This window comes from Medicago sativa, chromosome 1, assembly GCF_051527215.1.
Source record: "Medicago sativa cultivar Bolivia chromosome 1, Bolivia_mono, whole genome shotgun sequence".
In the NCBI taxonomy this organism is placed as follows: domain Eukaryota; kingdom Viridiplantae; phylum Streptophyta; class Magnoliopsida; order Fabales; family Fabaceae; genus Medicago; species Medicago sativa.
In genome coordinates, this window is record NC_140749.1 from 56,260,565 (window position 1) to 56,400,071 (window position 139,507).

Below are 139,507 nucleotides of genomic sequence, written 5' to 3' on the forward strand. Positions count from 1 at the left end.
ATGATCAAAAGAATGGGAGAAATACCAATATGAAGACACTTCCAACTTAATTAAGTACATCTCTCGCTGGCAAAAATATTGAAAAAGCATGTATGACCTTTAGGGTGATTGAGGAGCAACTTGATATCTAAAGGGGTGTTAGATCCCACCAAACTAACCATTTAAATAGAACCCTTATCTCATAAGCGATAATTGTTTGCATTAATCCAACAAAGAAACAGAGGGATTCAAAGAATCTTAATCGCTGCTAAAATTTGCAATCAAAACCTTTTAATTCCCCACAAGGAAACGTACTCATACCACTATACGTTCAATCTTGGCATTTGGTGAAGCAAACTCTGGAGACCATTGTTCGACTGCTAGACTATGATAAAAAATCAACAAAGGTCCTCATGTTATGATTTTTTCCTTATATCCTGCTTGGTCGAGTTTCACTATATAAAACCAGTCGAGTTTCACCATACTCTGAAGACCATTGAGAGACTGCTAGACTCTTGAGACCATTAATATTAAACCTAATCATATCACAACATTTCAAAATATTATAAATCATTGAATTTATATGATACTTACCACAATTTTTATTTTCTCATTTATTAAAATATTGCAAGCACTAATTTAATCAAACCCGTGTGTTTGCACAAGTTATATAGCTAGTTTCAATTGTAAGCCAAACTATTTTGTTTGTTTAATTTGGAATTCATCATTGAATTTATATGATACTTACCACAATTTTTATTTTCTCATTTATTAAAATATTGCAAGCACTAATTTAATCAAACCCGTGTGTTTGCACATGTTATATAGCTAGTTTCAATTGTAAGCCAAACTATTTTGTTTGTTTAATTTGGAATTCATTCAAGAGATTGTTCGCTCAACTACTTTTTCTTTTTTTTGTGGTGGCCGGGTTTGTTTAATTTGGAATTCATTCAAGAGATTGTTTGCTCTACTACTTTTTCTTTTTTTGTGGTGGCCGGGGTTTGAACCCTGGACCTTGCTTATATTATGCATTGTCCATACCAACTGAGCTAAACTCACGAGGACAATTCGCTTTACTACTTTAGGATATTTATGAATATACCATGATTTTAAAGTAACAAGTCAATTGTTTTTTTAATGGCATATATATATATATAATACACCCACCAATTCTTAAGAAGGTGTATTTTAGCATTGTGCACCTTTTTTCTTTGGATAAAAAACCTAATTGCATCTTTTTGAAAACAGGTAAAAGTGAAGGACAATTTTGTAATTCACCGTTCACTACTACAAAATACCCCCTTTAATAGCACTCATTTTAGCGTTTAATAGCGCTTATGAAGCGCTAAGAAAGCCCACGCTACTAAAGGTTAGAATCCTATAATAGCGCTTTCTAAGCGCTATTAAATAGCAACGTTTCAATAGCGCTTTCAAAAAAGCGCTAATAAAGGCTCATTTTTTTGCTATTTTTAACTAATGTTTCTTAGCGTTTTACGGAAAGCGCTATTACATATTAACGTTTCAATAGCGCTTTCAGGAAAGCGCTAATATAGCCTTATTTTTTGTGCTATTTTTAACTGATGTTTCTTAGCGTTTTACACAAAGCGCTAATAAAAGTACCTATTTTTATTTTATTTAATTAAATGAAATCTACAGCCAAAAGCATTATAATAAAATGCTGATCAGACAATACAACAAGATACTGATTAGAAAGACTAGTAATCCATTAATCCATTGATAGAAATAAACACTAGTAATTTGTTGATCAGAAACTTAATTACAAATGTCATAAATATTAATCAATCCTAAATGACATCTAATGTACACTTGCATATAAATGGAAAGTTCGTGCACAATACATATATATGAAAAGAAGCCACAACCACAAAAAAAAAACACCAAACATTGAGAGGACTCGTGACAAGCGATCCAAATTACTCAATAGATCTACCTCGAGCATATTCTCCTGTGTCGTATGGAATGAAAAATTAATCAAGTATCATTCTATTTCTAGCATAGCCAACAGTTTAAAATAACTCAAAGGATGCTAAAGTGCATATAGAATCCACTTAAAATCAAAAGAATCTCAGTTGATAAACAATACACTACAATACAATACATCCAGACATTATGTAATTCATTGTTTGTCTATTAACCTGTCAAACTATCCAGTTCCAATACAAAAATTCCAACAGCCTAATCTTGTGAAATCTAACTTAATTTTTAACATTTAGGCATAACAACTATTTCAAATTACATTAAAAACGAAAATGATGAAAAAGAAAAAGAAACTCACTTATATAGTTGGCCATGAAGGAACAAGGAACAAGTATATAAAATCAAAGAGACACAAGGCCATTAGGCCTAGTGGTGATAAATTTCAAAGAATTCGGACATGTGATGTTTTATAGTAATATAGGCAGCTAGCACTTGTGTTTTATCTAACATAGAAAAATAGCAAGTCCCACATCGGAAGGTTATCTAACATTGTGAGGTAAGTAATTATATAAATACGGACAACACATTCTGCCTCTAACACACTTGTTCACTACCAAGTGTACTGCAGTACGTTAAATTGGTGGGCCAGACAAATTAGTCTAAATTTTTACATTGTTTGTTGGTGATTGTACGGTTCTCCGGTACTCACTTTTCAGTGAAATTCATGTGTGAATTATCACGTACCAATATGAAAATGAATTGCGATTCGGTTAAAAAGAGAATTAAGAATGTATACCTTTAAAAATACATTCACCAAAAGCGCAATTGAGCGGTAGGGTGGGATAAGTCGAACATCAACCAGTGAACCGATACAAGGTGATCTTTTTTGTGACCAATTCGTTGCTCTGTAAATGATGAAACAATGCACATTATTCCCCTATAACCACAAGTAACATACACTCAAATATGAGACAAAAAGAAGAAATCAAATGGAAAAATATATAAGCTTGAGTATCAATCAATGGTAACAAACATGAAAACACACAAATGAAAGGCATTCCTGAAAACCGGTATCCAGTGCCACATTTAGTGTTATTAAACTTATTAGAAATAATTCAAGCACTGCACTTATCGGAAATAAAAACAAAGCTCATAAATATAGCATTTAAGATGATTAAAAATTTAATATTTCAAAACTATATGTTTATCGTTCAAGCTCAATTTTACCGTATCTGCAAGAGGAGTTACTATTGAATTTGAAACTATATGTTTATTGTTTAGATGATTAAAAATTTAATATTTCAAAACTTTGGTCAGGAAGACAGCTTATGTTACTTGATTTAGCTTCTCTTCCACAAGCTCAATACACCGAGACAGCACCATTTCAAGTGGATTTAGGTCGCATATAGAAATCTTGTTGACTATCATTATACCTGTCACTAGGGTCTGCAAAGGAAGCAGCCATTCGTTGTAGACCTTGAGTAAACTGCTCCTCGACAAGACTCCAGTGTAGTTTGTCTTTCCTGTTACAAAAAGAAATTGTGAAACCTGAATAATACTTTAATTTTGATAAAATTTGAGAACTACTAATTATTAAACCACTATCCAGGTAAAAATATTTCTGTTTAGGAACAATTAGCAATTCAAGTGGCCCATTAACTTAATACTTGTTTCTCATAAACGTTGTCATGCAATAATATGTCATATAGACCAACTACCAAGCATTGCATAATTATGGTGCAAGTACCATTTTAACGTGTCATATAGGCCCATTTTACTATTTCTCAATAATATGACATATTATTTCTCATAATGCAATAATATGTCATATAGACCAACTTCAACGTGTCATATAGGCCCATTTTACTATTTCTCATAATCTGAATTGAATATAAGAGCAACTACCAAGCATTGCATGACATATAGACCAAGAAGAGCTTGGAGTTTCTCTCTTGCATCATTATCCTGTTGTATATAAGTGAAAAAATGTCAGCAAAAAAGTTGAAAATCAATCAATAATCTATGTTCTCCTAAAAAAGAAAAGGATGAAATGTTTTAAAATAGACAGATCACCAACTTATTGCAAATTTCATATATAGAATCTGCAATCCCAACAGCTCTGTCAAAGACCTCATAAATTTCTTCATCTATCTCCAAATGTACAACCTTCAATGAATTAAGAATCGAAGGAACAATTGCTTTTACTAGCTCAAACTGACGCCTCTGGATAGAGATAAGGGCTGAAAATGAAAAAATAGCTATGTATGAAAACATCCAAGGAATGTGGCATCAACTCATCGAAAGTGCAAGACAAAACTTCTCGGCCCAAAACTAGCATTTTGGTTTTGTATTTCATCAACAGAGATGCCTTCAACTTGAACATGATAGCTCAAGTGGATAGACAAATTCTCCACTGGTGACAAGCTCACTAAAATAATATATGGTGTTTAATCAACAGCTAACGTGACTATTAATGATTTGATATCCAAAAGTGTGTCCATAAAATTAATCCAATGATGAGTTTCAAATGCTAAAAGAAAGAAGAAAAAGAACATCAACCTTCAAAGCCCTACATTAGCAAGGAAATGACAAGATGATTGCTGACATACCTCTATATTGAACCAAGATTACAGTAATACATTATATCCAGTATTAAAAAAATTCACTGCAAAATTACCCTTTGAGAGCCCTGATAAAGGAGGGATAATGTAAGCGGCAGCGCTGATTGCCTTACTTGCTTTGCCTAATGTCTGCTTCAGTTAAATTCACAGAAACATAAGATCAAGACATTAGCCAAAAATAAATAAAAATCAAATCACGCTGGCACTGTGATATGATTGCAAGAAAATTTGTACTTATTTTTAATATATGCAATGGATAGAGAGTAAACATTTCACTCAACCTACATACTTCAACTCTACCTATGCAGTATTCAAATGTATATTTGAAGATATAAACAGCAAGCAGTATCTAGTTAAATCAGTAAATGTCCACTTTGGACTTCGAAGATAAATGTCCCATCTGGTAAGTCTTCCATTTTAGAAATACATCAAATTAGCCCCCCATTAATGCCGCATGCCATCAAATTAGTTGTTACAGTGACATCAAAATAGTCCCTAAAAGGATGAAACTAATGGGATTTAATTATCAGTGAAAGACAAGGACCAATCTGATATATTTAATTAATGGAAGACTAATGTGATTTTGCGTTTATCTTTTAAGCACTGAAGTATGCATTTAATCATAAACAAGGACAGAGACTCACATAACAGAGAACAAAAAGCATGTACTTTGGACCACATTTCGCTATAAACTGATCAATGATGCTAATTGCCATGTCCAAAGAAGAACTTGAAATGCCAGCAAACTTTGAAACAGCCTTTGGCAGTTCCATGGCAAGCTTGTGAACATGATCCTGTCAAATCAACAAACAATCAATAAGCCACTCTTAGTTGCTCACTCTCTTCAATAGAACTTACGTGATATTGTGAGCTTGAAAGTTTATAGGGGGGATGAAATACTTTATTTGAGGGCTTATGACACAGTCAAGTCACAAACACAATCGTAGGTAATCAAAAGAGCTGATAAAAATTGCTTATGACATGTTAAGAAACTGCGTTGAGCTTATTTTCATAAGCTCGCTTATATAAACAATTTATAACGAGCTCATGCAGAGTTTGCACCAATAAACTCCTTGATGGTACAAAAAAACGTATACTAGGCTCTTATATGATAACAATTGCTGAAAAAGTGTCCAAATACCCTATGAAACATGACTGAAACAGTAAACTTGCCTGGTCAAGAGACGGAGAACAAATGTATCAATGAATCTCAGACAGAGCTTCAACTGCACTGACTTCTTTATGTTCATTGTATGGATCAGAGAGTGCAGCATCCAATAAAGAATATTATGAACAAAGATATATGAATCGATAAAGAAAGTACCAATCAATAAATGTTAATTAAGAGAATCGACTGACACACACCAACTTACATATTACCAATTTCGCCCCTGCCTTCTTCAGTTCCAATTCCACTAACGCAGAACACACAGCTTTCTCCATCCAAACATCTTCCTCGCGAGCAATTTTTGCTTCCGCTTTCAATTATCATGCCGCCTCAATGTTTGCTTTAAAGTGTCCCTCCACGTTCACTATATTGCACCAATCCGGCGTGGAGCTTGCCATCACATGTCGACCGACGTCGGACGGCTGAACATCAAACACAACATTAAGCATCGCAAATACAAACAAACCCATCTCAAAAATCAAACAAAAACACAAAAAAGCTATCATTTTTCGCAATAAAACTCAGTTTAAAAGGGAAAAGCAAAGTTAGTTTGATAATTAAACAGAATGAGTTCAAACTAAATAAAACATCCATACACAACAGAAGACTAAAGTTGGAAATTTCTTACTTTGAACGAATCTTAGGGATGAATGGCTTCAATCGATTCTGGGTTTAATCAAATCTTAGGGTTTCAATTGATTTTCAGGAGAGATAGACAAGATAGAGATGGGTTCGTAGAGACCATGAAGGGTTATGGGTAGAGATATAGATGAAGGGTGCAATCGATAGATTTGACGGAGAGACGTTGGTGAGATTGACGTAGCTGAGTGAGACGGCGGTGGATGAGTGGGTTCTACGGTGGTGGTGGTCAGAAGGTCAGAGAAGAGTTTTTGTGAGTGAATGAGTGGGTTTGGTGAGAGAAGTGTTTTGTGCGCGTATATGAAATCTTATCCGCCTTTTTTATTTTATTTTCATAAAGCCAAACAATAGCGTTTGTAAAAACGCTATATAAGCCCCCTCCAACTATAGCGTTTTCTGAAAAGCGCTATTAGTGTGAACCAAAATAATAGCGTTTGCAGAAGAGCGCTATCTAGTCCAATTTTTAACAAGTTTTTCTTAGCACTTTCTGAAAAGTGCTATAACAGGTCTATGGGTTGCATTTTTAATAGCATTTATCCAAAAGCGCTATTGAAATTGTGCTATTAAAAGCCAAAATTATGGTAGTGGTTATTTGTAAACATGATACCACATCTGACTTAAAAAATGACATCTAACAAAAATGTGACCAGACGACTTTAGAGGTTCATTACAGAAAACACTATAAATACCTCAGGATCGACTATAATCCTCCTCATTATGTAGAGTATGTTTGACCATCTTTCAGCATTGGTATAAAGAAAGCATGAAGCATGTTTGACCACTCTTATAGATATATATAATTTCTTATAATGAATAAGTGTTAGAAAGATGGTTGAATTTTTTTTTTTTTTAAGAACCGGTTGAAAATAGAGTTTTGTTAGCACTCTATATATATAGTTATGTACAGCCCCACGCTGTAGAAAAGCAAGAGCAGTGATGTTTTCATGAGACAAGCCCGTGGCCACTACTCAGAACTAAGTTTGGAGACTTGGGAATTAAATGTAAATAAATGCCAAAGTAAGACAAACATGACTTGCTTATATATGAAGCTTTCACTATAGTACAAAATCCCATATAAAGACAAACATTTTTGTCCGTCACCTATCCATGCAAGGGGTTGTTCTTCATGAAATCCCTGATTCCTATGCCAAAAGTCAACATTAGTAATAATTTAAAATGAACTTTTTTAATGTAACTACATGAGTCGGTGTTAGGGTCATGTCAAGGTCCGATAGTCAAACGAAAGTCCCTCTCAATAAATACTTTTCCATTTAACTCATCTTACCTCTTCTACCTCTCTTTGTATTTGCAATTTGCAATTGCAATGGCACCTCTGTTGAATTCAAAAACAGCATCCATGATTGATGAACTACTTCAAGTTTTTCGATTAGGCTTCCGGGAAATTCCTTCTGATGTAAAAGGAATTGTTTACTTTCTCTGCAGCTTCATCTTTGCCATAATTTTTGTCAATTGTTCTGCCTTCATTTTCTTTTTCATACTAAGTCCCATCCTACCTCACTACCACCCCACCATCAAACTAAACTCTATCAACGTTACATCGCTTGATACTCATGTTGTTAATTTAACGGGAACATTTGACATAACCTTTGATTTCAACACTTCCAAATGCAATGATCATAGTATTGTTTCATATCATGACATTGAGGTCAAGGTTTGGTGGTATGGAAATAAGGATATTACCCTCGCCACAACCCGACTGTCTCCTTTTAATCAAAGAACCCATAGTGTGACTAAAGTCGGAGCTATTTTAAAGGTGGCTGATGGATTCAATAACGACAGTGATGTGGTGAAGGGGATTGCTTCTGAATTGGCTCGTGGATCGGTTAATTTTGGAGTAAGTTTGTTTGGTTTGGTTCGGTTTGAGGATGATTTTTCGGAGTCACTAAAATATGTGTGCAATCAAGTTGTTATCGTGTTTCCACATGGTAGCAACAATGGTATTTGGAAGACTTTAGGGTTTCCTTGCCCCAAATTGTATCGTAAATTAGTAATTTAGTCTAAATTTTACTGTATTATGCATTAAAATAGTGTGATTTGTCTGTTGTTTTTGCTACTTTATTTTCAATAATAAAAATAATAAAAATAAGAAAATTAATGAAATTTATTTATGTGCGGTACCTGTTGTCTAGGATATCAGTTTTGTCGAACTTGTTACCCGGGACATTAGGTAGGACATATGTATGACGAGTGCCAGAATTTCAATAGCAAATGTTAGTAGTTAGTTTGTTAGATTAAAATTTTACTACTTACATATGTTTGAACCTAAGATCTTCAATTCTTTTTTCTTTAACTCAAACAAGTTGAACTGCTCCATCATTCACTATTATTAGTAAATGTTTATATTAGTCTTTAAGTAAATGATACTTGGTTATTATAATTTTTAATGTATAAAGCTGCTAACATGTGTGTCGCTAAGAAATTATTTTAGGAAATAAAAGAGGACAACGTTTCTTTCAAAAAAAAAAAAAAATGAGGACAACGTTTACTTGCCACGTGTCCTGAAAAATTCTTGATGCTATTTTTCTAGAGAAGTATCATTTTCCAATCATTATATCTTCAATTGTTTAAGCCCTACCTACAAAACTAAGTTTTATTTTAGGGTCATGCTAACAAATTTTCTTATGACACTTGTTAAGGATTCAAAATTCGAAATGATTGATGAAATTACGATAGAAAAAGTTACTTTTTGTTGTTTAATGTGTTGAATGCACAAATTTTAATGTAAAATTTTCATTTTAAACTTCTTAACAAGTGCATTTAAACAAGTGTCATAAAGACATTTATTAGCATTTCTCTTTATTTTGTTACCACCAAACAAATGCTTTCACTATTCCATGGAATCATTCTTCATCGTAGGCAAATAGTATTTTGCTCTTAGTAACTTCCTGGCCAAGGCTCTCCCTCCCAAGTGTTGGTCGGCGATGCCTTCGTGCACTTCCTCGAGTGTGTACGCCGTTTCGTCCGGATTAAGGCACTTCAAGAGTGGGGTGGAGAATCCCTTCTCTTGTATAAGCGTTAGCCCTCTTTGTTGTAAAATAAAGATTAATTTATATCGATTGACACTGGTTTTGCACATGTATCTCCCCTTATCTTCAAGTAACTCTGTTATCTTTTAGCACAATTTCCCATGGATGTTACTTTTCAAAATGCACTTTTTTTTTGGTCAAAATGTATTTTTATAATGAGCCTTCTTTTTTTAAAGGAAGCTGAATTTTTTTATAATCGTAAAGTAGACCATTACTGCTTTTAAAAATGTAATAGATTTTTTTCAATTTGAAATACTTCATTGGTCACAAGCCTAAATGAAAATTATTTTGGCGCACACACATGATATATAATACTCAATCCGTTGTTTTCTAAATGTCGTTTGAGTATGAATTTTGTGATTTTATTCAACTGTCACAATTTGCCAATTATGATATTTTTCTCAATTATTACGGCTACTTACTCTTTTTTCAATAAAACAATTTAACGCTATCTATTTGAACAATTCATGTTTGTTTTTTAAAACAAGTTTTTTTTTTATTATTTAAACTTCTTTTAAACAAATATTTGTTACATATATTAATGGTTTCACGAAGAGATTAAATTCAATAAACTAGATGATAAACATTGTTTAAATATCAAATGAAAAATAAAAATTAAAACAATTTTGATGAAAAAATAAAAGATTCCATCAAGTTGGAATATTTAGTTTGCTTTACAAACAATATTTAGATTATTGACAACTATTTATTATGGGAGGTATATAAAGTTGTGTGTGAACAAAAAAATAAAAATTTGTTCGAGAGTGAGAGTAACCAGAATATTGTGTAGAGAAAAACATGAAATTTATTGGATAGAGATATTGCGTGTAAAAAAATTAAAAATTTATTGATAGTTTAAAATGAGAGTATATTAAAAAAAAATACTACAAAATTTCTTTTCTTTGATTTGAACGTTCTATTCTAAAATGACTTTTAAAAAATAGTCGTCCCTTAAAAAAAACTTAAAAAGGAATAAAGAGAACGAGTACATTTAAATTGATATTTCAAAAAAAAAATAAACACATTATTAAATTGTGTGAGTATGTATAAGGGTTCATTTGATCAACTAAAATTCAAATAATGAATAAAATAACACAAAAAAGAGCAACACAACAAAAACATAACATCGTGCACAAACTTTTATGATAAAGTTGTTTTGTTTTATTTTCTGGGAAATACCATCAAGTGTTGCACATGTTAAGAATATAAAATGAAAACTTTATTTTGGAAATTGTGCACTCAACATATTGAAACAACAAAAAGTAACTTTTTTTTACCTAAATTTTATCAATCATTTCTAATTTTAAATTCTTAACAAGTACTACCTCCGTCTCTAATTATAAGACCCTTTTGAGAATTTTTTTTGTCCCTTTTTATAAGACCCCTTTGTTATTTCCAACTACATTAATTATTTCTTTACATACATGCCCCTATTTATTATACATCTTTTTCTTCAATCAGCAATAAATAACATGTTGAAAACATAAACCAACCCTCTTTTTAAAGGATAAAATTGTAAAAACAATAGTAATTACAAACATATTTAATACAAATATCCACTATCTTAATTCCCGTTATTTTTTTAAAAGGGCCCTATAATTAGGGACGGAGGTAGTACCTTAAGACACTTGTTAGCATGACGCTTTCTTTTTTTTTCAAATCAAACGTGTGAATTATATTTAGTGTTGGAGCAATGATAGTTAGACACCCTTAATGTGTACACCATTTTATATCACTCTGAAAAATGTCAGTTAACCAAATGTATGGTTTGTGTGATCAAATTTTTTTAGTTGCGTGATCACTAGTTTTCCAGAATTTATTTGATTAACTAAGTGGAAAAATAGTGGTCACGCGCATTTAGTTGCATGACCACATTTTTCAGCTTCTAAATAGTGGTCACGCAACTGAAAAAATGTGGTCACGCAACTGAAAAAATGTGGTCACATAGACCATATATTTGGTAAACTAAAATTTTAAAGAGTGATACAAATGTGTGTACATATTAAGGGTGTCTACCAATCTTTATTCTTAGTGTTGAGAGGAGCAACCTCACACACTCTAGTAATAACAAAAACACGCACTTTCATGCACCTTTCTCCCTCTATTTATAACAACACTTTTAGTTCACTTCTTCACATCACCTTCAAGTAACAAGATTTGCACATCCATGGCTTCCTTCATTGCAAAATCCATATGCATCATGTTTGACACCGTTTCTTCAGTCACTTCCGAAGTGAAGGCCATTTTCTTCACTCTCTGCACCATGTTCCTTTGCATTTTCTTTGGCCTTACAAACCTTGCTTTTCTTAGCCTATTTATAACCCCATTTCAGCTCAACACCCCCCTTGTTCATCTCGACTCTATCACCGTAACATCCCTCAATACTGAAGCCGTTGATTTAACGGCTACATTGAATTTAACATTATTTTTCCGTGCTCCCAACTACGATCATCAAATCGTTTCTTACAGAGACGTTGAGGTCATCGTTTGGTGGTCAGGAAAAGATGATGTTTTTCTTGGCAGAACAATCTTGTCACCATTTACCCAAGCGCCTGATAGTGTGACTATGATTAGCGCTGGGGTAACGGTACCCCCTGGGATCAGCAACGACAGTGATATTGCTATCGGACTTGGTGCTGAAAGAGATCGAGGATCGGTGCAAATTGGGGTGATTTTGTTGGGGTATATGTTGACTGATAGTGCTTCAGTATCAATGACATTCAAGTTTGGCCCAAATGCTGTAAAATTTCCAGCTGGTAGCAGAAATGGTGCCTGGTCTTGGGTGATTCCTCGCCCAATATTGATGCATAATTTCATGGTCTAATGTTATCAAGTGGCAGGGTGTATCATCTTTGTAATCTTTTTTGTTCACCTTGTTTCATGAATTAATTAATATAATAAAGTTCGTATTTTGAGTCAAATATTGGTGCTTTTATTCACTGTGTTGTATTGAAGTTTATTTATTTGATCTGCTATATATACCATGTTCAATGGAGACTTAATTGGTTTTATAAATCATAGCATATGCAAATCAATTTCAATCGATCTCTTCTGGCAATTATGGTGATTAATTAATGAAAAAGATTATTCTTATAATCATAGATACACATTTTTGTGGTGTGGCATGTGTGTTTTAATTTGTTTGAATATATGCAATGAAATCTATATGTTATCGCATAACTTTAATTAACACTGGATTTGTTGTTAATGTTATTACGAAGAAGCAAGATTTGGATATCGTACCTCTTGTATTGTATCTTTATAAAATAGATCAGAGGGTCACCTATTTTTTTATTTAAATTTTTTTTTTTTAAGAATCAAAAATGTAATATATTACCGACGACAGTGGAACCTCTTTAGCACAAGGTGTACTAAAAAAGGTCACTCCAAAAAACAATCTGTCATATTTACAAAAAACGGTCAGTCGATACCTAAACATAACGGAGGGTCCGACCACCATCGCTGAGAACCATAAACAAAAGAGGTCTTATTTGCCTTCAACCACCAATAAGAATTATGTTTAACTTTTTTATAAGAGATATAATGGGTGTTTGGACATTATTGAACATCCTATTATTACGTTCATTCCAACCCAGTCAAACACAAAGAAGCCATATTAGTTGAAGAAAAGAGCGTCTCGCCTTCGAACCACCTAGGTAGTGAGTAAACTGAATGAAATGATCCCGAATGCTATGTGGTTCCGCTCCTGACACGCCAATCCATAACCTGACATGCTGCCACAGAGTCCCGAAAATGTCACAGTGAAGAAACAAATGCACTGCAGACTCCACCTTGCCACAACCTATCACGCACATGTTTGCCTCGGTCGAAATAATGCCACGATTCAATAGATTTTCTTTTGTCGGCAACCTATTCCGCAACAACCGCCAAGCAAGAATAGAGACCTTCAATGGTATCTGTTTATGCCATATAAAATCCACGGTAACGTACAACATGAGTAGCCTGTGAAGTGAGAAGATGATATGCTCCACAAACCGTATAACCCCCTTCTATGTCAGGGTGTCAAATCCACCTGTTAGAAACACTAGGCTGCAAAATAATATTGTTAAATTAAACTATATTTATATAACTTTTCAAAGCATAAGACGCAAGATTACAATAGGTTCCATCACATTTTTAATTTCGCTTCTTGACCATTTCATCATGATCTGTTCCCACTTCTATCGTTGTGATTATGGATTCTTGCTACTCCATCAAAGATCTAGATCAAGAACATAGCTGATGGACGTCGAAAACATATTCCTCTTTCATGATGAATTACCCCTTAACCACGATATATCTCCCTATTGTGCTACCAAATCGATAATCATCACTCAAGATCATGTTTTGTTTACCCTATCGTTATCCGATTTGAGATCTAATGTCAGTGTTGGTGATTTTATGATTTCCTTGTTATTTTGCTTTGCTTTTTTTTTTTCAGTAGTTTGTATCAGGTGTGTATGGTGTTTGAAAATGACTTGGTCTACTAGTACAGTATTTTGAGTAATAGGATTCCAGCGGCTTTAGCCAAATTCAGCATCCACTTGGCCTTACAAGTAAATTGTCTAACAAAAAAAATAACTGAACCCTAGCCTTTCTCAATCTCTGCTCTTCCATTCTCTACGACATCTAGTGTACATCAGCGCCTTTTCAAATTGCCATTCCATGCGTACGACACTTCTCTATGCATGATTTCATCTCTAACACGACTCTTCTTTGTGTGCAATTCTTTGTCCAACGGCTAGACCCCTTCTCGGGGGTAGCTCACTTGCTTGAACTAAATAATGGGTTAAATAAGGGATTTAAAGAGTTAAGAAATTAAAGTAATTAACTTATTAGCATTTTATATATTTAATAAAGACCCCTTCTCTATGCATGACAACTTGACTTGGCGCGACCCAGTCTCCAACGACGCAACCCTTATCTAAGATAACTTATAATCTTTTTGCTCGATTACATTGTTGAAGATGTTTGTAGTTTGTTGCTATAGTCCCACATCGCTCAGGTTCCCAGGCTATTGAGTGTATAAATATGTTTAAGTATCTTCATCCTTTGAGTTAGCTTTGAGGATGAGATTCAATCCTATTAACATAAATCGTTTCCTTGAAGTTGACGTTTTACGAATAACTTTTCATTTTAATCATGTTTTTAAAAATTTTATTTTTTTAAAAATTTTATTATAAAGAAAATGAAGTTGACGTTTTACGAATAACTTTTCATTTTAATCATGTTTTTAAAAATTTTATTATCCAAAAAATGTCGTGTCAAAAGTTAAAAATGATTTTTTATGATAAGCTATTCAAACAAACAAATTCTCATTTGAATCTTTCTTTAGAGTAAATCTTTGTTTTTTTTTTTTTTTTTTAGGAAAAAGTAAATCTTTGTTATAGTCGAACGCATAGACAATTACTCCCTCCGGTCTCAAATATAAGAAAAAATTCCTTTTTTAGGTTCATTGAGTAGTTAATGTATCTAGTCTACATTGTAAAGCAAATACATTAATTATTCAATGAACCTAAAAAATGAATCTTTTCTTATATTTGAGACCGGAGGGAGTATTTTTTTGAGGAAAAAGTAAATCTTTTCTTATATTTGTCTGACTCTGCCATCAAGCCTACTCATTTGCGACGAAAACAAATATGGCTATTCAATTTCAATATTAATCATGATCATTTCCTATTAAGCATTTTTGCAGTATAACAATATGTCTGAAGTTCAATATATGTATCAACCACATAACTTTTTAGACTGCAAACTAGATAATAGAGTATATTAAGAGCACTAACTCCAGCTATAAGCCAAGAGTACTTGTCAAAATGACCCTTGTTAATATCATCAGAAATCCACCCATCTTTTCCTCCTCTTGAAGTAGTGTTTTCTACAATGCTGAACAATAAAGAAGAGACCAAGCTTCCTGCAGCCATTCCCAATCCAGAAAGCGAAGCAGCAACACTAGACATAGTACTTGGAAACTCTGTATAATAAAACTCATTTTGGCCTATGAAATTGACAGCTTCAGATATACCAGCCAGACAAAGTTGAGGTGCAAGCCACAATGCCGACATTTCCAAAACTCCATCGTTCGCATTTCTTCTCCTTATAGTCTCAAAAATCGCTGCATTTACCAAGAGTACATCGTATGCTTCTTCTTCAAGCTTTATTATTTAAACTTCTTTTAAACAAATATTTGTTACATATAATAATAGTTCCATGAAGAGATTAAATTCTATAAACAAGATGATAAACATTGTTAAAATATCAAGTGAAAAATAAAAACAAAAACAATTTTGCTGAAAAAATAAAAGACTCCATGAACAGGGACGGATCTAGAAATGTTGACTTGTGGGGGCAAGGTTTTATATGATAGATATTTATAGAAATTTTTTAGCAATGTAAAAGTGATATGATAATACAATCATTATTATTCAGCAAAATCCTTGAGATTTTAAACACTATCCTATTATATATTAGAAAAATTAAAGACTCGTCAACATCTACAAATTAAAATTATTCTTTACGTGTCTTTATATTTAAAAAATATGGTAGAAATTATTCAAAATTTCATCTCAAATGCATCTACACATTTGGTTTCATAAAATTAATGAGCGAAACTCTTTTTTATGGTATAAATTTTCATCTAATGGGGGCAATCTATTATTTTAAGAGGGAGCAATCATTAAAATTTCAAAAATTTAACAAATATAACCGGAAGAGTAATGGGGGCAGTTGCCCCCAATTTACTCTTCCTAGATCCGTGCATGTCCATGAAGTTGGAATATATTTTAGTTTGCTTTACAAACAATATTTAGATTATTGACAACTGTTTATTATGGAAGATATATAAAGTTGCGTGTGAGCAAAAAGATAAAAATTTGTTCGAGAGTGAGAGTAATCAGAATACTCTGTAGAGAACAAACATGAAATTTATTGGAAAGAGATACTGTGTGTTAAAAAATTAAATATTTATTGATAGACTAAAATAAGAGTATAATAAAAAAAAAATACTACAAAATTTCTTTTCTTTGATTTGAACGTTATATTCCAAAACGACATTTAAAAAAATGTTGTCTCTTAAAAAAAACTTAAAAAAGAATAAAGAGCATGAGTACATTTAAATTGATTTTAAAAAAATAAACACATTATTAAATTGTGTGACTATGTATAAGGGTTCATTTGATGAGCTAAAATTCAAATAATGAATAAAACAACACAAAATATAGCAACACAACAAAAACATAACATCGCGCACAAACTTTTATGATAAAGTTGTTTTGTTTTTATTTTCTGGGAAATACCATCAAGTGTTGCACTTGTTAAGAAGTACTCCCTCCGTCTCACAATATTAGTCGTTTAAGGTTTGTGCACGATAATTAAGGAAATGATTAGTTGTGTTGATTTCAATGGTAAAATTAGTGGCATTTACTGAAATACCCTTATTAAATGTAGTTAGTAGAGTAGTTAAGTTGGATGAAATTCAATAAATAAGGGTATAATAGTGGAAAAACATAATAAATGCTGCATTGGTATTGTAAAGTGACAATTATTTTGAGAAAAATAAAAAATGCTAAAGAGACAATTATTGTGAGACGGAGGGAGTACATATAAAATGAAAACTTTATTTTGGAAATTGTGCACTCAACTTATTGAAACTACAAAAAGTAACTTTTTTTAGCTAAATTTCATCAATCATTTCTAATTTTAAATTCTTAACAAGTACTCCCTCCGGTCACTATTATAAGCAAATTTCTACTTTTTGGATTCATTCAATAAATGATGTATGTAGTCTACAATATAGACCACATACCTCATTTATTGAATGAATCTAAAAAGTCAAAATTTGCTTATAATAGTGACCGGAGGGAGTATCTTAAGACACTTGTAGGATGACGCTTTTTTTTAAGCAAATCAAACGTGTGAATTATATTTAGTGTTGGAGCAATGATAGGTAGAAACCCTTAATGTGTACACCATTTTGTACCACTCAAAAAAATTTCAGTTAACCAAATATATGGTCTGTGTGATCATATTTTTTTAGTTGCGTGACCACTAGTTTTCCAAAATTTATTTGGTTAACTAAGTGTAAAAATAGTGGTCACGTGCATTTTGTTGCATGACAACATTTTTCAGCTTCTAAATAGTGGTCACGCAACTGAAAAAATGTGGTCACACAGACCATATATTTAGGAAACTAAAATTTTACAGAGTGATACAAAGGTGTATACATATTAAGGGTGTCTACCAATCTTTATCCTTAGTGTTGTGAGGTGCAACTTCACACACTCTATCTAGTAAGAACAAAAACACGCACTTTCATGCACCTTTCTCCGTCTATTTATAACAACACTTTTAGTTCACTTCTTCACATCAGCTTCAAGTAACAAGATTTGCACATCCATGGCTTCCTTCATTGCAAAATCCATATCCATCATGTTTGACACCGTTTCTTCCGTCACTTCCGAAGTGAAGGCCATTTTCTTCACTCTCTGCACCATGCTCCTTTGCATTTTCTTCGGCCTTACAGACCTTTGCTTTTCTTAGCCTATTTATAACCCCCTTTCAACTCAACACCCCTCTTGTTCATCTCGACTCTATCACTGTAACATCTCTCAATACTGAAGCCGTTGATTTAACGGCCACATTGAATTTAACATTATTTTTCCATGCTCCCAACTACGATCAACAACTCGTTTCTTACAGAGACGTTGAGGTCATTGTTTGGTGGTCAGGAAAAGATGATATTTTTCTTGGCAGAACAATTTTGTCGCCGTTTACCCAAACGCCTGATAGTGTGACTATGACTAGCGCTGGGGTAACAGTACCCCCTGGGATCAGCAACGACAGTGATATTGCTATCGGACTTGGTGCTGAAAGAGATCGAGGATCGGTGCAAATTGGGGTGATTTTGTTGGGGTATATGTTGACTGATAGTGCTTCAGTATCAATGACATTCAAGTTTGGCCCAAATGCTGTAAAATTTCCAGCTGGTAGCAGAAATGGTGCCTGGTCTTGGGTGATTCCTCGCCCAATATTGATGCATAATTTCATGGTCTAATCATGTTATCAAGTGGCAGGGTGTATCATCTTTGTAATCTTTTTTGTTCACCTTGTTTCATGAATTAATTGATATAATAAAGTTCGTATTTTTAGTCAAATATTGGTGCTCTTATTCACTGTGTTGCATTGAAGTTTATTTATTTGATCTGCTATATATAACATGTTCAATGGAGACTTAATTTGTTTTATAAATCATAGCATATGCAAATCAATTTCAATCGATCTCTTCTGGCAATTATGGTGATTAATTGATAAAAAAATTAGTCTTATAGTTATAGATACACATTTTTGTGGTGTGGCAATTGTGTTTTAATTTGTTTGAATATATGAAATGAAATCTATATGTTATCGCATAACTTTAATTAACACTAGATTTGTTGTTAATGTTATTAGCAAGAAGCAAGCTTTGGATATGGTACTTCTTTGTATTGCTACTCCATCAAAGATCTAGATCGAGAACATAGCTGATGGACGTGGAAAACATATTCCTCTTTGATGATGAATTGCCCCTTATAACCACCAACTATCATTACTCAAGATCATGTTTTTCTTACCCCATCATAATCCGATTCCAGATCTAATAACATTGCTGGTGATTTTATGATTTCCTTGTTATTTTGCTTTGCTTTATTTTAGCAGTTTGTATCGGGTGTGTTTGATATTTGAAAGTGATTTGGTTTACTAGTACAGTATATTTTGAGTAATTGGATTATAGCGGCTACGACATCTAAGTAAATTTTAATCATGTTTTTAAATTTTATTATCCAAAAAATGTCATCTCAAAAGCTAATAATTATTTTTTATGATGGGCTATTCAAACAAACAAATTCTCATTTGAATCTTTCTTTAAAGTAAATCCGTGTTAAAATAATTATAGCAAAAAAATGATATACTATAAAAATCTGTTATAATTGATAATTTAAGATACTCGAAGCATTGACAATTTCTTCACATGCTTGATGATCAATTTGGTACTTGATTCTTATTACAACATTTTATCTTTATATATACGACATTATATACGACATCTAGTGTATGTCAGCGCCTTTTCAAGTTGTCCTTCCATGTGTACGACACTTCTCTATGCGCGATCTCATCTCTGACATGACTCTTCTTTGTGCTACACCCCTTCTCGGGGGGAGGGGGGTAGCTCATTTGCTTGAGCTAAATGATGGATTAAATAAGGGATTAAAAGAGTTAAGAAATTAAAGTGATTAACTTATTAACATTTTATATTGAAAAAGACCCCTTCTCTATGCACAACAACGTGACTTCGTGCAACCCGGTCTCTAACGACGGAACCCTTATCTAAGATAACCTTGTAATCTTTTTGTTTGATTACATTGTTGATGTTTTTTGTAGTTTGTTACTAGTCCCACATCGCACATGTTCCTGGACTGTTGAGTGTATAAATATGTTTGAGTATCCTCATCCTTTGAGCTAGCTTTTAGGATAAGATTCAAGCTTATTTAACATGGTATCAAAGCCGGGTTATGGATTACAATGTGGGGATTGGATGATACCCTGGAGGTTAGACTTTTGTGAGAAACTATTCAAGAAACTATTCAAAATAGCTTCCCATTTTAATAATGTTTTCAAATTTTATTATCCAAAAAAAGTCAAATACTAAATGATTTTTTATGATACGCTATTCAAACAAATTCTGGGGATTGGATGATACCCTGGAGGTTAGACTTTTGTGAGAAACTATTCAAAATAGCTTCCCATTTTAATAATGTTTTCAAATTTTATTATCCAAAAAAAGTCAAATACTAAAAATGATTTTTTATGATACGCTATTCAAACAAATTCTGGGGATTGGATGATACCCTGGAGGTTAGATTTTTGTGAGAAACTATTCAAAATAGCTTCCCATTTTAATAATGTTTTCAAATTTTATTATCCAAAAAAAGTCAAATACTAAAAATGATTTTTTATGATACGCTATTCAAACAAATTCTCATTTGAATCTTTCTTTAAAATAAATCTGTGTTAAAATAAATAATTGTAGCAAAAAAATATACACTATAAATATCTTTGTTATAATTGATAATTTAAGATACTCGGAACACACAGACAATTATTTCACATACTTGATAATCAATTTTGTCCTTAATTCTTACTACAACATGCATTTTATCTTTATATACTTATAGTGTCCCATATGAATTCTCTCTTTCTGGCTGTGCACCAAGCCTACTCAATTGTGACAAAAACGAATATGGCTATTCAATTTCAATGTGAATCATGAGCATTTCCTATTAAGAATTTTTGCAGTATAACCATATGTCTGAAGTTCAATATATGTATCAACCACACAATTTTTTAGACTTCATCATCTTTATCTCCGCAAAGCCTTCCATATCTTGAGTCAACCTCATTAATCCTTAGTTAACTCTTCAACTGCAGGTCCATAAGCCCAACTGCAAACTAGATAATAGAGTATATTAAGAGCACTAACTCCAGCTATAAGCCAAGAGTACTTGTCAAAATGACCCTTGTTAATATCATCAGAAATCCACCCATCATTTCCTCCTCTTGAAGTAGTGTTTTCTACAATGCTGAACAACAAAGAAGACACCAAGCTTCCTGCAGCCATTCCTAATCCAGAAAGCGAAGCAGCAACACTAGACATAGTACTTGGAAACTCTGTGTAATAAAACTCATTTTGGCCTATGAAATTGACTGCTTCTGATATACCAGCCAGACAAAGTTGAGGTGCAAGCCACAATGCCGACATTTCCAAAACTCCATCGTTCGCATTTCTTCTCCTTATAGTCTCAAAAATCGCTGCATTTACCGAGTAGAGAAAAGATAAAAACAAACCAATTCCCATTCTTTTCTTTGCACTGATCGTAACTGGTTTCCCTCTTATCTTCGATGCTAAAGGAATAAGAACGCGGTCATAGAAAACTATCCATATAATTACCGTACCTATATTGATAACGCTCAAAGATCCCGCTGGAACTTCAAAGTTGGAGGTGATATGTCTGTTCAAGGTTTTAGCTTGAAGCAATGAAAATGAGCCTCCAATGCTAAGGGTCATCATGATCCCACTAGACCATAATGGAATAACTCTCACAATGGCTTTTAATTCTTCTACTTGATCTACTGTGCATAGATTCCAGGGGTTTATTCTTGAACCATCACATGCTATATCTTGTTCAAATTCCTTAATAACACAAGCTTTGTTCAGAAACCTGAGATATAAAAGTTAGTTCCGAATATTTCACCAAAATTTATGGAATATGCAAATGATAAAAAGAAAAACCTACCTTAGTTTATCAGTTGGAACCACGAGATTTGAGTCCTTGTTGTGATGGTAAAATTGAGGTGAATTTTTAGGCGGTAATGGAAGTTTTCTGTTGTTATAGGAAGCAACGATTACTTGCGCAAAACTAGCGAACAAGTTGGTTCTTTTTTGAATCTTTACATAAAGAGGAGAAGCAAGAAAGAATAACAGTGTGGATAAAAACATGAGTGCTGTTGGAACTCCAAAACCAATTTTCCAACCAAAATGATCTTGGATATATACTATTACAGTGAGAGCTATTATCGCAGAGATACTTGCAAAAGCATAATACCAGTTGAAAAACATTTCCAAGACCCTATTGTTATTAGGGTTATCTTTTATATTTACTTGGTCTGCACCAAATGCCATGGAACATGAAACACCAGCACCTGCAATTGACATGAGACTAAAGGCAGATATTAACATTGCCATTTCCCATGATGTTGGTGATTGATCGCCTTCCGTTGGTTTGATCATTGCTGTTAACCACAACAATCCCATTCCCTGTAACAACGAATAAGAATAAGGATAATTTGTTACCAACTTTTCTTATTTCATCATGAGGTTCAGCTCAGGGCATATGATTTCAAATTGTGGTCTGTATCCGCAATTGCGGTTGAAATATTGCTGATGCGCTAGCCTCTATGATGGCATCACACCGCAACTGCGGTGTGAACTTCGGCCACATTGTAACTGCTAGCCTCTACGTACGTGTATAACCACACTGTAACTGCATCAGGATAAGCATCACACAATTTCGGCCATGTTCGTTCAAATCTTCCCAAAAATAAAAACTAAAACTTCAGACATCAAATCTCAATCTACTTATTATCCAATGAAAAAACTTATGTTTGTAGTCTTTCAATTGTGTATCTAAAGCACCCCCTCAATCCCTATTTACAAGGTGAACTAAGATTGCTATGGTGGGTAAATAGCTAAGAAGCACATACACTCCTCGGGTTAGGCGTGTCCCGGTGTTGGACACGTGTCTGACACTGACACGACGCCGACACATGTAATTACACAAAATTATGTGATTTTCTTAAATTATTAGCAATGTCAACGTGTCAGTGTTTGTGTCGTGTCCAATGTTTGTGTTTTGTATTCAGGCTTCATAGGTAAATAGTTTATTGGCACCCATGTCACACTATATAGTTTGTGAAAATTTTAAATTATTTTACGCCACAGCAGTTGCCAGCAGTTGCAATGCAGTTAACATCAACCGTAATTATCACAATCGCAACGACCGCAACTGTAATTTAAAACCAAGGTTCAAAGTATTGATTGAATATATAACAAATTTGATTGAATTTCAATATATAGACATACCAGGAAACTGACAGCAGAACCTAATCCAACACTTAAGAATCGACCGAGATATGAATCTGCAACAAAAGCACCAACCACAGGCATGAACTTGCTGGCTGCAGCAGATAAGAGGAGTATTTGATTAGCTTCTCCAAGATGAAGCTTGAAAGGTCCCATCAAATACAATATCATGTTGGGCAAAATTCCTAAGCTTGCAGTATTGCCAAGTGCCTCATTTGCTGCAAACAATCACATCAACAAAACCTTATTATTATACAACAAAATTCAGCTCATTAAATGTAAACAAAAATTCAAGTATTATCTTTGATGTGAACGAGAAAAATAAGTATAACTAGTGAAGATCTTGTGCAATAATCAACAAAAAGTAAAATATTCATGATGAGGAATATCATTGTTTAATTCTCCAAGGTAAAAAAGCTTTTAGGTGATTGTATGTTACATGAATGTCACACTTCATCATTAACTTATCATATTATTGGGTGTATTCTTCTACAATCAAGTTCTTTTGATAAAGAATTCGAAGTTGAATAAAGTCATAGTGAGAAGGCAAGAACTTGTTAGTTAGTTCTAGACGCATTTTCTTCTAATTCTTGATCTTGCTCTTACCTTCACGTGCTCGCATCTTTTTAAGGTTCTCTCACTAAATAGAAACATGCTTCTTTAATTTCACAACAACGACTTTCACCTTTATCTCTTTCGCTATATTCTTGTACTCAAATATTTTTTTCAACAGTTGTAACCAGAAAAAATTAAAAAAAAATATTCTTTCAAAAATTGCAACCAATCATCAATCTCATTAGATTGGAGTTTTCCTTCAAAAAGAGTAATGTCCACCTTGATATCATGATTGGAAAAACATTTGTCGATTCTCTCACTCAAACTCAGGGACGGATAAACGTTGGCACTTGTGCAACCTTGTGCCCCCACTTTGTTTTATATTTTCTTGGTACCCTTCCCTTCCTATGGACCAGGTTCTGCAGTGGTTCTCCACCAACAGTCCAACAATTATAGGCTTATATATGTGTAGTATTAATTATCAATAGTGTATGGTATCTCACTAAACGGAATTGCTACTTCCAGCGAATTTTTTTATCCCGACAAATCACGATGCTTGCCTGTTACTTATCTCCCCTCCACCTCTTTACTATTTAACCCCCATGTATTCCATCAAATACCAAATCCAACGGTTCAAGGAAATTCACGAACCGCTCGTGATCAATTCTTTCCCATGAAATAGCATCTCCTCACTAAAACTAACATTTCACTAAGAATTAAATTACTGATAATATATACACGTTATATTAAAGACATTTTCTTCCCAAGTGATTTCATTTATCAAAAGCAAAGAAGAGATTTCATCAATAACCGTCAAAATAGAGAATTTATATCTTATTTAGAAATAAGAGAACTCACAAAAAAATTGTAAATATGTATTGTTTGAAATTTATATGTACATACTGCTACCACTACTGAAAATTTCTGGATTAGTCACTACTGCTCAAACTCATACCTAATTTTGAACTTTTCTCTATTGCCAAATGGATCAAAAGTCAATTGAGTAATCACTTTCTAACTCTCAAACGAGAACACTTAATTTTTATAAATCCTACATGCTAATTTTGAGTTGGAAAAGTAGATGTAATTTATCCCTGGTCTGAAATAGTAGCAACAATTATGACATGAATGGAAACATAATCTACTAAAAGTAGAGAATTTATATCTTATTCAAAATAAGTTGGCAAGTGATAAATCACCCTAATCTAGCATGTTAGGGTGGTGACAATTAAGGGAAATTTTTTTTTTCTGCCCCTATCACCCAAAAAAATGATATGTCTGCCCCTACTTGAAAACAATTGATCAAAATGCCCTCGTTCTTCAGTTGAATTGGCGAGCATAGCTATTTTTCCTGCAATCTCTGCAAGTGCGCAGGCTTTTCTCTGAACATTCTGCCAATTCTTCAAACAAGATGGCGAGCATTATTTTTTTTAAGTTTTTTTCATGTTCTTATTTTGGAATGGCGAGCATTACTTCTTTTTTTTTTAAAAAAAAAAAATTTCCTTATTTAAAGGTGGCGGCTTTTTATTTATATATGTAGCATGCTCGCCAATTAAATTAACAACCATGGTAAAAAACTTAAAATAATGTTGTATCACCCATGCTCGCCATTTTAGATATGGAACATGGAAAAAAAAAATAAGAACAAGAAAAAACCTTAAATAATTCATGCTCGCCAACTTAAATTAGGAACACACAGAGTTGTACAGAGAAAGTCTGCAAGCTTGCAGAGGATGGTTGAAAAAATGAGATGCTCACCAAGTTAAAAGAAGAACAAGGGCATTTACAACAATAATTTTCAACTAGGGGCAGACATATCATTTTTTTTTTTGGTGATAGGGACAGAAAAAAAAAATTTCACAATTAAGAGGTTTACCATTTTGATGTGTTATTATGAACAATGATATATTAATCTGTATCATGTATCTTTACCACTTTTAATGAAAAATAAAAATGGTATTTTATCAAAATTTACTAAAAATATTAAGACCACTTTTCAGCGTTTTGATCGTGTAAAACTTAGGTGGCTCAGAATAATTTTCACACTTGCTTCGTTTTGATCGTATATAAAGGATATATCAAGTGAGACTGTGAGAGGACTATCTTATAGTGAGAGATGAGAGGATCAAATCATAACCCTTCAATCCAAATTAACGGTTTAGATTCAATTGAAATCTTAACTCTTCGCATGCCCTTTCTCTACACAAGCAAGCACCTTCATGTCGCCAACGACGCCAAGTCCCTCCGTCATCTCATATTAAAGAGTCTTGTTTCTTCTACTCCGGATTGGGCAACAATAAATTTTCTAATCAAGTTGAAACTACAAGAAGTCAAGACTAAAACTCAAACCCATTTACAAGTTGGTTAAAGATCCCTTTTTCTGATCGGGCATCCCTTTTTCTGATTTAGTTAATGAAAAGTTATAACAATAACTCTCTAGCAATAAATTGCCTTAAGATTCTGATTTCTGGGGAAATTAAGATTTAGTTAATTAAAGTAAACAATGGAGTATGTACCAAAAAAAAAAGTAAACAGTAATAAAAAAAATATTTGCATCAAATAAATATAATTCTCAATCAAAAAGAGGAGATGTGAACTTTTTTTTTTTGCTAAAGAGGAGGTGTAAACTTGAGTCGTTTGTTGAAACATGGCAATTTAGTAGTTTGACACGTTTAGTTTTAGTTATTTGTTGTAATTGGTCCCACAACTAACACTATCCAGTATTCATGATACAACACCACACATACACTACCCATCCATGATTTAACAATATAGCTCATAGCTCACTCTACTCTCACTCTCTCTCAAGCATTCAACGATCGAAAATCATTGATAAAGGTTTGTCAAAAAAAAAATCATTGATAAAGATATATACCAACCGAAAAATTTCAATAGTTAATTAACCAGACATAAAAGAACACGTATATCAAACAATTAATAAAAATGTTATTATAACTTTAAAATAAACATGAAATAAAACATAGAATATTTCCTCTCAAAAAAAGAAAAAAAACATAGAATATTTTGTCGGTCTGGTGGGAAAATTCTTTTTTGCAGAATAGATAGATAGATAGATAACATACCAATGATGAAAGGCTGGTGGGAAAATTCTTTTTTGCAGAATAGATAGATAGATAGATAACATACCAATGATGAAAGGCATAGTGATAAGACCACCCTTGCTTCTTTGTGGTTGAGAAACCATTTCATCAGCATCACCTGAATATTGAGCTTCCTTGTCCACTTTTTGATTGGGATATTCATCATCTGGATCTTCTTGTTGCAATGGAACATATATAGACATAGTCATAGTAGCAATGGAAGATGCACTCAGATTAATTAGAATAAGGATATGTGACTATGTGAGTGCTTGTGAAATGCAATAGTTTGGACAATCACTTTGCGTGTTCATATATATATATCCATCACATCTTAGCTAAAAGTGCATATATATGGTGTGCATTTTGTTACGTACTCTCTCAGTCATATTTAATACTCTCCCTATCAAATTAAATGTCTTTATTAAATATATCTGCATATATGGCACCCCATTTCTTACTCCCTAATGTTTAAAATTAGATGTATTTTTTATTTTTATTTTTATTTTTTACAGATTATTGAGAAATGATTATTGGTGTTTATTTTGATGGTAAACTATATTTTATTTATTAAAACATCCTTTGTTTGAGAGGTTATTAAAACATCTTTATTAATTATAATTAATCAAGTAAAGTGATTCGGTAATTGAGATACAATAAATGAAAATACGATAGTTGAATTGTTTGGCGATGTTCTACTGTTGTGCGGTTAACTATGACACATAGGTATGAGTACGATACCTGGTAGGAGTATGGATATCAATACATAATACAACAAATCTAGAAAAATTAAGACACTAGTACGTTAATATAAAACATTAAAAAAAAAATTTACAAGTAAATTACTACCATTGTTGCTCTAAGCTTAGGGGGGAAAATCAATTATAATAAAAAATAGTATAACTTTATTCGTATTTTAATCATGTGTTTAATTACATTTTTATCAATATGGTTACATTTTAATCTTCTGACAAGTGGCTTTGGTTACCGGATCAAATAGGTGGGTATACGGTTTGTGGTGTGTATGACATGCTGACATCGCAGGAACAACCCATGTTACATCAAAATATGGAGTTGATTTGGCATAAACAGGTACCTTTGAAAGTTTCTATATTTGTTTGGCGTTTGCTGAGGGACCGGTTACCTACTAAACAAAATTTGGCAAGTCGTGAGGTCTTATCTTTGGAGGTGCGGTCATGCATTGATGGGTGTGGGCATGTCAAGGATCTGAATCATCTATTTATGTCTTGTCCTTACATTGGTGCGTTGTGGCCGGTGGTGCGAGCTTGGCTTGGTGTTGTTGGGGTCGAGACTCAGTTTATAACAGACCATTTCTTGCAATTTATTAATTATGCAAGTGGTTTGAGAGCGCGGCGTTCTTTTTTCCATCTAATTTGGCTTCTGTGTGTTTGGATTTTGTGGAATGAGCGGAATGATAGAGTTTTCAGAAATAAACAAAGCTCTCTACCGCATATTTTAGATAAAGTAAAAATCATATTCCTTGTGGTGGCTGAAAGCTAGTAATGTTGATTTTAGTTTTGGTTTCATAATTGGTGGTCGAACCCGCTCATATGTATGGGTATCGACTACCTGTCTTGTAACACTGACTAGACTGTGTTTCTTTCTGTGATTGTCATGGCATACCTTGTGCTGAAACAATTACATTTTCGGTGTTAATATATTCCATTTTTGTTTGTTCAAAAAAAAATATTTTTATCAATATGTCGTTTCATAGATTTATTTATTTTTGTTCATCTCCTCCACTATTTTTATCAAAAGCAAAAGAGTGAATTGAAAGAAAAAAAAATCAAAATAATTTCTTCTATTTTTTTAGGGTTAATTATGTTTCTAGTCCCTATAAAATAGCGACCTTGTAAGTTTAGTCCTTACTTAATTTTAATAGCATTTTTAGTCCCTAATTTTGTTTTTTTGCCCTGAGTATTAGTCCCTACTCAATTCAAATTTGTTTAATTTATGCTTAAACTCTTAAATTTTTGAACAATTTTTTGCAGACATGTTTAGAACATTACTAAAAGTTCCTCCGCAAAAATTTATCGCAAAATTTGATTTCTACATCCAGATTTTATTACTTTTTATCTTTAACTTTTGTCGTTTTAAAAAATTCATATTTAATTCATTTCATGTCTGAAAATTCTAAATTTTAGTAAACGAACCTTTCATAGTGTTCTAATCTTGTCTCAAAAAAATCGTTCAAAAATTTAAGAGTTTAAGGATAATTAATCAAACTTTGTTTTAGCAGGGACTAAAATTATAAGTAAATTTTTTTTATAGGGACTAAAAATGCTATTAAAATTAAGTAAGGACTAAACTTACAAGGTCGCTATTTTATAGGGACTAGAAACATAATTAACCCTTTTTTTTATGGTCGGTATGTTTTTGTCATATCCATTATAATAAATCAACTAAGTAAAAATGAATATGATTCGATACATATAGAATACCGTACGCGTACTTTGTACATGTACTTCACCACTTTTGGAGTATCGTGCTTTAGAGGCGGTAATTGTTGGAAAATACTTGGGTGACATTGAGGTGCCAATGTCATATGACATTGATCAACCACAATGTCACAAGTATATAAAATGACAAAAAATAGTTGTAAATGAGAGAGAAAAAAGCTATGATTTTTTGTCATATTATACACTTCTGACATTGTGGTTGGTCGACATTGGCACCTCATATCACCCAAGTGCAACTCTAATTTTTATGCTGTTCGGTGTTATTTTTTTCTTCTCCTTGGTGCTGTTTGTTGATTTGCTTGTGTGTGGCAGTTTGTTTGGCGTGGCTTTTTTGCTGTATGTACTAGAAAAGTTGTGTTGTCGTTGCTTTTGAGGCGTGGAAGCAGGTTTGTTTCTCTCCACTAGTCGTTTGGTTTTGAGCAACGTGTGTATCAAAAAGGAGGAATTCAGTAGTTGAAAAGAATACTCCCTCTCTCACATGATAACTCAGCCAATTGTAAAAAAATAAAGTGTCTCAAAATAACTGAATCATTTCACTTTCTAATACAATATTAATTATTTTTTTCCTTTTATAACTCTAATTAATACTAATTTCATCACTCTCAATTCAATATATTCCACTTTACATTTATGATAGTGGAGAATGCACCAATACTTAAAAAAACACTTAAAACTATTTTTCTCTCTCCTTCATTTATACATTTTTATTAATACATGTGAAATGAGCTTTTGACTCTGGTAATCTAGGACGGGGGAGTAATAAATTTTGTATTAAGAGTATAAACAAACTAAATAATTTGACATAGAGAAAAAAAATTATACTTAATTTGAGACGTATCGACATCATAGTTTACTATTTTATTTTTTTTGGTAGTAAAAGAGGGCTTACGCTACGCCCCATAGTTTACTATTTTATACTAATGATAAATGAGTTTTATTTATTACTCTCTTCATCAAATTGTCTGTTTTTTTTCTTTTTCGAGGGAACCTTATAAGGTCTGTTTGGTGGCTAAACAAGAGGCATATCGAATCTTTTATTATAAAAATTGTAAAATTAAAACTTTGAAAGACAATGTCACATTGTTAATAGGCCGGCCCTTGATTGTATGTCGGCAAGAACTCTCCAAGTGAATATTATCTTCTCATTTTTTTTTAATTATATTTTCTAAATAATTCTACTTTCGCCACTCACAACGGCAAAAGTTATTATGCATAAGGATTTCCTTATGCATGGTGCATAAGCAAATCAGAACCGTTAGATCAAGGACAGGTGTTATAATCTTGTGCTTCAGCTCAAACATATCACAGCCGTCAGATCAAGGGACACGTGTTCTAATCTGATGCCATTTCTTTCTCTCTCCTCCTTCAGATCTGTTTACGCGTTTCTCTCTTCTTCTTCTCTTCTACGTTCTTTCTTTCTCTCTTCTTCAGTAATTAATTAGACTAAACATCGATCTGTTCAATTCAACTACAGAAATAGATATATCACTATGTCGCCAATAGTTGTTTTTATTTAAAATAGTTTTTTATCTCTGATTCTGAATGATGAATTTGGCCATGAATGCAGTGTTGGTGTTTCATTCGCAACGTAATATTTTCTATGAATGATGAGAAAGAATCTTTTATTAACATGTGAAGTAATATTTTCTATGGTTCCATCCCTTTTGCTTGTTCTCACTAACCCAATTGGGCCACATCAACTTATTAACATGTGAGGTGTGTGTTCATGGGTTGAGTTGAGTGAGTTGAAAATTGCTCTTTAGGAACGTATAATTCTTCACAAAGCACTTTGAAGTTTGAACTTTCGCAAATACTTCAAACACGTGTAATTGAGTTGAACCAAATTGCATAATTCCACGACGTGTCTTAGAGATGGATTATGCAATTTTTCATCTCCACCGATGCAAAACGATGAGTTTCAATATTCCTTTCTCTTCAATGTTCAATAATTTTTTTAGTAATGGATGAGAGTTCATGAAACATTGTTGAGTGTTCATGAGATATTTTTGTGATTTTTTTTTGTGTTTGATTCATAAGAATTGGAAAGAGAAAGAAAAAGGTGTTTGTGGACTGTGATTGGTGACTGTCATTTAAACCATTATACAATTATTTTGGTTTCACATAAAAAACTATCAAAACCGTTAAACCATAATTATGGTTTCAGTAATAATTTTGGTTTCACCTGCTGGAAACCATTGAGTACATCTAATGGTTTTGGAGTACAACTCACAGAAACCATTTCCACAACAAAATGGTTTTGACATAGATTAAAATTTGATTCGTAACATTAAACCATATCAAAACCATTAAACCATACTTATGGTTTCAGTAATAATTTCAGTGTATAACATCTTAATCATTATTTAAAACCAAGTATCAATAATAATTTCATTAAAAACCATTACACAATTATTTTGGTTTCACAAACAAGACTATCAAAACCATTAAACCATACTTATGGTTTTAGTAATCCATACCCTGAAGTTAGTGAATAATGGTTTAAATATTTATTACATTTGATCTTTTGTTTTCACATAGACAAATAATTGTGAAAACCATTTTGAGATTTCTAATGTTGTTGGTTCAACTAATGCCAAAATCTATGCTGGAAAAAAAAATTGTACTTTACAACCAACATCGATATTCTTATTCAACCGTGGCAAAGAGGGAAGACAAAGAAAAACGAAAGATGCTATAACTACAACTTCGAATTCTCACTTATTTTACTATTACAAATGAAAGAAGTAAATAATTAGTGTAGCTAACTCATTCTTCACGAAAACGTAAACAAAATCAAAACATGACATAACTAAAGATAGAATTAATTAAGCTAGTAGCAATCCCATAAAAACATTAATTTAATACGCACAAATGTCATGTTTATGGAACTAGTTCTTTCTCCTTGTGTGAATAACAAGGTCCGAACGAGGGCAAGCAACACATGTGAGAACAAACCCAGCATTTAATTGATCATTGTCAAGGAAGTTATTATAAAATTGTGCTTGATTCCTATTATGTATCGTTCGTCTCCAAAAATGTAATTAAATAAAATTGTTTTGAAGTTTATGTAAGAATTAATATGGTTCAGATTTAATATTTATCTTTGAGGTTATGTTGATACTGTCCCAGCATGTGTTGGAAGAAAGAGAGAGATGGAAATTGGTCAAATTTTGTTTTGTTTTGCTCTAGATGTAGAAAGCAATTTCTGTGGTGGAGAAAGCAATTTTCGGTTGGGCTGGTGTTAATGGGCTGGATCCGGTCAGGACTTATGCATGGTGCATAAGTTTGGCTTATGCACCATAACCACTCCCACTCACAACTACATAAGTATGGCAATGGTGATTACACTAATACCTAATAAAAGGTAATTTATCACTTTCTCTAATTCATTATACATCTTTTGTAATATGTGTCTTTTTATCTTTTGCATATTTCATAATTAGCTCAACCGTTGGATTTGTCGTTTTTCTCAACCTTGGCTCCATTCATTAATTAGCTCACGTTTTACGCAATGGCTCCATTCATTGATTAGCTCACATGCAAGTGGGGAAGCTAGTGTCCATTTTATTGGGGGCCAAATACAAAGTTTTTTTTTTTTAGGTGAAGAAAAATTAACTTTATTTAATGTTATAAATTAAATTTAAGGGTTAAATAGGTTTAATCTCTATAAAATTAGGCTTCACAAAGTTAAATATATATTCACTAGATTGTCGACCCGTGCACCGCACGGGTCTTATAAGCTGAACTAATTTGATATAAAATGCAACAAAATCGAAATTTATGGCTGAAAAAAGCTACGGTATTGAAAAATATTGTATCACCAAATAGACATGTAACACTAATCAGAGATATAATTTTAAAATAAAAAAGAATTCAGATCCTTATTATTCAATTTGAAATTAAAAAATCCATAATTACAAAAGTCCACATTGAACCTACTTAAAAATTATAGGCTTAATTGCACTTATCCCCCTATATTTTACCAATTGTGCGATTTTGCACCCCATATTTTTAAACGTGCGATTTTGCACCCTATCTTTTTCCCCCTTTCTGATGATGTGTCTGATTTTGATGACGTGTCTTCATTTAATTTTTGCCATGTGTGTAAATGATATTTTTAAAAAACAAAATAAATCATAACAATTAAAATTATTAAAAAGTGGTTAAACTATAATAATAAAAAAAAAAGATTGAACCCAGATTTGGGATTCTTTCTCGTAACAATAGAAGAGCAAGGAACCCAAATTCAACTTGAATGGTAAAAAAATGAGCCTGAATTCAAAATAAAATTCGCCCCCGAATCCAAAACGACTCAGAATCACTTGAAACGAAATCGTCCAAGTGCAGCTCGTAAAACCGAAAATCGCAATACGAAATCCACCAGCAACGAATGGACGAAGGTTTTGTATGTTGCTGCGTTTTCAGAATCAAACGATGGAATAAATTTGGAGTTGTGGTGCGATTGGGTTTGATAATTAGGGATAAAGATGAAATTGGGGATTTGATTTGTTGGATAATAAATCCATGGAACTGGAGATGAAACTGTGTTGTGATGGAATGTAATAATAATGGAACAGAGTAGATTAACGTGGAGAAGAAGATGATAGAGATGAAATTGGGGATTGAGTTTGTTGGAAAGAAGAAATTCATTTTTTGGTGATGACTCACTCGTCTTTCTCTTCCCACTTGTTTAGCAAAGAAGCTTGTTGCCTCGGTTTATGAAATGGAAACTTGAAGATGAACACAAACTTGAACAAGATGAAGAAATAATTCCTAATTCCTGCACTTCAAAATCTAAAACCTTTATGAAACACTGTTGTTGTTAGCCCTCACGTGACTCTTTTTAAAAAAATTCATTTTTTGTTTTTTAAAAATATCATTTACACATATGGCAAAAATTTTGATGAAGACACATGTTTTATCTTGGTTTTCGGGTGTCAAACATTGATTAAGTTTGAACCTTTTTAACCGTTGATATCTCATTTTTTCTTGGGAAGGGAAAAAATAAGCAAAACCCTTGAGAATCGAGGTCCGGGAGTTGTTTTCGCTACGGGAAGGTGTTAGGCACCCGTAACGACTATAGTATCCTATAGGAACCGTCTTTACTTTCTACGCGCGCGCTTTATTTTTAAATGCTATTTGAAAGAGTGACATTAAGCCTAAGAGTTTTCTAAGTGAAGAATTGGAGGGAGAAGAAAGCGTTTGAATTTTTATTTTATTTGAATTGAAGGAATTTTGATTCCTTGCCTACGTACCCGTTTAAGGGATCAAATCCATCGTAGTTCTCTTCCAAAAAATATTTTTGTTTTTGTTGGTTGATTTTAAGTTTGAAAATTGGAATTTTGAAGAATGGAGATTGAGAGGCCTTAAAGGCATGAGATTTAAGGAAAAAAGTGAGATTTGATTAGTTATTTTGAAAAAAGGGTCAAGTACGATTAAAATTCATTGAAATTTTGATTAAGAAAATAAAAGAGAATACAATGGGATTTTGGATCCCAAGGTTTATTATGAAAAAAGATTTGAGTGATGTTGTTCAAGTTGTTTTTGGAAAATGATTTTTCTAAGTGTAAATCCTAGGCATTCATCTAAACATTCAATCCTAAACATACATCTAAACATGCATATCCTAAGCATACATCTAAAATATCTATGTGATGTGTGTGCATGTGTCGGTGCTTGTGTCGGTGTACATCATTAGAGTCCATAGTCCTTTACATCATGCCCTAGTTTACATTCTATGGTCTTGCAAGAATTTAAAATTGCATGAAATAAAATACAAAATTCCTAAGTCTTTACATTCTAGTTCTTGGCAAAAAAAATTAAATTGCAAGAAAATAAAGGTGAATATGAGATGAGATGGGGATGTTTATGAAGTGAATGAAGCATGTAATGAAAGGGTTAGTAGCACAATATGTAATATGGTAAGAAAATTCAAGCAAGTAAACATCACAAGATTCCAAGATACACCAAAAACAAAGGCAAAACATGCCTAAAACTTGACCACAAATGCAAAACCAATACATAACTCATAACCCTCACATTTCAATCAATCTTTAAAAGTTTCATTTCAGCTTTAACAATGAGGATTAGAGCAAAGTATCAAGCCAAGCAATTATGGAACATTCTAGGCCTATTTTGCACTTTTCTTTTACACACAAATATTTACATGACTTGTAAAGCAAGCAATCAACCACACCTATTCATATACAATAAGAAACACATTCAAACAGTGGCAAATCAATCCCCAATCCCCACATCCCAACTCACAAGCATGCACTAAAAATTGGAATCAAAAACTAAGCATTTTTCACAAATTCTTAACCTAAAATTCAAAAGATAAGGCAATACACAACCCATTATTATTTTTTTGTCCAACTTTATGTGTCATAACATCATAAAAGACCAAAATTAAACATCAAGCAAGGTTATAAAAGAATTCACAAAATTTTTAGAAGTTTTGACAAGATTTTTTCAAGAAATGGAAGAAAAAAATTGAATTAATGAGAAACAAATTATTTTCATATATTTTTCAGCAAGATTAACATGTAAAACATATCAAAAATTATTGCAAATAACAAGAAAACCTTGAACAAAAATTTTAGGAATTTTTAAAGGATTTTTTTGATGAAACAGGGGTGCAAATATTAAAAAGCAGTACTCAAATAGCACAAAAAAGCATGCAAGGACGAAATCCAGTACAACCACAGGCCCAACCCACACACACATGGATCCTGGATCCTCAGGAAGCTTCAGGGACCGTTGGATTGATCCAGATGGATCAAACCTAGATCCAACGGTCAGGGGAACGAACCAATTGAACCAGACCGGTCCAAAGGCTTATATAAATGCCTGGAGACCGGTCCAGCTCATTCTTCACTCGTCTTTCTCTCTCTTCTCTCTTTCTAGTGAGAGAAGCTCTCACTTCTCTCTTCTTCAATGTTCATCCTCCACCGCCGGTTTCTGGAATGAAACGGCTGGAGACGATGAAGATTCGTCGGAATCTTCATTGTCACCGCCGTGAATTCCAGATTCCGGCGACACTCAAATCTCTCCGATCTGTTTGGATCTAAACCCTAACCTGTGCTATTTTTCATACTGATTATGAATCTGAACTTGATTTTACGAAATAAACGGTGAATCATCCTAGATCTACATGTTAGGGTTTCGACTTTGAACTTTTTCAATCTTTTTCAAACTTTTTCGAAAGAACGAGTCTTAACGCTTGTTGATCTATTCAGTTTCACCGTTTATTTTTGATTACGAACTTTCGATGATGATTTAAAGTGAAAAACGAGAAGGTTCTTTGAATATACCTGTTGGAAACTGGAGATTCGAGCCAAAAGAAAGAGGAGAAAGATGTTGAAGCTTCTTCTTCGTCTCTGAGGTATATTTTGATCGAAACTTCGAAAATAAATCGAAGTTTCTTCGTCTTCTCACTCTTCGTCTCTGTGATTTCGCTGGTTCTTTCTTCGATTCCCCTTCTTCTCACCTCTTCGTCTCTGTGATCACACTGGTTCGTCCTTTGGATGATTCAGTGTTGGAATTGCAGAGGCTTTTGTTCGATGATGAAGATTCGCTTCGAATCTCTGAGAACTACGAAACAAAATCACTTTTAATTCAAACTGTTTTTTGCTACGTAGTTGTTGAATTTGAGCTTCGTATGGTGAAGTTGATAAGAATCTGTGATGAATTGGTGTGAATTTGCGTTTGTTACGGTGGTTTTAGTGGCGAAGAAAGTTTGTTAGGGTTCTGTTAGGGTGGCGCGTGTAGCGCGTGGAAAGAGAGGATCGTAACTGTGTTTTGGTGAGTTGGCAAAAGGTGAATGGCTCTGTGTACTATTGCATTGATGACACAGCCTTATATAGGCTGACATGTGGACTTAATAACCAATGGGATGTTGACACATGTGTTTGGACTGAAATGGCTCGGCCTTGGACTATTTCTGGCCTTTGGGGCCTTTTTGCAATTTTGAGAATTTAAGGGACTGACCTGCAAAAATAAAAAAAGACTAGAAAAATAACCTGGACAAAAAAGGACCATTCTGCAATCGTTAAAATTTTTGGGGACTGAAATGCAATTGACCAAAAAAAGAACTAAAAGATAAAAGTTTGACTTGGAGGACCAAAATGCAAATTAGAAAAAAAAATTAAAGTAAAAAAAATAGGAAAAGGACTAAAGTGCAAAAACTTAATAAAAATTGAATTTAAAAAATGTAATTTGGAATAAACGTAAAGTGAAACCAATAAAAGACACAAAATGGACTAAAACGAACCAACTACTTAAATGAGGTACTTTAAAGTAACCTCTCTCTGCCAAAATTTCATGTGAAATGACCAAAATGCCCCTGGGGACCAAAACGACTCAAAATGACTCAGATGCAATTTAAAATTTAAAAATGGATTTTACCATGACATTAAAGCAAGAGCTTATTCAGACAAGTTGAAAAGACTCAGAGACAAATTTTTAGAAATTAAACAGAGTTTTAACACATGAAAGGACTAAAATGCCCCTAGGGGCTAAACTGACTCAAAATGACTTCCAATGAAATATTTGAAATGGATTTTGACATAGAATGGAAACAAAGACTTATTCAAACTATTTGAAAGGACTCAAACAATTTTCAAGGACTAAAATGAGTTTGAATACAGGAAATGACTAAAATACCCTTTTTCATGAATTTTGCAATTAATATTGAAATAAGATGCAGAGAAAGATGCAATTGATCAGAGACAAATTCAAATGACTTAAAATGCAAGAAAGATGTTTTTTGGATGACTTGAAATGCAAGAAAACATGGACAAATACACAGTTGAAAAGAATTGTAAAGTAAGTTGAGAGATAAAGCAGAGTAAAATGTCAGTGTAAACAATAGTAAATTGGCAATAGGAGTAATAGACATATATCAAAGATGAAAGGAAATTTTGAACAAGTATTTTTAGGTCCAAAATTAGGGTATAACAGCTGCCCCTATTTAAGTCTCTTTGTTCGGAGAGTCAAGAGACGAAGTCTTTGATTTGACGGGACGAAGATACTTAAATATTAACATTTGCACTGTTTTTGGACATAAAAATACGCTTCTCACATTTTCAAAAACATGAATGCCATGCAACATTTTGATTATGAATGCAAGACAAACAAACTGGAGTCTACAGAGCATGCCATATCACTGGGGGTTCAGGTAGACATTGACAGGGTAGACAAACCAGGGGACAAAAGAAAGGTACAAGCTGTTCTTTGGGTCGAACTCGCCACTTGACCATGAGATACAAGCAAGAGATGAGTACAAGCTGTTCTTTGGATCGAACTTGCTACTTGACTGGGAATAGAAATACAAGGCAGGTACAAGCTGCTCTTAGGATCGAACTTGCTACTTGACTGGGAACATAGACATATAGAAAGATACAAGCTGTTCTTTGGATCGAACTTGTCGCTTGATTGAAGATACAAGCATATAGGAAGATACAAGCTGTTCTTCGGATCGAACTTGTCGCTTGATTGAAGATACAAGCATATAGGAAGATACAAGCTGTTCTTCGGATCGAACTTGTCGCTTGATTGAGAATGTAAACAGATAGGCAGGTACAAACAGTTCTTTAAATCGAGCTTGCCATCTGACCTGGAGGCATAGGCAAAAGGATGATACAAGTTGTTCTTTGGATCGAACTTGCGGCTTGATTAGTATTACGACATGCAGGTTGGTGCAAACTGTTCTTTGGATTGAACTTGTCGTTTGACCGGAAACACAGGCATATAAGCAGGTACAAGCTGTTCTTTGGATCGAACTAGCCACTTGACTGATAACAAGATACAAATTGGAAGTTGGATTTAGAAAGATACAAATTGAGAGTGAGTTGATATTAGCTTGATTTGAAAAATAGACATGACCATTATTGTTGGCCCAAGAGCAAATTGAGAGTGGATTAACATTGACACAGACATTGAATTGAAAGTTTGAGATTGAAAGAAAAATTGAGATTAATCAGAGACATAGACATAGACATAGACATTGAATTGAGAGTTAAAATTGAATTGAATTGGAGATTGGAATTGAATTGAGTTAAATTGACATTGAGATTGGATTGAAAGTTGAGATTGAATTGAATTTGATAGTTGAATTGAAATTGAGATTGGATTGAAATTGAAGATTGAGTTGAATTTGATATTTGAAATTGAATTGAATTGAGGTTGAAGATTGAGTTGAGTTGGAAATTGAAATTGGGTTAAATTGAAAGGGGAGATTGGCCTGAATTGAAGGTGGAAACTGAGTTGGATTGAAAGTTGAAGTTGGAAATGCAACATGTATGTATGGTATAACAAGATTATTGAATGTATGAGCACATAAAATGCATGATTATGCATGTATGAATGCTTGAAATGCATGATTGATTTGTAGTTTGACAGAGAAGTTTCGCAGAGGCAGACGAAACATTGGAAGATTGGGCACGTGGTGGCTCGTTCTATGACATATTCACATGGAAATCCTCTTTGGAGAGACCGTCGTTGAAAGACGTATCAAAACCATGGCTGAGGGCAATAAAAACTTGTAGAGGAGGGACCCTTGGAAGATTCTTTGGTACAGGTCGCCATTGTTAGGCGCGTCAGTGCTGGGTAAACATTGGATGTTCGCATCTGTGGTCAATGCATTTCAATATTTCATTCTTTCATTTTTCAATCCCATTTTTGCCTGAACCGCCCTTTTGGGTTTTCGATTCACCGGGAATAGATTCTTTTCATTGCCCCATTTTTGCCTGAATTGCCTTCATAGGTTGTCAATCAGCGGGGTGCTCATTTTTGCCTAAGCTGCCCTTTCGGGTTTTCAACTTAGCGAGCTTTTTATTTTCATTTTTCATTCTTCCATTCTTTTTTCATTCTTGCCATTGACCACAGATCATCCTGGGGAGTAACCTGCTTGTAACACGTATCGAAATAGACATTGACATTCATTTATTCATGCATGTTTCATTGAAATGTACCCTATTGCTCAGGTTTGCTTTCAAAATAGACAGGGAAAGAATTTGCAATTTTCAAAAATGTTTGTTTCAGACATTGACATCATCAAATAGAAAGAAAATATTTTGCATATAGCATTGAAAATAGAAAGAAAAATAGAGTTTCAAACAAATAGTGCAGGCTCAAATTGATGTAGAAGAGTGAGGGTCAGCCAAAGGCATGACTTCACGGATTTACAAGGCTTGGAAAATGGTAATTTTATTGGTTGGTGATACATTGAACACGATGACCACTACATTTCATAGAAATTTTGAATTCACAAGTACAAAAGCTTCTGATGAAGAAAATCATTGACAGTTGCAGATGCCCAAAGGGGTGATGGTGGTTTGCCAGATATAGTTACTTGTCTTTTATTGTCAACCTCATTTTTGCATGAACCGCCCTTTCGAGTTTTCGGCTCATCGAGGCGCTCATTCTTGCCTGAGTTGCGTACAATCTCATCGAGCTTTCTCATATTTATTTTTGTCCCTAACTTTTGCCTGGATCGCCCTTTCGGGTTTTTGATCCACCTGGAAGCGCATTTTTTCCTAGGCCGCCCTTTCGGGTTTTCGACCTACCACGCTGTTCTTTTCTTTCTAGACAAAGTATTTCTTGACTATATCGACATTAACAGGATTTGGAAGTTCAACACCATCCATGTGTGTAAGAATCAAAGCACCACCAGAGAAAGCCTTCTTGACAACATAAGGACCTTCATAGTTAGGTGTCCACTTGCCCATTGGGTCGGGTTGCTGGCTTATTCTTCTTTTCAATACAAGTTCGCCTTCTTTGAATTCTCGAGATCGGACTTTCTTGTCAAAAGCATTCTTCATTCGCACTTGATACAACTGTACATGAGCCATAGCATCCATACGTTTTTCTTCAATCAGGTTCAATTTATCGTACCGACTTTGACACCATTCAGCCTCAGTTAATTTTGCCTCCATGATCACTCGAAGAGACGGAATCTCCACTTCCAGAGGGAGAACTGCTTCCATACCATATACCAGAGAGAAAGGAGTTGCCCCGGTTGAACTGCGCACCGTAGTACGGTAACCATGCAAGGCAAACGGTAGCATCTCATGCCAGTCTTTGTAAGTAGTGACCATCTTCTGAACAATCTTCTTGATGTTCTTGTTAGCGGCCTCAACTGCACCATTCATCTGAGGTCTGTAAGGGGAAGAGTTGTGATGTTCGATTTTGAATTCTTCACATAAAGCTTGCATCATGCTATTGTTCAGATTAGAACCATTGTCAGTGATGATCTTGTTGGGAACACCGTATCGACAGATGATGTTATTCTTGATAAACTTGACAACCACTTGCTTGGTCACATTAGCATAGGAAGCAGCTTCAACCCATTTGGTGAAATAGTCAATTGCCACTAGGATGAAACGATGTCCATTGGAAGCCTTCGGTTCAATTCTTCCGATCATGTCAATGCCCCACATAGAGAAAGGCCATGGGGAGGATATAACATTGAGGGCATGTGGAGGCACATGAATCTTATCGGCATAGATTTGGCATTTGTGGCATCTCTTAGCATGTTTGTGGCAGTCACGCTCCATAGTTATCCAGTAATAGCCGACTCTTAACAGTTTCCTTGACATGGTGTGGCCCGAAGCATGGGTCCCAAAAGTACCATCATGTACATCATGCATCAATTTCTCAGCTTCTTGTTTGTCAACACACCTCAACAAGACCATGTCATAGTTCCTCTTGTATAGGATTTCTCCGTCCAGAAGGAATTTGTTAGCCCATCGTCTCAATGTCTTTTTATCCCTGTTGGAAGCACCAGGTGGATATTCATGACTTTGCAAGAATTGTTTGATATTGTAATACCAAGGTTTTCCATCATTCACACCTTTATCAGATTGATCTGGCATATCTTCAATAGTAAACACATGAGCGGGTCTATCAAGACGTTGTACTTTGATCACGGGCACATCATTCCAGTGATTGACACGAAACATGGAAGACAAAGTAGCAAGAGCATCAGCCATCTGATTTTCATCCCGAGGGATGTGGTGCAGTTCAACCTTTGTAAAGTATGTCAACAGACGTCTTGCATAGTCACGGTAAGGGATCAGCTTCTCATGATGAGTCTCTCATTCACCCTTTATCTGATTAATAACAAGTGCAGAATCTCCATAGATGTTAAGGTGCTTAATTCTCAGGTCAATGGCTTCTTCAATAGCCAAAATGCATGCTTCATATTCAGCTATGTTGTTCGTGCATTCAAAAGTTATTCGAGCAGTGAAAGGAATGTGGTGCCCCTGCGGAGTTACAATAATGGCCCCAATTCCTTTACCATAAGCGTTGACAGCACCATCAAACACCAATCCCCACTTGCTATTGGGATCTGGCCCTTCATTGATCAACGGTTCCTCACAGTCTTTAGCTTTCAAATACATAATTTCTTCATCAGGGAAATCAAACTTAATTGGCTGGTAATCATCAAGAGGTTGACAAGCAAGGTGCTCAGCAAGGATACTTCCTTTGATTGCTTTCTGAGCCTTGTACACAATATCATATTCAGACAACAACATTTGCCAACGTGCAATCTTTCCAGTGACAGCAGGCTTCTCAAAGATGTACTTGATTGGATCCATTCGGGATATCGACCAAGTTGTATGATTCACCATATAATGACGCAGACGTTTGGCAGCCCAAGCTTAAGCACAACAAGTCTTTTCGAGCATTGTATACCGAGTCTCACAGTCGGGGAATTTCTTGCTCAGATAGTAGATAGCATGTTCCTTCTTTCCAGTCTCGTCTTGTTGACCGAGAACACAACCCACTGAATCATCTAATACTGACAGATACATAATCAAAGGCCTTCCTTCCACTGGCGGGATAAGGATAGGTGGTTCCAACAGGTATTCTTTAATGCTATCAAAAGCTTCCTGGCATTCATCATTCCATACAACAGGATGATTCTTTCTGAGCAATTTGAAAATTGGTCCACAGGTAGTAGTCATGTGAGATATAAATCTTGAAATATAATTCAGACGTCCGAGGAAACCCCTGACTTGCTTTTCAGTTTGAGGAGCCGGTATTTCTCTGATGGCTCGGACTTTATCAGGGTCAACTTCAATGCCTCTTTAACTGACAATGAAGCCTAGCAACTTTCCAGATCTTACGCCAAATGTACAATTGTGAGGATTCAACCGCAGCTTGTACTTTCTCAATCTTTCAAACATCTTTTTCAAATACACAACATGCTGCTCCTCATCACTTGATTTCACAATCATGTCATCAACATATGCTTCAATTTCTTTGTGAATCATATCATGAAACAGAGTTGTCATACCTCTTTGATAGGTAGCACCAGCATTTATCAAGCCAAACGGCATCACTTTATAACAGAACGTTCCCCATGGAGTGATGAAGGACGTCTTTTCTCTATCTTCAGGTGACATCCGTATCTGGTTATAGCCAGAGAAACCATCCATAAAAGAGAACACTTTAGACTGAGCAGTACTGTCAACAAGCACGTCAATATGAGGCAATGGGAAGTTATCTTTCGGACTGGCTTTGTTCAGATCTCTGTAATCAACACACATTCGAACTTTCCCATCTTTCTTCGGTACTGGTACAATGTTGGCAATCCATTCAGGATATTCAGCTGTCATGAGGAAACCCGCATCAATTTGCTTTTGCACTTCAGCCTTGATCTTAAGAGCCATGTCTGGACGAGACCTTCTCAATTTCTGTTTGACAGGGGGACATTCAGGTCTTGTCGGTATCCGATGTTCCACAATCTTGGGATCTAGACCCGGCATATCTTCATAGGACCATGCAAAGACATCTGGATAATCGTGGAGAAGCTGAGTGATCTTCTTTTTCACTTCTGGCTCGAGTGCAGCACCAATCTTGATCTCTCGCTTGTTCTCTTCAGTACCCAGGTTGATAAGCTCAATCTCTTCCTGATGAGGCTGAATGGCTCTTCTTTCCTGTTCAAGCAGTCGAGTGATCTCATACGGTACCTCTTCATCATCCTCCTCATCTTCAGCTTCATATACCGGGAATTCAAAATTTGGAGGAACCATAGGGTCACTGTGTTCAACGGGTTTATTATGGTTCAATCTGCATAATATGATTGGAATGACTTTAGAAAATGTTTTTCATGCAGATTTTTGAAATTAATAAGAAAACACAGTTGTTTTGGTTTTTTTTGGCATTACCATTATTTCCAAGAAAAAGGCACTAAAAAGAAAAAAAAACAAAGAGTCGTGAGAAAGAAGACAACTTTTTATTGATAACGACAATGCCGAAACAAACACGCCCTTACAATGATATCACTTTCGCCTCGGGCCGAGCGAGAGGATTGTTATTTTGAAAACAAAGAAAACCATGAGCAACAAGACACATTACCTGGAAGCATGCATGACTAAAGGAACATCAATGGCCTCCCAATTTCTCACAGTGCCTCCTGGTACAACAAATGTAGACACACAACTACTTTCAGCAGTATCTTCAGCAATAGCATTGATAAACCCAGCACTGTAGAAAGTTCCTGTTGAAACGCTTGAGGTCGGGGAGAATCCAAGGCCCTCTTTACGCTTGTTTTCCAAGATCTGTATCACTTTGCCCCAACCGGCAGCTTGCCCTTCTTGAACAGCTTTCTGGGCGTCTTTCAATGAAGCCATACTAGCACAAGCTCTCCGGGGTTCTGCCCCTTCAACAGTCAAGCCTTGAAATGACGTCCCTTTGGCGGACCTTGCTTCAACACAAGAGAAAGATGACACTTGGCTAACCAGATATGCTTCTTCACCATGTACAGTGACAATCTTACCATTCCTCACAAACTTGAGTTTCTGATGCAGAGTAGAAGTTACTGCCCCAGCATCGTGAATCCACCGTCTTCCGAGGAGACAACTGTAAGAAGCATTGATGTCCATGACCTGGAAAGTGATCTGAAATGTCTCGGGACCAATGGTAATTGGCAAGTCTACTTCCCCAAGAACATCTTTGCGAGATCCGTCAAAAGCCTTAACCAAATAGCTACTTCACCTTAGAGAGACTCCATGATGACTCAACTGTCTTAGCGTAGACTCAGGCATTACATTTAAGGATGATCCAGTGTCCATCAACACATTGGATATCATGTCAGACTTGCAGTGTACTGAGATATGCAGAGCCAAGTTGTGATGTTTCCCTGCTTCGGGGAGTTCATCGTCACCAAACCCCAAGTTATTGCAAGCAGTAATGTTACCCATTATTCCATCAAACTGATCCACAGAGACTTCATGATCAACATGCCTGTTCCAGTACTTTCATTAACACTTTCCTGTGAGCTTCTGAGCTCAAGAGCATAGACAAGATGGATATTTTTTATGGAGTTTGCAGCAGCTGGTCAACAATCTTATAGTCACTCTTTTTAATAAGCCTCAAAATTTCGTCTACATTAGACTCTTCAATAGATTGGCCTGATGGGCCGGGGTTCTAGTCAACAGGAGGAGCCACTGGTGGAATTATTGTGGCAACAGGTGTAACCACCTTCTTTTGGAACAAGGGTGGACGGACTTTCCCGCTTCTCAGAGCTGTAATTTCACCGGCAACATTATCAATCGTAGCTGGGGATACCAGAGGTACTTCCACTCCATTCTCAATCATGGTTGCATCGTACTTGTAAGGGATTGCTTTGGTAGAGGCATAAGATACAGGACCAGGTAACCTGATCACCAAAGGTTTAATATTTCTTGTCTGGGATGCATTTCCAGCAGGAGAATCATGAAACACTGGCACAATCACACATACATCACTGACAATCAAGTGCTTGTCATCCATCAGGCTCTGTATATCATCTTGCACCACACAACAACCCATAGGATTTTGAAGACATTCTGAACAGGAAGCATGGTCGTGATTGAACAAAGAAGCTTGGCAAAGTTTGACAAGTAGCGGTACCAAGGGAGTAACAACATTGCGGACATCCAACATGGGATCCTCTTGAGGAACGGGGATTCTTTCGAAAGCCTCGATCATGTTAATAGCAGCATGGTTTGGAAGTGGATTGTCAAGAACATGAAGAACACTATTTTCAAAAGTCAACCGTCCTCTGTCCATCAGGTCTTTTACAATATACTTCAGAGCATAGCACCCCTCAACATCATGGCCTTGAGCACCCTGATGGAATTCACATGTGAGATCCTGCCGGAACCTGGGAGGCAATGGTGTAGGCGGAGGCTTGCCTGGCCTCGAGACACAATGTCCCTTAGCAAGTAAAGTTGGGAGCAGCTCAGCATACTGCATAGGTATTGGTGGAAAATAAGTCTTGGGCCGTGGACCCTGTTGTTGCTGCTGTTGCTGTTGAGCAGGGGGTTGTTGTTATACTTGCTGAGCAATGGCATTAACGGGCACTGGTGGTTGACCCGGTGGCAGAGGATATTGCTGGTAGAATGGCGGGAAGAAGGGATGTTGAGAGTACTGCATGTATTGGTAGGGCAAAGGTAAGTGAGCAGCAGTAATAGGAGCGATAGTAGCTGAAGATTGGTTACCGGATACCATCCCTACTTCGGATTCCTTCCTCTTGTGGTGGCCATTACCGTACTTCTTTGGTGCACTGGCTGAAGATTCACCCTTTTCAAGAACAATGATACCCTCTCTGACAGCCTCCTCTAGACGAGTTCCCATAGTAACCATGTCGGAGAAGTTTTTTGGAGCAGAGACTATCATTCTTTCCTTATATTCCTTCTACAGGGTTTTCAAGAATGTCTGTGTTAATTCTTCCTCATCAAGCCGAGGAGAAACACGGGCAGCTGCCCCTCTCCACCTCTGAGCATATTCACAGAAGGTTTCATCTGACTTCTGAGACAAAGACTTAAGAGAGTCCCTATTTGGCTTCAAGCGGGTATTGAACTCATAATGACTCTCAAAAGCAGCTGCAAGTTCTTCAAAAGTATGGATATTGTCTTTGCTCAAACCAGTGTACCAATCTGCTGCATCTTCCATCAAGCTATCCTGGAAGTAGTGGATCATTAGGGCATCATTATCTGCGTAATTGGCCATCTTTCGGACATACCGAATGACATGGCTATGTGGACAAGAAGATCCATTGTATTTGTCAAAATCTGGCACTTTGAACTTCTTAGGAACCTCAAATCGGGATACCAGGCATAGATCACGAGCCTTAGCAGAAACACCGTTCCCGCGGCTAGCTTTGACCTCACGGAGTTCTCCAGCCAACTCTCTTAACTGTTGTCTCATAGCCTCCATTACAGGGTTTTGTCCACGCGGAGTATCGACATCAATTACCTGTTGCACGGTGTGGACAATAGGATCGGTAACAACAGTAGTCACTTGAGGCATAGAGGTGGACACGGGAACCTGTCCCTGACCGGCAAAACCAGAGATACCAGCAGCAGTATTAGGAGCATAGAAAGCTGAGAGTCCATAAGGACGTCCATTGGGCATAACAAACCGAGCATCAGACATTACAGTAGACAGTGGGATAGATGGAATCACTTCAGTAGAAACTGGGACAGGTGTCGCTGGTTGTTCTTGTGCAGCCATCATAGTGGACATAGCGTCATGGGCCTTAGCCAAGTCTTCTTTCATAGCAGCCAATTCGGCACGGAGCTGAGCATTTTCTTCTTCAAAGTTAGCCATGTTTCTTCTCTTGTGCAGTCTTGTTTGATGAATTCCATCTGGTTGGTAAACCTTGCGAGCACGAGCCACTTTTCAGACTGCGGCGGAAAAAACCAGGAGGCAATGAGCACGAGAGAAGTCTTTTGTGACCAATGAATGCATATGATGCATGAGATGTGTTAATGCATATGCAAAAAGACTCTTTGTGTTATCGAAGGGTTTTAGACAAATTGGAGCTCTTGTAAACATTACTAAACAACAATTAACATAAACGGGAAACAAACAACCAACATATAGTTTTACAAGACGATTCCCTTTGAAATGCTAAGCCAAGGGATAAACTTTGAAATGTAAAACAACATAAACAAATGGAAATAACAACAGAAAATGGAGATCCTCAAGCATAGGAAGTGGAAGCGCCATCCTCAGACTCATAAATGCAGTATCGGGCATAGAAGTTACAGGCACCCCTACCCCTCTTGGAATCCCTCATAAGCAACCTATCTTTTTCTTCAATCTCTCTCCTAGCCTTAGCTAACTCTTTCTTCAGTGTCATCACCTCATGAGTCTGCTGTTCATCCTTTCCATCCAAAGTCATAATCAAGTTCTCAGCCTCATAGTATCTAGTCTTCCACTGATGCTTCTCCCGACTCTCCATAGCTAGATGCTCCTGATACATCTCCTGAGTAGGTGGTAGTAGAGGCAAAGGCATGGTAGGAATAGATGCAGACACGTATCTCATAGAGGGGTAAGGCATACCAATCTCCTCAGCCTGGTTTATCACCCACTGTGTATAGGCCTCATGAGCAACACCGGACCTTAGACCCATATGCTTCACCTCTTTCTTCCGAAGTTTGGACCAAGCTTCCATGAAATCTTCCCTTATTCCTGTGGGAGCATTGGAATAGTGGAAGAAGTAGGGAGATGTAGCAAGATTGATGGGCTTTTCTTTCATCGGGAAACCAAATTGTCGCAAGGCGAGCTCCGGGTTATAGTTGATTCCACCACGGGTGCCAAGAAGAGGTGCATTAAGAAACTTCCCACCACCAAAGATGATTTCCTTGACTCTAGAAGCTGGAGTGAGCCAAACCACTTCATTAGGAGTGAGAGCCATAATCCTCTGTGAAATAGACCAATTCTCCGGATTGTCGTGGAAAGACTTTGGAAGGTGCGAAATAAACCACCTATAAAGGAGAGGCACACAACAAAGAATGTATCCACGACCCTTGCCGGATCGATCGTGGATAGCATGGTATGTGTCAGCTAGCAAAATAGGAACCGAATTCTTGGAGTGGAAGATCATAATAGCATTCATGTCCACGAAGTCATCAAGATTTGGAAAGAGAATAAGCCCATAGATGAGAAGTGCAAGAATAGTCTCAAGAGTGTCTTGACAAATGGTTTTGAGGTTGGCTTTCTCAAGAAGATACTTCGAAGTAAACCCTCGGATACGAGCCTTAGTGACAAGATTCTTGGAGACATCGGTGGTCTTGAGATAGAGATCTTTAGCAATAACCAATGGAGTAGGAGGATGCTCAGGTCCTGGGAAAGGTACCCCCTTAGCAATAGATAGACCCATCAAGCAAGAATAAGCCTCTAGAGTAGGCACCAACTAAAAGTGGGGAAAAGTAAAGCACTGATACTCCCGATCATAGAATTGCACTAGAGTGTGCACAAGCTTCTCATCCACATTAGTCTGGAGAATAGTAAGTAAAGCCCCATAACGGTGTCGGAAACCAGTCGGATCCTCGACCTTGAGTGCCAAATCTCTCAAACTAGCCAAATCCACTTCCTTGAACTTGTAGGACTTAGTCTTCCCCATTCCTACAATGTTTACAAATTCAATTTGTCTAAGCCCTTCGGTAACAATGCATGGAAAAAAGTTTATGCATGTATGCATGAATGTATGATTATGTTCAAGCTCGGAGAAAACATGGTGGGTTGAAGCTCAAAGTCGAGGAGTCATGGGTGGACACGGTGTCCGGTGAAACTAGGGCTTCAGGAGATAGTATCCGGGTTCTAAAAGGTTCCGAAGTTGCAACCTCTCCGACGTATATCACGGTGTCACGAGACAACGCTCGCTCCATGATTATCCGTAAGAAGGTCTAACTTGAGTGTAGTATCGCGTGACGACTAAAATTCGAGACAACACTCGGTTTAGCGTCCGCACTACATCCTAGAAAATGGCCATGGATGGGTTTGGTTATCTACGGTTCATAGCGTCATAGGACAATTAGAAGTAAAGTGCCTAAACGCGACAACACGCACCGACAACATCACCCCCAAAATGCCTCAACTATGTGGGATTGATCGCATAATCCAAAACACGAGGCAACCCCCGGAATGAATTGTCGATTATATCCCTCCTAAATCCTAAGTTCACTCAGCCCGGGTGTAGGACTTTTGATATTCTCACCCCCACACGTTTGCAAGAATTTAAACATTTATTCACACAAGAAAGCAAGTAAAAGAAACAAGTAAAAAGAGCGCAAGCGTGGAAATAAAGGCTAGGCGTAACTCTCGAATCTCCCCAGTGAAGTCGCCAACTGTTTTATCTTGGTTTTCGGGTGTCAAACATTGATTAAGTTTGAACCTTTTTAACCGTTGATATCTCATTTTTTCTTGGGAAGGGAAAAAATAAGCAAAACCCTTGAGAATCGAGGTCCGGGAGTTGTTTTCGCTACGGGAAGGTGTTAGGCACCCGTAACGACTATAGTATCCTATAGGAACCGTCTTTACTTTCTACGCGCGCGCTTTATTTTTAAATGCTATTTGAAAGAGTGACATTAAGCCTAAGAGTTTTCTAAGTGAAGAATTGGAGGGAGAAGAAAGCGTTTGAATTTTTATTTTATTTGAATTGAAGGAATTTTGATTCCTTGCCTACGTACCCGTTTAAGGGATCAAATCCATCGTAGTTCTCTTCCAAAAAATATTTTTGTTTTTGTTGGTTGATTTTAAGTTTGAAAATTGGAATTTTGAAGAATGGAGATTGAGAGGCCTTAAAGGCATGAGATTTAAGGAAAAAAGTGAGGTTTGATTAGTTATTTTGAAAAAAGGGTCAAGTATGATTAAAATTCATTGAAATTTTGATTAAGAAAATAAAAGAGAATACAATGGGATTTTGGATCCCAAGGTTTATTATGAAAAAAGATTTGAGTGATGTTGTTCAAGTTGTTTTTGGAAAATGATTTTTCTAAGTGTAAATCCTAGGCATTCATCTAAACATTCAATCCTAAACATACATCTAAACATGCATATCCTAAGCATACATCTAAAATATCTATGTGATGTGTGTGCATGTGTCGGTGCTTGTGTCGGTGTACATCATTAGAGTCCATAGTCCTTTACATCATGCCCTAGTTTACATTCTATGGTCTTGCAAGAATTTAAAATTGCATGAAATAAAATACAAAATTCCTAAGTCTTTACATTCTAGTTCTTGGCAAAAAAAATTAAATTGCAAGAAAATAAAGGTGAATATGAGATGAGATGGGGATGTTTATGAAGTGAATGAAGCATGTAATGAAAGGGTTAGTAGCACAATATGTAATATGGTAAGAAAATTCAAGCAAGTAAACATCACAAGATTCCAAGATACACCAAAAACAAAGGCAAAACATGCCTAAAACTTGACCACAAATGCAAAACCAATACATAACTCATAACCCTCACATTTCAATCAATCTTTAAAAGTTTCATTTCAGCTTTAACAATGAGGATTAGAGCAAAGTATCAAGCCAAGCAATTATGGAACATTCTAGGCCTATTTTGCACTTTTCTTTTACACACAAATATTTACATGACTTGTAAAGCAAGCAATCAACCACACCTATTCATATACAATAAGAAACACATTCAAACAGTGGCAAATCAATCCCCAATCCCCACATCCCAACTCACAAGCATGCACTAAAAATTGGAATCAAAAACTAAGCATTTTTCACAAATTCTTAACCTAAAATTCAAAAGATAAGGCAATACACAACCCATTATTATTTTTTTGTCCAACTTTATGTGTCATAACATCATAAAAGACCAAAATTAAACATCAAGCAAGGTTATAAAAGAATTCACAAAATTTTTAGAAGTTTTGACAAGATTTTTTCAAGAAATGGAAGAAAAAAATTGAATTAATGAGAAACAAATTATTTTCATATATTTTTCAGCAAGATTAACATGTAAAACATATCAAAAATTATTGCAAATAACAAGAAAACCTTGAACAAAAATTTTAGGAATTTTTAAAGGATTTTTTGATGAAACAGGGGTGCAAATATTAAAAAGCAGTACTCAAATAGCACAAAAAAGCATGCAAGGACGAAATCCAGTACAACCACAGGCCCAACCCACACACACATGGATCCTGGATCCTCAGGAAGCTTCAGGGACCGTTGGATTGATCCAGATGGATCAAACCTAGATCCAACGGTCAGGGGAACGAACCAATTGAACCAGACCGGTCCAAAGGCTTATATAAATGCCTGGAGACCGGTCCAGCTCATTCTTCACTCGTCTTTCTCTCTCTTCTCTCTTTCTAGTGAGAGAAGCTCTCACTTCTCTCTTCTTCAATGTTCATCCTCCACCGCCGGTTTCTGGAATGAAACGGCTGGAGACGATGAAGATTCGTCGGAATCTTCATTGTCACCGCCGTGAATTCCAGATTCCGGCGACACTCAAATCTCTCCGATCTGTTTGGATCTAAACCCTAACCTGTGCTATTTTTCATACTGATTATGAATCTGAACTTGATTTTACGAAATAAACGGTGAATCATCCTAGATCTACATGTTAGGGTTTCGACTTTGAACTTTTTCAATCTTTTTCAAACTTTTTCGAAAGAACGAGTCTTAACGCTTGTTGATCTATTCAGTTTCACCGTTTATTTTTGATTACGAACTTTCGATGATGATTTAAAGTGAAAAACGAGAAGGTTCTTTGAATATACCTGTTGGAAACTGGAGATTCGAGCCAAAAGAAAGAGGAGAAAGATGTTGAAGCTTCTTCTTCGTCTCTGAGGTATATTTTGATCGAAACTTCGAAAATAAATCGAAGTTTCTTCGTCTTCTCACTCTTCGTCTCTGTGATTTCGTTGGTTCTTTCTTCGATTCCCCTTCTTCTCACCTCTTCGTCTCTGTGATCACACTGGTTCGTCCTTTGGATGATTCAGTGTTGGAATTGTAGAGGCTTTTGTTCGATGATGAAGATTCGCTTCGAATCTCTGAGAACTACGAAACAAAATCACTTTTAATTCAAACTGTTTTTTGCTATGTAGTTGTTGAATTTGAGCTTCGTATGGTGAAGTTGATAAGAATCTGTGATGAATTGGTGTGAATTTGCGTTTGTTACGGTGGTTTTAGTGGCGAAGAAAGTTTGTTAGGGTTCTGTTAGGGTGGCGCGTGTAGCGCGTGGAAAGAGAGGATCGTAACTGTGTTTTGGTGAGTTGGCAAAAGGTGAATGGCTCTGTGTACTATTGCATTGATGACACAGCCTTATATAGGCTGACATGTGGACTTAATAACCAATGGGATGTTGACACCTGTGTTTGGACTGAAATGGCTCGGCCTTGGACTATTTCTGGCCTTTGGGGCCTTTTTGCAATTTTGAGAATTTAAGGGACTGACCTGCAAAAATAAAAAAAGACTAGAAAAATAACCTGGACAAAAAAGGACCATTCTGCAATTGTTAAAATTTTTGGGGACTGAAATGCAATTGACCAAAAAAAGAACTAAAAGATAAAAGTTTGACTTGGAGGACCAAAATGCAAATTAGAAAAAAAAATTAAAGTAAAAAAAAATAGGAAAAGGACTAAAGTGCAAAAACTTAATAAAAATTGAATTTAAAAAATGTAATTTGGAATAAACGTAAAGTGAAACCAATAAAAGACACAAAATGGACTAAAACGAACCAACTACTTAAATGAGGTACTTTAAAGTAACCTCTCTCTGCCAAAATTTCATGTGAAATGACCAAAATGCCCCTGGGGACCAAAACGACTGAAAATGACTCAGATGCAATTTAAAATTTAAAAATGGATTTTACCATGAAATTAAAGCAAGAGCTTATTCAGACAAGTTGAAAAGACTCAGAGACAAATTTTTAGAAATTAAACAGAGTTTAACACATGAAAGGACTAAAATGCCCCTAGGGGCTAAACTGACTCAAAATGACTTCCAATGCAATTTTTGAAATGGATTTTGACATAGAATGGAAAAAAAGACTTATTCAAACTATTTGAAAGGACTAAACAATTTTCATGGACTAAAATGAGTTTGGATACAGGAAATGACTGAAATACCCTTTTTCATGAATTTTGCAATTAATATTGAAATAAGATGCAGAGAAAGATGCAATTGATCAGAGACAAATTCAAATGACTTAAAATGCAAGAAAGATGTTTTTTGGATGACTTGAAATGCAAGAAAACATGGACAAATACACAGTTGAAAAGAATTGTAAAGCTAAGTTGAGAGATAAAGCAGAGTAAAATGTCAGTGTAAACAATAGTAAATTGGCAATAGGAGTAATAGACATATATCAAAGATGAAAGGAAATTTTGAACAAGTATTTTTAGGTCCAAAATTAGGGTATAACAACACATCATCAAAATCACACACATCATCACTAAAACATATGAGGGGCCTTCAAATCAGAAAGGGGGGAAAAGATGGGGTGCAAAATCGCACGTTTAAAAATATGGGATGCAAAATCGCACAATTGGTAAAATATAGGGGGGAAAAGTGCAATTAAGCCAAAATTATATATGCAAATTAGAGTTGCAAAAAAGTACAAATGGAATTGGATAATATGGAAATTATACATGCAAACTTATATATGCAAATTATTCCCTTAAATTTTTTATTAGAGATTTAATTTTAAAATAAAAAAGAATTCAGATCCTTATTATTCGATTTGAAATTAAAAAATACAGAATTAAAAAAGTCCACACTGAACCTACTTAAAAATTAAATATGCAAATTAGAGTTGTAAAAAAGTAAAAATGGAATTGGATAATATGAAAATTATATATGCAAACTTATATATACAAATTATTCCTTCAAAGAAAGCAACATATTAGTATATATGCAAATTAGAGTTGCAAAAAAATAAAAATGGAATTTGATTATATGAAAATACAAAAAATGTCAACAATCTCAAATTATAAAAACCAACCAAATTTCTTAAAACAGATTGGCATGTGATAGATCAATGCCCAAAATAACTTGAATATTGAATGAAAAATATTCAGCAATCAATTCACGTAAGTACATGATAATCATCCAACTTTTCATCATCTTTACGTATATTATGCGGTCTAATATAAGAATAGTCACTAACAAACGGAATGAAGATGAAAGAGAGACTGAAAAGAGAGAGAATAATAGGGTGAGGAGTTGCAATAAACATGAGAGATTTGGAAATATGATACCTTTTATATTGGGAATAAAATTGGTCAAAGAGTAGTAATTAAGGGAGAGAAAGTGGGCAAGTTTTAATGCAAAATTTGAAATTCAAATTTGACAAATAGAAGGAGAGGGAAATTTTTTTAGGGTTAAAGTGATTAACAATTAATGCAATAGAATTAGAGAGAAAAAATTAGGTTAAGTGATGGCAATACCTAATAAGCTTTAAGAATAAGTGATATATATGCAAACTTATATATGCAAATTATTCCCTCAAAGAAAGCAACATAGTAGTATATATGCAAATTAGAGTTGCAAAAAAGTAAAAATGGAATTTGATAATATGAAAATTCAAAAAATGTCAACAACCTCAAATTATAAAAAAAACCAATTTTCTTAAAACAGATTGGCATGTGATAGATCAATGCCCAAAACAACTTGAATATTGAATGAAAAATATTCAGCAATCAATTCACGTAAGTACATGATAATCATCCAACTTTTCATCATCTTTACGTATATTATGCGGTCTAATATAAGAATAGTCACCAACAAACGGAATGAAGAAGAAAGAGAGACTGAAAAGAGAGAGAATAATAGGGTGAGGAGGAGCAATAAACATGAGAGATTTGGAAATATGATACCCTTTTTATTGGGAATAAAATTGGTCAAAGAGTAGTTATTATGGGAGAGAAAGTGGACAAGTTTTAATGCAAAATTTGAAATTCAAATTTGACAAATAGAAGGAGAGGGAATTTTTTTTTAGGGTTAAAGTGATTAACAATTAATGCAATAAAATTAGAGGGAAAAAATTAGGTTAAGTGATGGCAAGACCTAATAAGCTTTAAGAATAAGTGATAATTGGATATTTGTTAAATAGACTAACAATTTCTTTCTCAGTGTAAACAAATAAGACCATCTACAATGGGGAGTCCTTCCCCTATTAAGCACTATTGTAAATAGGCACCATCTCTCTCCTATTACTCATGGGTCTCACATGTACAATTAATTCTATTATTTTTATATATTTAATTATTGTATTATTTTGATATTAAAATATAATTATATAATAGTTGTAAATAATAGTTGAATTTGATTCCCTCAAAAAAAAATATTTGAATTTGAATTTGCTTGTAGCATATAGCCGTTGGAAATTTTAGTTGACATCTCTTGTATTTAATTACTCCTTAAAAAAAATTGTTCAATTGTTCAATGATTACTTCTCCAACAATCCAGTATAGACGGACGAGCAATTTCGACGAAGATTTCGAATGTGGAGGGACGTCTTCCTTCGAATTGCAGAAGCTCTCGAAAACCAGGATAAATATTTCACAATGAGAGTTGATGCAACAGGTAGAGTAGGTCTTTCACCTTTGCAAAAATGCATCGCTGCTCTACGTATTTTGGCATATGGATCATTAGCTAACAGTGTGGATGACTATGTTTGAATTGGTGAAAGCATAGCAATGGAATGTGGCTCAGGGACAGAAGGAAAAGTAGAGAAAATAGAGAAACTCTCTAATCTTCTCAAAGAAAGTTGTTATTATTGGAATTCTTCAATGCTTGATGATGCCAAAACACTAGGTGGTGAGCCTTATTTATACTACTCTAGGAAGGCTCTCCATTACAAACTAGAAATATCTAGAAACAAAGAAAAGTCTAGAGATATGGATATTCTAGTACATAAGTCTAGAAGGATCTAAAAAAGTTAAGACTTCCGTAGTGCTTATTTAGTAGTGTCTAGTAGCTTCCTTATTATTCCCTAGTATTCTAGAGACTTCTATATTATTCTTTAGTGTTCTAGAGACTTCCACATTATTCTCTAGAATTCTATAGTCTTCCATATTATTCTTCATCATTCTCCCCGGGTTGGAGAAGACTCGTCCTCGAGTCGAAAGTCTTCGTCACCGCCAAAGTATGGTGAAAGATCAGCAACATTGAAGGTAGCAGAGACTCCATAGCCACCAGGTAGTTTTATTTTGTAGGCATTATCATTGATTTTCTGTGTAACTCTGAAAGGACCATCAGCTCTTGGAGATAACTTGGCATTTGGTTTGTTAGGAAATCGTTCCTTTCGCAAGTGGATCCATACCAAGTCTCCTTCATTGAATGTGTGCAGCTTGCGATGCTTGTCTCGCTGAGTCTTATACCTTGAATTTTGTTTTTCAATTCTTCCACGAACTTGTTCATGCAACTTCTTGATTTCATTGGCCCTTTGTTCCGCATCTGCACTGTACTGCTAAGTGCTAGGTGATAGAGTTAAGTCCAGTGGGCTAAGAGGACGCATGCCATAAACCACCTCAAATGGACACTTCATGGTAGCTTGATTGGTGGAGTTATTATAGGCAAACTCAATCTATGCAAGGATAACATCCCATTGCGTCAAATTCTTTCCCACAAAACTTCTAAGTAAGTTCCCCAGAAGTCTATTAATTGCTTCTGTTTGCCCATCTGTCTGAGGGTGACTAGCACTGCTGAATTGGAGTTTAGTACCCATCTTCTTCTACAATGTTCTCCAAAAGTGGCTGATGAATTTAGCATCTCGATCGGAAGTGATGGTTTTTGGGATGCAATGAAGACGAACAATTTCCTTGAAGTACAAGTCTGCAACTTGGATAGCGTCAGTAGTCTTCTGACATGGTATGAAATGAGCCATTTTAGAAAACCTGTCGACGACTACCATTGTGGAATCCTTTTGTCGTTGAGTTCGAGGTAGTCCAAGGACAAAATCCATACTAACATCTTCCCAAGGTGCCTTAGGAACTGGAAGTGGCGTATATAACCCTGTGTTTTGACATTTGGATTTGGCCAAGTGACAAATTTTGCACCTTTGGATGTGTCTATTAACATCTCTTTCCAACTTAGGCCAATGGAAATTCTCCTTGACTAAGGCTACTGTTTTGTCTCGCCCAAAATGTCCTGCTAGTCCTCCATCATGAGCCTCCCAAATAATTGCTTCTCTTAGAGAGCATTGGGGAATGCATATAGTTTTTCCTTTGAACAAGAATCCGTCATGTTTGTAATAACCTTGTGTTGACTGCGGATTAGTGGAACTCCAAACTTTACCAAAGTCAGGATCATCTGGATATAACTCCTTGATAATCTCAAATCCGATAACTTTCGTTTGGAGAGTAGTAAGTAGACTATGACGTCGGTTGAGGGCATCTGCTACAACAATCTGGACTCCTGCCTTGTGCTTGAGTAGAAAAGGATAAGATTGCAGAAACTCACTCCAAGCAGCGTGTCTACGACTGATCTTTTGTTGAGAGTTCAAGTGCTTGAGGGCTTCATGATCAGAGTAAAGAACAAACTCCTTATTCAACAAGTAGTGGCTCCAATGCTGAAGGGCACGAACAACTGCATAAAACTCCTTGTCATATGTAGAGTACCTGAGCTTCCCATTATTGAGTTTCTCACTGAAAAAGGCTATACGATGTCCCTCTTGGCTGAGAACAGCTCCAACTCCAGTGTTTGAAGCATCACAACTAACTTCGAATACTTGGTCAAAGTTAGGAAGGGCTAGCATGGGTGCCTCAGTCAAACGCTTCTTAAGTTCCTTAAAGCTCTTATCAGCTTCTTCCGACCACCTAAATTTATCTCCTTTGATCCATTCTGTAAGTGGGGTGGCAACCGAGCTAAAGTTTTTAATGAACCTTCTGTAGAAAGAAGCCAAGCCGTGAAAACTCCTTATGTCATGGACAGACTTTGGAGTTGGCCAACTGTTGATAGCTTCAATCTTGCTTGGGTCAACTTTTATTCCTCCAGCAGTGATGATGTACCCAAGAAAATTTACTTCATTGGTCAAGAATGAGCATTTCTTGAGGTTGGCATAAAGTTTTTTCTCACGAAGAGTTTGGAGCACTTGTCGGATATGCCAGAAATGCTCTTCTTTGCTTTTGATATAGATCAAAATATCATTGAAGTACACAACAACAAATTTACCAATAAAGGCCCGAAGTACCTGATTCATTAGCCGCATAAATGTACTCGGAGCATTTGATAACCCAAAAGGCATAACTGTCCACTCATAAAGGTCGTATATTGTCTTGAAAGCAGTCTTCCATTCATCTCCAGGACGAATTCTGATTTGATGGTAACCGCTTCAGAGATCAACCTTAGAGAAGATATTGGCACCATGTAATTGATCCAACATATCATCGAGCCTGGGGATTGGAAATCGATACTTAATGGTGATCTTGTTGATAGCTCTACTGTCCATGCACATTCTCCAACTACCATCCTTCTTCGGTACTAGAAGTGCAGGCACAACACAAGGACTGACACTTTCCCAAATCAACCCTTTCTTGAGCAACTCTTCAACTTGGCGTTGGACTTCGACATGCTCTATTGGACTCATCCTATAAGCCGGTCTGTTAGGAATGGAAACTTCGGGGATGAAGTCAATTGCATGTTGTATATCTCGCATCGGAGGAAGTCCTGATGGAATTTCTGATGGTACAACATCTGAGAATTCAACGAGAAGATATTCAACCTCCTTTGGAATGGCGCATTCTTCATTGGACTCGACCAATAGGACAAAGCTCATGTCTTGGACATCTTTTGTTGTCACCTTGAATGGTTTTTTTGAGACTAGAGATACTATTGGCTTGGAATCCTTTTTGCCTTCATCAAATGCAGTGGGTGATAGGGGCACCAACTTGATATTAGCACCATCTTTCACAAAGGTGTAAGTGTTGGCATGACCGTCGTATAAGGCATGACGATCATATTGCCAAGGTCTCCCAAGAAGCAGGTGACAAGCATCCATGGGGATGACATCACACCATACATTGTCTTTTTACTTTTGCCAAATGGAAAAAGATACAAGGCAACGCTTAGAGACTTTGACCTCGTTACCTTTGTTGAGCCATTATAATTTATACGGATGTGGGTGATCTTTTGTCGGCAGCTCTAATTTTTCCACCATATTGTTTGATACAACATTCTCACAGCTTCCACTGTCAATGATGACATTGCAAACTTTGCCTTGCGAGGTGCAGGGAGTGTGGAAGATATTTTGTCTTAGCCATGGTTCTTCCTTGACTGTTGTGGTGTGTAAGCTTCTTCTAACTGCCAGTGATTCACCACAATCAGCAAGAACAGGCTCTTCGTCATATATTGACTCACCCATCTCTTTTTGTTCTAGCGCTTCATGAATATCTTCTTCTTCAGAAGCTTCATGTATCTCCCCTTTGATGATGGTGATGGTTTTGCGATTTGGACAATCAGAAGCAATATGTCCAAACCCTTGACATTTAAAGCATTTAGGTGTCTTAGAAATGTTCTCTTTGGTGATCTTTTGTGGCGGTTTGCTTGAGGAGCTAGGTTCTAGTAGAGGAAAAAGGTTGGTATGATGATTTTTTAGGTAGTTTTTTCTCAACCATGATGGCTAGACGAATAACCTCATCCAAGCTCCAATATTGTTGAAGTTGGACTGGGTGTGCAATGTCAGTGTTTAGCCCTCCAAGGTATCGAGCAATTGTTTGCTCTTCCTTTTCTTGGATATCACATTTCATCATCAACTTCTCAAATTCTCTAGTATATTCTTCTACCGACAGAGATTTTTGACGAAGATTTTGTAATTGAATAAAATTGTCTTGATAATAATGAGGAGGTAAAAACTTACGGGTTAGTTCTCGACGCATCTTCTCCTATGTCTTGATCTTGCTTTTCCCTTCACGCTCTCGTCTCCTTTTAACATTTTCCCACCAAATTGAAGCGTGTTTCTTCAGCTTGACAGCAACGATCTTTACCTTTTGCTCCTCTAGAATCTCCTTGTACTCAAATATACATTCAACAGTTTGTAGCCAATCCACAAACTCATCGGGGTGTAGCTTCCCTTCAAAATCTGGAATGTCTACTTTGATATCATTCACCGGAGTTTTACGTCGGTGTGGACGGCTGCTTCTTGAAGATGAAGAGTCACTGTTGGAGCCATCATCATCATCTCTTCTTCGTTTTGCTTCCAATATGGCTTGTTAGGCATTAACAGTCTCTTGTAGTTCCTGAATTTGTCGCCTCATTTCTTCCATCTCCATCTCTTGCAAACCTCTTGCATTCTGTCTTTGAGGTGGCATTTTGACAATATCAGTTCAACAAACAATTTGGTGAAGATTGTGGTGGTGAGTGGTGGTTTTGTTGGTGGTGAAGATTTGTTAACCAAGGGTTTTCTTCACTTCCCAAACAAAATGGTGGTGTTAGTTTTGCGAATAAAATGGCCGCAAAGTGAAGTTTTACAAAGACAACTGCTTGCTCACTTGAAAACTCACTTTCCGTTGATTTTTTCGCACAAACTCAACTCCGAGGTATCGTAACCAGCTCTGATGCCAAATCTGGCTCAGGGACAAAAGGAAAAGTAGAGAAAATAGAGAAACTCTCTAATATTCTCAAAGAAAGTTGTTATTATTGGAATTCTTCAATGCTTGATGATGCCAAAACACTAGATGGTGAGCCTTATTTATACTACTCTAGGAAGGCTCTCCATTACAAACTAGAAATATCTGGAAACAAAGAAAAGTCTAGAGATATGGATATTCTAGTACATAAGCCTAGAAGGATCTAAAAAAGTTAAGACTTCCCTAGTGCTTATTTAGTAGTGTCTAGTAGCTTCCTTATTATTCCCTAGTATTCTAGAGATTTCTATATGATTCTTTAGTGTTCTAGAGACTTCCACATTATTCTCTAGAATTCTAGAGTCTTCCATATTATTCTTCATCAGAATGCTTAGATAAGTTTGTAAGGGGCGTCCATCACTTATTTGGAGCTGAATATTTAAGAAAACCCAACAACAATTATATTGAGTACTAGTATCATTCCAAAATTAGAAGATCATATAATCCAAAGATTAAATAATGGAGCCGGTGGGTTAGACTTCTACATTCTCCAGCTTAAACATTTCCTAGTAAATAATTACTATTACCAATAGCAATAACCATAACAAAGCTGATCAAATAGTAAAAAATAATCTAAAGGAACTGGGGATATCCTTCAAATATAACATAAAGAAACATTCTAAATAAGCTGGGGCTCACCCTACCCTTCTTCAAAATCAGTTAGGTATTGGTGAGAATTATTTAACTTAGTTGGGGCAGAGATAATTACGGGCAGAGATAATTACACAAAACAAGGAAATGTCATTCCGCAGTGAAAGTTCTAATCAGATTTAACTAGAACATGTTTCTAAACAAAAAAATATGTACATGCCCTATGACGAAGAGCCTCTAAAAGGTGATATCAAAGACGAGCCTTCCTGAATTTCTGTAATCTCACGGTCCTGAATGGTAGAATGTAAAAAGAACAAGTTAAAAGATTGTAGATTGTAAATCTTCACCCATTGTTTGCCTTACCCATCTCAAAGAGAAAATAAATCCTAGACATAATGCGGTGTGCAGGATGTCGAATAATGGCAACTGGGAAAAATCTGAACTATCAAATGAAAATATCACATCACATACCATATTATAAATAGGTGTTTGATTGCGCCAAAACTCTAAGCGAGGTAGAAGCCACCTTCCTAGAAAATAACCCAAACATAAAGAATAGAGTGAAGTAAATGGCTTTTCAAATTATCATATGTAAAAATGCTAACAATATCACTGGGTGAGAAGTGTTGGACAACATGAATGACAGAGCATGAAAAGCAAATAAAGTTTATATATTATCAATTACCAAATAAGATGAGTTACTTCATGAATTAACAATGATTGAAAAATTTACCAGATTTGGATTTTTTTAGACTCAATGACTCTAGAGAAACTGTGGATAATCTCTGTTGACTTCCCTTGTTCGAATGACTTAAATCCCTGCTTTGAGGAGATTTTACATAAGATGCATGTTTAATTATTTTTCTCTTAGGTGTGACCGCTTCTTATAACATTCTTCAGTTTTTGCTGAAAAAGTTTTGGAATTTCTGGAACTCAATTTATTAGTGACCTGCCCAGACATTGTGTTCACTCGTCCCTTTTTTGACTGAACCGGTGTCGATAGACTTTCCAGTCCTCCATCACTCAATTCCAAGGCTGCTAAGGCAGAGATCTGGTCTTTATCTGGATGTGTTGCAGGATCTCCAGTAGCAGGTTGCTTCCTCTGGTAGGGTATAACATTATGCATCCGGGCACTACGTCTATACTACCATGAACAACATTGACCCTACACGTCTTAATTGACATATCCCGTTCATCTTCAAGAAGTGCCTTGTTGCGATCTCCTGTGGTCTTATCCGGTGATACAAAAGAAGTAGGAAAAGACTTCTCCACAGCTGTGACAACATTTGAAATATTAAGCAATAGAGACTGTAGGTATAAGAAATGATAAAACATTAAGCAAAAAAATCATGAATAAACATACATACGAATCATTTACAAACATGTCTCAATATTTACCATCAGATAATATTTCTGGAAGATTCGTTGATACATTATCAGGAACAGCAGTATCCAAATCATGATCTTCCACAACCTTCAAGGTAGAGCTCTGCTCTTTCTCTGGATTCTTGAGAGGATCTCCAGACGCAGGCTGCCTCTTCTGGCAGTCCTTAGCATTATGCAACCGGCCACTACGTCTAGTCCGGCCACTACCATGAACATCATTGACCTTACTCATCTTAATGGACATATCTTGTTCAACTTCAAGGAACGACTTATTGCAATCTCTCGTGGCCTTTTCCGACGATATCAAAGTAGGAACAGAATTTTCCAAAGCTGCGACAACAATTAAAATACCAAGATATAGAGATTGTAGGTATAGGAAATGATAAAACATTAAAAAAATAAGACATAAAAAAATATTCATACAAATCATTTACAAACATGTCTAAATTTTTACCATCAAATGATATTTCTGGAAGATTTGCTGGTACATTATCCAGAACAACCATCATCAAAATCAAAATATTTGCTGGTATACATTAACAACCATCATCAAAATATTTACCGTTAGAGAAAATTTCTTGATAAAATACAGATACATTATCCAAAACAGCACTGCCCGAATCAGTACCGATTTCTGATTCTTCTCTAAAGCAAGCTAGAACAGAGGTTTCCCAATTTTCAGGAAAGCCAAATATAAAACTCTTGAAAATCTAACCATGAAATAGAAGAAAAAACAAAAATCCATCAAGGGGTAGCAATGAAACTCAATCATCAGATGAAGAACAAATAACATTATAAACAATATGTTGCAAGACTAACCACCAAAAACATTGACAGTTATGAATACAAACCTGAGGAGTAAACATTAGCGTGCATTGTTTATTGATGAAACCCCTAATCAAAACATATATATACCATCGACAGTCTCAAGGGAAACCTCTGCTGGAGATGCCCAAGATCCAATCAATTATGTAACCAATTTTATACTTAATAAATATTCATTATCTTGTTCACTGTTTAGTGAAATAGTTAATTTGATAACGTCCTTGATTAAAACTATAGACTTGTTATCATGATAGAGATTATGATAATGAGAAACAAGTCTTTTATTATTTTTAATCTAAATTGTTCTTGATCGTATGATTATTGTGAGTAGGACATCAATAATTCGGATAGATCAATATATATGTGATAGTCTTTATTGGATAAATATTAATAAGTCTCATTTATTAAATTACATATATAGATGATACATATAGTGATGTGATCATTGAACTGACTCGACTGAGAATTTCTAATGGTCGATATTACCTTAAAATGTCAATAGAAAAATTCTCAAGAAAGAATATAATGATTTTCTTTGACCTGAGATTGTCATGGTAATTAACATGTTATTTATTGTATTTTGATTCTGAACAACTAATACCTTAGGGTGCTAGTTGAAAGGATGTTGGATACGATTAAATACTTGTATAATTAATGACTAATCAAGATGGGATCCGTCAACTCTTGGTAATGAGTTTGAACTCTATGATAAAAATTAAAACCCTGACCAGGGAAATTGAATGAAAGAAAAAATGAGTTTCTTAAGTCATGTATGTTAACTTATTAGAGTTTGACAATTGTACCATGCTCTAGAGTTAACAAGAGTTGTAACGACGGAAGAAAAATATTATATTATTCTAATTGGTTCTTGAAAGTAAAATAATACTTCATACTACCTGGACGTTAAGGAGTGTTACTAGACGCCTACCTTGATTAATATATTAATTTGATTAATCTATTACCAGTTTAGTATTGAACTTACAGGGTCACACACAAGCGAGTGTTCTAGTTCTTGTTAAAGAATTATTTTATTATTTGATGATTAAATTGAAGAATTTAATTAATCAAAAATATAAATTTTCTAAGTGGAATATTATTGTATTTTTTGCTAGTACAAAGAATACAAATAATATATATAATTAAATTAATGTGAGCATTAAAAAAATTACATTGAAGAATTAAATATTATATTATTCTCGGTGTGGATACACGTAGAGTCTTCATATCATTGAAGAATTTTTCATGCTTCAAGAATTGATACAAAGGTACACTTTTAGTGTTTAAATTAAAATTTTATAATTTAAGCGCAAAATAGATCCAAACTTTATTCCGTTGCATGTGTTTTGAACACTATTTTTACTTCAACCTCGTCATATCTTTTAATAATAGGAGCGGAATTAAACACCCGAACCGCTTCTTCCCTGAATCACAACATTAAATGTGTAATAACTTTGATTTTGAGGGTGAGTTGAATTAAGCATAAACTGAAGGGTATCTGAAATGAAATACTTACTTTGTGGAAGAGATGCTGGAGATGGCTAAACAGTGGTTGTTTCCTTGGGATGATTTAACAAGCCACCAATCGTATAATGTAACCGTTCGTTGGAAGCAAGAAGAAGAAGAAGAAGAAGAAGAAGAAGAAGAAGAAGAAGAAGAAGAAGAAGAAGAAGAAGAAGGAGAAGAAGAAGAAGAAGTTGTGGGGGTGCAATTAGAAGAAGTAGGAGTGAAGTCAGCCATGTTTGGTTGAAGAGAGATAAGTGAGATGAGAGGAGACTCTCTCACACTGTACAGTCGCGAAAGTATAATCAACAAGGTGAAAACCCAGTCGCAACACAACCACCTTTACCAATGTTGATCTTTGTTGAATTTTGCAATTAACATGAAATTCATTCTCAAGGATCAATCAATCACTTTTGCCTGTTTCACAACAACAACAACGTAATGAGTCAAGCCATTAAAAAAAATTGCAGGAATTGAGTTTATGTAACAATGTAAAGGGGTCTATCAACGGCGGATCCAGGACCCTAGGCCAGGGGTGCAAAATAATAATAATAATAATAATAATAATAATAATAATAATAATAATAATAATAATAATAATAATAATAATAATTATAATCATGCATATAAAGTAACATACCCAAAATATTAATTACATTGTACTCAATGTATAACGTACCAAAAAGATTTACATATAGCATTCAAAAAAAAAAAAAGATTTACATATAGGCTCTATAATTGCCTTTTATGCTTTGTCATCTTCTGAAATCGTTGAATAACCAGTTCATCATCAATGTCGTTCAAGATATCCCTTTCAATATAAATGACTAGACAATCATTCATCAATTGATCCCCATTCGATTTATAACGTGTTTCCTTTTGTAATCACTACTTGAGGAAAACCATTAGTATCTGATATAAATACAAACCAGTAGCAGGATCTTGTGTCTCGCACCAAGATACCAAACCTGTATAATTTCCAGTTAGTAAGTTATTTCTAATTCTCATACGGAAGATCAAAACTTTGCCACAAAATACTATCTGGGTTGGTTTCCACTTTCCAAGAGTTTCACAGTTGGTTTTGTTACTGCTTTTGATATATTAGAAGACCATATCATAGCCCCTTTGGAATCAACAATAATTGTGAGATTCAAAACTCCTGATGAGTTTCCTAATGGAATGTCTCTATTTTCTATCCACCATAGTAGTCAATAGCGGCCAATAGCGCCGCTATAACGGCCGCACGGTGTGGTGCGGTGTGGTGCCGGAGCGCTACGCAACAAGCCATAGCGTTGCAATTAATGTGAGATAGCGGCGCAACGCTTCGTAGCAGTTTTGCAGTTTAGAACCGCTATTTCATTTTAAGAGAAAATACAAAATTGTCCTTGGTTTAAAAAAAAGAAGGTATTTCTGTAAAGCTTCCTCTGCTTTTATGTTGTTCTGTAAAACTTTTTAACCTCTGCTGTAAATCTTCCTCTACTTTGTCGTTTGCTCTGTTATCCTGTTATTTTTTTGTTTAACAATCTCAAAACTCTGTCGTCCTGTTACTTTTTTGTTCTAGTTTTCTTTGTTATTATTGATTCCAAACTCCATTCTGCTCTCTGTTTTTGTTTGTAGTTTTGTACAAACAATCCTCTGTTTTGTTCATATAAAACTTTATTATGCTCTCTCTGTTTCCTTATTTTTGTTGTTTTTGTTTTTATGAAATATCGGTCATAGCGCTATGCGTTATCCTGCTATAGCATTTTTGGGGTCGGCCGCTACGCGCCGCTATCCGCTATTAACTACTATGGTTTCAATTACCTTTGAGAGAGTAAGAACTCCACGTACATCTATGTGTGAAGGAGCATCCCATTATAGGATTGACGACCCTAAGCATTGTCGCGCGAAGAAACTTTGGTGTAAGGTTGCAACTCGACAGTTGAAGGGAAATAAAACCCAGACCTCTGAGTGAGTAAGGCCCCACACGTACAAACTCGTGTGATTAGTAGGTGCAACTCGACAGGTGAAGGGAAAAAAACCTCACGAACTCATCACTTAAAAAGAAGAGATAAACCCAATATCTAAATAATATTTGACCATTAATTAATTTCAACAAATGAATAGAAGAGATTCGAAGAATCATAACCGTCGCTAACATTCTGCAATCAAAATAGGTTAATTCTAAACTCTCGTTCTGAGCAAATAGATCAAATTGCAGAAACTCCCCCCTTATCTTTTGTTTTATTGTTTTTATATACTGTTTTATGTTCTTAACTAAATAAGACGAATTGTTTAATTGGAACGACAATCTATGTTGATATAATACTCTATTTACACATTATTACTTACTCCCTCCGTTTCAAAATGAGTGTCGTTTTAGGTGTTTACACACATATTAAGAAATGCAATGATTAAAAGAAAGAGAATGGTTATTTTACCAAACTATCCTTATTAACTATTAGTTAGTTTTAAAAGTAATACTTCGGAAGTAGTGTGCAGAGTATTAATTGGAAGGTACAATTGAAAAGAAAAAGTTATTATTGCATTGGAAACTGAAAGTGACATTCATTTTGAAACAATTTTTTTTGCTAAAGCGACACTCATTTTGAAACGGAGGGAGTAGTAGACTGCTACATTTGTCAAAATTCGAGTCAATTATGATTTGACGTACTTGTCAATTTGTCCATCAATACTCAACCGATAGGCACTACGAAGAACACTCTCATTGTTCTATTTCATCTTCCAAAGAAGACGGTCCTCGTGCACTGAGGGGTACAATAACATGTTGACTACATGTTCAAAAACCTGATGATTCAAGATCGAGGGCAAAAGTGGAACATTTCATGCTTTATGCTCTGAAAAAGTACCATCTCACACACAGATTAGCTAAAGGAAAAACACCATTGTTTTATCAAATATAATCATCGATATTCTAAATTGTATTATTTTAAATCGTGTTAGCAAAATTTGATGTTAAGTTATTTTATGAAAATAACATAACTCGTTGTTTTTGTTGATGGATTGGAAAAGTTGGCCTTACATCACATTAATATGATTATCGTTTAATCATGAAATTGAGGCCTTCCATTTTATAAAACCTTTCATAAATGCTGTGAAGAAAAACCAAAAAGCAACGGGAAAATGGATAGTGACGGGTATAATTTAATCTAATTGAGGCATTCCAGTTTGTTAGATATGATCTTTTTCTAATTTGAAATGATTAGTGTTTTTTTTAATGGGCTGTTTGTTATAAAAAGTGTTATAGTGTTTGGACGATTTTAAAACACTTAATATTAAACCAAAATAAATCACAATGTTATGCATATTAGGGAATGTGATAGAACCCTGGACCCACCAATGGCCAAGAGAATTGTAACCAAGCCTGTTTGGACTAGGAACTATGTTCTTAAGTAGTATTGGGCCTTTATTTCATTACTTGTCCTTGTAAGGGTTACTTTGGGAGACCCAGGCCCAATTAACTTGTAGCAAGTCTAGATGCTTGACCTAGCTATATAAAGGAACAGTGTGCCGCTTTCTGGATATGAATAAAAAACTGAACTTTTATCTTTGTTGTTTTGTGTTTTCTTCTTCGTTTTTTCTTTTGGCATAGCTTAGTTTTTGTTGTTAACCTATCACAGCTCCATCATTGGTGCTTTCATTGCTTCACTCAATGCCTCCTAAACCCCCCAGCACTTCTGCTAAAGACCTTGATGAAGCCTTACAAGCCACCCAACACCGGTTGGAAGAAGCCCTTCAACACCGCCTGGAGGAATCCCTTCAAGCCACCCACCTTCACTTCAATGAGCAACTAGGAATCATCCACACCAAGCTGGACAACCAACAACAACTGATGGATTCGAGGGATGAAAATTTCTTGCGCATCCTTAACGACCGCCATGATTCCCTCACCACCTTACTCACCACAGCGCTGCAACAACGGCCACCTCCGTCCGACCCTCCTCCACCACCACTAGTGACCTCAGGTAACACTCTTGCTGTCGTATACACAAACCCATTATTGCACTCACCGGGCCCCTCTTCCCAGCCACACAACACATATTCCTCGCCACTACTATACACACCCAGCACTGGTTCCACCACCAACACTTCACCCTTGCTCCTCCACACCAACACACAACCTTTGTTCACATCTCCCTTTTCACCCATACCGGTTTCTCTTCCGACCACATATCACCACACCCCGCTACCACAACCTACTATTTTTCCCCTAAACCACCAACACACATCCCCACCTACACAACAATTTCACGGCAGCAACTTATACCCTCACCTCACACCCCCATTACAGCACTCAACATACCCACCCACACCACAAACAGCTTCAAACCCACAAAACCCAACAAACACTCCTTTCCGTACACCAAAAAATGAACTTACCCCTTTCGATGGCAACGAACCATTGGAATGGCTATTTCAAGCCGAGCAATTTTTCTCATTTTACAACATTGCAAACGAAAGCCGATTGTCTTTAGCCTCTTTTTACATGAAGGATGATGCTCTTAGTTGGTATAAGTGGATGTATCAAAATCATCAACTTTTTGATTGGCCTTCGTTTTCTAAAGCCCTTGAGCTTCGTTTTGGCCCCTTCACCTATGAAAATCATCAAGCCCAACTCTTTAAGTTGCGTCAATATGGCACGGTTTCGGACTACCAAACCCAATTTGAAAAATTAGGGAATCGTGTCATAGGATTACCACCCGATGCTTTGCTAAATTGCTTCATATCCGGCCTTGTTCCCGAAATCCGTCATGAACTAGCGGTCCAACGCCCTTACACAATTACCCAAGCTATTGGCCTTGCAAAACTTATTGAAGCAAAGATCAAGGACTCTAAAAACCGACCCACAAGACCCCAAACTCAACAACCCAACCCACCACTACAACAAACTGTTTTTCCTCCTATTCCTAAGATACCTACAAATACCAACCCACTAGCCACAAAGCCACCCCTAACCGGCCAAAGTTCACAACCCACCAAACTCCCCATTCGCCGTCTCACATCCTCACAACTACAAGAACGGCGAGCACAAGGCCTATGTTACAATTGTGATGAGAAATATGTCATGGGTCACCGATGCGCAACGGGTCGTTACCTCTTACTCATTTTGGAACCAGATATGGAAGAGGAAACTGAGGTACTAATTGATGATCCAGAAACTGTTGCTGAACCAGAAACCTACTTCTACCTATCTGCCCAAGCACTAACCGGCCAACCCTCGCCTAGCACACTCAAATTCCGAGGCTTACTTTATGGTCTTCCCGTTTCGGTTTTAATCGACACCGGAATTACACATAACATTTTACAACCACGCATTGCTACTCACCTTCACCTACTCACCACACCAATTCAACCATTTTCAGTCATGGTTGGTAATGGCTCACGCATCCAATGCACGGGTCACTGCTCCAACGTACCTATCACACTTCAAAATCATTTTTTTCACATCCCCTTCTACCTATTACCTATTGAAGGAGCTGATGTAGTCCTCGGTATGGAATGGTTGAAAACGCTTGGGCCCATTGGAGCAGATTTCTCCATACTTGCCATTTCCTTTTCACACAACAATGCCACTATCACTCTTAGGGGTGAAAACATCACACAACCCACACAATCAACTTATCACCACATATGCCACCTTCTCCACACAGATTCCATTGCCTCCTTACACATACTCACAAGCTCTCCCACAACCGAGCCACCACAACTATCCCCATCCACCAATTCGCTCTCCACCGACCTCCCACATGAAATTCGTTCCCTCATCCAAGCTTATGATCCTATCTTTCAAACACCCCGTGGCCTGCCACCTAACCGCCCACATAACCATCAAATACCACTTTTACCCAACACCGCTCCCATCAATGTTAAACCTTACCGTTACCCTCATTCCCAAAAAGAGGCCATGACCACCATAATCAATGACATGCTCAAAGAAGGAGTCATTACCCCAAGTAACAACCCATACTCTTCCCCTGTGTTGTTGGTTAGAAAAAAAGATGGAACCTGGCGTTTTTGTGTAGACTACCAGGCCCTAAATGCTGTCACGGTAAAAGACCGTTTCCCTATACCAACCATTGATGAACTTTTGGATGAATTGGGTGCAGCAACTGTTTTCACTAAGCTGGATTTGCGATCAGGTTATCATCAAATTCGGGTTATGCCAAAAGATACACACAAAACAGCTTTTCGTACTTTCGACGGTCATTACGAGTTCTTAGTTATGCCTTTTGGGCTATCTAATGCTCCGTCTACTTTCCAATCTGCTATGAATGATTTATTCTGCCCTTTTTTGCGTAAATTTGTCTTAGTTTTCTTCGATGATATATTGGTTTTTAGCAATTCTTTGACCGACCATTTACATCATTTACAACTGGTTCTGGATTTGCTTTATAAAAATCAATTTTTTGTCAAATTGTCTAAGTGTGTGTTTGCAGTGCCTTAAGTGGACTATCTAGGACATGTTATATCGGCAAATGGAGTCTCACCTGACCCGGAGAAAATCAAGGCCATTCTTGACTGGCCGGTTCCTCTCTCTCTCACAGCTTTACGTGGATTTTTGGGACTTACCGGATTCTACCGTCGGTTTGTACGCAACTACGCTACTATTGCAGCACCACTTACAGACTTGTTAAAAGCTACAAAATACACATGGAATACAGCAGCAGAAACAACTTTTACAAATCTAAAGATAACTATGACTACAACTCCGGTTCTACTTCTGCCAGATTTTGCCAAGACTTTCACTCTTGATACCGACGCTTCCGGTGTTGCCATTGGAGCCGTCCTCTCCCAAGATGGCCATCCTCTTGCTTTTTTCAGCCGTAAGATGTGCTCCCGCTTGCAGCGTTCACCAGTTTATGTCAGAGAGTTATACGCCATCACCGAGGCTGTCAAGAAATGGCGGCAATACCTGATTGGAAGACATTTTCACATATTCACGGATCAGAAGAGCCTCAAAGAGTTGTTAACTCAGACCATACAAACTCCAGAACAACAGAAATGGGCGGCTAAATTGCAGGGATTTAGTTTTGAAATTCATTACAAACCCGGAAAAACTAACCTTGTAGCTGATGCTTTAAGCCGAAAAAGCACTGATGACACTGCAGCATTGCTCTTGACTGTCTCCTCCACCATTCCACATCTTCTGGAGGACCTGCACAAATTCTATACCAGTCACGCTCAAGGCCAACAGTTACTACAGCATCTCACCGCCAACAGTGATTCATGTTATACTTTCAAAGATGGATTATTGTTTTTCAAGGAACGGATTTTCATTCCAGATTTACCTGATTGGAGAACATCAATCATCTCAGAATATCACAACTCCCCATCAGCAGGTCATTCCGGTGCTAAACCCACACTCTCAAGGTTGGCTGCCTCTTTCCTTTGGCCAGGCGCACATAAGGATGTGAAAACATGGGTACAGCAGTGCTCTGTGTGCCAGCAAAACAAGTACCTGCCATCAAAAAAACAAGGTCTATTACAACCCTTGGAAACACCACAACAGGTATGGGAAGATCTCTCCATGGATTTTATCACACATTTGCCAAATTCTCATGGCCACACAGCAATCTGGGTCGTGTGTGACAGGTTGTCAAAATTTGTTCACTTTATAGCTCTCCCAACCAGATTTGGCGCCAAAGATCTGGCCATCAGGTTCCCCACTGAAATCTGTAGATTACATGGCATCCCAAAGTCAATAATTTCAGATAGAGACCCTATATTTTTAAGTACTTTCTGGAAAGAACTCTTTAGAGTCCAAGGCACAACTTTAAGGTTCAGTTCAACATATCACCCGGAGACCGACGGTCAAACCGAAGTGGTCAACAGAAGTTTAGAAACGTACCTCCGCTGTTTCGCTAGTGACCATCCTCGCCAATGGTTTCGCTTCCTGCATCTGGCCGAATACTGGTTCAATTCAAGTTTTCACTCCGCTATTAAGATGTCACCGTTTGAAGCACTGTATGGCAGACCCCCACCTTCCATCCGTGACTACACCAAAGGGCAAACTTCTGTTATCGATCTGGAGACCTCACTGCTGCACAGACAACAGGTTTTAAGAACTCTCAAGGAAAACCTTCAAAGAAGCAAGCAAAAAATGGAATCTCAGGCAAATCAGAAAAGAAGAGACTGTACCTTTGAAGTGGGACAGCTGGTATGGTTGCGCCTCCAACCCTACAGGCAACACACCGTTCACCGTCGCGCCTCTCCCGAGCTAGCTAAGCGTTACTACGGTCCGTTTGCTGTCCTCCGTCGCATCGGCGCCGTAGCATATGAACTGAACCTTCCTCCAACCTCTAGGATCCACCCGGTCATCCACATCTCACAACTCAAAGCCTATTATGGACAGAGCCCCACTGATCATTTTCGACCCATTCCTCCAGAAGTGGAGAAAGCACTTAACAGCTCGATGTTACACCCAGAAACAGAGGTTGGTCCAACTTCAACCAAGGATAGGGAAAATGAGACAATTTCAGCAGAAAAGAGAGAAGTAGGTTTGGAAGAGAGAGAAGTGCAACAAAACAATGACTTTCCACTGAGCCCAAAAGATGGTTATCTACCATCTGAAGACTTAGTAGATTTCCAAGATACTTCAAACAATCTGGCTCATTCTACTCCACAAGATCCTTGTTCCACTACCCAAGACAGATCTCAACCGTTGTTTCACCTGCCACCAGCTGGAAAGCAAACCTTGGGAAGCTCAGCTTTTAATCCCAATGTTCCTCTTTCCCCTATTCAATCTCAACCGCTCCATTCACCTACTTCAACCATCAATGGTTCAGCAGAGTCAACTGGCCAGTCAAATGCAAAGCACGATGGAGCTCTCCACACCGGATTACTCAACCCAAACCTTGAGGTCAAGGTTTCTTCCGGACCGGATAGTAGTGATAGAACCCTGGACCCACCAAGGGCCAAGAGAATTGTAACCAAGCCTGTTTGGACTAGGAACTATGTTCTTAAGTAGTATTGGGCCTTTATTTCATTACTTGTCCTTGTAAGGGTTACTTTGGGAGACCCAGGCCCAATTAACTTGTAGCAAGTCTAGATGCTTGACCTAGCTATATAAAGGAACAGTGTGCCGCTTTCTGGATATGAATAAAAAACTGAACTTTTATCTTTGTTGTTTTGTGTTTTCTTCTTCGTTTTTTCTTTTGGCATAGCTTAGTTTTTGTTGTTAACCTATCACGGCTCCATCAGAATGCCCATCTTTTTTTTTTTGATGGAGTTTTTTTTTTTGATGGAGTTGATGTCCATCTTTTGAATTCCACATTTTTATAACTTGCATTAGTGAATGAATCGTTGGTGATCCTTAACTACTTTTGATTATTCACTTAATTATTTAATTGATGCCTTATAAATAGGACTCAAGTTTTATTGTAAAAATATACTTGTAAAGATAATAATACAAAAACTCTCATCTTATTTATCTTTGATCTTGTCATTTTAGTTTATTTTATAGCACATTATGAACACCATATAAGTGATGTCACAGTTAACTTGGAGAATTTTGTCTCTTCTCTTTAAAAACAAAAGAAATGAGCAGGATCTATCGAGTATCTTTGAGTAAGTGATTATATATTTATTATTATTTTAAACATATTATCCCTTTTCAATCTAGATTCTAGACCAAGTAAGTATTTCTCTTCGATCTCATAGTTTGTGTTACAGATATATCATACGACAAAATAAAGTATATATTTTCGATATATACTTTATTTTAAACAATACACTGTTCGATTACTATTATAAGCAAAATTTTATCTTCTACATTCATTTAATTAATGATGTATCTGATCTTTTATTATAGACCACATACATCATTTAGTAAATGATTCTAAAATATTGAATTTTACTTATAAAAGTGACCGGATGATGTATCAATTTAATTGTTTAATTACTTCCAATCCCAATTTCCTAGTTGCCTAAGTAAGTTATGCTCGTAAGCTCTGGTTTCGAGAGGCAAATAATTTATATTGTTAGTGGATATCAATTAAATATATCATATTTATAAATTATAGTTGCCTAAAAAAGTATTATGCTTTATTTTTATACTATGAAGACAAATTTATCCAAAAGCAAAAGAGGAGTGTTATTTCAACATCCATTTGGTTGACAACTTATATGAATGAAAACCATAATTTACAAAGAAAAAGTAGGTATTTGTACGAAAACCAAAACAATAGAGAGATAAAATAAAAAGTAATGTGAGTATGAGAGAAAAAGTTGTCACAAAATGGATGTTCAAATATCATTTCTTAAAGCAAAACGGGGAAAGAATTGTTGAAGTTAAAGAAATTGAGACGTTCGAGGTAGAACGTGTGGGGACATTTTTAGTTCAAACTATCAACCAAAGAATACAAGAAGATCATCCTAAATGTGAGTGCAGGTACATCAACACAACCAAGCAAAGAGTACAAGAAGATCATCCTAAATGTGAGTGCAGGTACATCAACACAAACCAATATTATACTAATAGTAGAGAGATCATGAAACACGATTTTTTTTGAGTAAATAGGCAATTACCTTTTGAAATTGTAAGTTTCGTCAATTACCCTTCTGATATTAACAAAACTTTCAATTATCCCTTGAAATTGTACAACGTTAATCAATTTACCCCCTCCGTCAAATTATTCTGTTAGCCAACATAACGTTTTGCAAATACCTCCATGAAGTTTTGCACTTAGGTGCAAAATACTCCCCGAACTTGAAAATTTATACTCCCTCCATTTCAAAATGAGTGTCACTTTAGCAAAAAAAAATTGTTTCAAAATGAATGTCACTTTACATTTCCAATACAACTTTAATTTTTGTTTCAAACTTTTCTCTAACACAATTTTCAATGCAACTTTAAATTTGTCCTTTTCTTATAAAGTAAGGGCAGTTTAGTAAAAATGTTATGTCTAATGATTATTTCATTCCATTCCTTAATCTGTGTGCAATTGGCTAAAACGACACTCATTTTGAAACGAAAGGAGTATTTTTTTTAGGGTTAAATATGTTTTTGGTCCCTATAAAATTGGAAACTTCTAAGTTTAGTCCTTACTTAATTTTAATAGGTTTTTTAGTCCCTACAAAAAAATTTACTTCTAATTTTAGTCCCTGTTACTACAAAGTTTGTTTAATTATCCTTAAACTCTTAAATTTTTGAACGATTTTTTTGAGACTCGTTTAGAACACTATGAAAGGTTCATTTACTAAAATTTAGAATTTTTTAACATGAAACAAATTAAATATGAATTTTTTAAAACAGCAAAAGTTAAAGATAAAATTAACAAAATATGGACGTAGAAATCAAATTTTACGACAATTTTTTGCAGAGGAGCTTTTAGTAATGTTCTTAACACGTCTTCAAAAAATTGTTCAAAAACTCAAGAGTTTAAGCATAAATTAAACAAATTTGAATTGAGGAGAGACTAATACCGAGTGCAGGAAAAAAAATTAGGGACTAAAATAACTATTAAAATTAAGTAAGGATTAAACTTAGGGTAAATACAGACTTTGGTCCCTTAACTTATTTTTACGTTTCATTTTGGTCCCTTAACTTTAAACTGTCTCAATTTGGTCCCTTAAGTATCTCTCCGTTTACCAAAGTGGTCCTTTCCGTTAGTTTTCTGTTATGTTTAATAAAAAAAGTTAAATGTGGTACACGTGCCATGTTGTCATTGGTTGATTTTTTTTTATTTTCTTCATCTTCTCCATACAATCCTTCTCTCTCTAAAGAGAAGAGAACACAAACTCTCTCTCTCTCTCTCTAGATCAAGAAGAAGAAAACAGAGCAGAGAGAAGAGTAAACAACATTTCACCATGGACACAGCATCATCACAGCTCATCATCACGTGGAATCGGTGATGTTTCGAAGGAGATTAAGAGAATTGTTCGCTCAGTCTTTGTCTTCCCCAAAACGTTCCAACTGCAAGATCACTACCACTTCTCGCTGCCTCACTCTAATCGAATTCCGTTACCGACAAAGCAGATGATAACAGAAATCCCAATTTACAACTTATGAAGTGAGAAGCAACATAAAATTGTTAAAATTAAAGCACTGTGCATCGAATGGATATAGTGTTCATCCTTGTTTTTAAAGTTAATGGTGTTTGTATATTCAAAAACCAATTACTGCATAATTCAACTGGGCTAAAAGGAAAGAACCTGCAATTATTTCTCAAATTTGTACCAAGTTACTTTTTCTTTTCTCTACTATTGTTAAAGATGGACTAGATTAAATCACATATATTTTTCATTGCCCCTTTCCATCGCATCTTTTCTTATACTGAAATTAAATCATATAGCTTAGTTATGGTGTGGAGGAAGTCAATTTTGAATGAGAAAGGATACTGAAATTGCTCCCAATTTGGCAATGGAGATGGGCGGATGAAAGCTCCTGTTACGACGGCGACGGAGAGGGAGGTTGTTGTGGCGGTGGGAATGGGAAGAGCGGAGTAAAGGGATGAAAGCTCCTGTTACGACGGCGACGGAGAGGGAGGTTGTTGTGGCGGTGGGAATGGGAGAGAGAGAGAGAGAGAGAGAGAGAGTGTTTGTGTTCTCTTCTCTCTAGAGAGAGAAGGATTGTATGGAGAAGATGAAGAAAATAAAAAAAAAAGTTTTCAACCAATGACAACATGACACGTGTACCACATTTAACTTTTTTTATTAAACATAACAGAAAACTAACGGAAGGGACCACTTTGGTAAACGGAGAGATACTTAAGGGACCAAATTGAGACAGTTTAAAGTTAAGGGACCAAAATGAAACGCAAAAATAAGTTAAGGGACCAAAGTATGTATTTACCCTTAAACTTAAAAGGTCCCAATTTTATAAGGACCAAAAACATATTTAACCTTTTTTTTATTATCCATAACTCTAAAGATATCAAGGGGAAACAATTAACAGTTAACTTTACTACTTTAAACTCTATAATATTAGAATTCAATATAAACATTACAATCCAATATTACAATTAACATTTAGATACTTATTACAACATTCTACGTTGTTCAAGCCTACGCAGCAAGTTTCAAACTTGTGTTTTTGATGAGACTGCTATGGATATTAACTTACTAATGTCTCATAAAAAATCTATGATTGAAGAAGAACATTGTTCACAAAGCACTAATGGACTAAGCAATGATTCATCTTCAGCTTCTGCCATTACAAATTCTCCTACTCTATGCAGAAAAGGACGAACTTGGACGAACTTGAAGAAGAGTCTTTGATTAATTTCAAAGGCAATGACGAATATTATCCCTACCTCATGCAAGGTAGTGAATCAATAGGGAAATTAAGTGAAAAATCAATAGGCATTTTATTTGGCCTGGATATTGGTTTGGAAGAGAATGCATCTTAAATAACTTAAATATTAAAGTTAACTGTTTATTGTTTGCCTTTAATATCTTTTGAGTTAAGCATAAGAAGAAAAAAAAAAATTAAAGTTCAAGGGGCATTATGCACATAAATGCAAAACTTTAGGGGTATTTGCAAAACGCCATGTTGCCTAACAGAAGAATTTGACGGAGGGGGTAAATTGATTAACGTTGTGGAATTTCATGGGGTAATTGAAGTTTTGTTAATGTCAGGGGGATAATTGACGAAACTTACAATTTAATGGGGTAATTGCCTATTTAATTACTCATTTTTTTATTGAGAGAGAATGCATTCCCGACACCCTTTTAAAAATAACTTTCTTTAAAAAATATTAAAAAAATAATAATGTGTCCCCATGAGTTTAGCTCAATTGAAAGTGATATTGCATAATTTATGCAGGGGTCATGGTTCGAACCTCGGGCACTTCAAAAATAACTTTCTTTAAAAAATATTGAAAAAAAAATAATGTGTCCCCACGAGCTTAGCTCAATTGAAAGAGATATTGCATAATTTATGCAGGGGTCATGGTTCGAACCTCGGACACTTCACTTATCCATATTTAAATGTGTGAGCTCCAGCCACTAAGCTACTAGACCAAAACAAATATATAATGTATTTGTCTCTATAAATATGTCATGGGTTAAATATGATTTTGTCTCTAGAAATATGTCAACTTTTCGTTTTAATCCCTCTAAAAAATTTCTTCAACTTTTAGTCCTTTAAAAAATTTTCATGTTCACTTTTGGTCTTTCATTTAAAGTAAACTCGTATGTAAAATACAAATTTTTGAATAAAATTTTGCAGAAAAATTTATATATTATAAGGATCTCTCCCCAAAAAAATTGTAATTTTTTAGTAAAACATGAATTAAATATGAAGTTTTAAATTTTTTATGGTAAAAAATTCATATTTATTTTATGTTTTGTTAAAAAAGTATAAAAAAAATTAGGAGTGATTTTTACAATATTTTATACATTTCTGCACAATTTCATTAAAAAAATACAAAAGTTTGCTTAAAAATAGAGACCGAATGTAGTGATTGAAAATTTTATAGGGACTAAAAGTTGAAGGAAAATTTTAGAGGGACTAAAACAAAAAGTTAGCGTATCTATAGGGACCAAAAACAAATTTATTCTTTTTATCCTTAGTGATGAATCAGTTGAATATAACTTGAAAAAAAATTAGAGAATTAATTATTAATAATACATTAATAAATTATTTTGATCCATCAATTATCATTCAAATATAAACAGGTAAATAGTCATTTTTCTTTCTTTCAAAAAAAAAAGAAGGTAAATAGTCATTTTGATCACCGAATGTGTAACCAGTAATCGCAATGGTTTTTCAAATTATCAAAATTCCAAAATAATTCATGATTGTGTACTACGTTAGTCAAAATAATATCTGACGTTAAAATATTCTGTTAATATTGTCTTATCCATCCCCAATATACTTTGTTATTGTCAGATCAGTCAATATAAATACTTAATGTCATATGAGTCATACAAAAAAATAATTGATGTCATGAATTATTTTAAGTTTTAACTAACGTAGTACACAATCATGAATTATTTTGGACGTTCTGATGAAGGCTTCTGTGTCTAATAATATCTTTCAGCCGTATGGTGTAGGACCTCAAGGGGAGGTTAGGTTGTCTCATCTTCAGTTTGCTGATGATACCCTCATTATTGGCGAGAAAAGTTGGTTGAATGTGCGCACGATTCGGGCGGTGTTGCTTCTTCTTGAGGAGGTATCGGGGTTGAAGGTAAATTTTAATAAAAGTATGCTGACAGGTGTTAACATTTCCACATCATGGTTATCAGAAGCGGCTGCAGTGTTGAATTGTAAAACTGGTTTACTGCCTTTTGTGTATCTGGGGCTACCTATTGGAGGTGATGATAGGAAACTTTGTTTTTGGAAACCTGTGTTGGATCGTATTACCGCTAGATTGTCGTCTTGGAATAATAACTATTTATCTTCTGGTGGTCGTCTGGTTCTTCTGAAGTCTGTCCTGTCTTCTCTTCCGGTTTACTTTCTTTCCTTCTTCAAGGCCCCTACAGGTATAATCTCCTCTATCGAATCTATTTTTAAAATTTTTTTTTGGGGTGGTTGTGAGGTCTCTAAAAAAATTGCTTGGATTAAATGGGATTCTGTTTGTTTACCTTTGAATAGAGGTGGTTTGGGGGTTCGGAGGTTAGGGGAATTTAATTTGTCTTTATTAGGTAAGTGGTGCTGGAGGATGTTGGTGGACAAGGAGGGGTTGTGGTATCGTGTTTTAAAGGCTCGGTATGGGGAGGTTGGAGGTCGGTTACAGGAGGGGGGTCGACATTCATCTAGGTGGTGGAGAATGATTTGTAATGTGAGGGAAGGAAATGGGTTGGGGGTTGGTAGGTGGTTTGATGACAACATTAGGCGGGTGATAGGTAACGGTCGGAACACTCTTTTTTGGACAGATAACTGGTTGGGTGGAGTTCCTTTAAATATCCGGTTTAGTCGCCTTTACGAGTTAGCTGTTCATAAGGAATGTTCGGTGGAGGATATGGCGAGAGCGGGGTGGGAGGAGGGTGGAGGTGGTTGGGAGTGGAGGCGTCGTTTATTGGCTTGGGAGGAGGAAGGTGTGAGGGAGTGTGTTACTCTGTTAAATAACATTGTTTTGCAGGATAATATCCAGGACCAGTGGCGGTGGTTACTTGACCCAATCCATGGCTATACGGTTAAGGGGACTTATTGTACTTGACCCAATCCATGGCTATACGGTTAAGGGGACTTATTGTTTCTTAACTAATTTAGCAGTTCAGGTCTCTACCGGTGCAGGTCTTGATGTGTGGCACAAATTTGTTCCTTCCAAGGTGTCTTTGTTTGCTTGGCGTCTTCTCCAAGATAGAATTCCTACTAGAGCAAACTTGGTGCGTCATCATGTGTTACAAACTGTTGATAATTTATGTGTTGGGGGGTGCGGTTTCCCTGAGACGGTGGATCATCTTTTCATTGGGTGTACTTTATTTGGGCGAGTTTGGTACCTAGTGTGTCATTGGCTTGGTATCCCTTGTGTTTGTCACGGTTCCGTTAAACAACATTTTGTTCAGTTTATTCATTTGGCAGGTCTGCCGCGAGCTTCTTATGCTTACTTGAAGGTTATTTGGTTGGCTTGTACTTGGGCAATCTGGAAGGAGAGAAATAACTGTGTTTTCAAAAGTATGGTTAGTGATCCTCTCAGCATTGTTGAAAGAGTGAAGCTAAATTCCTTCTTATGGCTTTCTTCGAATGTTGTTACTATTCCGTTTGGTTTTCATGACTGGTGGAGATACCCACTATTTTGTATGGGTATCATGTAACTTTTATTTTTTTCTTTGGGGCAGGCATCGTTGTTAGGTGCTTGTAGTTTGTATCAGACTTTGGGTGTTTCACCATTTTAGCACACCTTGTGCGGGGTGAATCACCTTACTTTTGAGCAATATATTCCATTTTGATTTGTTCAAAAAAAAAAACTACTAAAATACATAATTAAAAACTATTTTACAATTTCGGTACATTTAAGAACTATTATGATGGCTCTTACATATTAAAAACTATTTTACAATTTCGGTACATTTAAGAACTATTATGATGGCTCCTTATGGACTAAAACTAGATTTATCCAATTTAAATTCATGCAATTCATTTTTTCATCTTACTTGGCTCCTGTGTGTGTGGGTTTTGTGGAAGGATCAGAACGACACGTTATTCAGGAACAAACATAGCTCACTACAACATATGTTAGATAAAGTAAAATCTTATCCCTTGTGGTGGTTGAAAGCTAATAATGTTGTCTTTAGTTTCAGTACTCAAAGTTGGTGGTCAAACCCGCTTGTATGTCTGGATATTGGCTGATTATGTATTTGTAACTTGACTGTGTTCTTTTTCCGTGTTGTTTTGGCACATCTTGTGTTGTAACAACTACGGAGTTTGATGTTAATATAATTCATTTTTTCCTGTTGAAAAAAAAAAAAAACTTTGCGACCCAACTGTTTCTCAATACCAGGTGGGCCAAGGTCGGTATGGCAGCTGAAAGCAGCTTCTGCTTTAAGTGGGGCTGGTTGTATGTACGTATGATGCAAACGTTTTGTAAGAAGCTTCTCTTCCAAATCACACGTCAAATAGAGAGGACCATATATGTATAATTCACCCAAAAACCTACTGATTGAAATTGGAGGAATTGTGAAATTGGAGGAATTGGTATTAATATCCACTTGACCATTCAATTAGCTGAAACATCATCAGACAATTTCTTAAAGACAGATGATAATATGTGTTATGACACACTTGTTAATGAACCTTGTATAAAAACAATTGTGTATTCAACTTTTTAAAATATTAAAAAATAGGTTTTTTTAAACTCAATTCTTTTTGTTTACTTTTTAACAAATGTCTTTAAAACAAATGTGAACAAAACATTTTCTAACCAAATTCGACTATGAGATTATCAATTTCTTTTTTTTTTGTTGATTTTCTTATATATTTTTTGGATGATAGATAATTTTATGTTTTTGGTCAAATAGTTTATTAGTTAAAAATTCAACCTAAATTGAAGCACATAGGGTTTGAACATATTATACAATATCCCTATCAACTGAGTTAATATTAAGGAAATAAATAAATAAATTTTACTTTAACTAAATATAATCCTATAAAGTTACACTATAAATATGAAATAAATAATGCATATGTGAAATAACGTAGTAGTATCATGGTAGTTGATTCATCCTTTTCAAAAGGTCACATTTTCAACTTTTTGTCTTTTTTCAAGTTTGATTTATTAAAAAGTAAGGCATCCCCTTTCTTGACATGGAGAGCATCAGTATTAATGAAAACGGAGTCATCATTGAAATGGACGAGTGACAAAGTGGGATGAAAAAAATCAGTATTGTGATCAGTAGAAGTAAAGAATATACATGTAAACCTGTTAAGGAAGGTTGATTGTAAGAAGTTGATCCATATTGTGCTGTGGAGAGACATGAATTCAACTCTTAACATTGAAGTAAAGATTTCTTTGATGTACAATCTATAAATACTATTATAGAATACTTTTATTGATTATTGCTCGTTGAGTCTTGAAGTCTTTTATTACTTTTGTTAGTTTTAAATTTTAACTTACCTAAACTTTCTTTAATAAGTGAAAGAGTATACATATAACCCTTCACAACGAGTATCTATAGTTCTTATATCCTTGATAGAAGTGGTCAATTTGTTAGAACTAAAAAATTATATTAATTTATTTATTTGTTGATGCATTAAAATATTTTTATTGAAGATTTAAAATTGCTTTTTAGATAATAAAATAAAATATAAATTATACTTTTTTTAATTCTCCGGTTCTCAAAAGAAATGAACATTGATAATTTAAAGTTTGATCGAAAAGTGCATAAAATCCAATTAAAAATTGTTCGATCTAGATTTTAAATTCAGATTCTTTTGAATAATTTGTCTTTTGATTGAGCTCATGAACTATTAAGAACAATTACTCAATTACTTGTAAATTCTTTCTACATAGAAACGTTTATAAAATAAAAGTATATTCTGACATCATTTGTTTTGAAATTAACTCCCATAGTATAATTGTATCACTTTTTTCTTTCTTTAGTTTATAGAAAACTCACTTTATATTAGTCAAAAAAGAAACTCACTTTAAATATGTTTGTGACGAATTTCACTAATGCGATCCATGTTTTCTTCCTATAAATGTACGAGTACTTAGTGGACTCATCAATTATTAATTTTCACTGAAAAGTTTAACTATCAAATAATTCGCATTAGATTATCTCTATTTCTCTTCTCTTATGTTTTCTTAAATATTGGGGAGTCTTATATGGATCTGATCTAAATGTAGGTGGATTGATAGTTACTATTAATTTTTAGTAAATTTCAATAAAAAAAAAAGGTTTTCTATTTGTTTTTTATTGTTTTTTTTAAGGAATTTGTTTTTTATTGTTATAAAATTTATTTTTTACTAATAAAATAATGGTCTATTTAGACCATTCTTTAGAGGTCCGTACTATATATATAAAGTGGAGTCTTATCATTTTTAATAACCAAAATAATTTATAATAATAAAAAATAGAAAACAATTGTTATATTCTATTAAAATTTATTAAAAAAAATAGTAAACTATTTTTTTAAAATGTTCATATTACACCTACACAATAGTCTCAAAAACCAAAAGTCATTAGTTTACAACACTAGTGTAGTACGCACACACATATATCTATCTATCAATACAGCAAAGCAGCCACCACCATTCACTTTCCCTATTACATACCACCAAACTACCTATTACCATATATCATATAATCTTATCATATCTAGCCTCTTATTTTAAATTTTTTTTTTGTGAGAATATCTAGTCCCTTAATAAAAACACATAAACTGGGAAATGTTAACCAGTGTCTTCCGAACACTCTTTAAACTTTTTAAATAGTAACTTTTTTTTTTGAAAACATATATAATCAATGAATCGAAAATTGAAATATTTAACTTTGTTATGGAATAATTTCTTCTTTTAAAATGTTTAAAGAGTGCTCCGGTGACACTCGTTAACGAGACCCATAAATTAATCAACATGCCAAACGCGCACAAATATACAAACAAACACACAAAAAGCCTCAACCACACGAAACCTCCCCATAATTCCATCCTCTCACAAAAACCATTCTATATTTCCCTCACTTCTACTCTTCTTCCACTCTCACCAAATTAATATCTTAATTATTCTTCATCATTCTTTCATCTATCACACTCTTTACACTCTCAAACTCTTTACACTCTCAACATCATCATGTCGGTGAAGGAGTGTGATCATCACAAAGGAAGAAAAAGAATACTGTTCCAAAGAATATTTTGGGCAATCATGGTATTCCTCTTCTTAGTCCTACTAACAATTCTCCTCATATGGGCAATTCTAAGACCAACAAAACCTACCTTTATCCTCTTAGATGTAACCCTATATGCTTTCAACGCATCACAACCAAATTTCTTAACCTCCAACTTCCAAGTAACAATTTCATCTCGAAATCCCAACGATCACATCGGTGTATACTACGATCGTCTCGATACCTACATGACCTACCGGAGCCAACAGATTACTTACCGGACCGCCATACCACCTTCTTACCAAGGCCACAAAGAGTTTGACGTTTGGTCGCCGTTTGTTTATGGAAATGATATACCTGTTGCTCCTTTTAACTCTGCGAGCCTTTCACAAGATGAAAATAACGGTAATATGTTTGTTATCGTTAAAGTTGACGGTAGAGTTCGTTGGAAGGTTGGTGCTTTTATTTCTGGTCGTTATCATATACATGTTCGTTGCCCTGCTTATATCTCACTTGGTAACAATGGTAGAGGTGTTGATATGGGAGAAAACGCCGTTAAGTATCAAGTGAATCAACGTTGCTCCGTTAACGTTTGAGTAAAAATTATTAAGTTAATTTGCGTATGTATTTATTTCTTTGTATTGTATTTTATACGTGCGTATATTTATCTTCCATAGTTCTATATGTGTATCTTATGTATTTTAATGTTAGAAAATATGAGACATATGAAAGAGTTTGAGTATATAGAAGAATTACACGTTGTACTTGTAATAACATACTCTATATGCCAATATAATTGAACCGCAAGGTTAATAAAAAAATTACGGTGTTTCAATTTGGATATCAATTGAGTGTATGAGGAAGAGTTCAGTGTCATTTTCATATTAAATAATGTCATTTTCTTTGTATTGAATTTTATACGTCCGTATATTTAACTTATTTTATTAATTTTTTATTTATTTTTTCTAATTCTATTTTTATTCTTCTCATCACATCATTCATTAAATTTCTCAAATTGCTCCTTTTTCCATTATTATAATGTTTTTATTTCTCTCCGGTGCGAAAAGCTATGAAAGAATCATTTTTAAGTATTTCCCAACCTCGGACACCTAGTTAATCACATTCAAAATATGTTTAATTCAACTGAACAAATATTTAATTTAGGTCATGAAGAAAATTGTGGTTAAGGTCAACCAAAAGAATATTGTGGTTAAGCATGTAGTTGAATTAACCACAATTTGACGGTAAATAATTAAATTAATTATATATCGTACGTGGTTAACCAGATGTTGCGCAGGTGAATGAAAAGAGTGTATATGCATTAATATTGTAGCTTATTGAACATCCAAAAGAGGATTGACTCTAGTAGAAGAGACAATACTCTTACAACATGACAAATCAAAATTTGAATCCGGATCAAAAGAAATACTTAAATTTAGTGGTTAAAATGTGTCGTATATGATTACCTCCAATATTGGACTCATATTTTTTTTCTCTTCATGTTATATCATTCTTTTTAAAATGCATTAGCAAAATAGAATGGTGCAATAACATAATTTTTTGATTTTTATTAGATATTAGTGTAGAATTAATTTAAATCAAAAATACATATTATTTAAATTTTATAAAATATGTGTATGGACAAGTATGGAACATTTACACGCCTTTTTTTTCCGCATGGTCCATTATATCTGTACGTATTGGACAAAATTGTTCTCAACTTTTTCTCAAATGCTTTTAGAGATTCATTCACCTAAAGTTAAAAATATACCTGCACCTAACTAGTTCCAGGTTACTTTCTTTCAAAAAAAAAAAACTAGTTAAAAATATACCTGCACCTAACTAGTTCCAGGTTACTTTCTTTCAAAAAAAAAACTAGTTCCAGGTTACTTCATGTATATACTAGAAAAAGGTTCTCTAGCAGTATATTCCATTTGGAATAGTAGTATTTTATTGGTAGTAGAAGTTAACCATCCTAGCAATATTTTCTGTAATGAGAAAAAGTTTAGGGGTAAAGGTGAATTATTAAAGGGGTTGTGGAGGACGTCTATTAGTGGGAATGGAGGTGTATCTATCTAGCTATTGTTCCATGTGGCAATGTAGTGGTGGTCCTTTTGAATTCCCTCTCACCTACTTTGGCAACTATCGTGAAAGAAAGAAAGAAAGTTTTCCTTCCATTAATTATATTAGTTAATAAACGAGTGGTCCTTATCCTCATTTTCTATTCTCTAATCCAATCAAAGCTATCATGCCCAATCTAACAAGAGAATTTGGATTTCTTGAAGTCGGTAGTCGTCGTGCTAACACAGTGAACATAGATGAAACGATTTTTTTGGGTTGACCGGGATTTCAACCTTGTATATATTATACATTGTCCATATCAACTGAGTTAAGCTCACGAGGACACACAGATGAAACGATTCATTTATTAATACAAATTTTGATATTTTCAATACCAAAATTAAAATCGTTTCGGTCAGGTTCAACCGAAAATATGTTTCAAGTGACTCTTGATACAAGGTCCATCGGGATATGGTATGGACCTTACATAGGATCACACAAAAATAATGACACGTGGTACTGGAAGTACTCTGGACCCTCTAGTCTGAATCCGAGACAATTTTCTTTTAATCTACACATAACCGTCCCTTGAGGATAACTATCCATGTTTGTTTGGTATAGAATCTTTAGGTTGTTGGGGTGGTCTTAGGGTGTGTTTGGATTGAGGGTTTGGGAGGGGAAGGGAGGGGAGAGTTTATTTTTCATTTTTAAATTACGGATCGTATAACATATTTTTCTAAAATAAATTAAGTGTGATTGAAGTATTATATGATTGTTTATCATGTTAATATGTTAACTTTTTATAAAATATTTTATAGTGTCCGTAATTTAAATATGAAAAGTAAACCCTCCCCTCCCTTCCCCTCCCAAACCCTCCATCCAAACACACCCCGGGGGCTTGGTGGGTATGGTGTCTAGTTTTTAGGGGCTGGGTTATATGCATCGTGTTAAGTCAGGTCTGGCCTTTGTTTGATAATATGTTGTTTGGTCTATCCGAAGAGCTTAGAACGACCTCATGTTTTATGGGGAAACTTCCTCTTTGGTAGTAGGGTCCTACCCTAGTTTCACACCCCATTTGAGGAGTCTTCACTTTTCTATACTTTGCATGTTGTCAGGTGCTTAGTCATTGGAGGTTCATTGGGAGTGGGTGGCCCTATAGGATATGTCTTTTCGGTGATTTGGGTTTTACCATTTGAAATACCGCATTTCAAATCCACCTATAAGATCACTTCTGACATAAATGATATTAAAATTTTTTCAATTTGAACCTTTTTACAAAAAATTTGAAATACTTCAAAAGAGGCATCATTATTTTTAAAAATAGCACCTAATTAATCTGGAGAAATCATCATCAACATCTTTATTTTTTCACTAAGGCCAGCAATTTGATTTGGATCAAAAATATCAATATGAAGAAGCTCCAAAGATTTCTGAGTTCAAATATATTTAATTGTTTTAAAACTACTTTTTACTTGTTTTCCTTTGACATAAGCTTCACATGTTTTATCTTTGTCAAAACTGACCTCAGGCAATCCTCTAACTAGATCAAGTTGAGAAAGTTACGTAATTGTTTTCATACTTGTATGACAATCTCTTTTTTGCCAAATTTGTTTATCTTTTTCAAGAGACATAAAACATGATTCATCTAGTATTTCATCTAAGTTTCATACATACAAGTTCTTGTTCCTTGATCCAACGAAAAATGTTTTTCCCGAGGATGATCGTTTTACTTCACATATGTTAGATTTAAAAATAACTTCAAAATCACTATCACATAATTTACTTTGTGAAGATGGCAAAATTCAATTGATCAAAGGTTGTAGACATCAATCTATATCTTCACACACCCTATATGCAGATGATGTAATGATCTTTTGTAAAGGAAAGAGGTCTTGTATTTAAGACCTGGGACAACTTTTCATTGATTATGCTAGTTTCTAAAAATCAACCATTTTCTTTGGTTCCATTTCTCAAGATAGATTAACATCTATATTTAATGTTAGACATTAACATTGATACTCTTCTCTGAATGGATGGGTTTGGGATCTTGAAGTATGTTTTTCTTAAGGTCTTAAGTTCTAGTCTCCCAGATACCCATTTCGGTCTTAAGTTTGAGTCTCCAAGATACCCATTTCGGTGGGCTAGTTTAACTTCTTCAAATAAATTTTGGTACTCTTCCTTTTTCATACCTAGGAGTGTCAATTTTCAAAGAAAAACCAAAAGTGATTCATCTGCACCCTATAGATAACAAGATAAAGTTAAAACTTTCTTTTTGGAAAACTTATTTCCTTACTGTTGTAGGAAGGGTTCAACTAGTGAAGTTTTCCGTATAAGGTATGCTTATCCATAACATTTCAGTTTATTCATGACCAATTTCTTTACAATAAGATATTTTAAGTATCAAAAACTTCATTTGGTATAGGGACATAGAAAAAAAAAGGAAAATGGTAAAAGTTTCTTGGCACAAGGTTTGTAAACCTTTGAAAGAAGGAGATCTTGGCATTAGGTGTTTGATAACTCTTAATGAAGCCTCTAATTTGAAGCTATGTTGGGACTTAAAAAACTCAGAGGAACCATGGGCCATCTTAATAAGAAATAGAGCTTTCAACAATATAGGACCTAGCATATTTCACATATTCTCATCTATCTTGGACAACTCCAATTGGAATATTGGCCCTTGGGAGCAGATCAACTTTTGGAATGACTCTTGGTGTGTACCTCCTAGCTTCTACTTTAAACTTCCATATAAACATTTCTTCCAATTTTTCTGCTAGGGCAAGTGATTTTACTCCATCAAAGAATGTTATGGTAATTAAATCAAAGTTAGTATATATCTACATGCAAACACAAATTTCATCAGAGAACAAATAAATTGTATCGCAAGTGCAAGAAACTCGTTGTAAAACAACTAAAGAGAGTATTTCAGGAGTAGATGATTCTTCACCTAGCTAGCACCATTAACCAACGAAAATTGCTTTTCTGACATTGATAAGTTCACATTGACACATGTAAAATACCTAAATGCCCCCAGCGGCAGTTAACAACCATATTGGTCTAACCGGCGGCTGTTAACTTCCGCCATATCCAGCGGTTGTTAACTGTCGCTGCATCCAGCGGTTGTTAACTGCCGCTACGTGTCTGGATCATTTTCCAGAAACTCATTTTCCAGTGTCTTTCCTAACCAAATCCTTTGGTACCTAAACAAATTCATCTAAGATTTTCATCCAATAACCAATTGAAAATTCATCTAAAATTTTCATCTAATAACCAATTGATACCTAAACATATTCATCCAATATTTAACAGGAACATGGTAAAATTAAAACGCAAGAAATAATATAAAATGTACGTACGTAAATGTCATAGAAATACGAAAATGTACGGAACATGTCATAATAATACATAAAAAAGCCTAATAATAATCAGCTCTGCTGCCTACCCTGCCTCTGCCCCCTGCGCCGCCTGGCAATCTGATAAGTAAGGGCAGGGCGACTAGTACTAGCTATCCGCATCACCTCCTGCACAATCTCCTCTTTAGTCATCTCGGCTTGCCTGACCACAATATCATCAACTATATGCACCACATCCCGGATGATCGTCAGTGTGTCGGGCATCTCCCTGGCATGCTCATCCTCTATGATCTGCTCCACGTTCGCCGGCCTGGGAGGAGATCCTTCATCAGATGGGAGAATACAAGGGTGAGAGACTTTGGCATGCCAAGCCATGTAGCCAGGCGCATGATGCCATGGTCTCTCACACCCATCTCCCCAAGTAGTGAATAACCATGCCTGAGCGTCCATCAACACAGTGGTGAGCAACTGCGTAGGCACCTGAATGACAGAAGACTGATGTATGGGAACGTCCTGTACATAGGATAACTGCCTCTTTACCCGCTCAGGTAAATGACGGTACACCTTATCCTTCCCGCACATCAGCCATCCTGAGTAAGTGCACAGAAGCTGAAATGGGTGCACGTCTCTGTGATCACCACAAGTAGAAAACTTGACGTCATCCACCTCCAAGCGATCCAGGCGTAAGAGGTAATGGTGCACATCTTTATGCCCTCTGCTAGTAAGCCATCTCCCAGCACATGGTCTCTCCGGCTTCCACCCTGGGTTAGGCTTCCTTGGGTAAGGACCTGACAAATGCTCCAAAATTCATCCCTACAACAAAATAAATAATACATAAAAATAATTATTCGAGTTAAATATTTAATAAATCTAATATATTATAAAATAATCTAACATGATAATAAAATTTATAAAATAAATTCATAAAGAAATGAAGATAAATATCAAATTATTACCATAAAAAGAGTCGTACAACCAGCCATCGTTCTATTATTCAAGATAACAGAATCATCCAGATAATCGTACAGGTAAGCCAAGGTCATCCCTCCCCATGACCACTTCCCAATCGCCTGCAAGTCCGCCATGCAATCAAGATATATCAAGTCGATGTGTCTGTTCGTTTTGTTAGTGAACAGCGCACAGCCGACGAGATATAGAAGGAAACTCCTCACACACCACACCCTCCTCCTGGTTCTCTCCTGCAGCTCCTCCCTCGTCTGTGGCTCCTCAAGCCGTCTAGCCTCTGTCAGGTGCTCTTCATAAACCCGCTTCAGTGAGGGATAACTGATATGACCAGCAGATTCATTCCTAACCTCAACCCAAACATCAGCATCTGACATGCCCAACAACCTGGTCATCAAATCAATCGAACGGTCCCGATCCATTGCCTCGTCGTGGTCCAGCATGCGGCCGTGAATAGGAATGGGTAGGAGATTATGCACATCGTCCAAAGTGATCGTCATCTCCCCCACATGTAGATGAAAACTACTGGTCTCCATGTGCCACCTCTCGCACATAGCACGTATCATGGCATGGGTCACAGTCGAATACCCGGTGTATATCAAATCATGTAGGCCAGACCCCTTCACAGGCTCCTAAAACCACCTCAAACCCGCCTCCGGCTTATCAAGCTCTTTCATCCTTTTCCTTGCATTTATACTCTTGTAACCCACTTCATCATACCACATCAGAAATTCAAATTAATTAAGACATTGTCACTATTTTAAATAATTCAATCACTTACGCTACATAATATTAAATAATTAAAACATTTACGCTACATTATTTTAAATAATTAAATCACTTACGCTACATAATATTAAATAATTAAAACACTTACGTTGCATTATTTTAAATAATTAAATCACTTACGCTACATAATATTAAATAATTAAAACACTTACGTTGCATTATTTTAAATAATCACTTTAAAACATTTAAAGAATTTTAAACAATTTAAACACTTACATTATTATGGTTCACCCAAAGAGGGTTCGCCACGTGCCTCACGTAGTCGGACAACAGTGAAGTGGTCTCAGGTCCTCCAGGAAAGGGAGGCCCTCCAACAGGATACGGTGGTATCAATGGAACACGATGACGTCGTGGCTGAGTCTGAGGCTCAGGCTCACCCTCACGAACTAGATCATCTGCCTCAAGATAATCCTCCACAACATCCTGTGGCACCCCCTCATCATCTCCCACCTCCTCATCCTCTGCCTCGTCCTGTGGCGGCTGAAAAAACATTCTCTCCTCCTCCATCTGATCATATCCAACAAAACCCTCATCCGCATACCCAGCATAATCATGCGCTGGTGTCGGATCAACCACCTGGGAGGAGTAATCCACCAGTGCCTGTGAGCCCTCTCCAACTATCCTCGAGTCTTAGGGACATACGAGTTTTGATCCTTCTTTCCTCTCCGAGCGCTAGCAGGACTCGCCTCTTTACCTTTGTGCATCCTATCCTCTCTAATAACCCGCTGCCGCTCATCCTCATCGCTAGCCATATCTGTTCAAAACAAATTTAAAAAACACAAATCAATTGCCAAAAAATATATACTTTTAAGGCATTTAACATTTAACATATTTTACTTAGGCATATCCCTAAGTTGAATGTATCTAAGCATTTCCTTAAAAACTATATACTTTTAAGGCATTTAACATGTAACAAATTTTACTTAGGCATTCATATATAAAAATTCAAACTTAGAATCATTCAACTTAGACATTTCATAAAAAAATTACGTATCGTATAACATTATGTCATTCTTAAACTTGCCAAAAAATGTCAAAATCCAACATTATAATAATTATAACATATATACATTATTAAATTTAACATATTTGAAAAAAAAATCACAAAAAAAGCAAGATTATTTCACTTAGGCATTTCATCAAACACCTTAAGTGCATTTTAAAATACTAGCACAATTAGTGTTAATTCAACATCAAATTCAACTACATTGTACCTAAACCTACTCTAAACAACAATGTCAGCATAAACAATCCTAAACAACATCTAATTCTATCATAATTTGCAATTTTTAAACCTAACCTAAACCCTAAACATTTTGCTAAAATTATGAAAACTAACACCCTAAACAACCTACATTACATGTAAATAGGAAGAAAGGTACTTACTTGTTAATTACTTGAAGAAATTTGGCTCAAATCCGTGCAATTGAAGGTGGGGTGAAGTTGGGTTTGTGTTGTTTTGAACTTGTAACTTACTGCAAGTTTGTGTTGTTAACTTACTGGAAGTTTTCTGCGTTCTTAACATACAAAATGCAATGGCAGTTAACAATCGCTGGGTCCAGCGGCATTCACTTGCCGGCTGTTTTCCCAACGGTAGTTAACTACCGCTGGAGGCTATTTGGTAAATTACTTGTGTCAATAGGAAGTATTTTCTTAACCAACACCCACGTCCGACCAAATTCAAGTGGAGGCCCAACGCAAATTCTAAAATAATGTCTTTTAAAAAATATATTTTTCTACTTTTAAATTATTTTTTTAAAATGCAAAGTATTTATTTACATTAGTATCCAGATGGGTACAAGTGCCCGCCATTTTCATTTTATTAACAATGAACAAATAAATTTTGGTAAAAAAAAAAAACAATTAACAAATAAATGGTAAAAATAATGATGTGAAAGATAAAATTGAGAGAATTTTTTTACACAACACACAATAATTTTTATTTTATGTTAGAAGTTCAAATAAGTTTTTTTTTTTTATAATGACCAATATTTCTTCCATTATTATGCATTATTCTTATTTTAATAAGATTCAACTAATTTTTAATTGATAATTTAAATAATAATATTATAAAACCTCCCGATTAAGTTTATAGAATGAATCTCAATTAAGTTACTCATCCGAGGATCTAGCTAAAAATATTGTTCTTTTAAGGGAGATAAAATTATTGTTAGATTTGATAATAGATTCCGATTTGTTGAATATAATTCAACACAATCATACCCATCTTTTTTTTTATTATTATTTTGGTCTAAATGACCATATCGGCAAACCTTGGCATTAATGTTTGTCTATTACTTTTTTCATCATATTTGTTTTTGGTTCTCCTTATTTTTTCTTTCAAAATACTCTTTGCTCAGGTATAAATCTGAACACCAATTTTGGATTATATAATTTGAAACTTGTAAAACTCGTAGGCAACGATATAACTTTGCTCAGGTTTGTCCAAAAAAATGTAAATATACTATTTGGAAAATACATTTCAAAAACTTTCGCAATATACTCCGGAAGATATTAGACTATGTGAGGTCTGTATCTAAGCCATCTAGAGTAATGTCCGATTTTATCTAACGACCGTGTGTTTCAGTGCTGGTGATACAAGTACGAGACAATAAAACTAAGATCCATGTGATCCAGATGTGATCTTGTAGGATATGTGACAACCCGACTCTTCAGGGAAACAAACATTATAGCACGTGGGTGCCGATCCTCCCGGAGTCCATTACAGAAATCCCTGGCCTTGAAAGATTGAAAGTACTAAAATATCCAAGACAACATCAAGAACAACATATGCCTATCAATAGAAAGCACATGAACAAAAACACATGTTAAACAATTAACTAAATAATAATTTCATTATTATACAGGAAATAAGGGTAGTCGTTCCCTATGCATAATTAATGATTAGCTCAAGGTCATAGAAGCACTTGAGGAATGTCACATCGACACCGTTTACGCTATTGTTTGTCAATAGCATGACACCCACCAAGTAAAGTAAATAGATGCGGATAACTTGGCACTGCTTCACCCGCATCTCATCAACATCACCATTCTCCTCAACATTAGCTGCTTCTTCAAGACCTAGCTTAAAATCATGTCTTAACCAGCTGAAATGTGCATGAGTACCCTTCGTTGCCTTCACCTTGTACTCATCCTCAAATCCACCGCCTTATACCTGCTCTGAGGAAGATGTTGGTCCAAGAGGTATCCCTCAATGGGAGAGATGCAACAAACAAAACATATCATCCAATGTCACTTTTATTTCCCCAATGTAAATATGGAAGCTAGACGTCTCATCGTGCCATCTCTCAACGAGCGCAGACAACATGTTGTGGTAAGTAATAGGATAGCTTACATGCGTTAGCTGATAAAGACCACTAGCTCGTATGGCCTCTCTAAACCATTGTTCTTTCATGTTTTCCTTATTTTCATTATGTATAGCATTCAACTATTTCCCGTTGTTCACACACTTTAAATTGCTACGCCACTACAAAGGTTAAAACATAGTACAATTTATATAATAAAAAATATAGTGCAAAAAAAAGTTGTAGGACTAAATTCAGTTTACATAAATAAAAAAAAACCTAGTACAAAAAAGTTATAGTTATAGAATCTTACTACTCCATCAGACATGCTCCTAGCCACGTGAAGATGAAATTGGATAAGCACAAACATGTCATATGCACCAGCAGGATATTCATCCATCGACTGTGGCTCCACCTCCTAAAATGGTTTCTCATCATCATCCGCGTTTCCTGTTCCCCATAAATTATCGGAATCAACCTCTTCATCCTCCGCATAATGTCGTTGCGTCTGGGGCTGGGGATCAGACTCGCTCACCTGAGATGGTCCGACGCTATCAGCACGGCGGACCCTGCCCCTGCACACTCTCCCTTCCGCTACATGCAATCCTCTTGATCTGCTCTTGCCTAGGAGAAGCAGTCATGGAAGGCTTGTCGTTTCTAATGTGGTCTATGTCGTCCCTATGTGAAACATGCAAAATCACATATACATACAATTGATAAAAAAACTCACAATAACTAAAACAACATACAATGAATATGTTCAGATTTATGATCAGAAAAAGAACAACCTAGTTTAGATCATATAATCAAAACATGTTCATTATCCAGAAGAAAAAAAAATGAACCAACTTAATCTAAATCGAAGCAATGTTACCTTAGCTTGTGATTGGTGTTTGAAAGACTTGAAATGTGATGATTTTGAGAATGAACTTTCAATCACACAATCTTGGGTTTTTGGATTTTGGGTGGTGAGAGGGAAGTTTTTTGGGGAAAACCTCACAGTTGGAAATGATGGAGGTTTCCTATATAAAAGGTGTTTTTGAAAGAAAAAAAAATAGGACAAGTGAGAAACATATAGGGTGTAAAAAGTAATAGCTTAAATGCTTGTTGAAAAAAAAAACTTGTATTTTGTTGGGCCCAATGTCATCGTTGCATAAAGAATTTCGCTCTCCAGCCAGCACGTTTTGCTCGCACCCTGCAAGCCTACCAAAAATGCCCTTGCACACGTTAACTAGCACAAGTGTTAATTTCTGCGCAAGTTAACTAACGCTACGTGAGTTAACATGCGCAGCATTATTTAACTCACGTTGCGTGCTTTCTTAAACAAGGCAGAGCACCTCATTTCTCATCTAAAATCTCAAAAAATCTCAAAAATCTCTCTCAAATCACCCAACTCCAAAATTCCTTCAAGTTCAAATCAAACAACACTCCAATAACAAGTAAGTTCTCATGATCAAACACCATTATAAAAAATATATTGCGTTAATTAAGTCACTCTACGTGACTTAACTAACGCACCTTATAAGGTGTGCGTGACTTAAGTCACGCAAGTTATAAGCTCTGCGCAAGTTAACTTGCGTAAGTTGGCCGCTTCTAAAAACTGAAGCACAAACGTTTCTTGGACGGTAGTCAATGGTCTTGACTCTTTTTTACACGTTTTCCACTTGTTTTGACCACGTTTTTTGACTCATTAATTGCTATATACCTAATAACCCCTATAAAAACCCTCACATACTTCCTCTTTTCCTCACATTTTCTCATCCCACTCCCCCCCCCCCCCCCCCCCTCTTTCTCTTCTTCTTGCTCTTCTTCTTCTTCTTTGTTTCTTATTAGTTTCTAGGGTGGTTATACCGCTTTAGGTATATACCAGTGGCTTATGGGGGAAGTAGTGGTCGGTCCGGTCGGGAAAAGGGCATCTTGATGTCGTTTTCCCCAGGACTGATCACTATTTCCCCCATGAGCTATTTGGCATATACCGAAGAGGGTATCAAATAAGTTTTTACCTCAAGAGGGCATAAAAAAAAGAAGTAAAAATCAGTCTTATTTGTGTGACTTAACTCGCGTAGTGCGTGACTTAAGTCACGCATAAAAACAACGTGCGTTAGTTAAGTCACGCTACGTGACTTAACTTGCGCAAGGGTATTTTTGGTAGGCTTGCAGGGTGCGAGCAAAACGTGCAGGGTGGAGAGCAAAATTCTTGCATAAAAGGCTGGTTACTTCTTGCTCCCCCACTACTTATTCCTTCTTCTTTCTCTCCCCTAAACCTGAATCATGGTATGTTTTTCACCTCACTCAGTTGATTCATCGATCAATTTAGAACCCTCTCTTGTCTGCACAATAAATAGTTAATTTGGTCGTTAGAAACACATAGGGTGAATGAGAAACATAAAAGGTGGGAAAAGTAATAGTCTAAATGCTTGTTAAAAAACTTGTATTTTATTAGGTCCGATGTCATCATTGCATAAAAGGTTAGTTACTTCTTGTTTCCTCACTACTCATTCCTCCTTTCTCTCCCCAAAACCTCAATCATGGTATTTTTTTCCCATCACTCAATTGATTCATCGACCAATTTAGAACCCTCTCTTGTCTGTCCAATAAGCAGTTAATTCGATCCATAAACTATCACTCTCGTCAGTTTAATCCCTAAACTATTCAAATCAATTAAAAAGTCTCTAAACTATGAAAAATACATTAGTCCCTAAACTATCATGATAAATAATAATTTTGTTAACAATGACCACATAGTTGGATGAAAGAATACTTTAGTGACTTTTTTGTTGACTATATTAGTTTAGGGAATAAATTGATGAGAAAGAGATAGTTTTGAAACTAAATTGACCGTTTATTTTTTTGTTTGTTGCTCCTTTATTCTACTTTTTTTTTTATCTTCACTTCAATGTCAATCTTGCCTTATAATTGCTTTCGAATTCGTTTTGTAGGCAAATATGCAGAATTTAGATGTGAAGATTGAGCAAATGCTTAACATAGGGAAGTATATGTGGCTCACCGATGATTAAAGTTTCTGAGGGATGTAAATAAATATGTAAAAATCATACATAAACTATTTTGACCGATAATTACCAACAACAATTATTCTAACACTTTATCTGTACTATTTTATAAAGTTAAAGTCATTCCCCTTTTTATAGATAAATTTATGTGGATCTCAATATATTGAAAATGTGACCGATATGAAGTGGTGAAACTCATTACTTTCAACAATAAAAATAGTTAATTATCAAAAAGAGAGTATTAGCATGAATGTTAGTATTTTTTTTGTCAATCTTTTTTGAAGAAAGGTATTTTTTTTTCAATTAAGTTGTCTGGTGGTTAAAATATCACATTAAAGCGTGAGTAAGTAGAAAATCGCGGGTCTAAATTTTCATTCCTAAAAATGATGTCCTTGAAGCTATCAACCGATGAGTGAATTGTTAATTGTTTTTTGCCAATAGAGTGAATTTTTTTATTTTTTTTTGCAAGCAATAGAGTGAATTTTTTTTTTTTTGTAGATAGACGAGATGATAAAGTCATTATAAACTCATACACATAAAGTGGAGGTACCGGGGTTCGAACCTCGGTCATGACGTTCGGCCTAACAATTTTGGCATTTTTGCGAATTTTCGGCAATAGAGTGAATGTTATTAGTACTATTCTTTAATATCTGAATAATGCAAGTTAAGTGCTTCAATTATTTTGGTTTATATATTCAAACATGTATGGTTGGCACTATATATATTATATGGGTCATGCTAACCGGTGCCCCCGGACACTAGTTAAGCATACCATAAAAAGAAATTATTACCATAAAAATAAACTGTTTTTGACTTTAGTATAAATTAATTACACAATTTCAATGCATTAACTACTATTAATTTCCTTTTTCATATACTTAACCAGTGTCTCAGGGGCACCAGTTAGCATTTCCCATATTATATATATAACAATACTCTTAATATATTGAATATTTATTTTTGCCCACATCACTAGATCCACTTGGATCCCAGATCTCCCATGCCCAATCATCAGACGCGTAAATTGAATAGTGGGGTTCGGGCAGTCCTTCTTTGCTCATCAAATGAACTGGTTGATGAAAAAAATCAAGTGAGCCATAAATTAGTTATATTATTGTTATGCGTTGAGTAATCATCACAACAATCAAATTCAGTCTTACATTCCATGAAATAAACTCCCTTAATAATGACAATATATAATATATGTAAGGTTTGAGATTCGAACTCCAAACACCATCAGAGAAAGATCAAATTCAGTCTTATAAAGTATCAATATACTACTCCAATGTTAAATATAAGTAAAAATAAATTAAATAAAGTTGATATATTTAGGTAAAAATGATGTGGTGCACCTTGGTGCCATATAACACCACTCTTGTTTCATTTTTCTACATTTTATTATTTGTTTGTGCCTAAATCCAAATCATTATTGTTGTGACTAACAAGCTTGCTCCTTCTCTAACGCGTCCTTACCCTAAAGGGTCAACACGTACATGTACAAGCCAAAATCAAGTGGAATAGGAGATAACAAAACAACTAAACAAGCACATCAATTTTGAACTTTTCAATAAATTTTTCAACGCCCTATATCCTATTGAGGTACCAATATGTACCTCCTTAACACACCATAAAACACACTACAATACTCATTTTCTTCCAAACTCTTCGATCAAAATTATAAACTTCAAAAAAAATTTCTTTCAATCAACAACGGAAGTTATATGGCAGAAGCAAAACCCCACAACCGTGGCAGAAGATGTTGTTGCTGCCTTTTCGGCATAATATGGAAACTCCTCGTAGCAATCATCGTTCTCGTTGGTCTCATAATCCTTATATTCTGGCTCGTTGTCCAACCTCGAACCTTCAAATTCAGTGTCAAAGAAGCAAAACTCACCAAATTCAACTACAACGACGACACCAACACCCTCAATTACAACCTCGTACTCAACTTCACGGCCCGTAATCCAAACAAAAAACTCAATATCTACTACGATGTAATCGAAGGACATGCATCTTACCAAGGGACTAGGTTTGCTTCAACAAAGGTTATAACATGGTTAAATTCATTCCGACAATACACTAAGAGCTCGAATCCTATGAGTGGTGTTTTCTCTGGGCAACGTGTTATGGTTTTTGATCGTGATCAGGTTTCTGACTTTGAACGTGATAAGAAAGACGGAGTTTTTCATATTAATGTGAAATTATACTTTGAGATGAGGTTTAGACTTGGTGATTATATTGGTCCACATACTAAGGGTAACATTAAGTGTAGGCTTGATGTTCCTTTTGTTGCTAATGGAACTAAGGTCATGAAAGCATTTGAACCCACCACGTGTGATGTAAATTTCTAAGGGTTGTAATTTCAAGGGGATCATTTCATTCTTGGGTTTGTTATAAATTTTTTTTTTCTTTTTTCCCACCTTTTGTTTTTGTAATATTTTGGATTTTATGAAAATATATAAATCATATTTGTTGCTATGTCTTTAACCATGTGTTTATAAGAGAAGAATCTTTAACCACCTTGTATTGCTCTTATAAGTGCTAGAGAACGAGATACATCTTTAACCACCTTGTATACCCTCCCATGAAGGCATTAACAATTAGTACATGTACCATAGAATTATCCTAATAAAATTAGAATGAAAGGTTTATGATTTATTAGAGCTTTGAACTGACAGAAGTGTTTTATTTTCCAAAAATATCGTAGTTAATGAGTGTTTCTTGTAGATTTACTGTTGCAATTTAATCATTATATAATAATGCGAAAATGATTGAGTTAGGATTAGATTTCTTCATAATAGACGTAGCTCTATATGTTATTCAACTATTGTAGTTGGGTTCACCTCCATTATACTTTTATTAGTGAAGTTATGTCAAAAAAGTAATCAAAGGTCATGAAGGTTGGATTTCACATTGATATATAGTCTGTTCTCTAGCTATTTTGACAAGTATACAAACGAAATGAAGTCTGCATTACGCATAAAAGTAAATGCGTCAAAAATGACTTTTTTTACTAATAGAACAAAGAAAATAAGTAGTTGAGGGTTAAATGACATAAGTCACATTTGACCGTTAACTAACTTAAAAGAAAGTAATAAGTTAAATGTGAGAAGAAGAGTCGGAAAGGTATTAGTTTATTACATCTAACGCCTTACTGACCGGAGGATAACGTTGGATATCCTTAAGTCCGACTTATCCATGTTAAAGGAAAATTATAAAGAAAAGGAAACATAATAGAACATTAACACTATCGTTTTTAACATGTAAACAATACTAACAACACGTTTAAATCATCATCTTTAAAAAGACAAGGTAGATTGAGTAAGTTGGAAATTTGCAGAAGAACCAACGAGCTTGTTTATGCCAATGTGTTTTAGTGCAAAAGACTTATGAATTAGATATGTTTAGGGAAATCCAACATATAGCCGGTTAAGCATAACATACTATGGTGATTGTAACCATTGTGTGCTTACCTTTCGCTTTTCTCTCTAGATACTTAGAAGAAAAAAATTATTTATGTTTTAACTCTAACAAGTTTTCCATCAATAGAGTTAATTGATTTGATAAAGAACGGCATGTGTCAGGAGAGATATGTTAATGAAGATTTGCCTAGCGAATATTTTATAACATGGTTTAAGAGAAAAAAGTTAAGTGATAAACACTATTTAATTTTAAACCTTCATTTCTTGTGTTTCCTCCACCTTCAACGAAATTACAGAAAAAAGTAAAAGAAATATCAGATCTATATTAAAGACACTTGTTCACTTGTTTATGTAAAAAAAAAAAAAAAAAAAGGTATAAAGATGGATCATTTCAGATCAGAAATTGACACAAAAACACCTTAGGTGGTGGGATAAAAACAAAGTAAACATTTGATAGAAAGAATTATGTGCATATTTGGTTATTATAACTTCTTATAAACGGATTTACAGACTTAAAAAAAATTATTACAAAACACAAAACACGATAAGACATCGTATTAAGAAGCATCCACACATATACGACATTAGGTTCTCAATAACTCCAAGTAGAACATTTATTAAGATTACAAATTGATTACATTAATAATTACTTATTCCAAGCAAAACAAACATAACCCTCTTGAGATAGCCGACATGGTCCAGACCTTTTTATAAGTATCATATATTTTAGAATCTTCACTTGCTATGTATACATCAAAATAGTGAAACTCACCGGTCCACCGAAAGGAACAGTAGAATTGTGTGTTGTCATTTACTCATTTAATATTAAAAAAAATTGAAAAATAAGTTGAGTAACCCATTACCCAATCCAACTAGCCCAAAAATTAGTGGGTTTGCCACAAACTCATCCAATAGTATAACGGATGGTTATTTTACCTCACCCAAATCAAATTACCCTATTTAGTTTGGTTTTGGGTTTGCACAAAGCCAACTCAAACTGTAACATCCAAATTTAAGTTAAAAAATTTGAATGAAATGTTTTCTCAATAGAAAATTTAATTCTCTTTTAAAACTTCATTGAAAAGTTTACAACTTAAAAAAGAACGAAATTTTACAATAACATCAAAGTCCTAAAGCTCTAACTCTTTACGTGATCCGATTATGACTGAGACATGGATGGATGACGAGCTACAAATACTCCTCAGTCCTCCAATGTGCACTTCTATACTTGGAAACGTCACCCCAAAAACATAGTGAGCAAAAACTCAGTAACATAGAATTTAAGAAAATAATTTAAAACGTTTCCAGCCATGTCGGTGTACTAAACATGGAAAAATCCTCTCTTCAATTTAAAGACAAGTCTTACACTTATCATACTTTTAACCATTACAGAAATCACAACAATGGAAATAAAATGCAATCCTTTATAAAGTGAATTGACATACTGAGTGCCAATGTCAACAACTAGTGACCTAACCCGTGCGTCGCACGGTTAAAACTACTTCATTTGGTTGACTATAAATTAATCCCAGCACCGCATCATCCAACCATTAATTCATCAGATATTAATATTCACACAGCAAAAATAATCTAAAACTAAAGTACTGTCTCCGAAAATAAAATATAGTCCAAATTCAAGCCATGTATCTCACACACATGTGCAAAGCAAACCCAAGAACAAACAACGGATTTCGAAGGATTCGACAAGAAAATTAATTGTTACAAAGATGATTGGGATGAAAATAAAATCAGCAAAATACAATCCAATATAACCAAAATAGACTTCAAATTGCATCAAAAAAAAAAACCACCAAACGTTTGAGACGAAGTTAAAAGCAAACATTACAACAATTCAAAACAGCGCGGACCAGCCCAGCAAATTTTACAGTAATAAATATTGATTTGCACAAACAAATATAAAAATAAAATATTGACTCGCACAAACAAATGTAAAAAGAGAAAATAGTTCATATGCAAAACGAAAGATAAATCATATGTTAGACACAAAAACTAAAAACAAATGAAATAATGGGAATTTTGGAATAGAAATACAAATTACAAACATCATACAAAAAAAAAAGACATCCAAAACCTACGTTCAACATAGAATAAACATTCAGCTAAAAACACTACATGCTTTAACACAACTAAAAACAAAACAAAAAAATTCATTTTTGTTAGTGTAAAAAATAATATCATTTAGGTTCAAAGATTAGCTACAACTACTAAATTAATTGGGTTCAAGTGATTAATGAGTTCAACCGAATGATGAATTGTTCGGGGGAACCTGAGTTTGATTCTTGGATGAAATAATTCTTGGCCAAACTATACTTACCTCACGATCGAACTCCAAATTACCAGTATGCATGCCAATGAGGCGAGGTGGGGACATATTTTACCTTCCCCGTCCCCGTCCCCATCCCCAATTCCCATATATTTACCTACCACTGTACTCATACCCAACGGGGATGAGAAATTGAATCTCGTCCCCGTCTCCGACGGGTTCGGGTATCTCATCCCTGTACCCAAAGCGAATGATTTTTTTTAATACAAAAAGAAGTTTTCTCCAGCCTCTAGGGCAATGTTGTACTGCAAAAAAGAGAGACCGAGGGTGTGACATGTGGAAAAGGAAGATCGAAAACTCGAGTGAGTCCAGACACACTGACATTTTTACTGATTGAGTGAAATAGTTTAGGATTTGAGTTTTTATTTATATAAAAAAGAGTAATATAGTAATTTTTAACATCCAAAGGACGGGTTTGGGTATGGGTTCCGGGTGAGTATATATATCCATGTAACATGTCCCGTACCTATGTTTTGGAATCAAGGAAAAGCCAAACCCAATCAAAGCGGGAAAACCCGTCCAATCAGAGTGTGTTTACGCGGGTACCCACAAGTATGGGTTTTGGTGCCATGCTTAATTACCATGATCCATTCTCCTAAAACACCAGATGGTTAACACACAAAAAAAGGCCACGTCTAATAATAGTTGGGAGGTAAAGTATCAAGCCACATCTCAATTCAACATAACTTTCGGCGTATTACAACATATATTAAAAATACGATAATACAAATAGCTATAATTAAAGAGTCAGGATTCACACAAGTAACAAAAATAATTCTATAAATTTTATATAGTTTTCAAATAATTCTTTACTTAGTTGATTATCAAAGTAAAAAATAAAAGTGAAAATTCAATGAATTAACACAAATATAAATGTAATATAAAATTTACTCGTTTCGTTATTTATAATTTTAAAGATCGAATATATAAATATCTATAACTATAACGTATCTAATTTATTTAAAATTTCTTTCCTCGCCGTTTTAGTTTACGACGTTTGTACGAAAATGTTTACAATTTATTTTTATGCTAGGAATTATTTAAACAAATACTCCTCAGTCCTCCAATGTGCACTTCTATACTTGGAAACGTCACCCCAAAAACATAGTGAGCAAAAACTCAGTAACATAGAATTTAAGAAAATAATTTAAAACGTTTCCAGCCATGTCGGTGTACTAAACATGGAAAAATCCTCTCTTCAATTTAAAGACAAGTCTTACACTTATCATACTTTTAACCATTACAGAAATCACAACAATGGAAATAAAATGCAATCCTTTATAAAGTGAATTGACATACTGAGTGCCAATGTCAACAATTAGTTATTTCAGTCAACATAATCTTGTACATTCACCTTTTAATATACTTTAACTTTAGATATATCATTGGGGTAAAACCCACCTCATAAACATAATACTTTATTTAATTACATAACTCATGGGTTCCCGAACGTGAGATAATTTGAGAACTCAATAAAAAGCTGATCAGGCTACCTCATAGTAAACTTTATTTGGCATGTATGGAGGATAAAGTAACTCCTGCAAGTGACTGTCCTCACTTACCCTTCATGCACGTCACCGCCTTGGGACAGAGCAGAGAGTCCGACTAGCTAGGAAGGACCCTATATTCTCACTTATAATATGTATAATATACTATATAATATATACATAAGAAACATTCATACGCAAGGTATGCCTTTAATCCTCAATTTCAACTAATAACCTTTAATATTTCCTTACATGAACTTATACAATTAAATACTTAAAAGACAAGACAAAGCATTCTAAATTCACATAGAATTTATATTTAGATCCACCATCACTAATTAGTATAGTATCTATCATTGAATACCTCATAGGAAATCATAAAACATGAAAATATACATGGAATACTAAAATAGTATCAACCAGAATTTTCTGCAAAACTATCCAACAATTAAAACCATGAATGATATATAAAACGAAATCAAACATTTTTGTAGAATTTACAGAAGATAACCAATTAGCATACAAAGGCGATGCAGTTGGTCCCATATCAAAATTCCAAGTAATTAATTCATGAAAAATCATACATTCAGACTGATCAACATAGGATTAATCCAGAGCTGCAATCAATAAAAATTATGAACGGACAGTCATACAAAGTCTGAAAATTCTCTAGATTTTATTGAAGACAGTCAGCTAACATAAGAACATGATGCAATTGGTCCCGTCTAAATATATCATTTCAATAAATTATGAAAAATCACGCACTAAACCTGTTTTGTGCAGAAATTTTCAGGATTTCTAGTTGATCAAAAATACTTCTTTTTGTAAGCAACAAAAGTTATCTCACAACAACATTCAACCAAATTAAAATCATGAATTAAAACCTTAGTTCTTTCAATCAGCTCAAATCCATAAATCAATTGGAAGCACACCCTAGAGAGGTTTTAAGGAGGGGATTCTATGTTACCTCAAGGGATTCTATACCCAAAGCTTGATTTCCTCTTCTCTCTCCAAGGATGAAACCCTAGCCTCCACTCTAACAAAGTCACTTCTTCCTTCTTCAATTATTTCTCTCATTACTCATGAGTTAACATATCATGCATGCAATAGAAAAGGGGAAAACTTAGGTCAAGTTAAGGAGTAATGGATTTAGGGAAACTAAGAGGAATTGGGTTTACCTTGTGTTCTTATTCAAACTTCTTCTCCTCTTTTCTATTCCTCTCTCACGTCAATTTTCTGTTCTCTCTTCTTCTTCTTCTTCCTTTTGCTTGTTCTGTTATTTCCTTCTCTCATTCTCTTCTACGTTCTTTTCCTCTCTCCCTCATCTAACCCTCTTCCTTTTCTATTCTAGGAAAATTGTTGTTGACACATTGCATAAGGCTGTGTCACACATGTAAAATATAATTATGCCCCCTCGGCAGTGGAATTCAAAATCCGGCTGCAGTTAACTGTCGAGGAAAACTTCGGTAGTTAACTACCGAGGATTATGTTTCATCAGATGAAACAGGAAACCTGCTCCCCCTACACACTATTTTCGTCATTTTCCATACCATTTCATCCAATCCCCCCCAAATCCAATAATTTTTTCATCAAATCTCCCCCCAAATGATTCAAGCATCAAGCATAGGAGCTATCAACACACTCTAGACGTAAAAAACAGGTATTTAGCATTTTAATCGGTTTTTTTTATTATTGTATGGGTATCTACGTCAGTTACGTAGAACCCTGGCATGGGAACTCTCGGTAGCTTACTGCCGAGGAAAACCTCGGTACCTTATTGCTGAGGAAAACCTCGGTAGTTAACTACCGACGGTAGTTAACTACCGAGGAATACTTAGGAAAAAATTTCACAACGAAAAAATGGCAGCTACTGCCATTTTTTCAATTTTTTTTTCTTTGTTTTTTTTTGTTTTAGTTCATTATCGCATTGATGTTTATGCATTAGTTAGTTGTTAATTCATATTTTTGTGTTGTTTAATTATAGTAATGGTAGAGAACGCGGAAGATGTTCCGGGAGAGACAAAACGAAATTTTGTCCAAATTTCCGGAGATGTCAAACCGCCTAAGGTTGAAGCCAAACTAAACATTGATGGAGCTTCCGTCCATGTTGAAGCTTCTAAATATGTTAGCCCCGGTGTCCTCCCATCTCAAGCCCACGAAGTTGGCACGGCTAGGTTTTTTTCGAACGACGTTAAGTGGAAAGATAGAGAAGAATTGCTTGAGTGGGTACGTCGTCAAGCAAATAAGGCGGGATTTACAATTGTTACACAAAGATCAAGCTTGATCCATCCAATGTTGCGCCTAGTGTGTGAAAGGAGTGGAGCTCACAAAGTGCCTAAAAAAAACCGAAGCATGCGACAACGGGCTCAAGAAAATGCGGGTGTTTGTTCATGATTAGTGGATATCAAAGTACACAAACAAAGGAATGGGGATTGAACATTCTTAATAGAGTTCACAACCATGCGATGGAGCCGGCTTTAGAAGGACGCATTCTTGCCGGTAGATTAAAGGAGGACGACAAGAAGATTGTACGTGACTTGACCAAGAGCAAGATGCTTCCAAGAAATATTTTGATACACTTGAACAACAAAAGACCACATTGCATGACAAATGTGAAGCAAGTGTACAATGAACGTCAACAAATATGGAAGGCAAATAGAGGTGACAAGAAGTCGTTGCAATATCTAATCTCGAAGTTGGAGGAGCATAACTATACTTATTACTCAAGAACACAAAGTGAAAGTACTACAATCGAAGATATCTTTTGGGCTCATCCAACATCCGTTAAGTTGTTTAACAATTTTCCAACGATTTTGGTTATGGACTCCACCTACAAAACCAACATGTACAAGATGCCAATGTATGAGGTAGTTGGGGTCACTTCGACCGATTTGACATATTCGGTTGGGTTTGGATTCTTGACACATGAGAAAGAGGAAAACTTTGTTTGAGTTTTAAAAATGTTGCGTAAACTTCTTACGTCAAAGATGAATATGTCTAAGGTGATTGTTACCGACAGGGATGAGTCTTTGATGAAAGCGGTTGGAATTGTTTTCCCGAAAAGTTATGCAATGAATTGTTACTTTCATGTGCAAGCAAATGTTAAACAAAGGTGCGTCTTAGATTGTAAATATCCTTTGGGAAAAAAGGATGGGAAAGAGGTGAGTAATCGCGATGTTGTCAAGAAGATCATGAGGGCATGGAAAGCTATGGTTGAATCGCCCACTCAAGAGTTATATGCAAATGCATTAGTGGAGTTTCAAGATGCTTGTAGTGATTTCCCACCTTTCCTAAAGTATGCCATGACCACCTTGAATGAAGTGAAGGAGAAAATAGTGAGGGCATGGACAGACCGTGTGTTGCATCTTGGTTGCAGATCCAAGAATAGGGTAGAATCGGCTCATGCTTTAGTGAAGAAATATTTGGACAATAGTGTGGGTGATTTGGGTACTTGTTGGGAGAAAATACATGACATATTGTTGCTTCAGTTCACTGCGATACAAACAACCTTTGGTCAGAGCATTACCGTGTTGGAACATAGATTCAAAGATGTCACTTTGTACTCCGGCTTAGGTGGTCATTGTAACGCCCTACTTTTATTATTTATTATTTTATTGAGATTAGATGTGTTTTTATAATTTAGTCGACTTATTTTGATGAGTGATATTTTGTTATGTTATACGCTGATATTTACTAGTATAATATATGTTATCTGGTGTAGAAATATATTTGTTATTTTTTGTAGAAATATATATGTTATCTGGTGTAGAAATATATTTGTTATTTTGTGTGGAAATATATTTGTTATTTGATGTAGAGATATATTTGTTATTTGGCGTTAAAATATTATATACATATATATTTTGATGAAATATGCTATTATGTATTATTTGGTATATTATATACATATATATTTTGATGAAATATGCTATTATGTATTATTTGGTGTATGAATATTATTTAGTGGGAGAATATATTTAGTGGAGAAATATATTTAGTGGAGAAATATAATTATTAGAATAAGTAGATTTGGGGGCTGAAATAGAAAGAAGAGAGTTATTGTGCCTAATTAGATTTAAGAAGAGAAGTTAGTATTATAAATAGAGGAGATATTAGGTTGAAAGACTAACATATGCAAAAAAAAAAAAAAAACAAGGATTTGGAGAAAACAAGGTTTAGAGAGAAGAGAACAAGAGGAGAGAAGAACCAGAGAAGGGCTGTCAATCGATAATTCTAAGGTAACCAAGATTAGTTGCGGTCGTGAGTGGACTCCTCACAAGTGTGTCTTAGGTGCTCTGATACGTAACGGGATGAGAATTTGTTATTGCTTTCTGTTCCTTACGTATTATTTAAGAAGTTTTCATGAATTATTATCGAACTAAGTTGCTTTGAGATTTTATGTTGAGGCCCTTGTGCCAAAGATTATTTAAGATGTTGTAATAATTTCCGCTGCGAAGTTTTAGATATTCCATTGTTGGATTTTGAAGGATAAATTATTATTTATTCCATTTATGATTTTTAAGAAGTGTAGCATTCCGTTTAAGTTGTTAAACTCTGATTTTCATTAAGAAATTTTTATGTTGGGAAAACAGGGTGTTACAGTCATGTGTCTAGATATGCTTTGGACAACATTGCTTTGGAAGAGCCACGTTGTAGGGAAACGTTGTGCATGGACAAGGACATTTGTGGTTGTGTTCAAAGGACATCTTACGGCCTACCATGTGCATGCGAAATTGCTACTAAACTCCTTGAAGAAAAGCCAATTTTATTGGATGAGATACACCACCATTGGCAAAGGTTGTAACGCCCTACTTTTATTATTTATTATTTTATTGAGATTAGATGTCATTTATAATTTTAGTCGACTTATTTTGATGAGTGATATTTTGTTATGTTATACGCTGGTATTTACTAGTATAATATATATGTTATTTGGTGTAGAAATATATTTGTTATTTTGTGTGGAAATATATATGTTATTTGGTGTAGAAATATATTTGTTATTTTGTGTGGAAATATATATATGTTATTTGGTGTAGAAATATATTTATTAGTAGCCCCTATTGTATATATTTAATGGGAGAATATATTTAGTGGAAGAATATATTTAGTGGGAGAATATATTTAGTGAAAGAATATATTTAGTGGAAAAATATAATTATTAGAATAAGTAGATTTGGGGGCTGAAATAGAAAGAAAAGAGTTATTGGGCCTAATTAGATTTAAGAAGAGAAGTTAGTCTTATAAATAGAGGAGATATTAGGTTGAAAGACTAACATATGCAAAAAAAAAAACAAGGATTTGGAGAAAACAAGGTTTAGAGAGAAGAGAACAAGAGGGGAGAAGAACCAAGAGAAGGGCTGTCAATCGATAATTCTAAGGTAAGGGTGAGACTATCATTCGGTAATATTAAGTCTGTAATTCTGAATTTGCAATTAACATGTTCTAGGATTAGTTTGTGAGAATTTGCGAATTAGGGTTCTGAGAGAGAATTGATGATTAGATGATGAGAAGTTGTTAGATTGATGTAGAAATTGTGTACAGACCTTAGATAATCCATGAGTAATCATAATCATAGAGCTTGAAGTGAATTTATGTTGTTCTTGAAGGTTTTCATGAAAAATGGGTCAAATTGTGATTTTTGTTGAAAGGGTGTTTTAGTTCAAGTTTTATATGGATTTGGGTGTCTTTTCATGTTTAGAAACGTTTAAACAAACTTTGGGACCAAATTTGGGCTTAGGGGATTCAAAATTGGGATTTTTGGATGAAAATGGAGTTTTCCCGAGAGATATCTCTGACAGCATTATCTTTTTCATGTTTTTGCATCTTTTTCACACATTTTAGTTTTGAATTGGCTTTAGGTGTAAACACGAAAGTTGTAGGTATGGATGTTAGCTTTCTAATGCCGTTGGTTTGACTTCAAAAAGATTTGTAGAACTTGAGTTACGGTCAAATTAATGCACGTAGGTCACAGTGAATTTTTATGGACTTTCAGCACAACTTTTCCGAATTCAAAATGAAAACTGATATTGATCGGTACAGAATTGGTCTTAGGCGTAAACTTGAAAGTTTTAGATAATCTTGTTAGCTTTCCAGTGGCTTTGGTTTGACGTGAAAATGATGTTTGGTCTTTGAGTTATGATGAAAATACTACAAGGAGGTCTTAGCGAAATTGCACAGTGACAACATTCTCTGTTTCATGTTTTTGCGTTTTGTTCATATGTTTCTGTTTTAAATTGATCTTTGTTGTAAACATGAAAGTTGTTGATAATTGTGATATCTTTCCAGTAGCCTTGGTTTGACATGAAAATATGTTGTGCATGATTATTTATGTTCTTACAAAGATGCATGATGAATTGTTGATACTTGAATACGATGATATATGATAAATTGTTGATGTTTGAATACGATGTTATATGATGAATTGTTGATGTTTGAATACGATGTTATATGATGAATTGTTGATGTTTGAATATAATATTAATGATGATCTGTGAAGTTGTTATATGATGATTTAATGTTGTTATTGATGATATATATAATCGTATATGCATTGTGTGTTATTATGATGCTTAAGATGTTATTATTATCATTTGATACTGTTATGTTGTGATGCTGATATGAAATGAATTTATAAGTGCTGCATATGTTGCTGTTGATCTTTATTAAGATGTAAGTGTCGGTCTAAGTCAAGGAGTTATAAGATGTTCATGAAGTTCTAAGACGTAAGATGTTGAGTCCATGCATACTCATTTAAAGATGAGGGCTTATGCCCTGGAGCTTTTGCTCAACGACGACGAGGGCATATGCCCTAAGAGCTTTTGCTCAACGACGATGAGGGCTTATGCCCTAGGAGTATATTTATGCTCAACGACGATGAGGGCTTATGCCCTAGAATGGTACCACATGCATTTGCATTTCATGATGATTCGAGATGGTTTAAGACGTTAAGAGTTGCATAGTCGAGTCTAGATGCATTGTCAAGTCAAGTTGTTAAGTTGTGATGTTTTAACGAATTACCTTGTGATGTCTTTTAGTATGATGATATGTGACGATGATTGTGACTGTTATATGATGATATATTGCTAAGATGAAATGATGATGTCTATGTATTTGATTATAATTGTTAGATTATAAGATGTTTATATTGTTAAATGTAATTTATGATTTATGAGCTTAATATTATTGTTTGAGAAATCTCACCCCTTCTGCTTGAAAATGTTGCTCTTCGTATGTGTAACTTGCAGGTAACCAAGATTAGTTGCGATCGTGAGTGGACTCCTCACAAGTGTGTGTGTCTTAGGTGCTCTGATACGTAACGGGATGAGAATTTTGTTATTGTCTTTCTATTCCTTACGTATTACTTTGAAAGTTTTTCATGAATTATTGCTGAACCAAGATATTATGAGATTTTATGTTGAGGCCCTTGTGCCAAAGATTTATTTAAGTTGTTGAAATTATTCCGCTGCGAAGTTTTAAATATTACGTTGTTGGATTTTTGAAGGATAAATATTTATTATTCAGTTTATGATTTTAAGAAAAGAATGTGACATTCCGTTTATGATTGAGAAACTCTGATTTTTATTATGAAATTTTTATGTTGGGAAAACGGGGTGTTACAAAGGTTACGCATGGGGGAAGAAAGTAATGAAGTTGGTTTTTCTGTCGATGATGAGTTGAAGGGTATTGTAGAACGTCTCAAGAAACTCCCTTTCCAAATGAAGCTTGAAGTCAAAGAGGTTTTGCGACAGTTGGCATTTCCTGAAACCACCATGATGTCTCCACCACCACGAAAAGTACCAACCAAGGGAGCCAAGAAAAAAGTGGACATTGCGAGGTCTAAAGGAAAAATTACATCAACTAGTCGGATCCCTTCTTCTTGGGAGGTTGTTGATTCCCAAAATCCGGATAGTCAACCATCACTAACAACATCTTCATATAAAATGAAAAAAGGTGCTCGTCTTGGTAAAACACCAATTTCCCCACTTCCACCACATTCTCGGTATCCAAAGCCTAAGGCTATCCCGGTTATGAGGCCTATTGATTATATGCCACACTTCATGCTTCCATTTATTGAAAAAGTGGTGGATGTTATAGGCGATGGACATTGTGGATTCCGGGCTATAGTCGAGTTCATGGGCTTGACCGAACAAAATCATCTCATGATTCGTACACATCTTAATCAAGAATCGAAAGATCATAGAGATGATTATGTTGAAGTATTTGCGGGTGAGGATCGTTATAACTACATTTTAAATGGCTTACATCCTCCTGCAAATACAAAAAGTTGTGCACATCTTGTTGATAAGTGGTTGACTTTTCCGGACATGGGACACATTGTTGCTAATTATTACAAAAGGTGTGTGGTCGTGTTGATAAATCTTGAAGTTGGTAACTCGGAATCTTTTTTCTCACTAAGAGGGCCACCACCGCCGGGTAAGCAAAAAACTCCTATCATGTGCCTTGGGGTAATTCCGAATCATTTTGTGATTATTTACTTGAAGAATGGTTGTCCACTACCTCCATCATCTACGGAGTGGCACAATCACAAGAAATAAGATGTGGTGACTTGGGAAGATGAGTATTTGGATCAACATGAGTTGTTCCGAAAGCTCATGGCTATTGAAAGTGGAAACAAACCGCCGAAACCACAAAAGGAGTCAAACAAAGCGGCGCCTATTTTGTTGGACACTCCCGAAAAACCAAAGCAACAATTTGAAGTTATTGTTGAAGATGAGGAAGATTCTATGTCACTTGATCTTCTCCAATCACTTGCCCTTTAATGAGTGATTTTTTTGTCGGTGTTAGTCCTTTTTTTTGGTAGAAATTACACCGACGTATATTTTGGGGTCGAAATTGTAACGCCAATTTTTTGTGGCCAATATATAAGTAACATTATGTAATTTATATTGATATATATGATAATATGACATTTATGTGGTGAAACTAGTGCAATACCTATTTATAACTTATTAATGTTTACGCATTTGATTTATTTGTTATTACATTTCATTTAATTTTGTTCTAATGTATGATTTTTTTTCTTAAGGCTTTTGTCAAGTGAAACATGTCTGAGGTTGCAAAAATTGAAGGCCGTGTTAGGTACTTCGCGTTTAAAAAGACGGTTAAGGTTATGATAACGCTGACGGACTCTCTTGATGATTTGAAGGCACAACTTAATACTTATTTTGAGCATCTTGGTGAAAATCAATATACACGTCACTTGTTTGGTCAAATGCCATGCATAGACCTAGGAGAAGATAGAGATGAATACGCATGGAAAACAGCAAGCTATATGCCTTGGCTTATTAAAGACGAGAGCGACGTCGAATTTATGTTTCGGAATATAGTGGAAAATAATATATTATATATGTATGTTCGTTTCATATGCAATTGTGATGAATGTAAGTAGGGATTTAATTTAATGATGTGTAATGAGTTGTAATGTGTTGTTTAATTATGGACACTTTGTAACGTTTTGATGAATTTCAAACTTTTGTGTAGTTTGAACCAAATGTCGGTTTGATTTAATTATGGACAATTGTAAAAGATATTGTATTTTACTTGTTTATAAGTGAGTTTAAATGTTGTATGAATTATATTGCCTTTGGAATTGCTCTGGTTTAATTAGAGGTAAAAACTAGCCTAAAAATGGCTTGGTAATGGTTAGCATTTATTCAGAACCAACTGTTTGCATAAATGTTTTCCTCGGCAGTTAACTACCGAGGATTTCCTCGGCAGTTAACTGCATCCGGTTTTGAATTCATCGGCAGTTAACTACCGAGGGGGCAAAAACGTATTTTACTAGTGTGACATAACCTTATCAAATGTGTCACCAGCAATTTTCCTATTCTAGTGAGATGATGAAAATGAATGGTGTGAGTTAGTTTTATGAGTTTTGTTTGAAAGTGTGAGTTTATTTGTGTGGGCTTGAGTATAATAAGCTTAATTACTAGGTGTACTCTCTAGTCCCTCATACACCCCCTCATTATTTCTAATTCAACTTAAAACACCAAGTCTAGTAAGTAATAAATATATATGTATCAATAATAATAATAATAAATCTTATCAAAATTATTTATAGAGATGATAATGCGGGATGTTACACAAACCCACCCACGAACACCCCTAATTTAAACCTTCATACCTTGTGTTTCCTCCACCTTCAACGAAATTACGGAAAAATGTAAAAGAAATATCAGATCTATATTAAAGTTACTTGTTTATGTAAAAAAAAAAAAAGGGTATAAAGATGGATCATTTCAGATCAGAAATTGACACAAAAACACCTTAGGTGGTGGGATAAAAACAAAGTAAACATTGATAGAAAAATTATGTTCGTATTTGATTATTATGACTTCTTATAAACGTATTTACAGACTTAAAAATTAGGGAAATGTTAACTTGTGCCCTTATGACACAAGTAAAGAAACCAAAGATAGGAATATTTTGTTGGAAATTGTGCATTCAATATTCTAGAAATTTAAAATTTTATCTTTTCAAGACATAATTTATGATTTAATTTCAATTTTAGATTCTTAACTTGTGCCCTTAGGGCACAAGTTAACCCTACCTTAAAAATTATTATAAAACACAAAACACTAGACAAGACATCGTATTAAAAGAGCAATGCTATATCTCTAGAAAATAACATCAAGAATTCTTCAAGAATAAAGAGCAGCCAATCACAATGCACTATTTGCCACAATTCAAGGAGGTGTGACTGAAAAACAGGAAGTGAACAAATAAATTATGCAATTAAAACTTGTCAGTTGTGTCTTGAAAAATTCTTGATGCTATTTTTCTAGAGAAATAGCATCTTCCGTATTAAAAAGCATCCACACATATTCGACATTAGGTTCTCAATAACTCCAAGTAGAACATTTATTAAGATTACAAATTTATTACATTAATAATTACTTATTCCAAGCAAAACAAACATAACCCTCTTGAGATTGCCGACATGGTCCAGACCTTTTTATAGTCCAATTGCAAGTATCACATATTTTAGAATCTTCACTTGCTATGTATACATCAAAATAGTGAAACTCACCGGTCCACTGAAAGGAACAGTAGAATTGTGTGTTGCCAATAATTCTATCTGCAAATTTAAAACCAAATGTATCACCATGATGAAGAAGATGAACTCCAAGATCATCATCTTTAGATTTGCAATGAATAGTTAAATCCAAAGCATTGTCCAAAAAGTTAGAAATATTCACATGGTGCGTTCCAAATCCAATAACATTGTGCATCAATAGCAATGCCAACACACATAAGAAGAGCGGTTTTTGAGTCAATAGAGACATCGCACCTTCAATTAATCTTTTCGAGGAAATGAATAACTTTTGGTTTATGAAGGCTACAATAATTGATAAAAGAGAAGTACCCATTTATAGGAGAATTCTAGGAAATAAAAATATTAAATTTATTAATATATTATATTATATGTATTTTATTTAGTATAAAATTAAGTCAAAGATTGACCAAAAAAATCAAATAGAGTATTAAATATTAATATAAAAATTTATATATTTATGTACATTTTACGGTATAACAACCCAAAGACGCTTAAATGAGATGACACAGGTCTCTTCTAGCTTAACCAAAATCCTAGGCTTGAATCTCTAGACTTGGGGATACAACAACATTAAAACTCTATGAAAGAATATGCCTTTCATATATGTCTCACAAAGCTCGTAGGATTAGTATCCGCAATTGCGCACAGAAATTACTCGGTGTAAATATATATATATATATATATATATATATATATATATATATATATATATATATATATATATATATATATATATATATATATATATATAACTATGTAATAATGCTTGATTGGACAAAGTGTTGACTAGATTTATCAAACAAAGTGAATTCAAACAGAGTTAAGATTTTATATAATTGATTAGTAATTTGTGAGAAAATAAATTATTTATTTAGATTAATCTAATCGATTTGAAATAAATTGTAGTTTTGACTCAAGGTATTTATATTTAGTTGAAGAGTTAATTCTAGTAAAAAGTTTGACTTTTTTTAAAGACCAATCATTATTTATTGGCATGCTTGGTTATGCATGTGATCCCTTGAAATTTAGGGTGCTCTTATTCTTTTGTTTTTTTTGTTTGGCAGAAAGTGCTCTTATTCTAATCTCTTAAAAAAAAATTACTTCCCTGAAGTTTTGAAAATAAATTTAATTTGGTCTCTCTCCTTGGCATTTCTTATTTAAAAGTATACTAACATTTGTACGAGAATACTACTTAAAAAAATCATCTATACTAGCGAAAAGACGGACACATCTTTCCGCTCTTTTTATTGTGTTAACGTTTGAAAATTTTGAACGATGTTTTTTTTTTATGACATTTTGATTTTGATTAAAACTAAAAATATAAATGTTTGTTACTTTCAAGTTATAACAAATCAAACTAACCATGCTTATCTATTTCAATGACACCAACAATATAACAAAAAAATATAATCTAAATTCTTTTATTTAACACTCCAATAACAATCTTTATTATAGAGAAAGTTGTTTAAGAGTATAATTGGGATAATTAAAAAGTAAATATAAATATATTCATATAATTTGTTACTGTACTAGCAAAAAGTACAATGAGAACTAGGGTTTGTATTGTATTGATCATGCCTTGAGAAGGCTCTCAAGGGTTGTATTTATAGCCCTCTATGAGCTTGATTTATGGTTACTTAGGCAGCAAGTAATGGGGGTATTTAGGTATTTTAGGCGTGCCCTAGAGGTTTCTATAAACAAGCAAAGGCGGCGCCTTGAGAAGGACGCGCCTTGGGCTTCATGGCCCTTCTGGAGGGCAGTGAGGCCTCTAAGAGGGTCTAAAAGCCCTTCCTGGAGGTCTTTTAGGCCCTTAGGAATATTATGACGGTCCACAGCCCCCAAGCACGAGTCTTGGGACAAGGCGAAGTGATTAATTTGTTTTAAAAATTTGGCTATGCTTTGCTTATATTCCGTGCGTGTCTTTGGATGTTATCATCCGATTTCGGAGAGCCCCCATAGGGTGATTCCATTTACTTTCGAAGCCCCCCCAGGGAGTATGTATTCGATTTGTTTTATAGGTTGACCATTCACAGCCTCCCAAGCACGAGTCTTAGGATAATGTGGGAGTGGTTTGTCAAAGTATGGCGAGTTTATGTTCTGTGAGGAGTTAATGGCGAATAATTTGTACATGTTTTAGGAGGCGAGCTCTCTTGTTCTTTTTCCTGACGAAAAGCTCCAACAATTCATATCTCGTGACCTTTCAATAGTCGTGACGTGTTCGAATCCTGCCGGTTTATGCTAAGTGTCATCAATTGTGTCGAGAGTAAGTGTCCCCCAAGCATCAGTCTTGGGACAAGGCGAAGTGATTTATATAGTCGATAGTCCACAGCCCCCCAAGCATGAGTCTTGGCACAAGGTGAAGTGATTAATTATGACGTTGCTCCTTTTGATAATGGAAAATGGGAGATATCTACATTTGCATGTTCTTCGACGAGTTTATGGGTGTATGGTATGGACGAACCCTTTTTTGGCGATATAGTGCGGAATGACGACGTTTAGAGTCCCATTCAGGGTTGACGGAATGGCGATGTTTGGAGATTTGTACAGGTTTGATGTTTTAGGCTCCCTTCAAATTTAGAATTCCTTATAGATTTCGTAGTAGTTATATCTGAACAAAGTAGAACAGTAAAAGAGTGAGAGTTCTGAGTAGGATGCGGCGAGTTGTACATGGTGTCCTAAGTACTTTGTGATTTTTTATTTTTGGATGTAACTTTAAAGCGGGCAAGTTCTTCTTGGTCCTTTGTATTTTAGTATTTCTTCGTTCAGTGTCACGGCGGGTTGACAAGGCATTTAGTGCCACGGGGATTGACAAGGCGTTCAGTGCCACGGGGGGATGAATGGGCTTTCAGTGCCACGGGGTGATGAACGTGCTTGATTTCAGAGCCACGGTGGGTTGACATGATTGTCAGTGCCACGGGTGGGTGGGGGGGGGGATGAATGGGCGTTCAGTGCCACGAGGGGATGAACTTGCTGAATTTCAGAGCCACAGGAGGTTGAAATGATTGTCAGTGCCACGGGGGGATGAACATGCTTGATTTCAGAGCCACGGGGGGTTGAAATGATTGTCGGTGCCATGGGGGTTGACAAGGCGTTCAGTGCCACGGGGGGATGAACGTGCTGAATTTCAAAGCCATAGGGGGGTTGAAATGATTGTCAGTGCCACGAGGGGTTGACAAGGCGTTCAGTGTTCAGTTCCACTAGGGATGAACATGCTGAATTTCAGAGCCATGGGGTGTTGAAATGATTGTCAGAGCCACATGGGGTTGAAATGATTGTCAAAGCCACGGGGGGTTAACAGGTTATGTTTTCACTGCCCAGTTGGGTCTTACGGTTCTATCTTAGAGCCCTCTTGGGGTTGAGTTTTCATAGCCCAGTTGGGTCTTACGGCTTCATCGTTGCTCATGCTCTTGTCTATGTAAAAACCTGCAAAACAAATCTCGAAGTTCTGAAAGGTCAGGATAACTTTGCATTTCATGTTTTCACTAGGGAAGATTATTTCTTCCATGTGGATTCTTTCTCCATACTCTCATTATGCGCAAATAGTTGGATGAATTTTATTTTCATCTCGCCCTTGGCTAGCTTGTTTGCATATATACTTGATTAATCGGAAGAACAACAATACTTGTCAATTTCCCAAGTCATTACTATAATAAATAAAAGGGGTCGTAATCATATTCAGTCACATTCGTTGGGAACTAACTACTCCTAATTCATCTCCTATTAACTCGCCCTCATTTCCTACTTAATTGGAAATAAACTTATAACTTAATTATCTTGTGATTTTACTTACATTTGTTTCTTCTATTAGCTTGGAACTTAGTCTTCTATTTCATCTTACTTCTTCTCGTAAATCAGAGTTCGCTACTTCCCTATTTGAACTACCTCGCCCGCTTCATACTTTTATTTTATGCTCATTTTCTTTCTCTTATCAACTTGAAATTAATTCGCTTGTTATCTTACTTTCTATGTCTTTGCTTCCTCCTATGAAGTTAGGACTAAGTCTTCTGCTCAATTTATTCTTCTACGCGGGTCTGGAGCTATTACTCCATTTATTTATGTTTTTACTAAAGAGTTAGTTCAGTTCGCAAAGTACATGAAAGGGGTTCCCAGGAAAGAGAGGTGGGTCACTTGGACCTTTAACTACCAAGACTTTCCTTGCCAGAACCCCTTCTACGTGACCTTTTAACAATACTACACTTTACTCCTGCCACAGGGTTCCTAGAGTAGTCTTATAATTTTCGTAATGATAGAATTTGTTTTACACTTCAAATTAATAGAATATCACTACAATTTTATTACTCATACTAAACTAGAACTAGCTCGCCTACTTATTGAATTGGGACTAGCTCGCCTATTCCTATTAGATTGGAACTAATCCGCCCATTTGCTCGTTGTTGTGGTGGACATAACTTTGTCATTGTCTTGCGAACTGGATACTTGTAAAATTGATTGTACATTTCCTCGAAATATATTGGACAATAACAATAAATTTTCTTCAAATCAAATGGAATATTTTAAGTCTTGCATGCATATTTATTCACTTGTGTATTTATTGCATTCTCATTCATTCTCTTATTTTCTACCCCTTCACTTTTTCTTTTCGTTTTTGGATTGTCTGGTGAAACAAGATATTTTTATAATCAACATAGTGAAAAAGGGTCGATCTGACGTATGTCTTGTTGCACCCGAATAATTCCTATCCCTGACGTATGTCTTGTGATCTTGGGTTATCCTCACTATTAATTCAAGATACTTTTATAATAAACATAGTGAAAAAGGGTCGATCTAACGTATGTCTTTTTGCACCCGAATAATTCATATCCCTGACGTATGTCTTGTGATCTTGGGTTATCCTCACTGTTAATTCAAGATATTTTACTAATAAATATAGTGAAAAAAGGTCGATTTGACGTATGTCTTTTTGCACTCCTATCTCTAACGTATGTCTCGTGATCTTGGGTTATCCTCACTAATTAACTTGAGATATTATCATAATAAAAAGAATGAAAAATGGTCGATATGACATATGTCTTTTTGCATCCGGATAGTTCCTACCCCCGACGTATGTCTTGTGATCTTGGGATTATCCTCATTCTCAAAACCTTAAAATCAATCCAACACACTTAAATTCCTTTGTTAAGATAAGCCTCCTAGTGATCACGCAAGATTTTGTTGGGATTCGACATAAATATTACTTGTTATTAACTTGTTTTCCCTAACTGGAAATCGGTTTATCCATTCCTCTGACACGTACACATGCTTAAGCCTCCTAAAGTGAGCATAGAGGCATTGTTGTATCAGGGGAATGTGACATAAGTATTATTCGCTAAAAACAACCAACCCACAATTTTTTTTTTTACAAAGAACTACTTAGCTTTGAGTTTTCCGTTGCACACATGAATACCTAGGAGCAGGATCACAATTCGTTTTAGGTCTTTGTCTTCAAATAACTTGCCTCCAAACTTGGGAAAAGAATTCCTCCCTGTTGTAAGTCTTCAGAGGCCTCGTGAATCATTATTCTTGGTCTTCCTAAATCTTCACAATTCTTCAGATGTTCTTCAATTTCCGATTTGTATGATTTCTTCGTGAATTACTTCAAAAACCCCATACAATTGCTATGTTTCGGGAAAACTAGAATTACAGACTCAAATATAGAAAACATTACAAAATTCCCAAAATCATAGGCAATTGTTCTAATACTCCTCCTTTTTGCTGTTAAAACCCATTGAAAATAACTTAAAAACATGCTAAGAATAACGTAAGATGATCTGTCATCACAACCCTAAAGTTAGATTGTTTCTTGTCCACAAGTAACGAAAGAAAAACATAATTTATTCTTTGCATTTTTTTCAGGAAAAACATACACCCTCCGGTCACTATTATAAGCAAAAATCCATTTTTTGGGTTCATTCATTAAATGTTGTATGTAACCTAAATATAGACCACATACAACATTTAATGAATGAACCTAGAAAATGGATTTTTGCTTATAATAGTGACCGGAGGGTGTGCATTCCAAGAGTTGTGCTTAGGAATCATTCATCACATTTATAGCAGAGTAGCAACTAACTTACCACAGTACATTCAAGCGGGTCCGGCTTGGTGAAAGTAACTTATATGCTCATCCATACTCTTTTCTATGATACACATATGTATCTCCTAAAGCCAGTAGGGCTGGTCACGACATTTGCGCACTACAATCGTCATATGAATGCACCTTGCTATAAATTTGAAACAATTCTAAACAGATAGTCAAGTTAAACTTATTCACTCACTTAGAGGACTTTGAGGGTTATAACTTGGCTTAGGTCTAGAATGGATATATTTTGGGAAAGTAGGCTAACAAAAGAACTTGGGAGTTAGTTCACTGACATATGGATTCCTTCTAAACATTAATGCACTGTTATCCTTCCTTCCTTGATTCAAACAAGATGGGTAAAACAGTAGAACTATTTGTCTTTTTTTTTTTGACAAAAACATACATTTTTTTAAGAGACCATTTTTTTTGGCTCTTGATTTTTTTTCTTTCTTTTTTCTATTTTTTTTTTGTGTAGATCCATGGTCATCTACATTTGATTTGAGAGTTTAGTTTGAAGAGAGAGAAAAGATGATAATGAAATAGTGAATAAGAGTAGGTTGCTCTAATCAATAATATCAGTACATATAAGCAGTTAAGTATCGAGAGTTTCAAAACCGGCGACAGTTAACTACCGAAGAATATGAAACCGACGACAATTAACTGCCGATAGGCAATTAGGTCGTTTCATTGTGTGTTTTAGCTCTCTTTCAAGCGTGAACAACAATTTTCGATAATGTATTATTAAAGATCAAAATATCATGAACTTAAGAAATTGAAATTTTAACTAGTTGTCAATGCTGATGAAGTTGTATTAGGCTAAAAAGGAGAATTATATATAATACTATATCTATGTAATTTTTTAATTGAATACTAATAGGTAGGTACTAATCAGACGAAGAATGAATAAGATTTTTTATCCAAACTTTGTATGATACATTATTTGGTCATTAGAAAACACAAACCTCTCCATATAAGACATTGTATTAAGAAGCATCGACACGACAGTAGGTTCTTAATAACTCCAAGTACGTCATTTATTAAGATTACAAATTTATTACATTAATAATTATTTATTCCAATGAAATTATTACATTAATAATTACTTCTTCCAATGAAAACAAACATGACCCTCTTGAGATGTATCCCGACATGGTCCAGGATTTGTTATAGACCAAATGCAAGTATCACATTTTTTAGAATCTTCACTTGCTATGTATACATCAAAATAGTGAAACTCACCGGTCCACTGAAAGGAACAGTAGAATTGTGTGTTGCCAACAATTTTATCTCGAAATTTAAAACCATAAGTATCACCATGATGAAGAAGATGAACTCCAAGATCATCATCTGCAGATTTGCAATGAACAGTTAAATCCAGATTATTGTCCAAATTGTTAATAATATTCACATGGTGCGTTCCAAATCCAATAACATTGTGCATCAATACCAATGCCAACACACATAAGAAGAGCAGTTTTTGAGTCAATAGAGACATCACACCTTCAATTAATCTTTTCTAGGAAGTGAATAACTTTTGGTTTATGAAGGCTACAATAATTGATAAAAGAGAAGTACCCATTTATAGGAGAATTCTAGGAAATAAAAATATTAAAAAAAGTTTAAATTTATTAATATATTTTATCATATGTATTTTATATAGTATAAAAATAAAATCAAAGATTGACCAAAAAAATCAAATAGAGTATTAAATATTAATATCAAAATTTACATATTTATGTACATTTTACGGTATAATAACTCAAGGACGCTTAAATAAGATGACACATGTCTCTTCTAACTTAACCAAAATCCTAGGTTTGAATCTCTAGACTTGGGGATGCAACAACATTAAAACTCTAAGGAAGAGTATGCCTTTCATATATGTCTCACAAGGCTTGTAGGATTAGTCTCCGCAATTGCGTACAGAAATACTCGGTTTAAAAAAAATAACTATGTAATAATGCTTGATTGGAGAAAGTGTTGACTAAATTTATTAAACAGAGTTAAGGTTTTCTATAATTGATTAGTAATTTGTGAGAAAAAAACATTATTTATTTAGATTAATATAATTGATTTGAAATAAATTGTAGTTTTGACTTTTGACTCAAGGTATTGAATAAGGTATTCATATTTAGTTGAAGAGTTCATTCTAGAAAAAAGTTTGACTTTTTTTTTTTGGTATAAAACAGAGTTAAGGTTTTATATAATTGATTAGTAATTTGTGAGAAAAAAACATTTTTTATTTAGATTAATTTAAATGATTTGAAATAAATAGTAGTTTTGACTCAAGGTATTGCATAAGGTATTTATATTTAGTTGAAGAGTTAATTCTAGAAAAAAGTTTGATTTTTTTTAAACACCAATCATTATTTATTAGCTTGGTTATGCATGCGATCCTTTGAAATATAGGGTGCTCTTATTCTAATCTCTTAAAATTAAAAAAGATTATGTCCTTGAAGTTTTGAAAATAAATTTAATTTGGTCTCAACGTGGCAAACGTGGCAATTCAGAATGTTTTGATTGGTTGTGTGTGCAAAACTGTTTTGAACTGTCAACCCACCACAATTAAACTCAAATAAACAGATAAGTGTAAATTCAAATATTAAAGAAAAAAAGTAACAAATTGTATATGTGGGATTTTTTTCCTTATCATTTAAAAAGATAATGGATGAGAACAAATATAAATATTAAAAAAATGTAACAAATACAATTTTTTTTTGTTGCCACGCAAAATATATCATGTAATAAACATGATATGAGTATATGTCCAGTTTTTACCTTTATCCTTAAAAAAACTGTAACAAAATAGATAAAGTATATGTCACTATAAATATAATCAATAACAATAGGAAAATTATCATCGATACAATGAGAAAAAATATTTTCAAATGAGTAATTAGATAATAAAATAGTGACTTTTATCATATTCATCCTCTCAATGGTAAGTCCTCTTAATATAAGTGAGATAAAATATTTATTCTTGAATCATTGATTATGGAATCAAGTTGCCAAAATAAATGATTCATGTTCTCACGATCACTGCAATCATAAAATCCTAAAGAACAAAAAAATATTTTATTTTGGAATTATTAAGGAATCATTAATATTAGTTGTATTTAGTTTATTTTACACAAAAAAATATATAAAATCTATGGTTCATACTATTTGGATCATTGAGATTTGTCTATTTTTTTGAAAGTTTGATGGTTTCAATTTCATATGTGGACCTTTTCCCATATTTGTTTTCATATATGTTGTTGTTCTACAATTTGACGATGAATAACCAAAAAAATTGACTATCGCCTAAAATAAATCTCACATTCATGCATTGATAAAAAAATTAAAATTCATGCATTCTTCGGTTAAAAAAACTAAAGGTAAAAAATTAAAAAACTCATAGGATTTAAATTTTTTTTAACATAAGAATGCATGAATTTTAATGTTGTTGTGAAACATAGACCCTAAATATAGAATGTGTAATAGTTCACGATTATTATGTTGTGGATTATTCATTAATAAGTTGGATGTGAAAATCCTATCAGGAAACAACATTGGAAAAATAGCATTCTTGCTCATACTTAAATTCAAAACAAATGCAAGTTCAAGACATCCTTTTGTGCTTAGTAGATAACAATTTTCTGTGAGACTAAGTTTTGCCATTACCATAAATAAGTCACAAGGGTAGATCATTCCAATGTTAGAATCTATCTTCGACGACATGTTTTCAGCCATGGACAATTATATGTAGCTTTATCAAGAGGAGTTTCTCAAAATTCAACAAAAGTTATCATCAAAAAAATACAAGGAGAAGATGGAAACTTTACAAATAATGTAGTTTTTAATGATATTCTTTTATCGCAATCATAGAATTCTCCTTTTACATAACAAGTCATTTATAGATTTATGCTACCATTTTACTAATTATTATTATTATTATTATTATTATTATTATTATTATTATTATTATTATTATTATTATTATTATTATTATTATTATTATTATTATTATTATAATAATAATAAAGGGTGTAGAGTCACCGTTTTCTCTTCCATCTCTCTAAACCAGAAACACCGAAAAACATTACCTCCCACTAAAAAATCCAAACCCTCCGTCGACATGTAGTCTCAATGGTTGGTGGTATGACGAGCGTATCCTTCCTCCGAACCACCGCTCCTTTTCCGACGTGGTCTCTCCCTTTCCTTCCGGTTGCAGCTGATCACACTTTAACTCTTTTTCATCACTGTTCATCTGGTTCGTTGTCGTTCTTGGGACGTGATTGTTGGGTCGGCCTGAAATTCTTCTGATTGGGTGACGTGTGGTTCTGTTTGGAGCCAGATCCATTTATTTTCCTTTGATTTGTTTTCTATCCGCACTAGTGGTGAAGGAGCGTGCTTCCGTGGTCGTAAGGGTGCTTGCTCTTGGGGGCTACTTTGTTTGTTGTTTTTTGTTTTGTGTTGTTTTATGTTTATCTTGTTGGCATTGTTCATAAACTGGTGGATTCGGATTTGGCCTTTTAGCAGTGGACTGTTTCGTAAACCCGAAAGGGTCTGGTGTGTGATTCAGACACCTGAAAGGGTCTCGTTTGTTTAACATGAAAGGGTCTGGTTACTGACACTAACATATTGGACTCATCCCTCGATTTGAGTTTTTACGCAGTTGTTTGAAACTGCTATGTTTGGTGGTATGATTTTTCCAATTCTTCGATATTTCAGACTTGTTGAGGTCTACAGGTTTCAAGGGGTCAAATTAATTTGGTTGCAGTTGGGGCAAACATTTTAGAAAGTTTCTCATGTTTAATTCGATTAGCGTAGTTGCACAATGACAAGTGTGCCAGTCGTTTTCATCAAGTAATAAAGTTAGTAAGTAGAGTATCGTATGTAACAGCCCGTTTTTCGCTAGATTTATTTTATTATTTATTTATGTGTGTTCTATGTGCTCTTATGTGATTAATTGTCTCTGTGTGTATTTTTGGTTGGGATTCGTAGAGTTCGGTGTTAGAAGGGTATTTTAGTCATTTTGGGCTTAGGGACATTTTGGTCATTTTGAGGGCAGTGGCAATTTTGTAATTTTGCAGAAAGTTATTTTTAGTGCTTAGTGAGGGTTTTATTTTACTAAGTGCTAGAGGGTGTAGTAATTATTTTATTTACCGTTAAGTGACCGTTAGTGTTATATTTTACCGGTAAGTGAGTAGTGACATTTTGAGTGTTAGAATAGAAATGGGTTAGGCCCATTAAGGTTTAAGAAATAAGCCCAATTGAGTAGAGCTAGTATATAAACTCTAGTTGTTGGTAAAACTAGGTTTTACAAACATTTTCATTTCATTTGAGAAGAGAAGAGAAAGAGGCTAGAGGGAAGAACAAGGGTTAGAGCTTGAAGAGGGGATTCATCATCTAGGAGCTCAATTGAAGCTTGGGTTAGAGATTCTTGGTGCTAGAGGTAAGGGGGTTAGGTTTCAACCATAATTCATTTTTTTTCTCTTTACCCATTTTTGTTGAATTGATTAATTGAACCTAATTGTTGTCAAATTCGTGCATAATTGTTGTTGTTATGTTTGAGAACATGATTTATGTGATAATTGCATGTTAGTATGTGAATTAACATGTTCAAATGCATAGTTGTTGGTGTTTTGTGTTCTTGAGCAAGTTTGATGAGAATTGATGTTGTGATGTTGAATTATGCATGAATTTGTGTTCATTAGTTGTTGTTATTGATTTGGAACATGTTGTTGTTGAATTGGTACTTTGGGTATCAAGATTGGTGAATTAATGATGAGATTTGATATTGTTGTTGAAAGTTGAGAATGAATTGAGAAATTGGTGAATTTGGTTATGTTGATGATTTAATTCCAAAACTTGTATGTGTTTAAGTGTATTGAACCTATTTTGACCTATAAACACTTTCTGGAACTTGTTTTGGTGATTTGGGGGATTGAAAATGGGATTTTGGGATGAATTTGGGTTAGAACCCGTAACTGAGTTCTGGGAATCTGATGTAGGACGCTTTCGCGTGCTTAGGACGCTTAAGCATCCCATCAGCGTCCCAGAAGCGTCCCAAAAGCGTGCTGTTCCAGGAGCTCTGGAACTAGGACACTTAAGCGTGCAGAGGACGCTTTCGCGTCCTAGCCTCAGTTCAGCAAATTTTGATTTTTGTTTTCGAGCACTTGGGGACCAATCCGATACTTCTAAAATGTTTCTTTGGACTTAATTAACCTCTGTTTATGCCTTTAATCCTACTGGAACATGATTTGATTTGGTTTGGACTTGAATTTGTGAAAATCATCTAACTTTTATAAAAACGGTTCAAACGTTGATTTTTCCGAAAACTCGTTTTTCTCCGGAATTTGAGGTGGGATTAAAGTTGTATATTGTTTATATGATTTCTAAAAATGGTTGTGATTGGTTCCATCAAGTTTGAACTTGTTTTGCTTTGAAAATGGAAAATTTTGTGAAAAGTGATAAAACGAGACGAACCTTGGGTTTTTCGTGAATTCGTCGCATTTGGCCGATGAAATGCTTATGTACCCTCTACTGCACACATATGTGAATTGTGAGAATACAAGGCATAGGCAATTGAGCTTGTTTACTTGGTTTTGACTCAAATGTTCAATTAATTTAATGTTGTGATTTTGGGAGACGAACTTGACTAAAGATGACTTTTGAGAATCAATTGAACTTGAATCCTTTATGGAAAGTTATTGTATGTTATATGGAGATGATTGGTGTTGTAATTATGTGACAACTATATGTTGTGTGATTTTTGGATGTGGTTGGTGATTGTATATATGATATGTAATGGTGAATTGTTAATGATTGCATATATACAAGTATTGGTGATGGTGAGGTGATTATTGTTTGTGTGAACATATGCATTTGTAGTTGAGTCATATGTTCATGCATTCATGACTGATGGTGGTGGATTTTATATCCAAGACTGATGGTGGCGGATTTTATATCCAATTGAGGTGAGTACGATGTTTTTGTTGCATCGAAGGTGACGACCTTGAGGTGTTTTGGTACCACATGCATCTAGAGAAGAGTCTAGAACATTGCATGCATTTGAATAGTTGATGAGTTGTGTCATAATTGAATATATTACTTGGTGAATTGTGTGTTGGTGAAATTTGGTGAATCTTGTGATTGTGTAGATTGATGTATAAGTACATTGGTGGATTTTGTGGATGGTTGTGAATAATTGATTTATGCTCTAATTGCATGTCTTATTTGTTTGTACTTATACACTTGGTGAATCTATTTGATGATAATTGATTGGATGATAATGATGAGGTGAGAATTGTATATGTGTATACATAAGATGTGGTGATTTCTTTGATGATGATGATTGATTGCTCGTAACTTGAAATGATGAATTGTACTTGTTGAATTAAGCATGCTGAATTGAGTAATGAGGTAAGTGATGTGATCATTGATTGATGTTGATAAATGATGAGCTTTTGTTGATGACTTGATTAGAGGTTGAATATGCATGCTATGCTATGATAATAATGTGATAGCTTGAAATGTAAGTGATGGGGGATGATAATAATCATGTGATGCTAGTATTCTAGGAGGGAGGGTTATGTATATGTGATACGTGTATGATACACTTGTGGAGATGAACTTGGAATGATAATATGCATGTGTTGTGATTACTTATGAATATATGTATGGATTGTTATTCTTGAATATGTTCTTTCATTTCCAATGTTCATGATAAATGTTTTTCGTGGATTATGATGATGTAATGCTAACCCTCAGTGGTTTACCACCTACCTTTCTGTATGGACGGGTAGATGGAGTGCAGGATGCTTAGTTGTTGCGTATTGATGCCGAGGAGTGGAGTTCCTCTTTTTCATGCAAGTGTCTAGATTAGGGCTCTGATCTAGGATAGTCATTGCATGTTGTTTATTTGACTTTGTATTTTGGAGTTGTTGAGATATTCTGTTATTTGAGATTTGGAGGATACAGTTGTATTTAGTTTGAAGATCCAGACATGTTTATGAATTATATGTTGTTCCGCTGCTATGTTGTGTAACATGATCTTTATGCATGTATGATTTGTGGTTTATTCGAAGACGTAGCATCTATTTCTAGAATATGTTAGTATATTCGCGCGTTTTACCGCTTATTAGAAATAGGGTGTTACAAGTTGGTATCAGAGCCGTGGTCGGTCTTGTCCAGACCAAAACCCGTTGAATTTCCTGTTGTATGCGACATGTACGGAAGTACTGTCGGTACTTGTTGGGTTGTCCCGTTCTTTTAGGTGGGCTTGAGCTTAGTGGGGGAGTAGCAGGTTGCTTCATGTTTGTTGGGTCTGGCAAGGGAATGTATCTTTGGCTGCGGAGGCTCAGTTGGTTGTGGTTTGTGTTAAGGTTCCTGTTGTTTTTGAGTTGGATCTTGTGTGTCTTCCGTTGAAGCATATGGACGTAATTTTTGGTATGGATTGGATGTTGACTTTTGGTGTTAACATTAATTGTTTGACCAAGAGTGTAACGTTTTCTAAATCGGTAGCTGAAGAAGGTGGAAGGTTCTTAACCGCAGAGCAAGTGAAGAAGTCGTTGGATGGCGAAGCTTGTGTGTTCATGATGTTTGCTTCCTTGAAGGAGAGTAGTGAGAAAGGAGTTGGTGATTTGCCGGTAGTGCAAGAATTTCCAGAAGTTTTTCCGGACGACATTACCGAGTTACCACCGGAGAGAGAGGTTGAGTTTGCAATTGATTTGGTGCCTGGAACGAGTCCTATTTCGATTGCGCCGTATCGGATGTCTGCATTAGAGTTGGGTGAGTTGAAGAAGCAGTTGGAAGAGTTGCTTGAGAAACAGTTTATCAGGCCAAGTGTTTCGCCGTGGGGAGCTCCTGTGTTGTTGGTTAAGAAGAAGGATGGTAGCATGAGGTTGTGTGTGGATTATCGGCAGTTGAACAAGGTGACAATCAAGAATCGGTATCCGCTTCCGAGGATTGATGATTTGATGGATCAGTTGGTTGGTGCAGAAGTGTTCAGCAAGATTGATTTGAGATCAGGATATCATCAGATTAGAGTGAAGGCGGAAGATATATCCAAAACTGCGTTCAGAACGAGGTATGGACACTATGAGTATTCTGTGATGCCATTTGGAGTGTCTAATGCGCCAGGTGTCTTCATGGAGTATATGAATAGAATATTTCATCCTTTTCTGGACCGTTTTGTGGTGGTGTTTATAGATGATATTTTGGTGTATTCAAAGTCTGAAGAAGAGCATGCCGAGCATTTGAGGATTGTGTTGGGAGTCTTGAAGGAGAATAAGTTGTTTGCTAAGTTGTCGAAGTGTGAGTTTTGGTTGCGGGAAGTGAGTTTCCTTGGTCATGTGATTTCTAAAGGTGGTATTGCCGTGGATCCGTCGAAGGTTGAGGCAGTGTTGCGGTGGGAATCACCTAAGTCTGTTTTTGAGGTTAGAAGCTTCCTTGGATTGGCAGGTTATTATCGGAGGTTCATTGAGGGATTCTCTAAGTTGGCGTTGCCATTGACGCAGTTGACTCGGAAAGGACAAGCTTATGTTTGGGATGCTAAGTGTGAGAAGAGTTTCCAAGAGTTGAAGAAGAGGTTGACGTCAGCTCCAGTGTTGATTTTGCCGAATTCGAAGGAATCATTTGTTGTGTATTGTGATGCTTCTAAGATGGGTCTTGGTGGTGTGCTTATGCAGAATCGTCAGGTTGTGGCTTATGCTTCGAGGCAGTTGAAAGTGCATGAGAAGAATTATCCGACTCATGATTTGGAATTAGCGGCCGTTGTGTATGTATTGAAGATTTGGAGGCATTATCTGTATGGTTCTAAGTTTGAAGTGTTCAGTGATCACAAGAGTTTGAAGTACTTGTTTGACCAGAAGGAGTTGAATATGAGGCAGAGGAGATGGTTAGAGTATCTTAAGGATTTTGACTTCCAATTGAGCTATCATCCTGGAAAGGCCAATGTTGTTGCTGATGCTTTGAGTAGAAAGTCGTTGCATATGTCTGCTTTGATGGTGAAGGAGTTGGAGTTGATTGAGCAATTTCGAGACTTGAGTTTGGTTAGTGAGTTGACGCCAGATGGTGTGAGGTTGGGAATGTTGAAGCTGACAAGTAATATTCTGGAGGAGATCAAGAATGGTCAGAAGGAAGATTTGGAACTTTTAGATCGAGTGGTGTTGGTTAATCAAGGCAAAGGTGGAGACTTTAGATTGGATGAGAACGGTGTTTTGATGTTTCGTGATCGTGTTTGTGTGCCAAGTGTACTTGAGCTTAAGAAGCAGATTTTGGAAGAAGGTCATAGAAGTAGTTTGAATATTCATCCAGGAGCGACTAAGATGTATCAGGATTTGAAGAAGTTGTTTTGGTGGCCTGGAATGAAGAAGGATATTGCAGAGTTTGTGTATGCTTGTTTGGTTTGTCAGAAGTCTAAGTTTGAACATCAGAAACCGTCGGGTTTGATGCAACCGTTGTTTGTGCCAGAGTGGAAGTGGGATAGTATCTCTATGGACTTTGTTGGAGCTTTGTCGAAGACTGTTAAGGGTTTTGACTCTATTTGGGTGATTGTTGATCGGTTGACGAAGTCGGCACATTTTGTTCCTATTAAGACTGGTATGTCTGTGGCGAAGTTGGCTGAGATCTACATTGAGCAGATTGTTAGATTGCATGGTGTTCCTTCTAGTATTGTGTCAGATCGGGATCCGAGGTTTACTTCTAAGTTTTGGGAGAGTTTGCAAGATGCTTTGGGAACTAACTTGAGATTGAGTTCTGCTTATCATCCTCAGACTGATGGTCAGACGGAGAGGACTATTCAGAGTTTGAAAGATCTGTTGAGAGCTTGTGTGTTGGAGCAAGGTGTCAGTTGGATTGAATGTTTACCGTTGATTGAGTTCACTTACAACAACAGTTTTCATTCTAGTATCGGGATGGCACCGTTTGAGGCTTTGTATGGTCGGAGGTGTAGAACTCCTTTGTGTTGGTATGAGTCAGGAGAAAGTGCTTTGTTAGGACCGGAAGTTGTGCAAGAGACGGCCAAGAAGGTTAAGATGATTCAAGAGAAGATGAGAGCGTCTCAGATTAGGCAGAAGAGTTATCATGATAAGAGGAGGAAGGACATCGAATTTCAGGTTGGTGATCATGTGTTTTTGAGAGTGAATCCTGTAATTGGTGTTGGACGTGCTTTGAAGTGTCGGAAGTTGACTCCTCATTTTGTTGGACCTTTTGAGATTGTTGAAAAGGTTGGGGTTGTAGCGTATCGGATTGCGTTACCGCCATCTTTATCGAATCTTCATGATGTGTTTCATGTATCTCAGTTGAGGAAGTATGTGTATGATGCGTCCCATGTGATTCAAGTGGATGATTTGGAAGTAAGGGATAATTTAACTGTTGAGACTTGGCCGGTTAGGATTGAGGATCGTGAAGTGAAACGTTTGCGTGGCAAGGAAGTCGTTTTGGTTAAAGTGATGTGGATTGGACCAACCGGTGAGAGTGCCACTTGCGAATCGGAGAGTAGGATGAGGGTTGCGTATCCAGAGTTGTTTCCTTCAGGTAATTTTCGAGGGCGAAAATTCTTTTTAGTGGGGGAGAGTTGTAACAGCCCGTTTTTCGCTAGATTTATTTTATTATTTATTTATGTGTGTTCTATGTGCTCTTATGTGATTAATTGTCTCTGTGTGTATTTTTGGTTGGGATTCGTAGAGTTCGGTGTTAGAAGGGTATTTTAGTCATTTTGGGCTTAGGGGCATTTTGGTCATTTTGAGAGCAGTGGCAATTTTGTAATTTTGCAGAAAGTTATTTTTAGTGCTTAGTGAGGGTTTTATTTTACTAAGTGCTACCGTTAAGTGACCGTTAGTGTTATATTTTACCGGTAAGTGAGTAGTGACATTTTGAGTGTTAGAATAGAAATGGGTTAGGCCCATTAAGGTTTAAGAAATAAGCCCAATTGAGTAGAGCTAGTATATAAACTCTAGTTGTTGGTAAAACTAGGTTTTACAAACATTTTCATTTCATTTGAGAAGAGAAGAGAAAGAGGCTAGAGGGAAGAACAAGGGTTAGAGCTTGAAGAGGGGATTCATCATCTAGGAGCTCAATTGAAGCTTGGGTTAGAGATTCTTGGTGCTAGAGGTAAGGGGGTTAGGTTTCAACCATAATTCATTTTTTTTCTCTTTACCCATTTTTGTTGAATTGATTAATTGAACCTAATTGTTGTCAAATTCGTGCATAATTGTTGTTGTTATGTTTGAGAACATGATTTATGTGATAATTGCATGTTAGTATGTGAATTAACATGTTCAAATGCATAGTTGTTGGTGTTTTGTGTTCTTGAGCAAGTTTGATGAGAATTGATGTTGTGATGTTGAATTATGCATGAATTTGTGTTCATTAGTTGTTGTTATTGATTTGGAACATGTTGTTGTTGAATTGGTACTTTGGGTATCAAGATTGGTGAATTAATGATGAGATTTGATATTGTTGTTGAAAGTTGAGAATGAATTGAGAAATTGGTGAATTTGGTTATGTTGATGATTTAATTCCAAAACTTGTATGTGTTTAAGTGTATTGAACCTATTTTGACCTATAAACACTTTCTGGAACTTGTTTTGGTGATTTGGGGGATTGAAAATGGGATTTTGGGATGAATTTGGGTTAGAACCCGTAACTGAGTTCTGGGAATCTGATGTAGGACGCTTTCGCGTGCTTAGGACGCTTAAGCATCCCATCAGCGTCCCAGAAGCGTCCCAAAAGCGTGCTGTTCCAGGAGCCCTGGAACTAGGACACTTAAGCGTGCAGAGGACGCTTTCGCGTCCTAGCCTCAGTTCAGCAAATTTTGATTTTTGTTTTCGAGCACTTGGGGACCAATCCGATACTTCTAAAATGTTTCTTTGGACTTAATTAACCTCTGTTTATGCCTTTAATCCTACTGGAACATGATTTGATTTGGTTTGGACTTGAATTTGTGAAAATCGTCTAACTTTTATAAAAACGGTTCAAACGTTGATTTTTCCGAAAACTCGTTTTTCTCCGGAATTTGAGGTGGGATTAAAGTTGTATATTGTTTATATGATTTCTAAAAATGGTTGTGATTGGTTCCATCAAGTTTGAACTTGTTTTGCTTTGAAAATGGAAAATTTTGTGAAAAGTGATAAAACGAGACGAACCTTGGGTTTTTCATGAATTCGTCGCATTTGGCCGATGAAATGCTTATGTACCCTCTACTGCACACATATGTGAATTGTGAGAATACAAGGCATAGGCAATTGAGCTTGTTTACTTGGTTTTGACTCAAATGTTCAATTAATTTAATGTTGTGATTTTGGGAGACGAACTTGACTAAAGATGACTTTTGAGAATCAATTGACTGTGAATCCTTTATGGAAAGTTATTGTATGTTATATGGAGATGATTGGTGTTGTAATTATGTGACAACTATATGTTGTGTGATTTTTGGATGTGGTTGGTGATTGTATATATGATATGTAATGGTGAATTGTTAATGATTGCATATGTACAAGTATTGGTGATGGTGAGGTGATTATTGTTTGTGTGAACATATGCATTTGTAGTTGAGTCATATGTTCATGTATTCATGACTGATGGTGGTGGATTTTATATCCAAGACTGATGGTGGCGGATTTTATATCCAATTGAGGTGAGTACGATGTTTTTGTTGCATCGAAGGTGACGACCTTGAGGTGTTTTGGTACCACATGCATCTAGAGAAGAGTCTAGAACATTGCATGCATTTGAATAGTTGATGAGTTGTGTCATAATTGAATATATGACTTGGTGAATTGTGTGTTGGTGAAATTTGGTGAATCTTGTGATTGTGTAGATTGATGTATAAGTACATTGGTGGATTTTGTGGATGGTTGTGAATAATTGATTTATGCTCTAATTGCATGTCTTATTTATTTGTACTTATACACTTGATGAATCTATTTGATGATAATTGATTGGATGATAATGATGAGGTGAGAATTGTATATGTGTATACATAAGATGTGGTGATTTCTTTGATGATGATGATTGATTGCTCGTAACTTGAAATGATGAATTGTACTTGTTGAATTAAGCATGCTGAATTGAGTAATGAGGTAAGTGATGTGATCATTGATTGATGTTGATAAATGATGAGCTTTTGTTGATGACTTGATTAGAGGTTGAATATGCATGCTATGCTATGATAATAATGTGATAGCTTGAAATGTAAGTGATGGGGGATGATAATAATCATGTGATGCTAGTATTCTAGGAGGGAGGGTTATGTATATGTGATACGTGTATGATACACTTGTGGAGATGAACTTGGAATGATAATATGCATGTGTTGTGATTACTTATGAATATATGTATGGATTGTTATTCTTGAATATGTTCTTTCATTTCCAATGTTCATGATAAATGTTTTTCGTGGATTATGATGATGTAATGCTAACCCTCAGTGGTTTACCACCTACCTTTCTGTATGGACGGGTAGATGGAGTGCAGGATGCTTAGTTGTTGCGTATTGATGCCGAGGAGTGGAGTTCCTCTTTTTCATGCAAGTGTCTAGATTAGGGCTCTGATCTAGGATAGTCATTGCATGTTGTTTATTTGACTTTGTATTTTGGAGTTGTTGAGATATTCTGTTATTTGAGATTTGGAGGATACAGTTGTATTTAGTTTGAAGATCCAGATATGTTTATGAATTATATGTTGTTCCGCTGCTATGTTGTGTAACATGATCTTTATGCATGTATGATTTGTGGTTTATTCGAAGACGTAGCATCTATTTCTAGAATATGTTAGTATATTCGCGCGTTTTACCGCTTATTAGAAATAGGGTGTTACATCATATCCACAGGGATTGTCCTTTCGTCCGAACAGTTCTTGTTACTTATTTTTGTTAAGTTTAACGGTACAAAAGATAGGTTGCAATTTTTATCTATTTGCAACAGAGCGAGTTTACCCGTTTTTGGTTGCAAAAAATTTAGCAGCGGTTAGGATTCTTCGAATCCCCTCTGTATATTCGTTGTTGGATAATAAATAATATAAATGTCACATTTATTTATCTTAGGAAGATTATACAAGTGATGAGGCCGTTGGGAGTTTCCTAAATAAGTAGGGCACCACCTGACCCAATGGGTTCTAGCCACTGGGTACCTAATTAGGTCTTTCCCTCCGATGGCTAACTACACCTGCTGATAGCACGGTGATCCTTACGTGCAGGATCTTGCTAATTCAAAGGTAATTGAAACATAAACATAAATTGGCTTTCCAGTGTTTCCCAAGGCAACGAAGTCCAAGGTTCCCTTAGGTCTGCCCATCTATGAATCTTAGGACACTCATAGCATACTCTCTCTACGCTTACTTAGTAGTTCTACAAATGGGCAGCCCTAATCTACATCTACCTTACTAAGGGTTTCAAGAGAATGGTCTTACTAGGTTATAACTTTAAGTTGGACAACTAGGTGCTTGTTTCCCTAATTACTAACCAGTTAATTCCTAGCTTCGGTAATGCACCACACAACCCAATGGGTTTTAGCCACTGGGTACCTACGTCTAGGGTCGACAA

The 139,507-nt window shown here is 35.2% G+C and overlaps 3 protein-coding genes, 2 long non-coding RNA genes and 4 pseudogenes across 9 annotated transcripts; 4 read left to right on the forward strand and 5 right to left on the reverse strand.

Moving 5' to 3' along the window:
• Window positions 1–1,682: 1,682 nt before the first annotated feature.
• LOC146955601 (uncharacterized) lies at window positions 1,683–2,824 on the reverse strand. The gene is made up of 2 exons (XR_015011159.1): window positions 2,714–2,824; window positions 1,683–1,945 (listed from the first exon to the last, which is right to left on the reverse strand). It is a non-coding gene; the product is annotated as an uncharacterized LOC146955601 (long non-coding RNA).
• Window positions 2,825–20,467: 17,643 nt separating this feature from the next.
• Window positions 20,468–27,011, reverse strand: LOC146955602 (protein NRT1/ PTR FAMILY 1.2-like). Of its 2 annotated transcripts, XM_085722298.1 has the most exons (5): window positions 26,770–27,011; window positions 23,068–23,285; window positions 21,722–22,242; window positions 21,381–21,646; window positions 20,468–21,236 (listed from the first exon to the last, which is right to left on the reverse strand). In XM_085722298.1, exons 1-5 carry the CDS (start codon window positions 26,930–26,932, stop codon window positions 20,827–20,829), a joined length of 1,578 nt encoding a protein of 525 aa, XP_085578424.1. In that variant the 5' UTR covers window positions 26,933–27,011; the 3' UTR covers window positions 20,468–20,826. The 2 variants fall into 2 exon arrangements, with proteins under 2 accessions (XP_085578424.1, XP_085578423.1); XM_085722297.1 differs by having other exon boundaries at window positions 20,468–21,646.
• Window positions 27,012–60,052: 33,041 nt separating this feature from the next.
• On the reverse strand, window positions 60,053–61,829 carry LOC146955603 (uncharacterized; annotated as a pseudogene).
• A 102-nt stretch (window positions 61,830–61,931) lies between these two features.
• Window positions 61,932–64,435, reverse strand: LOC146955604 (uncharacterized; annotated as a pseudogene). Its single transcript, XR_015016985.1, has 5 exons — window positions 64,006–64,435; window positions 63,564–63,881; window positions 62,899–63,439; window positions 62,637–62,695; window positions 61,932–62,455 (listed from the first exon to the last, which is right to left on the reverse strand). The product of XR_015016985.1 is annotated as an uncharacterized LOC146955604 (transcript).
• Window positions 64,436–69,528: 5,093 nt separating this feature from the next.
• Window positions 69,529–74,844, forward strand: LOC146955605 (uncharacterized). Its single transcript, XM_085748844.1, has 2 exons — window positions 69,529–72,172; window positions 72,323–74,844. Exons 1-2 carry the CDS (start codon window positions 69,529–69,531, stop codon window positions 74,842–74,844), a joined length of 5,166 nt encoding a protein of 1,721 aa, XP_085604970.1.
• An 11,121-nt stretch (window positions 74,845–85,965) lies between these two features.
• LOC146955606 (NDR1/HIN1-like protein 1 pseudogene) lies at window positions 85,966–86,934 on the forward strand (annotated as a pseudogene). The gene has a single exon (XR_015017012.1). The product of XR_015017012.1 is annotated as an NDR1/HIN1-like protein 1 pseudogene (transcript).
• Window positions 86,935–91,570: 4,636 nt separating this feature from the next.
• Window positions 91,571–92,961, reverse strand: LOC146955607 (uncharacterized). The gene is made up of 3 exons (XM_085748848.1): window positions 92,680–92,961; window positions 92,475–92,568; window positions 91,571–92,286 (listed from the first exon to the last, which is right to left on the reverse strand). Exons 1-3 carry the CDS (start codon window positions 92,959–92,961, stop codon window positions 91,571–91,573), a joined length of 1,092 nt encoding a protein of 363 aa, XP_085604974.1.
• An 8,180-nt stretch (window positions 92,962–101,141) lies between these two features.
• On the forward strand, window positions 101,142–102,044 carry LOC146955608 (NDR1/HIN1-like protein 10 pseudogene; annotated as a pseudogene). Its single transcript, XR_015016998.1, has one exon. The product of XR_015016998.1 is annotated as an NDR1/HIN1-like protein 10 pseudogene (transcript).
• Window positions 102,045–135,805: 33,761 nt separating this feature from the next.
• On the forward strand, window positions 135,806–138,713 carry LOC146955609 (uncharacterized). Its single transcript, XR_015011167.1, has 2 exons — window positions 135,806–136,077; window positions 138,431–138,713. It is a non-coding gene; the product is annotated as an uncharacterized LOC146955609 (long non-coding RNA).
• Window positions 138,714–139,507: the final 794 nt, after the last annotated feature.

Bases quoted from the DNA above. Each gene is read 5' to 3' on its own strand.
- LOC146955605 (XM_085748844.1), top strand. From the start codon at position 69,529: ATGCCTCCTAAACCCCCCAGCACTTCTGCTAAAGACCTTGATGAAGCC. The intron at 72,173-72,322 runs GTAAATTTGTCT...CAGTGCCTTAAG, and splicing joins TTTATTCTGCCCTTTTTTGC to TGGACTATCTAGGACATGTT.
- LOC146955607 (XM_085748848.1), bottom strand. From the start codon at position 92,961: ATGACGATCACTTTGGACGATGTGCATAATCTCCTACCCATTCCTATT. The intron at 92,569-92,679 runs GTGTGGTGTGTG...GCGGACTTGCAG, and splicing joins AGGAGAGAACCAGGAGGAGG to GCGATTGGGAAGTGGTCATG. The intron at 92,287-92,474 runs GTTGTACGACTC...AGCATTTGTCAG, and splicing joins GAATAATAGAACGATGGCTG to GTCCTTACCCAAGGAAGCCT.
- LOC146955602 (XM_085722297.1), bottom strand. From the start codon at position 26,932: ATGACTATGTCTATATATGTTCCATTGCAACAAGAAGATCCAGATGAT. The intron at 22,243-23,067 runs GTATGTCTATAT...TCGTTGTTACAG, and splicing joins GTTCTGCTGTCAGTTTCCTG to GGAATGGGATTGTTGTGGTT. The intron at 21,647-21,721 runs GTAGGTTTTTCT...TTTATATCTCAG, and splicing joins GTTCCAACTGATAAACTAAG to GTTTCTGAACAAAGCTTGTG.